The 140,776-nt window shown below is 53.2% G+C and overlaps 2 protein-coding genes and 1 long non-coding RNA gene across 8 annotated transcripts; 2 read left to right on the top strand and 1 right to left on the bottom strand.

Annotated features, from left to right (window-relative positions):
- The first annotated feature begins 1,642 nt into the window (after positions 1-1,642).
- On the top strand, positions 1,643-9,215 carry Lto1 (LTO1 maturation factor of ABCE1). 3 transcript variants are annotated; one of them, XR_002213307.2, is made up of 6 exons: positions 1,647-1,846; positions 2,988-3,093; positions 4,222-4,292; positions 7,309-7,426; positions 7,673-7,827; positions 9,007-9,215. XR_002213307.2 is itself a non-coding variant. In XM_020179379.2 (5 exons), exons 1-5 carry the CDS (start codon positions 1,797-1,799, stop codon positions 7,739-7,741), a joined length of 411 nt encoding a protein of 136 aa, XP_020034968.1. In that variant the 5' UTR covers positions 1,643-1,796; the 3' UTR covers positions 7,742-9,215. The 3 variants fall into 3 exon arrangements, 2 of the variants coding, with proteins under 2 accessions (XP_020034968.1, XP_020034967.1); XM_020179379.2 differs by having other exon boundaries at positions 1,643-1,846; positions 7,312-7,426; positions 7,673-9,215; XM_020179378.2 differs by having other exon boundaries at positions 1,648-1,846; positions 7,673-9,215.
- Positions 9,216-18,073: 8,858 nt separating this feature from the next.
- Positions 18,074-29,991, bottom strand: Ccnd1 (cyclin D1). The gene is made up of 5 exons (XM_020179377.2): positions 29,589-29,991; positions 27,904-28,119; positions 27,190-27,349; positions 23,540-23,688; positions 18,074-21,331 (listed from the first exon to the last, which is right to left on the bottom strand). The coding sequence occupies exons 1-5, from the start codon at positions 29,784-29,786 to the stop codon at positions 21,167-21,169; spliced, it is 888 nt and encodes a 295-aa protein (XP_020034966.1). The 5' UTR covers positions 29,787-29,991; the 3' UTR covers positions 18,074-21,166.
- Positions 29,992-75,307: 45,316 nt separating this feature from the next.
- LOC141414937 (uncharacterized) lies at positions 75,308-111,631 on the top strand. 4 transcript variants are annotated; one of them, XR_012439946.1, is made up of 3 exons: positions 75,308-75,604; positions 107,997-108,194; positions 111,407-111,631. It is a non-coding gene; the product is annotated as an uncharacterized lncRNA (long non-coding RNA). The 4 variants fall into 4 exon arrangements; XR_012439947.1 differs by having other exon boundaries at positions 107,994-108,144; XR_012439944.1 differs by having other exon boundaries at positions 107,994-108,194.
- Positions 111,632-140,776: the final 29,145 nt, after the last annotated feature.

The following is a 140,776-nucleotide window of genomic DNA, read 5'->3' as shown; positions in this document are numbered from 1 at the left end:
GGGTGCATTTATTTCTTACCTATTTTCACTGAGCTCTTTATATAAAGCAGAAATATTATTCCTTTTTATATTTCTCCCAAGTACATCCCTATCTTGCTCTTTGGTTTTTGATTTTGGTTCCCTACTTTGGACGTGTGGAAGTTGTACTGTCATGTCAAAATAGATTCATTCCCCCTGTGGCATTGCCCTGGCTTCCATGTGTTCACAGTGAATCTCCTACACAGAAGAATGGCAACCTAGATTTTTCAAGGTCTTTTTATTTTTTTTTTATATAGTTAACACTTTAATTCATCTGGAATTATTTTGATGAACGCTGTGAGATGTCTTGAGTTGTTCTTGGAGTCAGCCTGCTCAATTGTCCCATACAGAATGATGGCTTTCTCTAGCTCCTTCACATGAACCTGTTAAACTGTCTAAGAAGTTTATCCTGGTGGCCGAAAATCAATGCTCCTGTCACCACCCTTGTTCCAGGCTAACTGTTGGAGGGGTGGAAAGCAGGTGATCTGTCTGTCTTGCTAGGCATCAGGGAACCTACTAGGAATTCTGAGACTGTTCTCTACTACTGCTTGGGGCTTGAGGGTTTTGTAAGGATCCTTCTGCCTTCTTTTGAAGACTTCATCTCTTGGTTCTGTTTTCTGCCTCATTACATCGTCTAGATCAGTAGGAAACAAAGTCCTTTTGACATGTGTGTGCATGATGAAGGCTTTCCTGCACTCTTGATTTGAATGGGAATGCTTCTGGCATCTCATATACTGTTGCTGACAGCTTGGACTAGCTTTTCAAAAATCTCCTTTGGTGAAATTGGCATCTAAGAGAACTAAAATCACCCTTTTTGTTTGTGTTTTTAAGAGTGGATGCCTTCAGCTGCAAAAGGATTGCAGTTGCGGGGCAGGGCCCTTGTTCCTCCTTGCAAAGCCTTCTGTACTATTTGATTCTTGACTGTGCATGAATAACTTTGCTTTTTGCTTTAAATACTGCCAGCCAGACCCAGCGCTCGGGGTTGGGGATTTAGCTCAGTGGAAGAGCGCTTGCCTGGCAAGTGTAAGGCCCTGAGTTCGGTCCCCAGCACCGAAAAAAAAAAAAAAGGAAAAAATAGAAAAAAAAAGCAAAACAAAAAAGACAAAAAAAAAACAAGGCAACTGCACACACACAACCTTTTTAAATTTTCTTCATTTTGAAAGAACTCTGCAGAACCACAATGCTTATCATCTGTCCTTTTTCTTTTCTTTTTTTTTTTTTTTTTTGCTCGTCACAGCCCCGCAGTCGCTGGGCTCCGGCCGCTGTGGTTGCGGTGACAGCCGCGTGACAACCCTGGATGCTGGACCTGGAGCCCCACGCCACCATGCGGGGGTCCCCGGGGTCCCCGCTCGGGGTCCACACCCTGCCTCGACTTCCCCGGGGAAGACCCCGGCCCAGGGCCGGTTCTTTCATAACTTTCCTAATTTCTTTCCGAACCACGTTTGGTTACTCGGTCCCATCTGCTTGGCCTTTTATAAGATAAAGCCGGGAGTCGCCATAGCCCGCCCCAGCAGCCTAGCGGCTCCACCACCTCCCCGCGTGGAGGCGCAGCGGGCAGGGCTTTGCTTGAACTCAGCCCCGCCCACCGCCGCGAACTGCGCATGCGCCCCGACTCCCTTTTGGACCCTCTTCGCGCGCGGTCCTTACCCAGCCTGCCCCGCACGGCGGCTCCCGGAAGTGGATGCGCCTCCTCGGAAAAGGGGCGTTTGTGGCTCATCCTCGCGGGCTGCTTACGGTGCAGCGTGGGCAGAGGGGCAGGAGCGGGCCGGGCTGTCGCCATGGCTGGGAGTCAGGACATGTTTGATGCCATCGTGATGGCGGATGAGAGGTGGGTGGCAAGGCTGGGGCCTCTGCGGATGGGCTGGGGCGGCCGCTTGCGCCGGTGGTTCTGACAGCAGTGGGAGGGTGTGCGGCCAAGATGTTATTGATTCCGCTTCGCCCCTAGCCCCTCGTCCCGGCCACGCGCCAGCTGTTCGGGACCCTCTTCCTCCTCCTCCCCCACCTCCTCCTCCCCCTTCCACCTCCTCCTCCGGCTGCGGCCCCAGCATCTGCTGGGCCTCCTGGGACGCCCCGGCCGCTGGTGGCACAGGCCTTTGCCATCTGGGAGCTGCCACTTCTTCTTGTTCCCTAATTGTCGGCCATACGGCGGCATTCATGGGCCTGCCGATCCATGTGCGAGACGTCATCCTTTTTGTTTCCAGAGCCCCTGGGGAGCCGTGAGTTGTCGTCTGGTGGCCACCTTCCAGGGCCCAGCCCGCAGGGAGACAGCAGTAGATGTCAGTGATGACAGCGAGTGGGCCTGTTGTGTCTGCTTCAGGGACCCTGAGGCACAGCCACTCCCCAGGGCCATACAACTAAATGGAAAGCTGGCTGCTATCCCACCTGTAGTGACTGCAGGTGAAGATGATACCTGTCCCACGGTTAATCCTTCAAAATCAGTGTCTTTGTCCCCTCCAAAGTACCACCATCGTGGTACATTTTGTGACAATCTAATGGTTTTTCCCTGTTGTTCTACAGAGATGTGATGAAAAGTCCTGTGTATATGGCCGAGGTTTCTTATTTTTGCTTAGAGACTCAGAACTTCTACTCACTACCCTAGCTGCAGACCAGTCACCTAGGAGATTTTGAAAAATAGATTCCTGGGCTTTAGTCCAGGCTCACAGACTACATGGAGATGAGACTCTTGAGTTTATGTCTTTAAGTTTTCCCTGTTTCTGGTACTTTGCCAGGTTTAGAACTCACTGATCTAGCCCATTTGTAGATGAAGGAAAACTGAGCTTCAAAAGGCACAGGGATCTCCAAAGGAGACCCGGGAAGTGGCAGGGCTGGCCTGGAACACACATCTTCTGGTTTGAGTTTTAGGCTTTTTCTGCTGTACTCTGCCTTGTCTTGTGGGGTCTGGATGATAGAAAAGAGGAAAATTTTACCAGGAAAAGTACTCTTTTTTTCTACCTGCTTCTCCATTACAGATTCCATGGGGAAGGATATCAGGAGGGCTATGAAGAAGGCAGCAGTTTGGGTAGAATTGAAGGAAGACAATATGGCGCATTACATGGAGCCAAAATTGGATCTGAGGTAAGTGGGAACCTCCATTTAGAAATGAATCCTCAGCCAGGCATGATGGCACATGGCAGTTAGGAGGTGGGCAAGTTCACTCCAGCCTGGGCTACATAGTGAGACTCTGTCTCAAAAAAACCAAGGGGTAGGAATGGAGCTCCGTGATAGAGCACTTGCTCAAGATCCTTTTCATCTGCAGTTTGTAATTTGATGTTCATTATGGTCAAGCCAGAAGGTCAGGCCTCTTAACATTGCAAGGCCTTGGTGTAGGGATATCAGGCTAGACTGAATGTTGATGGAGAATGCTTAGTAGGAAACTGACAAGGCACGGGGCTCTGTGGACATAGCCTGCTGTGTGGCCTGGAACGTCATGGTGCTGTGTCCAGTCTCTAGCTTGCTGTATCCTCACCTCAACGAGGTGAGCGTCTTGTTGACGCTACAATCCACAGAGTCAGTTACATTTCTCTTCTTGCTCTTGGTCATGGATCGGCCCTCTCTTACAGTGGATGTCTTTACATGGCAGAGGCTTGGCGAGGCAACCATGACAGCATTAGGTATCTGATGTTTTGAAGCAGCCCCCACAGAACACATGGTCTTAAGATGACATCACTGGGTACCCCGCACTGTTTCTGAGGGTCAGCACTTCAGGAGCCGCCTGGCTGCGTGGTTCTGACTCAGGGTCTTGTGATGCTCCAGCCAGGGTGTCAGCCAGTGCTGCTGTCTCATCTGAAGCCTCCTCCCCAACCCCCCACCAAGGCAACACAGGCTGCTCATGTGTCCTGTGACGCTCAAGCAAGTGGGCTAAGAGAGCAAGGCAGAAGTGATGTTGGCTTTTAGGCTTACCTCCAAAATCACATGCTTTCCCTTCCTCGGGATTCCATTGGCTACACAGGCCACCCCGATAGAGTATCAAGGGGACAGCTCAGGACATGAATGCAGGGGATGGGTGTCATCGAGGACCTCAGGGTGGATGCCCCACTGCTGACTTTCCGGTAACCCAGCTTCAGTTGCCCGGTGCTCAGCAGGTCTTTCCAGCACAGCAGTGGAAGGAGCACAGTGGTCCTCCACCCCACCTCCTGTGTTGAAATCTTAATGATTGGTAATGAAGCTAGTTAATTTCACTCTTTGATATTTTTCACTTCCCAGATCGGGTGCTATCAAGGTTTTGCTCTTGCATGGAAGAGTCTCTTGCATGGTAGTGCCGGTGAGAAAGACAGGTGAGATCCCTTCCTCCCAGCATGCTTTGGGAGAAGCAGTGAATTCAGAGCATTCCCACAAGCAACCTGAGGTCGTTATGTGTTCTCAGTTTCTCATCTGTAGAGTGGACAGAATGATGAGGTCACACTTGGATGCTGTTAGGCAATCTAAATAGAAATACTGGATATACTGGGCATACGATGAACTGGCTGTATTACCTCTCAGAAGTTCTTTACCTCACCTTACCCTTGGAGTCACGAGTGCAAGTTGCTTTTAGGCCCTGCATCTGTGCAATCATGTTCAAATGAATTCTTCTTCCCATTCGTCCCTCACCCAGTTTTTTTTTTTTTCCCTTTTCCTTGTTTTCCCTACTCCTCCTGCCCTTACTTGAGCCTCTGATAAATGTCTGCAGTGGTCTTGGTGTGATAAGAGCCCAGAAGGGCCATCTCCATTGTCCACGCTTTCTAATGTAGCCAACGAAAAGCATTCTGATGGGTTCAGCTCCTTTCTGGTCCTTGGAAGCCTTAAATAAGTGGTAGCTACTGTGGGCATTGTTTGAGCCCTTGCAAACTTCTCTTACTGCGTCCCGGCTACCTCAGCCGCTTGCGAGCCTGTTCCATCTCCCTTTATCTTTAAGGGGGGAACAAGCCCTGGAGGAAAAGGCCTACTGCCCACGGGAGTGAACTGTGACTTGGGCTTCTACTGCATTCTGACACCCAGCAGCCAGGCCTAGCACGGGAGGACATGGAAGGGTGAATAACAAAAAGGGTGGGAAAAGTGGCATCTCCTGTCCACGTGGCTTTTCCTTTTATTTGAAATATTTTGACCCCAGTACTGCCAAAAAAAAAAAAAAAAACCATCATGAAATATTTTGAGTTTCTACAACTTGGGCCACTCTTAAAGTTAGATCCAGGATGCTTGTGATTGAAAATGCACAAGCATTTTCTGGGTGGCCTGCTATCTGGACGTCCAAGTCACTGCCTGCTCCGTTTATATGAGGGGGTGGCAGGTGGATTCTTGGGTAGCTGAGGGGCGCTTTGGGGGCTTTCCTCTGAGCTCTTGGGGATCAGGCAGCAGCAGGCAGTTGGCGATCCCTCTGGAATAAGTGTCAGCAGCCCCAGCTGAGCCAGCGTCTCATCCAGACCCCTGAAGCTCCTGGGCATCTCTTCCCATTTCCCTTTCCTCCCGGTGTGCAAGTGCCACTGTTCCTGTGCCCGGCGGTGGCCAGCACTGCCCAGAGCAGGCAGGGCTTCCCTAACTTCTTCAGGCAACTGAAGGTGTCTGACACTCTGTCAGACAGAGGAGGGACCACTTTGGTTGACATCCTAGTAACCCACCCTGCCCCCCCCCGCCCCACCTTCAGAGCCTGGAGGTCTTGGGAACCTAAAACCTTTGTCTTCACAATAAGTATGATTTTGTGTGTGTGGGGGTTGTGGTGGTGGTGGGGGGAGCATCGTGGTGGGGGGGTGTGGGGGGAAGGAGGGCTAATGGTCATGGTGTGTGTGGGGGTTGTGGTGGTATGGGGGAGTTTTGGGGGGGATTGTGGGGTTGTAGGGGGCATGTGTGGTACTGAGGATGGAACCCAGAGCCTCATACGTGCTAGGCAAGCGTGCTACCACTGAGCCATGCTCCAGCCCAGGGCAGTCTTTCCCAAGGTGAAGGGCCAACAGAAGGTGTTCTGTTTTTCACCTATGCTGCCTGCGTTGTCTGCTGTAGAGCAGTGGGCATTTCAGCAGCTAAGGAGCTCTGGAGAGGGCCATCTCAGAAGAAGAGGCACTTTCAGTTGCTTCAGAGCTTCCTGGTCACTCCCACGTCTGCTGTTTTCTTCTCAGCAGCTGGTGTTAGCAGAACTGAGCTCTGGCCGCAGCACCGTCAGTCACTGTGTGCTGTCCCTCTAGTGCACATGGCTTGTGGTGTGCCTGGGTGGTGCGCCTGCAGGAGGTCACTGATGGGGAAGCAGTCCTGCCCACGTGGTGGGCAGTGGTGGTATTCTTTGTGCTTTGAGCAGGTGCGAGTACAGCTGATTCCCTCACTGGGACTCTCCCTTTGGTCTCCAGGAAACTGCCTCTTTGTGACTTTAACCAGCTTGCTTTGACCTTTCTCAGTTTGTATTTTCAAGGAGACATAACCATGTTGGATCTTGTCAACTGGTTTACCATTGAAAATCTTATACATGTGTGTGTGAAGATGCCAGTCATCAGCAAGCACACAGGGTTCCCTGGTACGCTGACCTGCCACTACCAAATACCCAGCATATTCCTGCTCTCGGGATAAAGTGTGTTCTAGGCTGTTTCTACCTTGAAGGTCTGTGTTGGGTGTGTCAGGCTGTGGCTTCATATTAAAGTCCCAAGTGAGAGCCAGGTCTCTAGGACTTTCATTGCTGGCCACGGGCTCTGATCCAGCAGCAGGCTTCACGTAAGTGGTTTAACCTGAGAGCCCAGGAGCTTGCTGTTGCCCTCCCTAGTTAGCAGGTGAGGACACTGAGGTGCAGAGAAATTTAATACCTAGGTGTCTGGAGATCCTAAGCAGGGTCCCTCTCTGCAGAGCCTGTGCCCCTCCCTGGCAGAGTTCCTTGCTTCCACAAGGGGACCTGGGGTCAGGCACCAGAGACAGGTGCTGCTCTTACAGGGGGCTGGGTCACCTGCAGATGTGAGCGTGTACTTTCCCAGTCCTGAAAATCTCCAGGTCAGACAAGGCCTGCACCAGCCCTGATTACCCTCTTTCCTGCTGGTCCTGTCTATTTCCGTGTGTGTGACTGAGAGCCAGTGAGCTGTGCCCATTGCAAGGTGCATCAGTCACTCTGCTCCCTGGAGCACAGAGGGGCACATCTGTAAGAGTGGTCTTGCCATTGAGCCTCCAGGCAGGCGAGAGCGTGTTGCGAGGTACATCAATATTTACATAATGAGAAAATTGACCCTCTGGCTTCTGGACTGGGTATTGTTAGCATGCCTGATACTTTTAATAAGTGATCAGTGGGTTTGTTGCATAAGTTGGGCTTCTATAAGAGGACCACAAATCTTTATTTGTGTTTTGCAGCAGGAAGATGAAGGTCTTGGAGTCATTGATTGGGATGATTGAGAAATTCCCCTATGACGACCCCACGTACGATAGACTGCATGAAGACCTTGACAGCATTAGAGGGAAATTTAAACAGGTTCGTTTGCTCTCCGTGTGTCTCTGGGATGCTCCACTTGCCTTTCCATGTGGAGCTGGTGCAGGCCTTGGGGTCCACCACTGTGACTACAGTGGGTTGTGTGTGCTCTGTGACTTGTCCTAGAGGTGAATCACTTCATGGCCCTGTGCGGGACAGCTGAAGACAGTCTGGGAACAGGTGTGAGGACTTCATCCAAGACCACGTTAGTGAGCAGAAATGTGCAAGATTTTTCTTTTGTGTTTCCAGCTTTGTTCACTACTCAATGTGCAGCCGGACTTTAAAGTTACTGCAGAAGGTGCTGGACTTTCATTTTGAGGATGACAGCTGAACAAAGAAACATCAGGGAACAGATGTCTGCATATTAAGTGATCAAAGATGTGACTAGAGGCAAAACAATGAGGGTACGTGCTGTTCTGTAGGGAGGGTCCCAGGGTGGCCTTCTTCCCTGGAGGTTTTCTGCTGGGTCACTGGGGTGGTCCACGCCTCTCCACCTGGACCTGCCCCTTGCCAGGCCTGCCCCCCACAGACAGGATTGACATGAAATAGGGTTTGGGAAGTCATGATGGGTCCTTGCACATCTGTTGAGCCTTCTCTGCAGCAGGCACTGTGCTGTGGCCTGCTTGATTTCATCCCTTTGAAAGCTGGGGAGGTGGGTGCTGCTCCCATGGACCAGAGGAGGAGACAAACTCACAGGGATTGCCCGGTCCAAGGTGTCCAGCAGCAGAGCTAGGGCTCCCCCCATGCCCACATCCCACAGTACTGCTTATGCAGCGCTAGCATAGCTGTGATCCTGCCCTCCACTGCAGGTGGCCTGGGTTCCTGCTGTCTGTCACGGAGCCCTGAGGGTCTGCTGGGTTCAGTTTGGACATTGGCTGAGAGTAAGAGAGCCCAGTTTGGTCCTGAGGGAGCCTGGGTAAGCCCTTTAGTCTGTCTTCAAATGAGGGCCAAGCTGTGCAGCACTAAGAGCCCAGTAAGGGGAAATACCGCAACCCATAGACTAGGTGGTAGGCTGCGCTGCATGTGCAGAAGCTGTGGGGCCTCAGCTTTGAGAGGTGGTCTTCCAGTGGGAGCTCTTCTGTCTGTCTCCGTTGGTACCTGAAGGTGTCACATGTGCTGAGCGACTTAGTGGACCGATGGGATGGCATGGGATGCTGATTCATTGTCCCTCGGGCATCTCCAGGGTTGAAATAGACTGGCCGCCCCCACTTCCTGTTCGGCAGTGTCTGACTGCTGCAGCGAGATGATGGGGTCACCATGATGCATGCCAGTTTTGTTTGCTTTTGACACAGAGTCTGACTGTGTAGCCCAGGCTGGCCTGGACCTCGTAATCCTTCTGCCTCAGGCTCCCTAGTACGGGGATTACAGATGCACACCTGCAATGCAACAGGGTTTTATTGTTGGTACTGGATAAGCAGGTGTGTCACCATTTGCACCATGTCCCCAGCCTGTGGACAGCAGTTTTGAACATTGCTCCCGAACATCTTGATCGAGTGGGCTACTGGCAGGCCATGTGGCAGTCCGTCCGTCTGTCCACCACCTGCCTGCTAGAAGCCATGAGGACCACACCTTCTCCCTCACAGGGGCGCCTGGTGATGGGCTGGGAGAAGGCATCGGGCTGTGAACTCGTCTGCAGGTTGAGGAAGGCTGCTCCACTGCTGCCTCCAGTGCCTGCATTGGAAGAATGCTTTCCTTGGTGGATTCTTGCATTTTCTAAGTTATAAGTTACCAGGTTTGATAATGTGTTATTTTTCTAGTTGGAGAAAAATAAATAGCATATTTCAAAGCACAAGTCTGTCTGGTACCATTTGTAACACCTCCAGCCACTGTCCTCACGCTCTCTGAAATGTTGGGAACTGTTTCAGCAGTGCTGTCACGTCACGGCTTCATGTCTGGTATCAAGGGGTAGAAATAGTGACTGGGAGAGGAGAGTGGTCCCCTTCCTGCCAGGACGGTCAGCTCCACTGAGCCTGGCCAGCCACCTGCCAGCAGCCAGCACAGCCCCACCTGTCACGCCCACTCCGGTTCTCCTCTCTCTCCTCTCCTGTCCCTCTTCCTTTCTCCCTGTTTTGGCCCCCCTGGCCTCTCCCTTACCAGATCTTGAGCAGCTGCCACCACCTCCTCTTCCTGTCACAAGAGCCACAGCTTCTTCCTCTGGTTCTCTTTGACCTGGGCTCTTTGACCTGAGCTCTTTCTGGAAGGCTGGACTTAGTTCCCAGGATCCTTGGGTAGCCCAGGCAGGCTTCCAAGATGGCCACATAGACACGACCCACCAAATGGTCTGCCCGGGGCCATCTGTCCCAGGCGGGTGGCCGCCTATAGCACTTGGACCAGGAATTTGCATCTCTCCTTGGCTGGCCGATGCACTGTCAGTGGATGTCTTCCTGGAAAAGTCACACCCTTCCTGAGAAAGAGGTGCTTCTTCTAGATGTTGTTCTGTCCAGATCTGACACCTGGAACCACCACAGGCCACTTGCAAAGCAGCTGTGGATGAAGCCACACTGAGCACAGAGAGCAGGACACCCGACAGGACCTGGGTCTTTGTGTTCCCATCGAGCCTCTGACCTCCCTACCTAACCCCTGAGCCTCCTGTGTGCAGACCTAGTGTTCCGTGGCTGCCCAGTCCAGGGGTGTTGGCCTTGGTTTGTTGTTTGCAGACTGAAACCTCCTGTGGGCTGTCTCCCTGTCCAGCCTGTCCAGTCCTATCCAGTCCTATGGCCAGTGACCTCGCATCCTTTCTGGTGGGTGTCCTAAGAATGCTGCTCTTGCCTTCCATGCTGCTGGGCTTATACTGCTCACCGAGTGCTTCCACAGGCTCATGTGGCTGACCTTCCGGCCTGGAGGTTGAAGTCCCATTGGGGTGTCACAGTCTGGCTCCTTTTGACACCGCTATCCTTGGCTTGCAGATGGCGTCTTTTCCCTGCGTCCCCACCTGGTCACCTCTGTGTGTCCTGATCCCTCCCTGACCCACCCTCATGGCCTTATGTTAACAGAATTGCCTTAAGGCTGTCTCCACATGCAGCCGTGTTGTGAGGTGGGGGGGTTAGAGCTGCAGCATATGGACTTGGGGGACACTGGTCAACCCCTGATGGGGAGCCTATCTGGGCTGCTGGAACTGTGTACAGCACAGACTGGGGCTCTGGAGAATGAAGCCGTTTCATATCAAAGCCAGTTGGTTCATTTTGGTTTTCCGGGATGTTAGTGATCATATGTGAGCAAGGTCATTCACCCCTCCACCGAGGCTCTTACTCACACAGCCCCCTCCCAAAATAAAGTCACAGTTTCTTTGTTCTTTATTTCATATTCATCCCCAAGACTTTTCTCCATGCAGCGGTAGGTCAACCATGCACAGGTTGGAAGAACTGAGAAGTCCCACTTCCTGAGCAAATGCCTGCTGGGCGCCACCCAACCTCCCACACGGGGTGCTTCCTACTTCCCGCATAGTGATTTGGCCCGGTGGGGCAGTCCCGGGAAGTGGCCAGCCTCGGACTGGTGAGGCACAGCGGGCCTGAGCAGTTGGCTGAAATTGCTTGCTTCCTGGGCTGTGTCGCAGGTGTGTCTTCTCAGCCCAAGCACAGCCTTGCTTGCGGCCTGTCCTTGTAGCCACTTTTGTATCTAGCAGGTTGAGGTGAAGAGGGATGGACCAGTGTCGGCTGCCTGCAGGAGAAGGAACAACCAAAGGAGCCCTCAGCTGCCCTAGACCCTGTGGGAAGGATGGATGTGCACTTGGGAGCCCACGGGTGGTGGTGCTCAGCTCTGTGTAGGAAGGAGGCCTGGGAAGGTAGCCTTGCGCTTGGCAGGGGGGGTTCCCTACTGCCTTCCTAAAGAATCTGGGGCCAACAAGACTGTCATTAACACAGGAGTTCTTGATTCCCACAGCTGTGCCCGGGCAGGGGCTGGCTTGCAGTGTAGGAAAGGAGAGACAGCTCTGGCGGTAGATCAGCATGTCACAGGACCTGAGAGTCCTGGTAACCGGGAGCCAGCAGTCAGAGGCTCAGCTGGGACCCGGGTTGCCTGAGGAGGAAGGTTCTCCTTCCTGGCAAGCCTCCCTGGGACTGCAAGGCCTCCCAGCCCCAGCCACCTGTCCTGGCCCAGTTGAGCGGTGCCCTGGGCTTGCTCTCTGGTGTCTTTCCCCACCAGGCTTTGGGCTTGCAGGGTTGGAGCTGGGTGACCTTTAACCGATTCTTGTTCCTCCCACTAGGAAGAACTCCAGGGAGCCCAGTGTCCCCTGTGTGTCACTGAGCAGTGACTCTGTGAGGGGCGGTCCTGTTCCTCCAGTGAGGACATCACACATGCTGTCTCCAGTGGACACTCCTGAGATGGCGTTTGCTGGCCTTAGCTTCCAGGGCTTGGACAGCTGTGTCCCTCAAAAAGAAACGCCAAAGCTGCCGAACCCGTGAATGTGACCTGCTGAAGAAGTAGCGTCTCTACAGACCCCATCCAGCTGTGAGGTCAGAGGTCCTACTGGAGTAGGGTGGGGGTGGGGGTGGGGGTGGGGGTGGGCCCTCCCACCAGTGTGACCAGGTCTTCTGAAAGAGGAGACAGAGGAGTCACGAGAAGACAAGGTGGCCATGTGAGGATGAAGCAGAGTGTGGGATGAGGCGGTGACAGGCCAAGGGAAGGCCAGCCACTGCCAGGGCCAGAGCTGGGGAGAGTGGGCCCTGCTGACAGCCCAGTGTCACACCCCAGAGCTGGGAGTGGTGTGTTCCCATTGTTTAAGCTTCTCGTTGGTCACAGCAACTCCAGGAGGCCAACAGAAAGACACCCCTTCCCCCACAGCCAGGCTGTCATTTGTCACCATAGGGTGAGGGAGCTGGACATGCAGTCCAGACCCTTCCCAGCTGGCCCTGCAGGGCCTTCCCCATGACTTGTCTTGGCCACCACCTTACCCACCTCTGAGGAAGGCTGCTGTCTCAGGCATGGAGCCGCCGGGGCCACCCGGGGGCCACTGTCTTGTGGGACTCCAGCTCTGCACAGGGCTCTGCCTGGCCTGTCATTGATGACTGTGCTGTCCACATCTCCCTGCTCTTTGCCTCTGCAGGTGGCCTTGTCAGTGTGGTGGCCACAAGGTGTCACGGAAGAGGGACGAAGCCTCTCCCGCCAGGCAGAAAGCATTCCTGCACATCTTTTGAGCTTGCTTGGTCAGAGATGAGTCACTCCCTGACCCAGAGATGAGTCACTCCCTGACCCAGGACCCCACCAAGCAGGACAGACATGTTGAAAATCCAAGACCCAGTACAGCTTTTGCAGTGGCTGCTTTTTCTGTTTTCTCTTTTACCAGCAATACGGAGGCTGGAACTCAGGGCCTTGTTCTTGTACGGCAGGCCCCCCACCACTTGAGCCACACCCACCGCTCTTCTTTTGCTTGGGTTATTTTTCAGGTAGGGTTCTCGAGTTTTTGTCTGGGGTCTGCCTCAGACTGATTCTCCCACCTATGCCTCCCACATAGCTGGGATTACAGATCCATTGCACCATGTCTGGCTTGTTTGTTGAGATGGGGGTCTTGCTAATTTTTTCCCTGGGCTGACCTTGAACCAGTTTTCCTTTATCCGCCTATCTCTGTCTCACAAGTATGTGGGATTACAGGCATGAGCTACCATACCTGGCTACACCTATTGTTTATATTGAAAATGTATATTAAATATAGCTGTGAGAGTTAAGAATTGTCAAAAACCAAAGGACACAGAACCTGAAACAAACTGACCTAATAAAAGACAGTGATTGGCTCCTGGAAAAAGGAAGTACAGCTTCAGGAGTGGCTTGATCCAGCAGCTTGTCTGGATATCTCTTCCCCTTTTCTGCTCTCCTACAGGGCACCCTGGTGCCATATTCCCCTCCAGGGTATCAGAAGATACCAGAGTCCTGGGGAGGAGGGGCACCCTTCTTCCAAAGCCCCAGGAATTGCCTCCTCATGGCTCCTGGCTGTTAGATTTCACACCAACCCCGGGGTGTGCTGCACTTGCCCTGGGGAATGTGCTGCTAGGTTGGAGCCCATCAGGGCCTGACCCAGAGTCGGGGATCTGCTGAGATCTACCCAAATCACAGGGCTGGGAGTGGTGTTGCCCAGAACAAAGTCTGGGTACCGTTGCTATTAGGAGGGGGACAGTGCTGGCAAGAGCACAGGACTACACTTGATGAGCTGAAGGAGGAAGTCAGAATGGCCCAAGGCCACCACCCAGAGCACCCATGGGGCCTCAGCCCGTCCTTCCAGACCCGGGCAGCGAATGGGATGAGGATAGTGACCACACGAAGAGGACATTCAGTGAGGGACAGCCACACGCCAGGCCTGTGCCAAGTGCTTCAGCCTGTCAGTCCTCACAGCCCTGCAGAGAGAATCATTGGCTGAATGGAGACTTGTGTTCTGTGTGAGAGTGGTGGTCTCTGGTCATAAGTGTTCCCAAGGGGCCATGCTATAGGCTCGCTCCCCAAGGTGGCGCTACGGAAGGTGACAGAAACTTTAAGAGGTGAGGCCTAGCAGGAAGTCTTTAGGTCAAGGGGGCATGTCCTCAAAGGTGACTGTGGGACCTGGATCTCTTCCTCACCCTGTCTTTGTGAGGTGACCAGCTTCCTCTGCCACGTGCTCTGTTCTGATACGGTGCTGCCTCTCAGGGCTGCAAGTGACAGGGCCAACCCACCATGGAGTGAGACCTCAAACTGAGCCAAAATAAGCCTGTTCAGTTCTAAGCCGACTGTGTCAGGTGTGGGTCATAGTGACGACACTGACTGACCCAGAGGGAGCCGGAGACCCCTGTTCATACACACCAGCTTTCATTGTTTATTGTGGTGCTGGGGATGGAAGCCAGGGCCTTGTGCGTGTTAGGCAGACATTCTGCCACTTGAGCCGTGCCCACCAGCCCTCCTGTTTCTAGTTTGTATCTGAGATAGGCTCTTGCTAACTTTGCCCAGGTTGGGCTTGACCGCTCTAGCAGTAGCGGGGATTACAAGCAGGCGCCAGTCTTGCAGGTTATCCCTGCAGAGGTGAGAGTTGAGGTTCAGGGGGTGCAGCTGCACAGCCTGGAAGTTGCAGAGAGCTGAGATCCAACCCAAGAGTCTTTTGCTCCGAAACGTAATCTGTGTATGTCCACGCACATGACTTCGCCCTCAGACATCCACTGCCTGGCCACTCCTCTCAGGCTGGCTGGCCAGGACACAGGAATTGGGTAAACTGCCAGAGGAAGGTGAGGGCCTTTTCCTCGGGCCCATTGCTTCTCTGTGAGCGGCTCCCACCACGCGGCTACCTGTGTGCTCCTGGCCCCATCACTGGGCCTTCATTTGCTCACCTTCCACAGGGATCAGGAAATGCCCACTCAGCCCAAATCCTGCCTGCCACCTCGCTTTGTAAATAAAGCTTTATCGGCACACGGCCTCTCTTCACCTGAGTGTGGCAGAGTTGACAAGTGCAACAGAGCCTGAACTGTCCCTGCTGGCTCTTGACAGAAAAGGATGCTGACCCTGAGATCAGTGTGCCTATGAACGGTCGCTCTGGGAGGACAGGGCCAGGCACCATGGCTCACCAGTTTGTGCCCTGGCCAGGGGTGGTTTCAGGAGCCTGGGGGGCGGCAGTGGGAACAGCTCAGCGTTGAGCACCACCAGGCAGTGATGTGGGGTGAGCTGGTGAGCGTCAGCTGATCCAGCTGCCCTGGTGGAGGGAAAGGAAGGAAGGCAGCCCCTCGCCTTGGAGGGCCTGGGGTCCCCACATGGATGGTTGGCCGCTTAGGCCACTCGGCTCTGAAGTGGCTGCTGGCTCCCCGGCTGTCTCAGCTGTCGCTAGGCGACAATTAAAAGGATTAATGGACACCACAGCTTTTGATAGGCTCAAGGCCCACTGGAGCCCTTCAGCAGAAGGCTCCACATTCTCTCTCCCCCCTCCGTCCTCCTTGTGGCCTCTGTGAGTGGTGGTGACAATGGCCCCGGATGTGGGCCCCAGGGCCAGCAGCCCCAAGCTGCCCGCCCACCCGTCCGCTGGCTATTGTCTGCCCTGGGCCTGCGGTGTGGCGCTGGGCTGTGGGGCCCCGGCAGGCAAGGGGACTGTGGGAACGGATTAGAGGTCCTGGGCCTGCTTTCCCCCTCTTGCATAAACTCTTGATCAAAGACATTCCTGGGATGACAAGAGGCTGGCGTGCAGGATACGTGCCCCACGCCACCAGTGCACATAGCTGTTTACCCCCATACCAGCCCACACACTGGTCTGCGTGTCCAGCTCACAACTCAGCACCTGTGGGGTGGCCCCTGGTGGAGTGGTGGAAGGTGGAGACACAGCAGTCCCACCAAACACGAAGGGTAGGCCCCATGCTGCAGGACCCTGCAGGTTTGCTGAAGCTGCTTCCTGGGACCAGGACGAGCGTCACATCGCAGGCGAGCAGCCAGTGGCACTGCAGGGAAGCCACTGCCACTGGTCCAGGGGCAAATTCCACCTCGGCTGCAGCCCCATAGCCTGCCTCCCACAAACAAGGGCCTCTCCTGCTGTGCCTGCCTAAGGCTTGTCTCCCTCCAAGCCAGGACAACTGTGGGCACTGCATGGATGCTGGAGCCCAGACCCTCTGACAGTGCAGTTGCCCTCACTGCCTGCTGCCCTGTGGGGAACAAACAGCCACCAGGCTGGCCTGTGGGTGACACTGCTTCCCTACCACTTTGCTCTGGGGTGCAAAGGCCCAGGCAGAGGGACTTCTGACCCCCCCTCCAGGACTCACAGCCACAGGGCAAGATGCCCTGGGCCTCTTGCATGGGAATAGGGTTATGGGGCCATCAAGCAGAGATGGCTAGGGCATCACCAGTCAGTGGGACACCCAGAATGCAGAGCCCGGGGCAGTCTGCTGTGTCTCCAGGGTTCCCAGAGCTGAGACTGGGAAAGGCAGGCCAGCTCCCCTGGACCTTGGATGAGCTGAAGGCAGGTAGGAAGGCCCAGTGGGCTGTGCACAGAGGGTAGGGGGCATGATGGCTGCCTGGACACAGGAGACTGGTCAGGAGGGACCGTGTAAGAGCAGGTACGGGCTTCTGAGGCTGCCTGAGACTTTGTCCCTGAAGTCCCTTAAAGGCCAGTTTGTGCTGCCACCCTGTAAGCAGAAGCAGGCACACACCTGGCAGGGGCCTGGCCTCCACTACATCCAGCAGGGGTCACAAGTGTGGCAGGTGCTCTCTGTTGAGTTTGAGGGTTTAGGAGCAGAGCCTGGAGTGGCCTGTGATGTCTCGGGTCTCACTGCCTAGCCCAGGGGAGAGCCTTAGAGACCAGTCATCATCAGGCGTCACAGACCCTAGTTGACCTGCCATGGGCCCCGCTCTCTCCATGTGTTTGATGGTGGAAGTTCACCCATCTCGCCGAGGGTCCTCAGACAACCGCCTCTGTATATTCACACTAGCACTGTGTTCAGGTCCTTAGGTCCATCTTCCCTGCTTTGAGCCCCACCTTACATGTTCCTCTCAGTCCTAGTCAATCCATTGCCTGGTGCAACACTGCCTCTTACCAGCTGAAAAATCATCCCCCACCCGACAAGACAGCACTGACCCAGCTCCCCCAGACCTCAGAGTCCTGCCCATGTGGCGTCCCGGTGCTCCTGTCTGCCAGGAACAAATCGCTCCTCTACTGCCTCCCCGGCCCCAAAAAACGCAAGTCCCCATGCTTTGTGGAGGAATAAATTCTCTGGACCCCCAGCCCTAAGCTGAGGCCACTGCCAGGGTGTGGACCTGGGCACTGCCCAAAGTGCAGGCTGTCCTCGTGAGCCACCCGAGGTCACAGGCTGCCGTGTGTGAATCTAGTGGTCCCTAAAGCTCTTGCCATGAGGCCACCTGCAGAGACCTCAGTGGCCTCTTAGGAACCCTGCAGGCTCCACACACACCTCTCCTGGGTTGCATTGGGGGAAGTTCTCATGCTGCCACCCCTAGGTGGTGATGGCTGGTGATGACCATGGAGGCCTGGTGTCTCCTCTGCTCCCCACCCCTCTTCCTCTCAGAAGGGCAGGGGTCTGTCTGGAGCACCAACACTGCTACAGTGAGCCCCGCAACTGCCCTGCAGAGCAAGGAGGGCATACAGGGACCCCAAGACCCCACAGCTGCAAGCCACTACTGCCCTCTGCTCAGGTTTTGGACACCAGGCTAGTTCTCGGTAACTGACGTCCACGGGACATCACGGGAGTCCATAAGGTCTCCCAGGACCCAGTGTGAAAGGCTGCCTCGGACCGTGGCCCCAACACGACACTGCACCCCATGAGCTTGGCAGCACCGAAGGACTGTGACTCACCCCAGCCAACAGCAGTCTGTGCCAGACAGGGGCTAAGGAATGCTGCTTTGTTTACTTTCCTATCTGCAAACAATGCAGAGGGAGGCCAGAGATGCTCCACCAATGGACACCGCTCACCTCTCTGGCGCCAGAGCTCGGTGTCCTGGTCAGCTGCCACCAGGGCAGGCTCCTGGAGGGTTTTGTCCCCAAGCCTGAGAGATCAGCCGCCAATGTTGGGACATTCTGGGTTGTCACCCTGGGGGTGGGGCCAGTCATCTAGTAGGTGGAGGTTAGGGATGCCATCAAGTTTCCCAGGGTGCAGCAACACAGTGACCTGGTCCCACGTGGCTACGACAGGAAGGAAGGTGGTGCGCCCGCACCCCACCCACCCCCAATCCCCTGGGTCTGGGCCTGGAAGACACAGGCAGGCATCGAACTGGGGTTTTACAATTTATTTCTAAACTTTTCACGTTTGTCTTTCGTAGTTTTTGCTGGAAATGTGCTGGTTACATGTCCATGCTGGAAAGCGCCAGTGTGTCAGCCAGAAACATACAGACCCAAACTGCCGCCTGACCGGAGGCCCTTCTAGCCTCGCGTGTTGGAGGACAGACTCCGCTGTGCTCCGTGGACCTGCCACCAGCCTTTGGCCTTTCGGCACGAGCGGTATCAAGACACCTGCCTTCACCCATCACTATGGACACACCGTCCCTCGAGGACCCGGCTTGGTCCAGACAGAGACGCTGCAGTCAGTGGTTGAGGTAAGTGTAAGCAGTGTGGGGGGCGGGGGCGGGGGGCACCTTCCTGCACCTGCCAGTGACCTCTGGGCACAGGTGGATGCAAATCCTTTTGGTTCGGCAGCTTGCTGGGGGTTCTTGGGCACACAGCACTGTAGGCTGGCTTCATTGAGATTATGCCTTAATGACAAAATAACATCAAACAGAACACTAGTACATGGCAACAGATTAAACACATCTAAAACTTGAACAAATTCCAATCATTCCGAATGACAGAGTCCTACGGGCCCAGCACCGTGGTGACATGTAAGTCAGACTTGTCACAATAATAATATATAACAATAAAACAATGGATTCCACACCGACACATACAGAATGACACAGCTGTCAAAACTAGTCAGGGTCCGTCCCAGATCAGACGAAGGGCCCCGCATGACAGGCACAGGGAAAAGACGGGGATGCAGCCTGGTCCTCAGAGGCCTGCGAGTCTTGTGGCCAATCCCACCAGGCCCATCTTGGGATTTCTCGTCTGTCTGCGTCTGTCTGTCTGTCTGTCTGCAGAAACTGACAGCCCGAGCAAGCACCAGGGCTGCCTGTGCATGGCTAAGTGAAGCATGAGGTATTGTCAAAGGAGCCTTTTTGGAATAGAGCAGTAATCACATTAAGTCAAAACTGATCACATAAAAAAAAAAAAAAAAAGTAACAAAAAAAAAAACCACAAAAGGGCATTTGCAATACAATTTTCTACGAGGGAATTAAAACTAGAACATAGCAATCAAAACAAAAAAAACAAAACCGGTCCTCCAATAGCAGCAAAACAACATGAAAGAGACACAGAAGCGATGCAAATGTTTCCGAACCTCGCCGGGAAAGTCATCGGTAGCAGCGAAATAAGAAACCGGAGCTGCAGCCTGTCCCTTGTCTGGTCACTGCCCCGTCCCTGGGGGACCCTTCCCCAGTCCACACTTCCTCCCTCACACCCTCTCCAGCCTCATGCTCACCACCTCCCTTCAACACTTCCTAAACAAAAAGGTACAGAGCCAAGGTGTGCAAATAGTCTACCTGTCACTAACTTTTTAAAAAAGGGGCAGGGGACAAAGATGTGCTGGAACTGGACTTGTTTGGAGAATCTGCATTTTTCTAGAATGCCTCTCGGATTGGACCACCATGGCGGTGGCCAGGCAGACTGAATCAGTCTTTTGAAAGTCTTGTGATGTGCCCCCCTCCCCCACGCCTCCCCTATAAAGACCAATCTTCTGTAAACGGTCCTAAACTCGAAACAATCAAAGGCAGGAAGGTGTGTGTCTAAACCCAGGGAGATTGCATTCCTTTACAAATCATACTGGCCTTACAAACATCCTTTGCAATAAATATTCTTTTTTAGCCTTAACTATAAATTATATATTTTAGTGTTTAAAAACCTTCTGTGAAACACCTAAAAGAAACCCTTCAACTACTTGTTCTCTAGGTGTGCCTCCCAGGTCCCGACTTGCAAACGGCAAGGCGGCACCAAAGGGTCCCTAGAACTTCATCTTGCCTACAGGACAGGGAAGGACTCCTGGCAATGTAGAATGTAGCTCTTTTTTCTTGACTGGAACAAAACCTTCCAAGACTCCCGCCCCTCACTAACACCACAGTGACACACACTTGCCGTGCAGTCCTGTTTGCACAAGTAGAAGAATACTCCCAAACCATTCTATTAAAATACCAACCCCCCTCCACACCCAACACCAACAGTGGTAGCCTCTCTACTTACTGGACCCAAAGTGCTCTGAAATGGAACAGTTTTAGAACACCGAGAAAGAAAAACACAAAGACAGTAGCTGTGGGTTTAACCTGGTGTGAGCAGGCTGCAGGGCCCTTGGGTGAAAAACCAGCATCTCATAAATGGGTAACTATAAAAATAGGAAGATTATAAAAATAGAATATATTATGTCTCGCTATTTCCTTTCCTCTCTAGGGAGCATGTTGGATGAGTGGGACAGCTGGCTTTTCCCACTACTGTGACACCACACTAGCTGGTGCCCAGTGAACCTGCAACCCGGATGGGGGGGTTCCACAGGCAGAAGACAGCACAAGGGGACACCAGATGCCACATCACCCGCTAGAGAGGCTGCATCAACCATCGATAAGGTGAAGAGGTTACAACATCTACCTAACTATGGGGTAAAATACAGGTATAAGTGACTTATCGAGTGTCTCCAGGGTGAGCAAGCAGGGTACAGAGGAGCCCAGAGCCACGCCAAAGCTTCTTGGGAAAGCAGAAAACATCTTCCTACCTAAAACCCTCTTCTACTTTAAAAATGGTTTGGATTTTTCTTTTCTTCTTCTTCTTTTTTTTTTTTTTAAATGTTTTTAGGTTTTTTTGTTTTTAAACACATGAAGAATCAGAGCTAGCCCCCTCAGGAGACTTTTCTGTGTGTTAACGCTATTCTTCCACAGAGACAAGCAATGAATAAAGAACTAGTTGATTACTGGGGTAGCAAATCCTCTATTTCTGTAGCATAAGCCCCTCCCCCCACTCAGGGTTATGCAAATTCTATCTCTCTCCCTCTCTCTCTTTTTTTTTTTTTTTAAAGACAGTTTTTGGGTAATTTCTTTTTTTTCTGCTTAAGTCAGAAGGAGAAAGAGCAAAAACAAAAACAAAAAAACCAACAAGGAGAATGAAACTTTCCCTTCTGGTAGCGTAATGTCCCAAGGAGGGACTTTGTCACAGAAGCACCTGCACCAGCTCCTCACTCGCTGTGGGGCTGCGAGACACACTGCTCGGAGCCTGGTGGCGCACACCCGGTGCTCTCAGATGTCCACGTCCCGCACGTCGGTGGGTGTGCAGGCCAGGTCGGTTTCCTCTTCCTCTTCCTCCTCCTCCTCTGTGGCCTTGGGGTCCAGGTTCTGCTGGGCCTGGCGCAGGCTCGACTCGAGCAGGGCTTCTATCTGTTCCTGGCAGGCCCGGAGGCAGTCCTGAGAGGCAGGTGGGGAGGCACAGGACCCTTAGTCTTTTAAGAGTCTGCAGCCAGGACCCCAGTCCCAAATGTCACCACCAAGAAGGTTCTGCCAAGAGCAAGGCTGAACCAACTCTGAAGCCTCCCCCAAACCTACCTTTTGCGTTTTTGGATGCAACCCAGCCTGGCATGACTTAGGATGGACACTGGGTGGCCCAGGATGGAGCTCCCCCTGGGTCTTTACCCTTCAGCGTGCGTCCTAGGCCTCACCTACTCTGCCCAGGTGGAGCTGGAGGAAGGCACTGCAAGGTCACTTATGTCTCTCAGGGACCCTCATAGTTAGAGCTCACATTTCCCTCTCCATCTGCTTCACAGATACTCATCCTGGCAAAGGAGGGTTGACAGGGCTGGAGCAAGCAGTCCCACTTTACAGATGGGCAAACTGAGGCCCAGGAGGCATGGTGTGGAACTCCAGACACCCTCATCAGATCCCACGCTGAGGCCCCAAACTCCCAGCCACCCAAGGACTCTACCCACAGGCTCTCAGGAGGTTCCTGGTGCCTGGGGGAACTGTGAGCTCAAGTGGAGCCTCAGTGGTGCAGGTAAGGGGTCCCCACAGATGCCACCAGGCCCCGCTGTGCTCCAGCTCCACAGCCCTTCTGCTTTCACCTCACAGCAGCCCTACAGTGCCCAGTGGCTCTGACCCCTATCCCACTCAAACCCCCAGTGGAAATCAGACCTGGAACCAGACTGGGCTTCTGGGCCTTCCTGCCTTGTTCTGTCCAGTGAGCCCTTCCCAGTGGCCGGGCTCTCAGTAGGATTAGGTACGCTTCGTGGCGAAAAGGGACACACAGTTGCAGATGTGCAGCATAGCCCACTGGTTACACATGGGACAGACATCCCATCCACCAAAGAAGGCTCTAGACTGTGCCCTCTGCCTCAGAGTCCTTTGTGGCTTGACCCTGAAGGAAACCCCACCTAGATGGGCTCTGGTCCAGCAATGAACTCAGGCACAGGTGGCTCTGCCCCCATAAGGCGTCAAGGCTGCAGCAAGATCGAGTTTGGTAATGGAGGCCCAACTCACTATGCTCTGCTGTTCAGGGTTTTCCTGAGTCCAGGCTCAGCCTTGTTTGTCACTAGAAAACCAGACAAAGTCATTTCAGCCTTCCTCACCCTCCTCCTCCCCGATTGTGTCAGCTGTCATTTGTTCTGGAAAAACCAGTCATTTCAGTCTTCCCTACTCCCTGTTGTGTGTCAGCCATCAGGCATTCACTTAACATCTAACTTAAACTTTCTATCAAATACAGACAACACTACCATGTCCCCAACTGCCTGGGATGGCGCTGTGTGGCATCATTACCACCCCAGATGCAGGACAAAGCTGAGTTGATCAGGCGGGACAAAAGTGTTCCTGGGGGAAAAGTGGCCTCCCCCAGGGCCCAGGGTTGAGAGTCAGCAGTGGAGAGACAGAACATCTTTCTTTTTGCAGGGCTGGGATGGAGCCTGGGCCTCGCACATGCTAGGTAGGAGCTCTGCCACTGAGCTGGTGTGTACATGAGACAGCGTGGGGCTGGGACCCTCAGGGGTCCTTTCGGGCGTCCTGGTGCGGGCCACCAAGAGGCTTCAGGAGGTCCACCGAGACTTGACTGGTCACCCTCATGCACATAAGGAGATAGCAGACATACCAACCTCTCTGCTCTAATTTGGTAAATGCCACAAACCCTGGTAATTGTTATTTAAATTCTTTCTTTACAAGAAAAGAAGTGGGAATAAGATGAAGCGATTTTAAGAAAGCTACAATCAACTCCGGGTCTGGCTGCGACAGGCCTCCCTCAGCGATGCAAGAAAACAAGCCGGCCTCTATTCACCCCAGTGTCCGGTGCCCTGGAGAGCTCATGATTGGCCAAGGACATCGTGGCCCCAACAAAGCTTCACTTGCCCCAGCTTCACACACGCACCCCAGGCTCATCGCTGCTGCCTGCTCTTGGAAATGCAGGGGAGCAGAAGCCTGAGGACTCTCCTAGGTTGTCAGCGGGTCCCAGGCCCCCACAGGAAGTGGAATGACTACTACACCCTGCCATCCTGTGGGCCACAGGGCACAAGAAGGCCTCAGGCCTGGGACCAAGCACCTGGTTGATGCCCCACCTCTCACAGCCCCGTTGCCACCCATGGGACCTTGACCATGGCACTTCCCTGGTGCTGGGTGCCTCCTGTGAGGATCACTCACCGGGTCGCACTTGATCACTCTGGACAGGAAGTGTGTCAGGCGATAGCAGGACAGGAAGTTGTTGGGGCTGCCCAGGTGCAAGCCCTGCATTGCAGCCACCACGCTCCCAGCGGCCACCATGGAGGGCGGGTTAGAAATGAACTTCACATCTGCAGAAAGGGAGGGAGATGGCCTTGGGCAGGGAGGCTGCGGATCTGTGATCCAGATCCCCGGCATGGCCTGCAGGGAGTGATGGGCAGGCCCCGGCTTTATGCCCAGGACCCACTGCCAGCGCCGGCATGAGCCCCAGCTGCCTCAGGAACATCCAGGTAGCACACACTTGTGACCCCAGGATTGGGGACGGGCACGGACAGGTTGGGTTTGAGGCCAGCCTGGGGTGGTAGGGGTGGAACCTAGTGCTTTGCAATTTAGTGAGACCATCTCAAAATAAGATTGAAAAGGTCTGGGGTGAGGCTCAGTGGTAGAGCAGTTGTCCAGCATGCACGACATGCTGGGTTCCATCCCCAGCAGAACTGAAGAGCCAGGTTGTTGTCCACTTGTCCTTTTGGCATCTTGAACCTTGGGCATACGTCACTTACAAAATAAACGAGGCCACAAGCTAGCACAGACATAGGGAAGGTGTCACCTCCACAGCACTAACCCTGACCTACTGCCAAAACCAACAAGAGGGTCTGTCCAAAGGGACGTCACAGGCTGCAGGGTGACCACTCCCATGTCCTTCAAGCCAAGCCTCAAGCCAGTGGCCTCCAGGCTTGGGGTGATGCTTTAGCTTGGAAGCCCAGGCCCTCAGGAGGCCCCAACCACAGGCTCAGCTGGGCAGAAGAGCCTTCTGCAGCTGCCCAGCCCCTCTCCAGGACTGACCTTCACAATGACCTTCAGCCAAGCCCTACTCCATGCTAGGCCCTCTGCTTTTCACGACCAGGACCAGTGACTTTCCCAACTCAGTGACCCCCAAGGTAAGGAGAGCACTGTGGTTCCACCTGTGGTCACCACATGGGAAACCGAGACCAGGTAAGCCAGGCGCAGAGGCAGCCTAACAGCAGGAGCAGACCTGCATATGACCCCTCAGGGTGGTGGAAAGAACAGAGCCCCAAAATCCCAATACCCCGCCTTCTGTCCTTGGAGGCCCTTTGACCTGGGAAGTAAACCTAGGGTGCTGCTAGGCCAGAGCAGTGTGCAGTGTGCGTTGTGTCGGAGTTCATCTTCCCTGAAGACACAGCCAGTGGCAGTGGTGACTTCACGACTTCATCTGGGTCACCAACCAGCCCTTCCACCTGAGGGACTTGTGCCTCACCTGTGAGAACATCTGCTCTTATCCCTTCCCCTCCACCTGAACTCACCACCCCAGATGAGTCCCCTGACCGGTGGGGACAGCCCCCAACTTAGCCTATGAACAAGGGGGTCCAGGCTGGAGCTGGACACCAGAAGGAACAAATGTCAGTGCTCACTGCTTCATTTTACACCATCTAGGGCCCAGGAACAAGGCGGTACGGGGCGCTGGAAGGTGATCTGGTCACAAAGGGAGAGAGGCCCCCACTGGCTGCTGCTGCCCCTTAGAGACTCCAACCCGAGAGAATAAACAACCTCAATGTCGTTAAGGAGGGGCTTCAGCAAGGACCAGGAGGAAAAGCAGCCACCCTGAAGGCGGACAAAGCCCGCTCCAAGCACCACGACTTCAAAAAGAAACCCCGGCCTGAGCAAGGCAAGCCACCTCTCTCCCAGTGAATGGAGACCTTGTCACTGAGGCAAATGAGAGCCACACAGGCCCGGCTCCTGCCCTACCAGCCACATGCCCAGAGCCCCGCCCCTGGGTCTGAAAGGCACCCACAGGAGCAAATCATCAGCTCATCTTCCCCACGCCTGTGTGCGGGGCTGGGGGCCTTATGCTAGTAAGGAGCAATTCAGAATTAAGCCCCAAGCTAAAATGTTTGTCCCAATCACCACCTGGCCAACAGTGGCACAAGCGGTCATCAGAGCTCAGCAGCCCTGGCTGAGACCCTCCATTAACTCAGTTTGCAAACGACACTCGGAATAGCTTGCACAAGGGCAAGCTCTGGGACACTCGTGGGTGGACACACAAGGCAAAAGTCACCAACCCTTCAAGCGCATGTGTTCAGGAACCCGTGTCCAGGGGTGTCCCTCCAATTCCTTTGAATGGAACCCTGGCCACATGCAGGGCAAAAGTGTCTTCCCAGACTTTTTCAACCTGGTCCTGACATTATGAACCCATGGGGTCCCTCTCTTCTGCTCAGGACTGTGACAGGCCACTCCTCAGTTCTGTTCAGCAGAGCAGATGGGGAGCAGAGCCCAGCCCGGCCTACTGGCCCACTGAGTCACGAAGAGCCAGTCACCAAGCTGTGTGCCCACCTCCACCTGCTGGCTGGGGGCTCCTGGTGGCTGTGCAGTAGCTCGGAGGAGAGCTGGTGTGCAGCCTGGGGCAGTCTGTGAGCCTGCTGCCGCTCAGCCACCACCCAGAGGCCCCTGGGACAGGAGTTCCACAGCCTCAGCCTCCTGGGGGAGGCTGCAATGCCGTCCCTCATGTTATCTCCAGAAAACTTCTCTGAAGCTACTTTCAGCTCCATAAAAGGCTGCCTGCTTGGAGCCTCCGAGCTCGGAGCCCCAGCCAGATGCCTCCCTGGCCTGCTTGCAGGGCTGCCCCGCCCCTCAACCCATCCAGGCCAGTGAGGGCCTCAGCACCCCCACCTGCCCCCACACCTTGCTTGGGAGGCCAGAGTCCCCACATCGTGGGCGATGCTAGCTTTTGTTCAGAACTACCAGGTACCAGAGGGTACAATGAGGATGTCAGGCGCCGGGTAGAGGGGAAGACACCAAGCTCCCTTTGATGCCACCTTGCTTGAGGCCATCACTCAGGTCACTCAGAGCGAGCCCTGTACAGATGGAACAACTGAGGCCTGACCAGGACCACAGCTCAGCTGTGGGGGTGCCTCCCCTCCCAGGATAACCAGGCATCTGGAGCCAGGGAAGTACTAGTGAGAGGCATGTGAGGACTGCGCCAGGGGGAGGGAGGACCAGGCCCCTCTGTTGCCAACCATAGTGACAGGCCAGGTCCAGGTCCCTCTGAAGCCCCTCCCAGCACTCAGCTGAGCAAAGCTGGCCTTAGGAGCCCCTAGCAGGGCCTCAGGCCTGAGCTCCTCCCTTGGCCGCCCCCGCGCTGGGGCTGCTGCTGGCGGCCTGCAGCACGTGGTACAGGAGCTGTGGCTGCTCTCCCTACCCTGTAGGCGCCCCTGGCAGGTGTCCCAGCCTGGGAGAGGCCAAGAGGAGGTCCTAGCAGCCAGGCTCCTTGAGGACACGGGTAGGGCTGGAGGTGTGTGGCAGCAAAGGCAAAACCTTTCAGTACAGAGTGGCCACAAGCTGCCTGGCATGACGAAGGGAGGTATGGGAGCATGACCCAGGAAGGATGGGCAATCCACCCAGGTCCCCAAGGCCCTGCAGTGGCTGTGGCCAGGAGAAGACCCCACCATCTAGCCCAAAGAGTCAATGAAAGCCCCTGCTGTCCATAGCAGGGAAGGAGGACCTTGGGACCACCCTCCCGGACAGATGAACAGGACAAAAAGCGAGGAACTGGCCAGGGTCACCCACAAGACAGGCTGGCTCTGGGGGTGGGGCAGGGGCTGGGATGGGGGGCTTACCTGTGGCACAGAGAGCCACAAAGGTCTGCGCGTGCTTGCGGATGATCTGTTTGTTCTCCTCGGCCTCTGGCATTTTGGAGAGGAAGTGCTCAATGAAATCGTGAGGGGTCATGGCCGCCAGGTTCCACTTGAGTTTGTTCACCAGAAGCAATTCCATTTGCTGGGGAAAAGGGGAATGAGGTCAAGAGAGGGGCCCTGGAGGTCCAGTGGTCAGGTCACCGCATTTGATGTGCAGCCTTAGGGTGGGAGAGGAGGGGTGAAGATGGGGGAGGGTACAGAGTGAGGCAGACCTGGAACCCTAGATCAGAACAGAAACGGTGCGTTTAAAAAGATCTCACTCTCATTACTAAGCAGATGGTCGAGACAAAAAGACCCCCCACCGTCTGCAAAGGAGGGCAAGGCGACGAGCGCTGCGGCCCGAGCGCCGCTAGGGGGCGCGCGCCGCCCACGTATCCGCTCTGCTCCAGCGCGACCGTGGTGGGAGTCCGGGGACGCCCGCAGAAGTGGGGAGCAGCAGGGGTCCCGCCCGCCGCGGCCCCGGAGGACGGCCGGCGGGGGGTGGCGGGGGAAGGCGAGCAGTGTGGGCGTCCTCCCCGGGGCGGGACATCTGCCTGTGTGGCTGGCCGGGCCTCTGCCACCTGTATCTCTCCCCACCCCCCTCCCCCGGGATTCCGCGGATAACGGGGTGTCGCGGGAGGTGGGATCCGCAGTTACCAGTAGCTCCTCGGGCCGGATGGAGTTGTCAGTGTAGATGCACAACTTCTCGGCCGTCAGAGGGATGGTCTCCTTCATCTTAGAGGCCACGAACATGCAGGTGGCCCCCAGCAGCTGCAGGCGACTCTTCTTCAGGGGCTCGAGCGACAGGAAGCGGTCCAGGTAGTTCATGGCCAGCGGGAAGACCTCCTCCTCGCACTTCTGCTCTTCGCAGACCTGCGGAGAAACCGGATCGTGGCCGCCGCCGCCAGGCCCCCTCCGTGCGACCCCACACCCTTCCCCGCTTACACAAGGCGCCAGTCCCAGAGGGCACGAGGATTTGGGGCGGGGGTCGGCACACGCTCCCCGGGATGCGCTCCCGCCCCGCGTGTGCCCAGTACCCACCCACCCCGAAACTGAAAGGGAAAGTCCCCGCGAGGCTGGCACTGCGGGGTGGGGGCGGGGCAGCGGGGACCCCGGCCCATGCTGGAGCTCGGGGGGCCCGGGTGGCCGCGGACACCCACCGCGGGGCCAGGCGCGGGGCCGGGGGCTGGGCGCCGCGCTCGCGCGCCTGCGAGACACAAAGGTGGCGTCCCAGGCCGCCGCGCCGCATTTCCCAGACGTCATCTTTTCAAAAAATATTTAAAAATATTAAAAAAATAACTAGTTGCCTAAAAATCCCCTGAAAACGACCCTCGAACGATCCTTGACCTAAGCCGGGGGTCGGGAGCTCGGTGCGGGCTCCGGGGGGAGCCCCAGGAACTCAAACTCTGGGGTCCCCCTTCCCCCGGGCGCAGGCGCCGATTCCCTCTCGCAAGGGCACCATGCCGCACTTTCAAAAATTATTTAAAAATACTTTCGGACCCCCGAGCCAACCCCTGAAAGACTGAAAATGTGCCCCGAGCCCCTGGCTCTCCCCTGGAAAATCCTCCAAGTGGAGACTCGCGCGGACAGGGGTCAATCCCGGGCGACTCGGGGGCCACGCGACCTTGCAGCCCGGCGTGCTCTCTGGGCTGGACTCCCCGTGTGGGGCGCCGAGGGGCCCCCTGCTTGAATACAGGGCCCTACTTCCCGAGTAGGGTCCCCCCAAATAGCCCACGCCGAGTCCCTGCGCCCCTCCCGCTGACTCCCCGCCGCTGCATGGCCCCTAGTGCGGGTCCCAGCGCCCCACCGGCCGCTCCCCACCCCCACCCTACCCCCAATTATTAATAAACACTTTTGCCTTGCAATAAAAGAGCAAAGATGGCGCATAATACTGGCACAAGCGGCCCGTGCATACGTGTCCATGGATATTAATTTAAAAATCAAATCTATGCCCCATCCCCCCGAGCTGACGGCTCCGGGCAGCAGCAGCCACAGAGGAGGCGCAGCGGAGCTGGGGCGCAAGTAGGGGCCACAAAGGGCGCCCAAGTTTGCATCTTCGCACCCACTAGGGTGCCCCTGGCATCGGCTTCCCTTGAAGGCACCCCTCCCCATCCCCCCCAACCAGGAAAGGTAATTTCTAACACTCCGACCTCTCCCCACCTTCTCGTTCCAAAATTCCTGCAATATCTATTTATTTTGAAAATACGGATTCCTAGCAACACCCCGACAAACTTCAAAGTTGGAGGGGGAGAAAAGGGAAGGAGATGAGGGCAAAGAGATGTGGGTCTGGGCTACAAGTTGCGGGGAGGTCCTAGGACAGACAGCCGCCCGAAGCCCCGCACCTCCAGCATCCAGGTGGCTACGATCTTCCGCATGGACGGCAGGATCTCCTTCTGCACGCACTTGAAATAGGACACGGAGGGCGCGCAGGTCTCCTCCGCCTTGAGCATGGCCCGCAGCACCCGGTCGTTGAGGAGGTTGGTGTCTGGGTACGCGCGGCGGATGGTCTCCACTTCGCAGCACAGGAGCTGGTGTTCCATGGCTGGGGCTGTGCCTGGGTCGCCTGGGGAGGGCTGTGCGTCCGGGGTGGGTCTGCGCTCGCCTCTCGTTCCTGCTGCCCCGCGCTGCCTCGCGCTCTTCTGCCCCTCGCCGGAGCGCGCGGACTCTGCTGCTTGCTGCTACTGCGCCGACAGCCCTCTGGAGGCTCCAGGACTTTGCAACTTCAACAAAACTCCCCTGTAGTCCGTGTGACGTTACTGTTGTTAAGCAGAGATCAAAGCCGGGCAGAGAATGGAAGCGGGGGAAGGGACGGGGCGGGCGCAGGGGGAGGGGGCGCGGGCGCAGCGCGCCGGGAGCGGCGAGGGGCAGAACCCAAAAGCCATCCCTGAGGCGCCGCGCCTGTCCCGCGGCGAAGTTGCCCCCGAAGTTCGGTGTTCATAGAAATGCAAATCGCGCTGCCTTTCTCCCAGCCGGGGAATGGGGTGCCGGAGGTGGGGGGGGGACCGTTCCTCCCGAGTGGGTCCCCCAGGATTTGGGGGGTGGAGTGGAGGTGGCTCTGTAGAGGACAACTAGGAGAGCGAGCAGGCCACACGCAGTCAAGGGAGACCGCGTGGAGGGGGAATTCTGGGGCGCAGTAACGCCCTATATCCGAGCCGGGAGAATGGGCGCGTTTTGGAGGACGCTACGAGGGCACCCACGGGTGGAGAGAGGGCCAAGGAATCTCAGCGCCCGCATCTTCTTTCATTTTCATTAACACGTGTAAATTTCAGGAACTATTTAACATGCCGGGACGCAAGCAGTGCACAAAACTCCCGCACAGGCTTCATCCTGGCGCACCAGGGGTCGGTGCAAATGCCCAAAGGGGGTAGCTCTAAACATTAAAGGGATTTAAGCCTACCAGACGCTCGCTCAAAAAATAGAATAAAATAAATGCCCGAAATTCCAGCAACAGCCCAAGATGGTGGCCACCACTTCCTTCATCTTGTTCCTCTCGCCTGGGGGATCTGCCGGCTGTCTTCCTACCTTGACCAGTCCATCTTTGCGGGGGTCCCCAACCCTGCCCCCACCCAGGGCGGGCAATTTAACCGGGAGAAACACACCTTTGCAATGGAAGGCTGAAAACCAGTGGTATCTATTCTGACTTACTTTTAAAATAATAATAATAAAAGAAATTAAATCGTTGGAAATATTAGCCGTCTGTCTGGGACTAGACCACCGGAAGCTTCCTAGTTTATTTTGTTGGGGGTGTGGCCGTCCCCCCACCTTTAGAATTTGCCCGGGGGCTGCATTTGTGAGTTTTTGGGGGCTGGCACAAATTAGAACTGCAAGTTAAAGAAGTGCGTGCTCCGAGCCGATGACTTTTAAGCACAAATCTATAGATGTTCGCGGTTATTCGAGATGGTTTCCAATATTCTCGCAGACTTAAAAAGACACTAACAGTTTTCTGATTTGTAAGTTCTGTTACGTGTATTTTTTTATTATTACTATTTAACAAAAGGACACTTTATCCAGTTTTAACTTTTTTTAAAAAGTTTTTTTTAAATACCTGTCCCCAAGTTGAGAAAATTGTTTATTTATTCCCCTCTGAATAGTTTCGTGTCACCAAAACCACCGTATCCCCTAACAGTAAAGCCTCAAAGAAAAGTCCCCTTTCCTTTACCAGGCTGCACGTCGTAAGACGTGACCCCCACTTTTAGGGTCCATTCCTCCCACGCCCCCTTCCCCGCCAGGAATTGGGGCTCCTAATACGAGAGTCCAGGAGGGCAATGACCCCGGCTCACGAACGGGAGGCCGTGGGTGGCCCAAGCAGGGAACGCCCTCCGCGTGTCCCCTCCCCGGGCGCCCACGCTCTCGCTGCCCGCGGGCACCGCGGAGCCTCGGAGCATCCGCCGGCTCACGAGGACGGCCCGGCTGCTTTTTCATTCATAAAATCCCGACCGACCGGGCGGCAGCTGGGATGATTTATGAGGCCGCGCTCTATCACCGCCCGATCGGTCCCCGGGGGCGAGGGGCCCCGAGCCCCGCGTGCGCCTCGGCCCAGCCCGCAGCGCGCCGGCGAGGGGCAGCGGGGCAGAAAAGGGCTCGCCCACCCGGCCAGCCGGCCCCCGTCCGGGAGCTGAGGGAACGACGAGGAAACGGGAATTAGCATGAGCCAATGGGGGCGCGGCGCTGTTACTAGGCGGACCGGGCAGATCTCGACGAGGAACTTCGTTGATCTCCCGGCTCAGGGACGGGCGCAAAAGTGCAAGCCCGGCCGGCGGGCGTGCAGAGCCGTCCAGGAACCCGCGGGGGAGGCGCTGGAATTTGGGGCCCGCCGGGGAGCGCCTGCGGCCCAGCCCCCAGCCGGGCAACCCGGCTTGGCCAGCTCCAGTGCCCTCGAGGGGATCGGCAGCCCCATGTCCTTGAGGGCCATTGCTTCAAGAAGTGCAGAGGAAGCACTTTGACTTTTTTTTTTCTCCAAAGACAAAAAAAAAAAAAAAAAACTTAAAACCTTTTCTGCTGCAATTTTAACTTTGCACTGTCTTTTTAAAACCCACCACGAAGCAGGAACTGCGGACTTTTGGCTCACTTAAAGTGCTCTGCGCTTATTTGTTGGTGATCTTTGGGAGACAAAAGGCCAATGGCCCAATCGGAAGGGAACCACCTTGGTCGAAAGAAAATCCAAAAGTCATTTAAATCACCTTCCAGCTTTCCTGCCCTCCTCCGCCCCCCGCCCGGTGACTGCAGCCAGCGACAGTTCCCGGGAGAGGGCGGATTCCGCCGCAGGCGCGTGTTTGCCACTGTCCCTGGCTGTGGGAACTTCATTCAGCGGGGGAAGGGAACGCGTTCATTCAGGAACCCGCCAGCCGGGCGTAGACCCCTGGATGCAGCGCGGCTGCGCGCAGCCCGACTAGGGGTTTAGGGGGTTGGGTTGCGGGGCCCAGCCCGGACCTTGCCCAGGCGTTGACCTCCCGTCCCCGCCCCTCCCGGAGAGGGCCGGGTGGTGAGCGGGCGCACCTAGGTGGGGTCACCTGCAGCCGCATACCTGGCGGCGACTTTAAAGGACTTGGCTCCAGCTTCGCGAGTTTGCCATTGTTAAGCCCTTAAGTCGCCCTGGAAAACGCTTCCGAATGTGGGCCGTAGGGTTCCGGGGGCGCTCCCCCACACACACTGCATGCTTTTGAGGCGCGCATGGCGGCCCACGTGCTGCAGCAGCTCCGCCCTGGCCACGCGGCGCCAATCCCGGGCTCCCCCCCTCCAAGCTGGGGTCGACTCCCGCCGGGATGCCCACCCACAAGGGCCACGCGTGGAGAAAAGGGCGGCTGTACCCCACCGCTCAGAGCCCAGGCCTGCATTTCTACCCCTGAGCAATTAATTTCAGCCAAACACAAGACTACAGCACCCTCCCCCGCGTCGGCCTGCGGGGACACCCCTCCCCCAGCTGAACGAGGTGTGCGCGAAGTTAAGCTCCCCCAACATGCGTGTATGTGTGTGGGGGGGGGGGCTGGCTCCAGTGACAACTCAGGACCCCCAAGGGTGAAAGTGCAACCTTGGGGGGTGGACGAAGATTCTAATTGTTCGAGCCCCTCCTCTCAAAACGCACCACCCGTTACCCTGAAAAGTGTGAACCCCCAAATTCATGAGGAATTCTTCGGTCTTCCAGCTCTGCCCTGCGGCCTGTCTCAGACCAAGTGGTGGTGGGCAGTGGGAGCCCAGATGGAGAAGAAAACCCACCGCCAACCAGTCAAAGAAATCGAGCGGAGGGGATTCGGAAATGGCCTCTGAGGCCACGTGCAGCTCTGGTCCCCAGCGGTCAAGCAGGGCCGCGGCCCACCGGAGGATGAGCGGACCCTCGTGCTGGACGAGGGCTCGCGGGGCCTGGAAACGGCGGCGGCTGGTGGGACCGCGCTCCCTCGCAGGGGACCAGCAGGGGTTCCTCGTGGGTGCCCACCGCGCCCGACTAATGCGGTGATCACTCGTGCCCCCTCCTGCCCATTCCAAGTACAGTCTGCCGGCGGGTCCCTGCGTCCCAGCGCCCCTCCGTCCTGCTTCCTAAAGAGGCCGGGAGCGACTCCATCCTTTGCCAGCATTAGGAGTGGGTGGGGGAACCATGGGGTCCTTACCATGGGGGCGCCTGCGAGTTCTGGGTCTCCGGACACTGGCCAAGGAGGAGATGGGAAAAGAAAACTTCCCAGGTTCGGGACGTAGGTCCCCTATCATACCCGGCACCCTTCTCCTGGGGTCCCTAGAGCCCGCGCCCTAGGGGCTGGTGGCAGGACGCGTGTTCAGACCCTTTACAAAGTTCAGGGGCCAAAGGGCCGCACCAGGTCCCCAAGCCCCACGTGCGTGTTGGCGCTGGGCTCCACTTGCCCCAGCGAGTCTGGAACCTGAGTGGGGTGCGGCCGGGGCAGGGGAGGGCGGCGGGAGCGCGCGTCGCGGGCCCAGGCGCTGGGCTGGGAGCGCGCGAGGCTGCGCCGCGCATTCCGCGCATTCCCGCCGGGCCTCGGTTCCGCCGCCACGTGGTTGCCCTGCGCGCCGCGCTACCGTAAAGCCTGGAGACGACGCGCATCTCCTGGAATGAGGAATGCGCAGCGCGCCCCCGGAGCAGCGCGGAACCGCGGGACCCCGCGTGTAGGAAGAGGCTGCTGTTTTGAGTAAAGGGAGAGCTTTACTTGTGATAACACGTTCATCTATAAAGACGAGCAGGAAGGAGGATGCCCAGGCCCCAATGGTATGTGTAATAGGGTGACGGGCCATCTAAGGAACGCGACAGAACCGGACCGGTGACCATTATGTCTTGCCAGCAGAGGAGCTGCAAACTTTGACGGTTTTCTTCTTCTTGTTGTTTTGGTTTTCCTTGTTCAAAATAGTCGCGGGCACTGGGCTTGGGAGGTGCCATCTGGAAGGTGCTTAGCAAATAGGAAAGCGTCCAGAAACTATTAAAAAAAATTCTGAAAGTCTTTTATTCTGAGTATCAGTTTAAGGTAAAGACCCATTGCATCCATGAATCCCCAGCTGCTAACCTTAACCAACAGGGCGCTTGCCTCTGCCTTACAGAGTTCTGGGATATCCTGCAAGGTTGTCGCCTGCCCCTTCTCCCCTCAGGCTCCTATGGTTAGGAATTTTGAGAATCCTCCTGGGCCATTTCTGAATCCCTGTTTTGACAGAGGTCACTCCTTGCAATCACCAGGAGGTGGAGGGATGCACAGAAAAAGCTGCTGCTGCACCTTGGTGGGATTCACTGTCGACTGTGCACCCTAAATAAGGCTCCCATGCTCCAGGGAAACACACCCTCTCTGGTGTGCTTCGGAAGAAAGGGCTCCACCCACGCCAATCTATCTCAGGGCCTCACTTCTGGGAGCGTTTCTTCAGCAAGCCCATCATTTTTGTGCATTTAACAGGTGGGGAAACCAAGACACAGAGCAACCAGGTTCACAGAGTTAGCCATGGTGTTTTTCCCTCAGAGTACCAGGCTGCCCCCTTCCATGTTGTGGGCGCTATCTGAACAAAGCCAGGTTCTTTAGAAGCTCAAGAAGCTTCTAAATCTGCTCTTTCAAGAATTCATGTAAGCTGGGCGTGGTGGTGCACGCCTGCAATCCCAACACTCTGGAGACTGAAGGAGGAGGATCAGGAGTTTGAGGCCAGCAGGGGCTACACAGTGAGACCCCATCTCAAACAAAACAAAACAAAAAAGAACTCACGTAAGACAATGCCAAGATGTTGGCATCCAGATTTACGAAACTCGCGTGTCACATAGAGACCCGTCAGTGGCTCAGCAAATCTCGGTGCCCATCTGTGAGGTGGGCTGTGATGGTTTCCCTCCAAGGCCACAGCCAAGAGTGATTAAGGTAATATGTGGCAGGCATTTAGCCTGCGGCCTGGCCTATGTCAGGGCCTGCTCAGTGTACTCATTCACGTATTTGCTCTGTGCAGAGCAAGGCCGTGTGCTGCCTGTGGTATGTGGAATTAATTCAACGTTTCGGTTTATATTCAGAAAGAGAATTTTTCAAATAACTTTATGATGAATCAACTTGCTTCTCTTTGCTGACTTCTGAGCTGTTTATGGGGATGAGATTTAAACCACTGAAGAAACTAAAATAAGTTCAACCACATCAAGCTTTCCTTTTTTTCTTCCCTGATTTTTCCCATCCCCTCACTCTGCAAAAGGGGTAGAAAAGTTGATTTTAGAACAAGCATGTTGCTTTAGGGGACAGATGTCCACCCGAGAATAAGGGACAGAAATGTGAAGGAGAATGTCTGCTGGTCAGACAGCCAGTGGTGGGAGGCTCTGCCTGTGTGCCTGCCCTATGCCTGTCACCCATTGCATCATGGCCCTCCTGCTCAGGCAGGAGGGGGTCAGTCACAGTGAAGATGACCACAAGTTGGGTCCGTGAGGAACACAGCTGGGGGCAAAGAGAACTGGGAAAAGCCACCAAGGCCAACACCAGGCCTTGTGTCTCCCTATGGGGAGGGGCCGGTTTAAACATCTAGCTGTGGTCGTCCCTCTTAGGGGTGAGGGCTGCTGGACGCGCCAGCTTGGAGGGCATCTGCTGGCCCTCAGGGTCTCTGCTGCCTGTGGACTGAGGCTCCAGCCACCTTCTGACCCAGAGACAATGCTGGCAGCATCAGCTGGGAAGGTGTCAGGTACAACGAGACCTTACTGCTGACAGCTAACTGTCAGCCGGCGCCCAGGGGACAGGGTCGGATCTCCTTTCCTGTTCCTTCCTCTAGTTCTATGCTTGGCTTTCAGGAAGCCCTCAAGAAGAAGCCCCAACCAGGTGAAGCTTCATCCTTACCCTGGAGGCACAGATGTGACATGGGGAAGTGGGGTTGCATGGCACCGGTCCATAGCCTCTGAGCATGGGAAACACAAGGGATAACGGTGGTGGAGGTGTTCCAGAGGAGATTGAAGTGTGTGTGTGTGTGTGTTTGGATCCAGAATTGAGTCCCAAAGAAAAACCTGGCACGTGGGCCACACAGAAGTGGGCTGGGGTGGGTGAGGTCAGTGGTCGTCCTGCCCAACATGAGCCCTGTCCTTTGGCCACAGAGAGTCAGGTGGCATGAGTGTCCTGTGGCTGCAGGAAAAAATGACCCCACACTGGATGGCTTAATACAATGGGAGTCAACCTTCTCATAATTTTTTGGAAGCCAGAATCCAAAATTAAGGTGTCACTGGGGCCCCCTCCCTCCAGGGGTGCCTGGGGAGGCCCCTTCCTCATCTCTTCCAGCTTCTGGTGGTCCCTTTGCCTATGACAGCACTTGACCTCTGCCTGCATCTTCACGTGATCTCCTCTCCCCGGTGTCTCCTCCATCTCTTAGAAGGACACTCGCCGTTGCAGCTGTCTGCATAATCCAGGATGAATTCATCTCAACACCCCAAACGTGATCACATCCGCAAGAACCCTACTTCCAAATGAGGTCCTACTTGCAGGCTCCCATGGGTAGGAGGTGGACTGTCTTTGGGAAGCCACCGCTCAACTCAACCCCGTACAGCTGGGACAGGCTTTGTGGCGGCTCCGAGCAGGCAAGCAGATCCTCCTATGTGCTGAGGACCTGTTCTGGGCCGGCCTGGTTTGATGCTTAGTGTGGTGGTGGTGGTGGTGGTGGACGTGACACAGGAGTCCAGCAGCACTGAGGTATGGTCTGTGTCCTCCAGGGGCTTTCAGTTGAGGACCTGACAGCTGATGTGAGCAAGTGATTTTAAAAATGAGTTTATGGCAATACTGTCATTGCTTGCTGGAGGTGCCAGCTGCCCCTGCTTCCTCCATCTCACTCCTTTCCAGAGGATGGTGGGTAGAAGGAATGAACTGTCCACACTGTTTTTGCCCCCCCCCACCTTTTCCCACTGCAAGCCAAGACGGTTTGTCCTACCTGCCTTGAGGTATGGCTGTGGTGTCTGCCACCAGCGAACCTGGGACTCCTTCCACATCTGCCATGTACCATCACTTCTCAGTTTCCTCACCTGCAAAATGGGGATGGTGGCAAGGCTGGCCTCCTGGGGGGAGGGGGGGACCAAAGTGAGCACCCTGGTCTGGAATCTTCCTTTTCCTTCCCACTGTGAACCCCACACTCAGCCCCAGGCTGAGAGGCTTCTAGCCAAGGCAGAATGTCCTTTGCTGCCTGTCCTGGGCCAGGCCAGGGAGATCTGCCGTCCCCCCAGCCCCCCTCAAGCCTCCCCCTTCCTCCCCTGCCCTCTGGCTACACTGATGAGGTCAAGCCTAGAATCCACCCACCAGCGAATTCCCATGCAGGCTTCAAGGTAACCGTGGAGGCGGTTTGCAGACGAGGGTTGGAGATAGGATATGTCAGCAGCCATGCGGGGAGGGGGCGAGGGAGGGGGCCATGGAGCCAGGAGGTCAGGGTTGGGGAGAAAGGTCAGGAGCCGGCTCTGGGCAGCAGCCCCTCTTCCTTCACATGGATGTCACCACAGTAGCCTCCAAGGGAGCCAAACTGTTTTCCATTTCAGAAACCAGGAAATCAAGGCCACAGGTAGAGTTAGGATGACTTGTGGCTCTCATTCCAAAATCTGAAGGTAGAGTGGCACCAGGTGTGGTGTTTCACACCTGTAATCCCAGCACTTGGGAGGCAGGAGGATAAGAAGTTCAAAGCCAGCCTGGGCTAAATAGTAAGACCCTGTTGCAAAAGGGGGACTGGGTATGGTGCCTCATGCTTGTCATCCCAGCTACTCAGGAGGGAGAGCAGAGAACTGAGGTTCAAGACAAAAAATTAGCAAGATCCCCGCCTCCAGCAATAAGCTGGTGTCACCCCAGCGTTATGGGAAGTGGAGGCAGGAGGATAATGGTCGGAGGCCAGCCCCAGGTAGAAAACAATGACCCTATCTGAAATATTTCTAAAAAAGCAAAACGGGCTTGGGGACATGACTCAAGTGAGAAAGGACCCACCTACCAAGTACGAAGTCCTGAGTTCAATCTCCAGGACCACCAATAAATAAACAAATAGGTAAATAAGAAATAAATTAAAAAATTTAAGAACCCTGGTACCCATTAGCACTTTTTCCCTACAGCCCCTGACAACCCCTTCCCCATATGCCTCCTGTCTTAGGGACTTTCCTGTTCTGGACACTTCATAGAAAGGCTGTTAACCAATTTGTGTCCTCCTGTGTCTGACTTTATTACTTAGCCAAACATTTTCAAAGTTCATCTGTGCTGTAGCGCCTGTTGGTCCTCCCTTCCTTTTTTATAGCTGAGTAATACTCCACTGTATTACCACCTCTTGTTTCTCCATTCACCCCTTGGGTTGTTTCCACGTGGTGGCCATTAGCACAATGCTGCTGTGAACCCAAGTGTACAAGTTGTGTTCTCATTTCTCTTGTGCACAGGGATTCTTAGCGTGGACGCCAGTTGAGGGTGGGGCCTGGGGGTGCAAACTCCCAGGAGAGACCTTGACTGTTTCCAGGAGGCCTTGGTGCCCTTCTCAGGTCCCCTTCTTTCCTCTCTGACTGTTGCTCTGTCCCTCCTGCTCCTTCCACAACAGTAGTCTGGAGCCAGCACCACACTGCATGAGAAATTGATGATTGCTGTGACATTAGCAGCCAGTGGATGGGTGGCACCTGTCTCCATTAGCCACGGACAGGTCACAGCCTGGGAAGATGGAGATGGGAGTCTGGGGCAACCCTTGCACCCTGGCACAGCGAGTACGAGGCATCGGCTCTGATTGTCACCGAACAAACCTATACTTTCAACACCTAGACTCGCCCCGGGGGTCCAACCTGCAGGAGGAGAGCCATCTCGGCTTGTTTGCAGACTTGTGTGCCCAAGGGGTCCCCAGCCTGGACCTGCAGAGCCTCAGAGCCACTGAGCCCGTATTCTCCTCCATGTCACTGTGCTGGGGCCGATGTGTCAGTCTGCCAGCTTGGATTTATCTCTGTGCCCCAGCTGCCCATGGCCCCTGGGCAGGTGGTAAAGAGCTGGGCCTGTGGGTGTCCAGGAGCTAAAGAAATTCCTAACCTGCTGTCACTTAGAGACTCAACTCCTCCTCCTCTGTCCAGCTCCTCAAAACCAACGTGGGCTACTTAGACTGGTCTCAAAAGAAAGAAAGAAAGAAAGGTGGGTGCTTTGGCTTATGCCTGTAACCCTAGCTACTCAGGAGGCAGCAATCAGGAGGATGGAGATTTGAGGCCAGCCCAGGCAAAACTTCAGGAGACCCCATCTCAATCAATAAAAAGCTGGGCCTGGGGGTGTGCCCCTGTCATTCCAGCTACGAGAGAAGGATACATAGGAGGAAGGCGGTCCAGGCTGGCCCTGGGCATAAAAGCCCTATCTGAAGAATAACTAAAGCAAAAAGGGCTGAGGGTGTGCTCAAGAGGTAGAGCTCCTTCCTAGCAAGAGTGAGGTCCTGAGTTCAAAGAGGAGGAGAAGGAGGAGGAGGAAGAGCAGGAGGAGGAAGAAGGAATAGGGCAAACCCACTACATCCTCTGTTGTGTAGCTCCTGGACTTCCATTCACTGTAACAAAATACCCAAGTCAATCAACTTAGACAGAAATCTTTATGTTGGTTCTGGCCCATGATTGGTGGGCTCTGTTACTTTGAGCCTATGGTGGAGGAAGTGACAGAGAAAAGCCATTCACCTCAAAGCCAGAAGCAAAGAGATCCAGGAGGGGTGGAGAGGGGGTCTCACAATCCTTTATCAGAGCCTGCAAGGGCTCACCCCATGACCTATGGGCCTCCTACCAGGCTCTACCACACCCAATGGTGCCACCCGGGGGACACTAAGCCTCCATTCACAGGCCTCTGTGGAACATTCAAGACAGAAACTATGACAGGGCATGACCCCTGCTCACAGACGGCCTGCACTGTGGAAGTCCGCGATGCTTATGCTGTATCAGTATGCACTGCCAAGTGACAAACAGCCCCGCTGCTGAGCCTCATAACTGACAAGGGCAAACGGACAGCTTTGGCCACTGACATCCCGGGACGGAAGCCGCTGTCTTTCCACTTCCACCTTTACTGTGCCTCATGCTACTGGTCACACCGACTGCTCCTAGACCAAGGGGCAAGAGGCTGGGTCCCTGGGGACCCTGTCAGAGCGGCCACCCTCCAGGCTGCTGGAGCATTGCAGGCTGAGCAAGCAAACACGGGGCGCAGGAGAAAAGAGGCGACAGGTGTGGTAGGAACAAGAGAAAACCCTTGTCTTCTCTCACGTGGCTTCAGAGTCCACTGGACTTGCATTTGCCTGTGGTCCGAGGTCGGGGTTGAGATTTGCTTTTCTCATGTGGATATCCAATTAAACCAGCACCTTTTACAGACAGGGTGGCTTTCCCGACCACTGCGGCAGCAACAACCAGAAGTCAGGCGACTGTGCGGGGGTGGAGTGTGCCTGGACTCCCGTCTGGTCTTCTGGTCTGTTTTATTCTTTCTTTTCTTTTTGTGCACTTGGGCTTTGAACTCAGGGCTTCACGCTGGCTAGGCAGGCTTTCTATCACTTAAACCACTCCACTAGTCCTTTTTTTTTGTGAAGGGTTTTTCAAGATAGGGTCTCATGAACTATTTGTCTGGGCTGGTTTCGAACTGCAAGCCTCCTGATCCCTGCCTCCTGGTAGCTAGGATGACAGACATGAGCCATCAGCCCTGGCCCAGCTCTGTAATTGTAGCTGAAGACGAAGTCTGATAAACTTGCTGGTCCTCTATGATTGCGTGGGCCCTAGGAGTCCACCGTGTTCAGAACCAGTCTGCACCCACATGCACGCACAGACACACACGCTGAGGTTTTTAACTGGGATTTCATTGAATCAATACAGGCTGAACCAACACCTTTTCAGGTGTTTCTACCAACTCGTGGGCTTGGCTCCGCCCTCTGTTCATTCGTGTCTTGCTATAGGTTGGGTCTGCCATTAGGAGAGAGGGAGCCTTTAAGAGGTGGGACCTGATGGGAGGTCCTTAGGTCATTGGGGGTGAATCCTTCGAGGGGATGATGGGACTGTGGTCTCTTCCCTCTCTCTTTGCTTCCTGGCCACTGGGTGAGCAGTTCTGTCCCCAGGGGCCTCCCCCATTGCCATCTGCCACCCCTACCAGAGCCCAACCAAACCAATGAGTCCACCCCATCTTGGATTGACACTTCCAAAACTGTGAGCCAAAATAAGCCCTTTCCTCTTTATAAGTTGTCTCAAGTATTTCATTACAGTGATAGAAAACTGACCAACAGAGGTCTTCTTTAATTTCATTGTAGTTGTGCGAGTGTTTGATGCACCTTTTATTAGATTTCTTCTTAAGTATTTGATATTTTGATGTCACTGAAATAGTTTCTTTTAGCTATTTAATCCTTTTTGACCAAGAGTTTGAATTGGGAGCTGCTAGTGGGAAGAATCAGAGAAGAAAGAAAACTCGTTCCAGTGTAGGACTGAACAGGGGCCAGGTTGGGGACCAGCAATATTCCTGGTGCTGATTATAGGGTCACAGACTCTGCTGATATGCCGGGGTGACACCACTTGTGCTATGGGGCACAGGGCACTTGTGTGTCAGGAAGGGGGGCACAGGTGGGACCTGGGCTGCCTGGTTGTGACTCGTGCTGTCCTGCCTTCCTTCTCCCTGCCTCCTTTCTGCATCTGTCTTCCTTTCTGCTCAAATCCACCAGCATTGATGATTGTTGCTTGCCACCAAAAGCGAGGACAAGGGCGCCAGGCACGTTTGCAAGCTGGGTGTATTTGAGCACATGGCTAAGGACTATATTTACAAGAGCTATTCTAGAACAATCCCAAGAGGAGGGGAGAGCCCAGCGAGGGACCATCTAAAGGATGCAGGAACATTAATGAAAAAAGTTGCTTACAAATGTCCCCCACACAGCATTTGCTCCACAAGAAAGAGATACACAGCTGGATCGAAGCACGTGTGACAAAGTGACAGGAGCCGAGATTTCTGGGTGCTAAGAGTGATTCCCCCTCATACACTGCATTCTGTGGTGAATAAATACTGCTTTAGTAACAAAAAATTCAACTGGAAACAACTCCAAAATCACCCAGATCTTTGCCAGGCTTGGGGCAGACTCCCGTGGTTTACCAGGTAGTGCCGCGTGGGTCTCCCCACGACCTCTTCCAGAACACAGGGTGGACAGGAGGCTGGTGTTTGGAGGGGCGTGGAATCAGTCCAGGTCTTTGCACCACCCGTGCGACGTGGACTCTGCTTCCGGAGACTCGGGCGTGGTTGAGCCGGGGAAAGGTCAGGCAACGTGGTCCCTGCTGTCTCCACTGTGAGAAGCAGGAGGGACGACTGGCCTCCTGCGGCTGAACTTGAGTTACATGTCATTCGCAAGAACTCACACGACCCTTGGGAGTCACAGGTGTCTGATCTAGCGGGGACCTGTAGTCTTTGGGGACAAATCAGGACACCTTGGAGGAAGCTCAGCTAAAGAGGTGGCACCTGCGGACTCCTAGCAGGAGCATCGTAGAGACAGCATAGCATGGGGGTGAGGTGTGGCTGGGAGGTAGTGTGACAGCACTGCTCGGTGTGTCAGTCACTTTCTGTCACTGGAGGAAAACCAACTTACAGGAGGAAAGGTTTATTCTGGCTCACGGTTTCAGAGGTTCCAGTCCATGGTCGCTGTGGGCCTGAGGAGACGCTGAATGTCATGGCGGGGACACGCGGCAGAGGAGAGGCTCCCCTCCTAGCAACCAGGAAGCAGAAAGACAGATCGACAGAGGAATAAGCTGGGGACAAGCTCTACCCTTCAAACCACACCCCAGCCACCCACTTTGCTCTACAGTCCCACCACCTCCTAGTAGTCAGTCCATTCAGTTCCGAGTCTGTCAATGGATGGACTCATCTTTTGTGAGTTCGAGGCCTTCACGATCCAGTCTTTTCCCCAAGTTCTACCTCTGAATGTTGCATTGGGGACGAAGCCTTCAACGTATGAGCCTTCGGGGGACCAAGGCTTATGTCCAAACCACGACACTCAAGGTCTTCTATATTGATTCTCCTGCCATAGAAATAGGCACCTGCTACTCAGCTAAAGACTACATTTCCCAGCTTCCCTTGCAGTTGGGCATGGCCATGGTAAGAGCTAGCCAATGGGCTGTGGCAGAAGTGACCCAGGAGCCTTCTGGGATGGGGCATTAAAAGGAAGGGGTATGTACCTTCCTTTTTCCCCTTCGTCTTCTTTTTTTTTTCCTTTTCTTGTTTATTTGAGGCAGGGTCTCACTGTGTAGTCCAGGCTGGTCTTGAACTCTCATTGTCCTGTCTGTGCTTCCCCAGTGCTCGATTACAGGTGTGCACCACTATGCCTGCTTTTTCTCTCTTCCTGGGGCACCAACATGGCAGCCAGCTAAATTGAGCCATGTGGGTAAGGAATGTCAGCATGAAGTGGCCCTTTTACAACATTGTAGATGGAGCCACATACCAGGTTGGACTTTGAGGTGAGAGGAAAAAATAAGCTTCTACTTTGGTCAGACCACTTCTTATGAGTGATGGTGTGGGGGGTGTCCTTCAAGGGAGGCAGAGTGGAAAGGTCAGAGGCTTAGAGAAGGAGATTGTGCTATTACTCAGTGAAATACCTGGGATAACTAACTTGAAAAGGTTTCTTTAGCTCACAGTTTTGGAGGTTCCAGTCCAAGACTGGGTATCCCATTGGCTTGGCCTCTGGTGACAGTGTCACATCACGGCGGGAGCACATGTAGAAACAAGACAGGCACATCTAGAAATGGAGCAGAGAGAACATAGGGGAGGGCCTCCCGCCAGGCCCCATCTCCTAAAGGGCCACAGCACCTCCCAGTAGCATCACCCTGGGGACCAAGCCTGTGCATGAGGGCCCTGTTGCAGGGGTGTGTAGTTGAGAGGAGGAGACAAGGGAACTCTGCTAAGGCTGACCTTCCTGTGGTGCCTCTGGGGGTGACAAGCTGTGGCTTCATCCATTCCCTCTACATTGTGGCTCCATTTGGCCTCCCAGCCCTCAGGGGACTGGCCTCTGCTCACAGTGGGGTTGTAGGGTTGTGTCATGCACAGTTGAGGGGCAGAAACACAGTCAGTGACAAGTATTAATGGCCTGAAGAGGAGTGTGCTCCCAGGCTACAAACCAGCTGTGCTATGAAGCCAAGGAAAGGGAAAGAAGGACCAGAGGGTTTAGATTTTCTTTCCAGTGGGTGTAAGGACAACACACCTGTTTGCTGATGGGACTACTTTTGTAGAAGGGGACATATTGATGATAGACGGGACGAGTATTGCTGGGACAAAGACCTAGAGAAGCCAGGTCTGGGCCAGGGCACTGTGGAGCCCTGGGTATGCTGGGACATGGGTGGTGTGTGCATCAGGAGCTGAGGAATCTGTGGTCCTCAGTGCTGGACAGGGACTCGTGGGTGTGTGGTGCTGCAGCAGGCCAAGGCCCCCATCTGGAGAAAAGGTTCAGTTACAGGGCTGATGTAGAGCGTGGTGACAGCAATGACAGCAGCCAAAGACAAAGAAGGTCCAACAAGTGGCAGTGATCAAAGAGGAGACATCAGAGTTGAAGGGTTATATTTTGTACCTTTTGCATTTTCTATTTTTAGATAAGGAAGGTGCATTTTTTCTGGTGGCACTGGGTTTTAAACTCAGGGCCCTATGCTGCTAGGGAGGTGCTCTACCACTCGAGCCACTCCACCAATCCCAAGGAAGGGGGTATTTCAATAAAAAGGGCATATTTAATAAAAGAAATTGAAAATAAGCTCTAATTAAAAATGGCCCTTGTTGATCCTGTCTGCTGGTATTCACAGTCCTGTGCCATCTCCTCCCTTTGCGCAGAAGTGGACGTGGGGCTGTTCTTAGGAGAAGTGACGGAGGTCCCTCTGAGATCAGGTGTGCCATGCTGGCTCTTAGAGAGGCCAGCTGCCATGCTGGGGTTGTCCTGCGGAGGGGTCCAGGACTCCTCCTGGGTCTCAGTCACATGAGTGAGCCAGAGGCTTATCCCTAAGGTGACTGCAGCCCCAAGGGATGCAGATGAGCTGCGCCCCCAACCCTGCCCCCGTTAACTAGGCCACAATGTGTGGCTGTTATTTTAAGCCATGATACTCAGGTCACTTGTTACACAGCAGTAGGTCACTATACCAAGGTGGGGTGGCGTGGCTTTGTGCCAGACTTTGGGCATGTGCTCCTGCTCGTCCCCCATTTCTGCTGATGGATCTCAGCCAGTCGCACAAGGCCATGCCTCAGACAGAACCTCATCTGTGTCACTTGCTGGCTACTTCTCTTCTTGGGCAACTCAGTTCCTCCTTGGGCCTGGTTTTGCCCAAGGAGAGGGAGAAGGATGCTGGGAGGGCTCAGTGATGGCACCTCCGTCCTGGGCTCTGGCACACAGCAGGTTCTGATGGGTGCAGAAGGCAGTCAGTACACAAAGCTGGTCTGTCCTGAGATGCCACTCCCCTCTCAGGCGCCCTCAGTGGCTCCCAAGTTCTCCAGAAGGCATTCTAAAATCACTGCCTGGTGTCCCCTCTTCACCACGTCAGTCCCCCTCCCACCACAGACATATTTACATACCCTCTCATGCCCTTCTCGGCCTGCTGCTTCCCTTTCCTGCCCTTGGACCCAAACACACTGCACCTTCACTTCACCTTGACCTTCAGTGCTACACCTGACTGTGTCCAGCCTCTTCTCCAAGCTGGCTGTGCAGGGAGCTGAGCAAGCACAGAGCAACAACAGCCCTCGCTCCTTGCTGGTGCAGCCACACTCCCCTATAGAACCGTTTCCTGGGTTCTACACCTCCCTGTCCCCTCCAGCACTATCCCGGGCTCCTCAGGGCTCTGAAGAGGAGGGACCTCCATGCGGCCACTCAGGATGCCTTCCCTTTGGGGAAGGGGGCTGGCTGTGAATGTGGACACCGAGGCAGGCTGCAAGGAGGTTGGAGATGTGTGCTATCATGGAAACACAGAGACCATGGCCTTTGAGCCCCTCATGAGGAGACACCCGGCTTAAGCCCCAGGGTACCAGGGTGTCCAGGCCCACAGAGCTGGCCCCCCATGGAGGCCCCACAGGCAGCTCCCCACCACCGCTGTGCTTGGCTGTTTCCTTGCTGCTGGTCTGTGTGCCCCGAACCCTGACTTTCAATACACAAACCTCCTCAAAGGAGCAGGCAATGGGAGGCCGGAGGGGCTGGGAGGACTTTGCAACCAAATTGGACAAGTGTCTGGAGCCCAGTAGCCGAGACTGGAGACGAGGACACTGATTATAGGTAGTTGGTGTTTGTGGGGTGTTCAGCCAGAGGCCTCTGATCAGGAGGCAATTTGGTGGCTTTGGCCTATAATTTGGAGCCAAGGGATTGGGCACAGTTAATGTGATAACCTTACAAACCTCCCCTGTGACCACACATCCCCGACGGCCCCCTCGAGCAGCCATCAAAGGGGCACTGTGGCTGCTCAGCCACGGGGCCTGGAAGGCTGTCTTCAAAGGCAGCTGAAAGAAGGCCTTTTATGGTCAAATGTGGAAATTTGGAAAGGAAAGTCATGGGTCTTGCTTACCACGGAGTGGCAAATGTGCCCTGCCCTGACGTCGAGCCTTGGTTTTGCTGGACCTTGGTGTCTGCTGTTCCCAAGTCCCCAACCACAGAAGCTCCAAGACAGAAGGGGACAGTGTGTCCTACCCTGCGGCCTGGAGCAGGAGAGAAAGGGCCATGAGATGAAGGGGTCCAAGGCACACCCTGGCCTGGAAGAGTCATGGCCATTCCAGCAGGAGTCTTTGCTCCAATGAATCCTGGTGGCCAGGATCACATGGGTGTTGCCAGGAGCTATGGCCACCTGGGTCTTTCTTGGCTAGAGGCCACTTTTGTGCATTTCTTTTGGTTCTTCAAGATTGGAAGGCTACCAAGAAGCATGGTGCAGTGGAGAATAGAGAGACGGGTGGAAGTGGTCAGACCTGCTGAGGAGGGTGGGAAGGGGACAAAGATGGAGGAGGGCTGGGGGAGGAGATGGGGTGGGGTTGAGGGCTCAGCATTGTAGCTGTGGTTCCCCACCTTCTCTCTGTCCCTACCTGGTCCCCTGGATCTGTGTTTGTCATACTTGTGAGCATAGGTGGCACCCTGGCGTCTATGCCATCTTTGAGGCTCTGGGTTTATATTGCTACTACTTTGACTCAGCCTCTCCCTAACCCAATGTGACCAAAGCAGGGTGGACGCTCTGGCTGTCCATCTGTCCAGGAGAAGAGTGGACATTCTCAAGCACGACGGCTTACTAGGACACCGAAGACCAGCAGATGGACAGACTGTGAGGTGAATGGGACCTGAGCGAGTCCACGCAGTGTGTGTTCCTGGTCCTGACTGTGAGAGCTGATCAGAGGTCAGTTAACCGAGCAGACACGATGACGGAGCCGGACGCCCCCTTCCTCTTCCTGAAGGTTAATGGTGACACAGGCACTAACTCTACTTTGTGGGTGACTTCAGCAGTGTGTGTGATTTTTGATAACATCTCAACTAGATGATAAGGAGCCAGGTGGGTTTTCCCAGTTCAACAGGGATCATTGAGAAACGGCAACTGAGGAAGTGGGTCGTGGGTTTTTTATTTTTTTTTGGTACTGGGGTTTGAACTCAGGGTCTATTCCTTGAACCACTCCACCAGCCCTTTTTGTGTTAGGTTTTTTTCAAGATTAGGGTCTAGCAAACTATTTGCCCGGGCTGGCTTTGAACCTTGATCTTCCTGATCTCTGCCTCCTGAGTAGCTGGGATTACAGGCATGAACCACCAGCACCCAGCATGGATGTGGGCCTCTAGTGAGAAACCACAGAGGTCTGTTCCTTTTTGACTCATAAATCAATAACTTCAATGAGAAACCCAAAAAGCCTGCCTCGCTAACAAGGGAGAAAGAACTTCCACTCAAAGGATGGTCGCTACATACAGTTGAGTTGGAAAACCTTTCCTCTACCTGAGAAGCTCAGAGTGGTTTTTTTGGGGGGAGGGGGGAGGACAAGGTCTTACTATCACTGGCTAGCCTAGAAGTTGAGATCTCCCTGCCTAGGCCTCCCAAGTGCTAGGATTACAGGTGTGCATCACCATATCTGGCACCAATAGCATCTTTATACAAAATGCTTTTCTAACTCCTAACCTGATTGCCAGCTGTCTAATGACTGTGAGCTATGAATAAACTTTCCATAAAGGACTCTGAGGTCACATTAATTTGGCAAGTGCTGTGTACTTTCGGAACTTCACGAGGCACACTTGCACGTCAAGGCACTGAAAAGTCCTGCAAATATAGCCGTGCTTGTTTGTGGTCAGATCGCTCTTTTAATGTGCTAACATCCTTTGGAGAAGATCCCGAAGCACAATTTGGGAAATGTGGTACTGGAACATATTTTCCAAAGTGATATAAAAGAATATAAATAATTTACCCAAAAAAGGCCGTCAGAATACACTCCAGAAACAAACCCAAAACATGGCGGCACCACAAGACCACCGTCCTCCTCAGCCCCAGACAGGAGGGCTTTCATTCTGCTTCTTCTATCTGCTTTCATGTCACTTTGAGGGGATTTTTTTTTGGGGGGGGTGAGACTAGTATTTATGTTATTTTTTCCTTTTGGCACTGTTGGGGGTTGAACTCAGGGCCTCACACTTGATAGGCAGGTGTTCTATCACTTGAGCCACTCCACCAGCCCTTTCTTGTGATGGTTTTTTTTCGAGATGGGGTCTCGTGAACTATTTCCCTCAGCTGGCTTCCAACTGCAATCTTAGATGTTTTCACCACAAAAGAAAAAAAAAACAAAGGTACTTATGGGAGGCCATGGCTCTGTTAATATGCTTGGCTGTGGTCACTGTCACACGGTGTTCATGCACCAAAACTCTGTGTCCACCAGGCACCGCTGGTCACACCTGTAATCCCAGCTACTCAGGAGGCAGAGATCTGGAGGATCAAGGTTTGAAGCCACCTGGGAAAATAGTTTGTGAGATTCTACCTCGGAAAAACACATCACAAAAGAGGGCTGGCAGAGTGGCTCAAGGTGTAGACCATGAGTTCAAACCCCAGTATTGCTAAAAAACAAACAAAACGAAGCACCCCACTGAATCATCCACCTTTTATTTGCCGATTATAATTTGCCAATTATACCTTACAGAAAACTTTAAGAGTCTAGTCAACCCTGCTATGATAATGGCATTCTGAATATTTGTGCTTAATTTTCTGATTACTCTGGGATGCTCTGATATTTCTTTCTAAGAGCCTGGTGGTTTGGCTGAGCTCAGGGTCACCCTCACCCCTTAGGGACATGTCAAGGCACTGCCAGTCCCACCTGACAGAGGGGGTCTGTGCCAGAGGGGACAGTGTCCTGCCCATGATGCATGGGGGAAGGCACCCCATTATTTTGTTGGTTTGCTGTGTGTTCAGTTCCTATGATAGTTTGAATCTGCTTTTGGTCGACTTTTCTACTTGAAAACCCTAAGCCATGGGGTCTAGCACTTCTGGCTGTGCAATGCTGGTAAAGTGATCAGAGAGGCATCATCAACCCGCTGACATGTGTGTCCACACACAGGCACCCTTCTCCCTCATAGGGAGTCCCACAACCTGTTTACCATATTCCTACAAGCACCAGTTAAAAACCCTTTGGTCTTTACTCAGTTTGATGGTTGGCAGAATTGGCTCTTGGGAAGGAAAAGCCCAGATTGATGCCTGTGCAGATTCCGTGGTGTGCAGTGTAGACAGTCTCACAGTGGCCAGATGAAGCATGCCCGACAAAGTTCCTTTTTCCCCCTTTCCCTCCCCCTCCTTCCGTCCTTAGTCTGTCTTTTTTTCCATTTTCCTATTAGAGTTCTCAAGATGTTCTTTGGATAAGTGTTTTGTATCCTCAAGAGCCCCAACCCTGTCCCCACAGCAGCCGCAGGTGTCTGACATGTGACATCTGAATGCCACAGAGAGACACAGGAGGTGGGAGTTATAGGACAGGGCTCAGGTCCAAGGATGCCCGGCCCATTCCTGGCCTGGCAGGACAGAGGCCCAGCTGCGAATGGCCAAGGCAGGTAGCTAATCTGCCACCCAGGTGCACCAAGCCCTTTCTCCCACCTCAGTCCAAACGAGCCGGCAGGTTCTTGCTTTACTGTGCATTGGTCCCAGCTTGTCCTCGAACTCCCTTCTTCTGTGGATGCCCATCTCTTGCGCTCTCACCGCGCTCAGGGCTTTATGTCCTGTTTTGAGGCTGACCTCCAGGCTGATGTGTCCCCTGGAAACCTCTCATTCATGGACACCTGCCCTGTCTCTCAGCGCGCATTTCAGACTCTGAGGTGACAAGACATCTCTGTCCTGTCCACACTGGACTCTGCCCCTCCCCACACTCCCTTCAGCCGATGCAAACCATTTCTCTAGTGTTCAAGCCAAAGTCATGCACTCTTCCTGGACTTGTCTCCCCCTGCCCAGACCCCACACCCAACCCTTCAGCAAATCCTCCCAGGGTGACCTTCAAAACCCATCCAGACCCTGCCTGCTTCTGGGAGCTCCCCTGCCATTGCTCTTGTCTGAGCCAGCATGGCCTCCTGCCTGGGTTAAGCAGCAGCCATCCATGAGCTGCTGGGCTGTGGAGGGGCTCAGGGTACAGCACCAGGAAGAAGCGAGGGGGACCTCGGTGAAGCTGGCTCTGAAAGTGTCACTCAGAAGGGATGTCAGCCTTTGTTGACATGTCACTGGCCTCCAGTGGGAATGAAGTGTGATCTATCATGTCTGAAAGCAGACAGAGCAAAGACATCTGGGGCCACTTGGGGGTCCACCCCCCCATCCCTCTAGGCAGTTCCCCATTTCACTCTAAGAAGCTCCAGCCAATGCTGGCTCTGTCTCCCACCTACTTATGGTACTCTCTGTCTAAATTCTCCCTTGAGGGCTCTGGGAGGCAGGCCTGGGCTTTCCTGTCTGTTTATAACAATCTCTGCGGTGTCACTTTCCATGGTTACAGTTATTGGTGGTCAGCCATGATCCAAGAATACTGAATAAAAAAACTCCAGCTGTAAACAATTCCTGAATTTTAAATTATGCTTTTAATCCAGAGTATCCACGGTGTATGCACTACCTGCCCGTTAGCCACTTCATAGCTGTCTTAGCAGTTATCAGATTTACATCAGGTGGATGTGGTATTAAGGACCAGAGAGAGAGACAGAGAAAGAGAGAGAGAGAGAGAGGGAGAGAGAGAGAGAGAGAGAAAGGGAGAGGGGGAGGGGGAGAGAGAGAGAGAGAGAGAGAGAGAGAGAGAGAGAAAGGGAGGGGGGGGAGAGAGAGAGAGAGAGAGAGAGAGAGAGAGAGAGAGAGAGAGAGAGAGCGCCAGACATTCACATAGCTTTTTATTATAGTATGCTGCTGTAATTGTTCTATATTACTATCAGTGGTAACTGCTAATCTGTTATTGTGTCCAATTTATAAATTAAGCTTCATCACAGATGCTTGCCTACAGGAAAAACCACAGCATATACAGGGTACAATACTACCCACAGTTTGGGCATCCACTGGGGGTCTTGGAATGTGTCCCCATGGAGAAAGTGGGAGACGGTGCCACATTCCTCTTGTGGCACAAGTCCTGTTAGTACCGCTCCATTTCTGGTTTTGGGCTGGGGTGGAGGAGAGTAGAGGAGCTGGCCATAGAGCAATTAGCAAGGGATGACCGCCAGGGACCTCTGGCATCCTGGGAAATTTGGTTATCACTAAATGGTTTTAACATTAAATCAGAATCCTTAAAGGATCTTGGAGCAAAATTGCAAAAGTGGCCAGCAGGGAACGGACTGTCCATCTGTCTGTAAGTCAGGAGGTTCAGGAACCAAAAATAATATGGTTAAGCTGGGCATCAGTGCCTCACGCCTGTAATCCCAGCTACTCAGGAGGCAGAGATCAGAAGGATCACGGTTCGAAGCCAACCCGGGCAAATAGTTCTTGAGACCCTATCTCAAAAAACACCCATCACAAAAAAAAAGGGGGGGAGCTGGTGGAGTGGCTCAAGGTGTAAACTCTGATTTCAAACCCCAGTACCACAAAAAAAAAAAAAAATGTGATTAGCAGTAATCTAGAAGTTTTTTCACCAAGCAAGCCTAAAGAGAAAAAAGGCTCATAAAAGTCTGTTTGGAAAAAAAAAAAAACCACTTCAGTAGAAGTGGTTACATTAAAATATAACCATCGTTCCTAGTTTAATTCAGTAAAAGTTAATTAACTTTAATCATTTTTTCCCTTCTGTTTTCCCACTCAATCAAAACACTGAAGCAACTCTTTTAAAGCATTCCCACACCCAGGCTTTAATCTTCAAGGGGCAAATTCCACCTGCCAGGCTGCAAACGAGCTGAGCCATAGAGGGGCCTCACCCTGCCCTATGGAAGAGGTGCGGTCAACGTGAGTTTTTAAAGAGATGGGCGAGGGGGGGTGCGGGGGAGGGGAGCACAGACACAGGTGGCTGCTGCTTCCTCCTGTTTTGTGGCTTTTGTAGTTGTGAAGGGTCACAGGTAGAGAGGGCAGGTCCATCTTGGGGTCTCTTGTGTATGTGTCTGCCTCCAATCCCAGCACCTGAGACTCAGAGGGCACCTGTCCTCAATTGTCACACTCAGGAGTCCCCCAATGCCCAAGTCTCTCCCTTCGGTGTCCTCTGTCAGAGTGCACAGCACCTTGGTCAGGCACTCACCTGAGTCACCTTCTGCATCCTTCCCTGGGCTGGGCTGGCCACCACCTGCCACCTGCTCCTCCTCACAGGCACCTCTGGTTGGATGGGGATTTGATCTATGCACATTTCATAAACCATTGGGCCATGGTTGGACGTGCTGGAGATGGAGGGGTGACTTAGAGGAGGGGTGGTGTGGACTTGGGTGGGAAAATGTCACAAGAGGGCAAGGGCTCCCCAGTGGAAAGGCAGGGAGTGTGTGTCGGGGTACAGGAGGGACTTCAGGGGGTGAGCACCCCATAGCCACAGCCGGATGGCTTGGCTTTCTCCAAGGAATGCTGAGGACTGGGGACATGTGGAAGGTTCTATGCAGAGCAAAGTTTTTATGGGATGTACAGGGCTGGAGCTGGGACTCCTGCTGGGGTGGGGCAGGGCTGTAACCCAGTGGTGGCCATCTCTTCCCTAGTGTGCCCTCCACTGACGCCCACTCTTAACAGCAAAATCTGGACCTTCCTGAGAGAGGCGGGCAAGTCTCATTCCTGTGTGTCCTTCCCAGGAGCAAAGATGTCATCAGGTATCAGTTCACCTCTGCTAGCCACATACATCTGCCAGGGAATCCACAGGTTGCCATTTTCACGATGCAAAGCTGAGGCTCTCTCTGGGCACGGTCACCACCCATGCTGGCAGAGCACAAGCCCTGCAGCTCCTCACTCCCATTCACTTTTCAGATGGCATACCTGCTTACCTTCTCCAGATGTCCAAGTAGTTTTCTTATCAAAATGCACATTTTTCAGCAAATTGTGCCATCTGGAGGAAAAGGAGAAAGAGAGGAAATGGACAAGAGGAGGAGGAGGGGAAGGAGGGGGAGAGGAGAAGAAGGAGAAGAAGAACAAGGACGTGAAGGAAGAGAAGAGGATGAGAAGAGCAAAAAGAAGGAGGAGGAGGAGGGGAAGGGGGGGAGAAGAGAAGAAGGAGGAGGAGGAAAAGAAGGAGAAAGAGGAGTAAGGGGAGGAGGAGAAGAAGAGGAAAAAGAAGGAAGAGGAGGGGAAGGAGGGGGAAGAGGAAGAGAAAGGCAGCTTTATGAAACAACCATTTGGGAAACTTGGTAGCCATGGCGCCCAGGTGCACATCTGGTGGGTCCGTGAATGATTTCAGACCCAGATGAATCCAATCATTTAGTGGATGTTTTCCCTCGAGACATTCCAAGCCTCGTGGACCTCACCCGAGTTATTCCTCAGCTAATCTGTGGCCTATTTGGGCCGATGGTCTCCATACCCTCGTTTTTTTGCCTAGCTGGGGAGGTGAAGGGATTTAAGACACAGCAGACTCCAGTTTGAACTTCAGAATCTTTATTTACAATATGGGGAGCATGTCATCGGACGAGGTCAATTTCCTGCCTTTATATAAATAAATAATGGAGCATTTCAGGGGGGCTGGCTGCGTATATAATCAGTAATGAAATCAACACCAGTTAAGACTTCGCTAGCTTCCCCTCAAGTTCAAGGAACTGGGCCAAGGATGAGAATAATTCTGATCCTAAACTCTTTCACCTTGCTATCCATCTAGTTCAGTCCTGGTTTAAAATTCAGGCAACTGCTCTGTTCTCTGCATCTGGCTAAGACAGTTGAGACAAGATCTTAGCCTCTGAAAATAGAGCCCAGGGTTGGGATTTGGGGCAGGGTCACCCACACTAGTCAGACACCAGTGAGAACCTCATTCCTGTGGCGAGGATCCTGGTACATAATCAACAAGGTTGTCACTTGTGGTCACCTAGGATGAGGTGCAGAAGGAGATGGGACATTGGGCTATGTGGAATAGCCTGGAGCTGGCTGCCTTTTGTTCAATGATTCTAGGAGCCTTGAAAAAGAAGTGATAGGTTTTGAGTAGCCATCTGCCAGTTCAGGTCACACTGGAAGCCAGAGGGCATATCAGGGTCTGTGTTTGCTATGGGGCAGAATATACTGAAAAGCAGGCTCAGGATCTGATTGTAAGAGTGGCAAGGCACAGAGGAGATGGCTTTGTCCAAGGCCAGATTCTGATGAGGAAAGAGTGGGACCCTGACATCAGGAGGGAACATTTCAGGGGTGATCCTGGAGATCCTGCACCCCTAGTGTCCCCCAAGCTCTCCACATCAGCATAGCAATCACTGTTCTTTCTCCTTTGCCTCAAGATTCCCCAAAGCCTCACTCGTGTCACTTGACTCTTGTTCTTCTTGATATGTGTCCCCACCGCCCTCAATATGTGCAGACTGATAAGGCTGATAACGAGGGTAAGTCAACACAGCTTGAGTGGGGAAATACGGTCCCCACTCTGAACGGAACTAGCTCACCTAGGAAGAAGGTGGGCGCTGATCAGTGTGTCCCCACGGGAACCGGGGAAGTTGGCATAGCTCAGCCACAGACCCAGATCCTATTAACTAATTAACTTAAAGGGAAGTTGTAAGGCAACTGCAAGCTTATTTATTAATTATTGTCCTGATCCTTCCCTGAAGTGACGTGTGGCTGTTTACCAGGGCGTGTACAAACAGAGTGCATAGACTTGCAAGGATGGTGACATACAGGGCCCCAAACCCCAACATCTGTCCCTGGTTACAGTGGAGGGGGGAACCTCAGGTGAAAAATGGAGTTCCTGCCCAAGGCTAAACTGATAGACCCAAAGGTTTGCCCAAGGTCCCTGCCAGGTCCCCTCACCTTGATCTCTGACCTGTGGGCAAAGAGACCTTAGGCCAGTGAGTGGAGGATCAGAATCTCTCACCTCCTGGCCAAGATGGTGAGTCAGAAGTGTTAGATGTCTCAAGGTACAGAGAGTGCTGTCCATCACACACCTACTCAACTCACCTGTCTGGTCCCTGCAAAGCCCAGATGGTCATGATGTTCACTCACCATGCGAACTTAACTCACATTACAGCTGCTGTGCCTCACGTGTGAATTTACTAAAGCAGACTGACACGACCTCTCCAATTTGGTGTGGGGCTATTGTTACTTACTTGGCAGCTCGGCCCCGTCCAACCTTTTGGTAAACTGGTATAATTTCCCTTTGGCCTGAAGAACACCTTGGCAGCACAGATCTGCCAATCCTCTCTTCACTGATCTGAAGACAGCTTTATTTCACACTTTCTGCCGCTCTTATTTTTGAAATCTATCATCACTGGATACAGAATACTATAGTTCGGCTCTTCAATGTCCCCCAAAGACCATCTGTTAAGGACTTGGTTCCCAAGGTGGCATTATTGGGAGGTGGTGGATCCTTGAAGAGATGAGGCCTAGTGGGACATCTTTGAGTCACTAGAGGTGTGCCCTCCAAGGGGATATCGGGACCTCAGCCTCTACCTCTTTCTGTCTTTTTTACTTTCTAGCATGAGATGAGTGGCTTTGCTCTGCCATGTGCTCCACCATGTGCCCTCCATCATTGTCATCTGGTACCCCAACCACAGGCCTAAAGCAATGATTGATTCTGTTCCTTATGTCACCAAGAACTTGTTAATCTTTCTTTCTTTTTCTTTCTTTCTTTCTTCCTTCCTTCCTTCCTTCCTTCCTTCCTTCCTTCCTTCCTTCCTTCCTTTTTCTCTCTTTCTTTCCTTCCTTCCTTCCTTTTCTTTCCTTCTGGTACATGGGCTTGCTAAGCAGGTGCTCTACCACTTGACCCACACCCCAGTTCTTTTAAATTTTGATTCTCTTGCTTTTTAGTTAGGTAGGTTCTGTTGATTTTTCCTTAGACCATGTCTTCTGCCATTTCAATTCTTTTACATCAATCCAGTTATTTTTTCATTTGTTTTGTGCTTTTGAGTTCTAGAATTTCCATTTGGCTATGTTCTAAGTTTCAATTTCTTTGTGAGAGTCCTTACCCACTTATTGCTTTTCCCCTGTTTTCTATTGGGCCCTTGAGTGTACTCATGATGACAGTTTTAAAATTTGTAACCAAGTTCAGCATCCTGGCCACCTCAGGGTCAATTTTGGTTGCTCTCTTGAGAATGGGTCATATTTTCCCATTGCGCTCAACATCTAAATTTTTCCTGTCACATTCTGGATATTGTACAGGATACCTTATGGAGATTTGGGATCCTTCCATTTGCCTCTGAGCAGTGTTAATTTTTATTCTAGCAGATGGTGTGATCCTGACTGATAACTTGGATGTGAATTGACTTTGACCTCCAAAGGTGTTCCCCAAAACCCTCTAGGTTGAATGAGGTTTAATCCAGTCTCCAAGTGGTGTGTTCCAGGCACACGGACAACCCTGCTGAGGATTTGTGAGAGGAGGGTGGGCTGCCCTTAGCCTAGGCTGGCGTCCTGCTCCAGGGCATGGCTTTTCTGATGCGTCTCAAGTCTGGCACATACAGGAGACCACCAGACTCCAGGTGCTGAAATGCCAGTGAGCCTCCGCACTGTTTCTCTCAGCTGATTGCTTGCTGCTACTTCTTGTGCCATCTCTCCCAACATGTCGGCCAACAGCTTGTAGGTAACCTGCACACAAATGTATGAGGTCCCCACTTGGCATAGCGCCTTCCTCTCTGGTGCCCTGACCCACATTCCGCTTGCTTGGGCAGTGCCATCAGTTCAGTGAGACTGTCATGCCTGTTGTGTCTCAGTCAGAGGGAAGAGAAGCAATTAGCAGGCTCACCTGTGAGTGTCCCCTCTCTCAGAGGCCACCCTGTTTGCTGCCTGTTGTCCAATCCTGAGCACAGTTGCTTCATACCCCCTCCAAATTTCATAGGTATTGATGGCAGGAAGGTTACTCTGGGCAGTTATGCCTGCATCTTGGCCAGAAAGGAAGTGGGGTGGTGTGTGGCTGCTGACAGAGTCAGGGTTTGTCTCCATCCTCATCAGTACGGAGATACAAAGCAATTTGTCCCCCTATGGGAAGGACAGCAGTACACATTCAGGGTCTGCAGTAGATCGCTGTTAAACCTCTGGTTCCCCAAACAAGAAACTTTGTAGGGATCACAGTCTCCTTGGCATTCTACAGAGGATGCTGGTAGCCCCACAGTCAGCAGCAGTGACAAGCGAGAAAACCTTCATCACACGTAGGGCCCAGCCAAGCTCTTCGTGGAAAATTGGCTACACTGGACCCCTTCTAGTCTGGTGGGGATGGCGACAGCTTTCTCAGGAACTGACGCTACTGTAGGTACGAATTTGCCTTCCCTGCCCACAGTGCTGGGCCAGCGTCACAGGGCAGATAGACTCCATCGCCAGCATCGGTACCCCGTTACTATAATTTCACTTTCTGTGGTTTCAAGTAATATCTTCCATTTATTACAGTGGAAAACTCCAGAAAAACTATCTCCAAGGTTTAAATTGCATGCTGTTCTGAGTAGTAGGATGAGATCTTGTGCCATCTTGCTTCGTCCACTGGGACATGTCCATCACACCGTGTTGAATGTTTACCCAGTCGACATCATGATGGCTTGATAATCCAGGATGGTCGGAAGCAGAGCCCTATGTCACTATGTCGCAGTGTCACTCACCTCACTGATCTCATCAAGTAGGCATTGTGTCATCTTGCATTCTCATGAGAAGAAGGGTAAGTTTAGTACAATAAGGTATTGAGAGTGAGGGGTGGGGGAGAGAAAGAGAGAGAGAGAGAGAGAGAGAGAGAGAACATCCAGTTTACTTTTATTGCAGTTACACGTGCTCTACTTTATTGCTTAGTTACTATTGTTATTAAACTCTTATTGTGCCCAATTTATAAATTAGACTTTATCATAGATCTGTACGGATAGGAGAATATGCAGTATTTGTGGAGCTCGTACTGTCTGTGGTTTCAGACATCCACTGGGGTCTTGGAGCACGTACCCTACAGATCGGGGGCCTCTACACTGCTGCAGACCCTGGGCCAAGGCCCACTCTACAGCAAGGGGTGTAAGCATTGAGCACCTTGCTCATGAGGTCTCCTGGTCTTGGGATAAGTAGATGTATTTACACAAGCCAGAAGCAGTTAGCCTTAGAAAATGCTAGAATGTCCCATTTAAGACTCTCAGGGGAGATCCTGCCTTCAGCACACAGCACACAGAACTGATGGGTCTTGTGTAGGACTGTGTCCCTGACAGCTGAGAGGTACAGATTCAGGAGCACAGGCAAGACATAGGAGCGATGCCTGTCCTCCCCCCCAACAGTGACCCACGCCTGCCTGTCACCGAGCTGAGATGATTCTCTGTCCAGTGGAGGATGGGAGGTGACAGATGAAGGTGGGCACGCCAGGTGAGGTCCTGGAATGCATGCACATGCTCCCTGGGGGCTCTGTGGGTGGAACAAACATGGCAAGAGCAGATTTAGTGGTGTCTCCCCTCCTGCCCTGCTCACCCCACCCTGTCCTGGTCCTGCTCACCCTGCCCCAGCCTCCTCCTTGAAGGACTTGCACTCTAACGGGAACTGAGGCTGTTTGTCCAGCAATATTTATTGCAAGATGGTGTCTTAGGACAAGGGACACAACAATGATTTAGTGGACAGCACCACCTGTCACATAGATACTGCTTGCCGGAGAGAGAGACATAGTTACATGTAAAAGAAGGGGGTGAGGCAAAGGAAATAATGTCAGATATCAAGTGGAACAGAGGGCTGAGCGATGGGGACCAGCTGGAGTAGTGGGGAGGAACACTTGTGTGGCGTTCCAATGGGACAGAGTCCACCAAAGGGCCATCTGGGGTGAAGTGTCCTGGGCAGAGGGGACAGGGGAGAACACATCAGGAGTGAGGGTCATTTCCTTCCAGCTCATTCCGAGTGCAGAAATAAGAATATTCAATGTCATCCAATATTCCTGAGAGAGTGGCTTGGTGGATTACATGGTAGCTTTTCACATAGCAGCAGCCACGAGTGGTGGACACACAGGATCCTCCATCCCTCCTGAATCTGGTGCTGGATCCCAGGATCCAGCAGGAAAACAATGATTAAGATGGCGGATCAAAGGCCAGACAGTACTGCGTGCATCTCGATTCCCTTTTTGGAAGCCAGGTTAGGTTCCAAGTATCCCCTTCTTCCCACTGTATTATGGTCCAAAATAAAACAGAGAGCTGAGCTCCCTCCTGCACTGCTCATTAAGAAAGACCATTCTGATTTTCAGCAATGTGATCCAGGTGTGGGCAGTGGCTGCTGGAGAAACTGGCAAGTCAGGAGAGAGCAGAGACTCCCCTACACCATCCCCCCAAACTGAATTATTGAGAAGTTATCTTCAGGCCCATTGCCTGGGGTGTGGTGTGTAAGTGGCTAGTAGATATCAAGGGAATTTTAAAGCGTTTGAAAGCAGGTGTAGTAGACAGAGGGGACATTGCCAAGAGACAGCGTTCAGGTCACGTTCGGGCACTGGGTTGTAGAAAGACAGGCGTCTGATGGGACTCCATAGTGACACTGTGCTTGTACTCTGTGTTTGTCAGAAGATCTCAAAGTATTTTCAAGCCTGAATTATATTTCACAGCAGTCTGATACAGTAGGTATTAATTAGACCCATTTCTCAGCCAGGTCACTTGAGGCCCATTGAGGAGAACCAACTTGCCTCGAGCCTTGGAGTCTGACCTTCCCATGTTCAGTTCCAGCACACTCAGCTTCTTTCAATGTCTCCAGACCGGAGAGGGACTCGAGCATTAAAACAAACCGACCGAAACCAGGTCCTTCAGGAATTCTCAGGCAAACCCTCAAAGGGGCCTCTGACCAATGCTTTATCATGTTCTGTCGTCACAAGTGATTAGGCAGGGTATTTTTTTCCATGGCTTTATGAAAAGTTGTATAGAAGTATTGAAAGCAGGTGGTTGGTCCCAAGAAGCAAGGCAGAGTGTCCTTTTCCCATGGCCTGAAATCGAGTCTGTCCCTGGCATAAAGGGGCTGCCAGATGCTATAAAATGTCTTTCATCTTAAGTTACATAAGTAGCCTGCAAAGAAGAAGACTTATTACAAAGGTGGCATAGTGTGTGTTAGGGGGGGGTTGCATTTATTCTGTATATCTGCACGAAACACTTTTGATGTCTTCGAAGGGACTTCTGAGTTCTAGGAGGAGAGACTTGCACAACGGTCCTTTTACAAGTGCAGGCTGGCAGTGGCCTTGGGTTGCCAACAGTCCATCATCTACATGCAAGGGCCCTGACCTTGCTCCTCACAGTCCACCCTGTGACATCTGCCCTTGCCTTTCCTTTCCTCTGGCCCTTAGGCAGAGCAGCCCTTCTTCTGCCCAGGCAGGGAGAGCCCATGCCTTCACTTAACAGTCGGGGCCTGAGCCTCAATCCCCTCCCGGGACCCCAGCCCCGACTCTTTCAGACAAGCATATGGGGACTTCTCTGTGGTGGGGTTTTCAGGACACAGTGTGTGATAAGAGCACCTTCTCTGTTTCAACACCCCCTTAGGGCAGAGGGCCTCACTCACCAAGGTGCCCACAGCCTCCATCCTTCCTCATTTTTTCCCCTTGACTAACCCTCAAAAGATCCATTTCAGCTGGAAGAAGACCCCAGCATCTTGGATGATGCTTGCCGATGCAGACTCTCAGATATGTCTTCTGCTAAGCAGATAGCTTTGGCTCGGATATGTGACAATTGACCCTTGACTGAAGGGATGGACTCCTGCAGCCTTGCCTCTGAGGGGGTCTGAGGGGAAGCCAGCCATGGAGGTTAGGGGCCCCTGGGGGATCTGAGTCGGGTTTGGGCTCAGTTTCCTCCGTGTGTTCAGTCAGCACCTCCTAGGAAGTGTGGAGAGAGATTTAAGTTCCTACTCCCTGTCCCCAGAGTCGTTTAAATGGATTGTGTTGGAGGCCCGAGTCTGACCCTGTCCTGCACTGTGCCTTTTGAGATGCCATCTGAGCTTGCCGCTGGGCCACCAGGGAGGAGAAGGCAGCCTGCCCTGGGGAGTGGAGGAATTCCATCCAAACCTGTTCCAGCTCACAAGCATTGATTGACAGTTTACTCAGTCCTGTGTGAATTCATTAAAAGACCAGGTCTCTGCAGGGAGGGCAGGCAAGGGGCAGCATGGATCTTTGAAGAAAAGCACAAGAATGTTCCAGAAACGTCTATGAAGTAAGGCAGAAGAATGTCCCAGCAAAGTGATTGGTTCTGTCTCAGGTACCCAGAAAGCATTGCAGAATGATGCCAGTCCTGCTGGACCCAGAAGGATGACCTCATTGTCCACAGCAGAGGGCTATATGCATTTGCATGGACTGTCACAGTGAAATGACACCCTGGAGGCCAGAGCCCGAGATGGAGGTGTCGCAGCCTGGCTCCTCCCGAGGCCACTGTCCTTGATTGCAGATGGCATCTTTGTGTCTTTACATGGTCATCCTCTGTTTGCGTCCCAATCCCCCTTCTTCTAAGTCATATAGGATTAGGGCTTGCCTAACCATTGAGCTTCATTGCCTCTTTAAAGAGGCTGTCTCCATGTGACATAGCCACTGGGACACCGGGGGTCATGGCATTTGAATAGGTAGGACACACCAGGCAGCCCATAATAAGGGGGAAGGAGGATTTTCCACAGAGGAAACAGTGGCAGAAAAGCCAGAGAGACGTGAAGGAGCCAAGTCTTAGGTCAGACTACCTGGATGCAGACCCCGAGACAAGGGTTTGTGTCTGTAGGGTTTATTGAGGGAGGCTCTTGAGGGATGTAGGCTTGGGGATTTGGCTCAATGGTTGAGCACCTGCTTAGTATGCACAGGAAGGAACAGGACTCAATCCCCCTGACCCAGGGGTCTGGCATGTGATGAGATCTAGTGAGGGGTAACAGAAAAGCCTAGGGACCAGGCTCTGTGTCCAGAGGGCCACTTTGGCCTCCGCTCTTGGGCTCCTACAAAAAGAGGCCATTTAGAGACTCCTCCTCCTTCTCTTCCTCCTTGAACGATGACATCAGAGACTAAGCACGCACAGCTTAGTCCCCACCATCAGGTGCCACCCTGGTCTCTGCACTTTTCGCATTTGTTCTTCCACGTGAGATGTGCGTGCGGGGTCTACAGCTGCCCCACACCAGCGGTTCTGCCCCCTGTGGCCTGCTATGCTTTAGCATGAGAGGAGGCTAGTTGGGGAATGAAAGCAACTGAAGCTATGTGTTCATCTTCCTCCTGATTCCTTCCTGATTGCCTGGGCTGGGGGACAGGGAGGGGTGCTGACCCATGGCAGATCCAGGCCCCCTGTTTTATTTCTGCACAGTGGGAGAGAAGATCAAGAAAAGCTGCTCATCCCTGCTCATCGGGCAGTTTGGAGATGCCCTTGAGGTTTTATTTAACTCCTCCAAGAAGGATTTCCTTTGCTTCAGTTATTTTCAGATAGGGTCTTCCATTTTTATTTTTTTGCCCAACTCGACCTGCATCATGATTCTCCCACCTATGGCCTCCCACATTGCTTGGTGACAGGCACGTCCTCCAGGCCCAGCTTTTTTATTGAGATGGAGTCGTGCTAACCTTTCGCTGGGGTTGGCCTTGAAGTTTGATCATGATTATCCCCATCTGTATCTCCTGAGTCTCTGGAACTACAGACATGAGCCACAGCGCTGGGTCAGAAAGGGTTGTTTTAGAAACGATGCATTTCCGCTTATAGAAACAAGGTCCCTATTCCCCTCCCCTGTGGCCAGCGTGTGTGGATGTGACCAGAGCTCAGCCCTTCTCTTCACCTGGGTGAGCTGGAGCTTGGTGCCAGACATTTCATATGGAATGTCAACCTTTTAATTTCATTTTTTTAAATTTTGAATTTTTGTACAATATCTAGTCTTTAAAACCGATGGGCACAAAGGCAGATCGAGTTGGAGAAGGAGAGATGCTAATTTAACTTGAGCTGACTATTTTTTTTTTAGTTGCAGTTAAGCACGACAGAAGTCTAGAACAGATAAGACGACAGATTCAAATGTATAGCCCTTACCTTTCGTTTGCATCAAAGCAAGCAAACATTGAGGAGGTCTATGTGCAGAGCTGAAGTACTCAATTGATTCTCCCCCTCAACCAGCTCCTGGGAAACATGGATGCCCAGGCTCTTAAATATCTCGGGGAACAGCAGCCCAATTGTGTGGCAGGACCAGCCTGCCCCAGGTAGCCCATAACTTCCCGTGTCGCAGAGACGACTCAGAGATTTCATCCTGATAGCTCTGCACACCAGGAAATATCGACTTTCAGACCTGCCATTTCTTACGGTAATCGGTGAGAATTATTGCTTTAAAGTCGATGTCTTAATTAAGCAGAGCGCTGGCCAAGGAATGCAAGCATCCGAGGGTTTAGCTATCCTGTGGGATCCAGTTTCCCGAGGCCGGGGGACGGCTCGGCTGGGAATTTGGAGGAGATATCCATTGCTGCTAAGGGCATCAGCCTCTCGCCCACCCAGGATCATTGTGGGGAGGCTGCTCCTCTTTACTGGAATCTTCAGAGACTGAAGTCAGGATAGCGGTAACCCAGTATAGCCAGGAGGGATGTGTGGGGTCCAAGGCAGCCCTGCCTCCTTTCCCTACACCAAGAGGACATCGGAGGTTCCACCTGGAACAGCCCTCGGGCTCCTAGGCTCTGCTGTCAGTTCCCACTCTGAAGTGGGCTTAGTTCCCAAGTGCCCAGGCAGAAGGAGCTGATGTAGTTCTGCGATGTATCTTTGTGTATTGAAAATACACTTTTATCCTCCGGGATCAAGTTGAACTTATAAATTAGGCACACTAAAAATTAGGGACAATCACTGCAAATAAAACAGAACGGCGATGACAATATTCTGGAATGAAGGTTGTGTGAGGGCCACAGTGAGTTCTGAGGGTGAAGAAAGAGACAATCAGTTTCCCTCTGGATGTAACACAAAGGGCTGTGGCTGGGTGTCTGTCTGGCTGTCCTCTTCTTGATCTTATCCGTTCCCTTCTACTTCACGCCACCTGGCTTTTTGTTTTCCCTTCCGTGAAAGGGCAGCTCACGGGGATGCTCACTCTTGACATCTCACTCACAGGTGACGTGCAATGTGGTCAGTGCCGGACACTGGGATGTGTGTCTGTCAGATGCTCCCTAGTCCTGTGGATCCATTGTCCAGCTGTGTTTGTGGTAGTGGTGTGACAGTGTGCACCACTTTGGTTGGCTCCAGCAACCCTCTGCAATCTGCTTCTTTTTTAAAAGATAGATTCTGGGCTGGGGATGTGACTCAGTGGTGAGCTTTTGCCTAGCATTCAGGAGGAACTGGGTTTGATCCCCAGCACTGCAAAAGCAAACAAAAAAACAAGGTAGATTCTGTAGTGGTCCTGTGTGGTGCCTTCTGGCAATCCTCACAAATGGGCAGGGGCAAGGGCCAGCGCTTGGAGCCCTGCCATGTGCCCAACACATGGGGACACCACCCCTCAGCCTCATTTAATAGATGAGGTATGGGGGAGGATATTAATGTACCTCCCAGTGTTAGCCATCCATGAGGAAATGCCAGCTCCTGCCAGCATCCAGTCATGGAAGTCATGTCTGCCCCTCCAACATCCTAATCAGGAGAAAGGGACCTGCACAAGGGCAGGCATCCCAAGAGAGGGGGGACCCTGGGGCCATCCAGGAGGCTGACCAGTTCATCCCTATTCACCTTATCAGGATGGGTGTCTTCCAAGGGCTGCCCTCTGCGTTCTGCTGGCAGTAAGCCAACTCCTAGGTCCTGTTTCTCTAAGGAAGGACACTGTGGCCCCTCCCTCCTCATAGGCACGACCAATGGGGCCACCACATACCTGGTCAGTCCTGTAGGACCCCAGATCCCAGCCCACGGGCCTGTTGTGTCACTGTTGCTCTGTGGTGGAGGGAGGCTGACTTTTGTATTTGGTGGGTTCTAAGAGAGTCCAGGTGAGGGGCAGGTGTCTTCCCCAGCCCTGAACCAGTCGTTCAGACACCCAGGCACAGAGGTGAGGCTCAAAAGACGGACTGCTGTTGAAAGAAGACGACAGCAAAGGTGCACGTCCGCCAAGCTCAAGGACAGGCAGGACCATCTGCTGTGGACCGTGGCTCCACTGAAAGGTCCAATGCCTTGATCCTGTTGTGTCACTGTTGCTCTGTGGTGGAGGGAGGCTGACTTTGTATTTGGTGGGTTCTAAGAGAGTCCAGGTGAGGGGCAGGTGTCTTCCCCAGCCCTGCGTCAACTCCAAAGCCTTCTCTTCCCCTTTTGAGGCAGGGCTGGATGGAGGATTGAACTGTTAGTCTCCACTGACTGCCTGGTGGCCCTCCAGGGGTCATGTCCACAGCCTCAGGTTCAAAGTCAGAGCTGGCTCCTACCCTGGAGGGATGGGACGAGAGATGGGAAGAGAAGTTCTAGTCTCTCTTATCCTATGTTACAGGATCAATTGCTCCTCCTCCCCCATCACATGTTACAGTCCTAACTCCCGGTACCTGAGAATGTGACCTTATTTGGAAATGGGGTCTTTGCAGATGACCCAGTTAAGATGAGATCATTAGAGTGACCCTCCTCCAATCCAACTGTGTCATATGAAGAAGGAAAATTTGGACACAGACAGACAGGACAGAGGGAAGACACTGTGAGGACACTGGGAGAAGACAAGTGAACCTGAAGCCACTAATGGCTAAGGGAAAGGCATGGACCTGTCTGCCTCTAAGCCCTCGGAGGGAACCCAGCTGGCCACGTCTTCATCTTGGACTCCTGGCTCCAGATAACGAGAGGAAAGTGTCTCCTTTAGGCTGATCAACTTGTGACAGTGTCCACTGCATCTGGTGGTCTGTCTTCCCTGGCCAGGTCCTGCAGGGCAGAGCTTCCTTTTGGAGGGAGCACCCCTGGAACAGAGGACAGGGTGCCAGCTGCCCATGGAGACAATCCAGGCGCCTGGTCTCCCAACCCACCATCCAGGGCTGCAGGAGGCTCTGAGCTGTGTGGAAAGGTTCCTTTGTGGGGAACAATGACTTTGGCTGCCTGCTGTCCCCTTCCCTTGGCAGTTTTTTGTGTGTCTTTGATGTTCATGCAAGCCCAGCTCAACTGGGGGAGGGCTGGGGTCATGTACAGGAGCCTGTGGCTGGGCTAGGTGGTGTGACGCAGTAGCCAAGGTTGGAATGACTACGAGCAGAGGCAAAGTGACCATGGTGACCAGTCTCAAGCACAACAACTTGGGCAGATGTCCACTGCCAGCAGGACCCTCCTCGAGGGAGCAGCCCTCCCCAGCATGGCTGGTCACCTGGGAGGAGAGGTGTGCCTGCACAAGGCTCTGTCTCCTGTTTGGGATTTCAGCTCCTTGGCCTCAGAGATCACTGGACACTTCACTGCCTTTGCTCCCCTCCTGCCTCCAGCACCCCATCTACCTCCTCAGATGTCAGTCACTTTCTGTTGCTGTGACAAATGACTGAGATAAACAACTGAAAGAGATGTATTTTGGCTCATGTTTTCAATCCATGGTCACTCATCTGGGCCCACAGTGAGAGGGGAACACTGTAGAACAAACTGCTCACCTCATGGTGGCCAGGAAGCTGAGAGTGTGAGAGAGGAAGGGGCCGGGGTAGGGTACAGTCCCCAAAGGCATGTCCTCAAGGTCCCAGTTCCTTCAACCAGGTCCCACTTCCTGCCTTCTGTCACCTCCACTCGTCCATTCAGTTCTGAGTCCATCAATGGGTGAATCCATCCATGAGGTCAAAGCGAGCACCCAGATGCAATCCCTTCCCCAAAGCCCCACCTCTGAGCGTGGTGTTCGGAATCTAACCTTCAACATATGACCCTTTGGTGGTCACTTCAAGTCCAAACCACAGCAGGGGACAGTTGTTTTTCAGTTGGGAACATGGTAGAGGGGCCATTTTGTTGTTGAAAAAGAAAAATGTCTTTGATGAGCTCTGTTGACCTGTGTCAGCACAGATGCCATGTGGCCACCATGGCCCCTGTGAGCAGCCAGTGGGCAAGGAGAGATGAGCATGGTGCCTGAGGTCCTGGGGATTCAGGTGGGAAGGGAAGTCAGGTAGGGGCCAATGAGAATGAAGCCCATGTCTGCATTGATGGTGACTCAGGCTTCCCATCGCCAACCTGTCCCGAGGGTGAAGCACTTAGGTGCTTTTGCCTCTCAGAATGATCCTCACTGCCCTTTGGGAGTTCTTGGTGTGTAGAAGGAGGAGGACTGGACTCCAGGGTCAGGTCGGTGTTTTTCATTAGGTGACCAGGCATCTTTTATAGAGATCTGGAGATAGTGACAGGCTAACTGGAGTGAGATGTCACACTGTCATTTGCTGCTGTCTGTCTCACCATCGTCCCAAAGGAGGCATCTGTGTGCCAGGCATGAGCAAGTATGTATGCCTGTGTGTGCATGTGCATTTGCGCCACAGTTGCAGTAACTTGTACCATAATGGAAGGAGCCTGGAGAGAGGGAGGGAGACGGCGTGCCAGGTGGGGCACAGCTTGAGCAAGGGGTAGGAGGTTTGTTTCAGGTTTCCATCTGAAACAAACAACAGAACAAAACACCACTCATCTTTATTATCTTTGGTTAAGTTGTCCCCAGGGTTGGTTCCTCTCTTCTCAGTTTACAGATGGCACCTACCTTCTCTGTGTCCTCACACGGTTGCTGTGTGCGTGCGTGTGTCCCTTTACGAGGACGCAGTCAGATTGGATTCTGGATTAGGACATCCCCGATGATCTCATTTTAACATAATCACCTCTTTAAAGACCCTGTCTTGTTTGGAGATACTGGGGTGACATTGGGAGTAGGCAGCCCCCCGAATGTCAGTCAGAATCAGACTGGGGGTTAGGACTTAACATACAAACTTTGGGAGGGCACAACCCAGCTTGTCACACCTGGGATGGGCTGTTGGGGAAGCTGGTGCAGTGGTCCTGGCTCTTTCAGCTGTTGTAGGATCCTGAAGCTTGATGGGATTCAGAGCTGAAGATTCTGAGAAGGACAAGGGACATGGCTCCAGGTCCCCAGTTCCTAAGCAGCAGGCCCATGGCTCATCCAGGTCTCCACTCCAGCCAGGCGTGGGAGTGCACACTGCACAGAGCCCAGAGTGTCCGGGACCCCAGTGGCCTGGGGCTGACCCACTACACTGCAGCAGAGCCTGGCTGCAGGCGGCCTGGAGCCTCCCTTCTCCCCGGTGCTCTTCCCAAAGCTGGCTGAGCGCCACACAGCCAGCCTGGGCCCTGTCCGCCCAGTTCTGAGGGAGCCTCTTCTATATCTGGCAAAAGCGGGTTCTTTGGAACTGTAGCCACCCCTGCTGGGTGGGTGCAGGGGTGTGCGTGGGCGGGTGGGGAAGATGCTGGCTGAGTCATCTGTCTCGTGGAATGGGGAAGTTGGGGAGATGCGCGTGTCTGCACCACAGAATGCCAAGTTACCAAAGAGGAGGGTCCAGCTGGGGTGGCCTCCCCTCAGGCAGGGACCTCATGGTCCTGACCTCGGCTGTGAGGCTGCAGGCAGTCTGCCATTAGCTAGTTCTGCTCTCTCACCTGCCCTTCAAGAGTGTGACGTCAGCAGTCACAGTGTCCGCTGTCTGCTAGCCAAGCCCCCCAGTCCATCTGAGTTCCTCCATGCTGCTTCTGTACTGCTCTGTGGCCACACTTAAGCTGCCTGCTGGGCTTCCCCTGCATGGCCTTCTGTCTTCAGGGTGCCTTGAGTGAGATGGCTAGTGGTGAGCCTGTGAACCCCACTTATTGCTTAAGCAACAGGTCTCAGTCAACTCTCGAGCCTGGCAAAGACAGAGACAGCCTTGGGGACAGGGCATCTCTGGACACTTCCCATGCATGCCAGCACTTTGTCCATCTGAGCATTCCTGTCCTGTCCTTGTATTCATCAGGCACTCACTGTGTGCACAGACTGGAGCTAGATTGGCAGCTCTTACCTGGGACCACCCTCTATCACTTGGATGAACCCATCTGAGTTTGTTTATCACTTTCAGGCCATTTTAACATACAACCCATCATGCCTGGGGAGTCCTGAGCCTGACAGAGGACCTTAAACCAGGACCCCATAGTGTGCACAAAGTCCTTCAGTCTGAACTCAGAGGAAGGGCCTCGCTGTCCAGGGAGACACGGGTTGGACCTCATGGAGGCCTTCATGCCACTCCAGACCTGGGGCTCCACAAAGCCACACAAGGCCAGCTCAGGCCCACACAGGCAGGCTCGATATGAAGGCACAGGGAAATTCATTCAACTGCATTTAGAACTTTCCAGAAGCCTGGGGTCCACCCATGAAATGGAGCAGGAGTGGCGGGGGGGGGGGCAGGGCAGGGACAGGAGGTTGTCTGAATTCACTTAGAGCTGCCAGAACGGGTTTCAAAGCCAAAGTGACTTAAATGGGTCTCTAAAAAGAACAACCAAGTCCTCTTAGATGGAAAAAAGCATTGTGATGATTTCAGTGTAAATGAATCTGGAACATAAGGATTAAATTTCTCCCAAAATACTCAAGAGTCTAAAACGGTGCAAAGAAGGAAAAGACACCACTGCTTTTGGAGAATTTTTTGGTGGTGAGGGGGGTGGAACACAGAGGGTGAAAGCACCTAGAGGTGGCAACTCTGGTTTCCCAAGACGGTGGCCTTAGGTTCAGTCCCTTTTCCTTCCCTTCCTTTTCCTCACAGACACGGTCACATCACCCAGGACATCCCTGGCTTCCAGCCTCCCCTCACTGGTCTGCTCCAGGCGGCTGCTCTGCTCCTCTGCTACCACCTATGTTTGGCTTCAAGAGTCACCAACTTTTGTGCTTAGGGAGAGTGGAGGGATCAGTTGTGCAAACAGGTGGGGTGGGGGTTTGTCATCAAGGTCAGGGGCACCAAGCAGGGCTAGAGTTGCTGATGGACAGCCGTGCAGGGGCCAAAAGGGGCTCCAAACAGAGACCTGGTGTGGCAGCTCAGCCCAGGTGGGTGACGAGGCTGGCTCACAGGGACAAGCAGAAGGGCAGGAGATGGGGCAAGGGCCAGTGCAGGGCTGACAGCGGGCGCAGGGGCAGTAGCCGCTTCCTCTGGGGCTGTGGGATGATGCATGGGCTAGCCGGCCGGGTCTAACAGAAGGACGTGCCACCAGCAAGATGGGCTCTCCTGCAGGATGCTCCCTGTATGAGTCAGCTCTGCAGCCTCACAGACACTGCAGCCAGGCAGCTCAAGCCTTCATTGTCCCCTGCCCTGGAGACTGGATGTCCTGGACTGAGGTACCACAGCACTGGCTCCTCCCAAGGTCCTTCTCTGTGCCTTGCAGATGGCGTCTTTTCTCTGCCTTCATGATTGTCCTCTTCTTAGGAGGCCACGGTCACATGGATTAGAGCCCACCCTAATGGCCTCATTGTCTTTAGTCCCCTCTTGAGAGACCCTAACTCAAGTACTGTCACATTCTGAGGTACTGGGGACAAGACTGTAACAGGAAGTCTTGGGGACAATTCAACTCCAGCCCTTTGCCTCAGTGGAGGGTTTACATTTCTCCTAGTTCTAAAATTCCAACAGCCTGTCACACTGTTGGGACAATTCCATCATTAATTAGAAGTGTGCTTCATGGAGGAAAGGAGGCTTTATTTTACTGTCTTGGGAGGAGGGAGGTGTCCAGATGAACTAGACCCTCATCTGCCAGCAAGAAACCGTCCGAACAGGGTGAAGGAAGAAAAAGTGGCCATTTACCCACCATCATTTCCTGAGAGGGTCACCTTGGGACTCTGGATTAGTCCCCACAGGCCACCATAACTAAGTACCATAGTCAGGGTAGCTTGAAGATCAGAAATGTCATAAGTCACACTGCTGGAGGTGGGGAGTCCAAACTCAAGGTCTGGTAGGGCTGGTTACAGGTGACTGCTCTCACATAGTTGGGGGAGTGGGGGGTGAGAGAGAGAGAGAGAGAGAGAGAGATCTGGTGTTTCTTCTGATAAGAACACCAGTCCTATGAGATCAGGGCCCCACCCTGCATTAGTCAGCCTTCCTTGGCTATAATGGAGTACCTGAAACAATTAACTTATAAAGAGTTGAGGTTTATTTTGGCTCACAGTCTTGGAAGTTCCAGCCTGTGACTGATTGGCTCCGTGGCTCTGGGCCTGTGACGAGGCAGCATATCATGGCAGGAGGGTGTGGTAGATTCAACTTGCTTCCATCATGAGCCATGAAGGCAAAAGCCAGAAGGAAATGGGCTCCCAATCCTTGTTGGGGACCCACTCAATGACCTAAAGGCCTCCCACTGGGTCCTATTCCCTAAAGCTCCCACCACCTCCCGATAGCACCACACTAGGGGTCAGGGCTTGAAAACAGCCTTTTGGGGGCCATTCAACACACACACCATAGGATACCCTATGACCTCGCTGAATTTCACTCCTTAACGGTCTTACCCCGAAACACGGCCCGAGGTCGGCTTCAGCATGTACGCTCCGGAGGGACAGAAACGATCAGACCATGAGTGCTTCTTACCTTACACGGTCGAAATCGATGACATTTTCAGATAGGTGGATAACCACAGGTCAGGGTCATAAACTGGCCGGTGTCCTCATCTCCTCCATGTTTCTTTCCTTCTGCCACGTCTATGATTTTTTCCTTCTCATTTGAACGTGGAGTTTTACCTGGTCTTTGTGATGGGCCCCCATTTACTGGCCATCTTGTCCCAGTTGTTCTGTGATGTTCTGAGTCATCTACCGCCTCTACCTACCTCACCAGTGGCCTATCCGCTGGCTCGTCTCTGGTACCACGCATTCTGATGGTTGGTGTTTTGTAATGTGTTTTACCACCTGCCAGGACAATCCTCCTCCTCCTCTTTCTGTTCAGGGTTTCCCCGGATAGCTCAGATTTTTACACGAGGTTTATGTAGCTGAGAAAGCTGGTGTATTTTCACAGGGATCAAGTTAACGTTATAAATTAATGTAGGGAGACATGGCTTCTAGGACTTGGGTTACATTTCTAATTGTTCAAAGCTTTTGCGTGCTTTAATGATTTTTTGAAAAAAATATAGGTCTTAAAAATTCTTATTATTTCTAATTTTTATCTTTTAAAAATACAAAGTAAGCATCAGGTTTTTTTTTCCCTAGCACAGCTTCTGATTTTCTGTGTGTGCACATGTGTGCACGTGTGCGGGGCTGTACATGCGTGCACACGTGCATGTGTTTTCACTTGAACGTGTGTGTACATGTGCGTGTGTGTGTAGCGTTTGTAAGGCAGGTTGTACCCGTGTGCGCGCGTGGTGCATGTTGGTGCGTGTGTGCATGTGCGCACACGTGTGCGTGCACCGGTGTGTACAAGCCGTTGGCATTTAGCACGGCCGCTTCCATGCTGATTTGCTTTGTGGCTCGCTGCCTGAGCGCAGATCCCGGGTGCTTGCGGGAACACTGGCCACGATGCGGGTCCTAACGTTCTGTCTCCTTTCTGCTTCTCAGCTGTTGTGTTTCTAGCTTCGTGGTCTTTTCTAATTGTATTTGCTAGCAATTCTGAAGCAATTCAACAGTGGTGGTGACAATGTCCTTTGCTGGCTCGGCAGGGACCTTTAACGTTCTCCGTACTCAGCTAGAGGCTGGCAGGGGTGGGCATCACTGTCGTATCAAAGGTGTCGCCATCCCTTTTCGCTTTATCGAGTGCCCTGCGGGGAACTCTGTCCCAGGCTCTGTCCATTGTGGAAACAATCGATTGACTTCTCCCCGGTCAGACAGGAAGAACCATCGTGTTCACAGGCTTCCGAGCGGCGTAATCTGGGTCTCCATGTGCTTCTGGGTGCTGATTGCTGAGGCTCGGCTTTGGGGTTTCCCTTTGGGATTTTTAACAGATATTTATTTGAAGCTTTTGTTAAGTTTTGGTATCAATGTCGTTCTAGGTTTGTAAACACCATTTGAAAATTTTCTGCCTTAGCCATGCTGGAAAGAGTTTGAAACAAGCTGGATGAACCGTTTCGGGGTGGTTCCCTGCGAGGCCTTCCGGGCCTGGTTCTTTGTTCTGACGGATAGGGATGTTTTAAATGTTGCGATAAAAATGCCAAATGAATCTAAGGATGCTATGATGAAAACCCTTTCTCTCTCTCTTTGCACACTTGGGTGTTTTGGGGGGTTAAATTAATTCCTAAGTGTGTAATTGCTTCAAAGAGACTCACAAGTTAGTGTGACCCACACATACTTCTGGTCCCCAATCCGCCCACTGAACCCACCTACTCCCCACGACAATCAGGACTCCGTGCATTGTCCACCCGTTTTTGTCTTTGCCGAGCTGATGACAAAGCAAACCCCCTGTATCATTTCCATTTCTCTCCTAGTGAGGCTGGGCACCTTTTATATTTCTATTAGTAATTGTATTTCTTTTTCTTTCTTTTTTTTATATTTTTGGTGCTACATGGGTTTGAATTTAGGGCCTCACACTTGCTAGGAAGGTGCTCTTACTGCTTGAGCCACTCTGCCAGCCCTTTCTTATGATGGGTTTATTTTTTGGGATAGGGTCTCTTGAACTATTTGCCCAGGATGGCTTTGAACCTTGATCCTCCTGATCTCTGCCTCCTGAGTAGTTAGGATTGCAGGCATGAGCCACGGCGTACAGCTGTATTTCTTTTTCTGAGCATGTCCTGCTCGGGTCTTTTCTACATCTTTCCCATTGACTCTTGTCATTGCTTTGCAAGAGCTCTTTATATGTTATGGAGCCTTAACCAACCCATCAGTTATGCTATCCTTGGTCAGCCATGAATCTTGCGGATGAATAGCCTTGGTTATAAAAATTCTGAAGTTACTCTTTGGTATCTCAGTTCACTTTACTGGGCAGAGGCCAAAGTAATTCGGTGATTCAGCCTTGGGTCATGCAGAGAACTTGAACTTGTGGATTGAACATCCAGCTCTAACTTAAGGAACTTGACTCAACTCTTCTGTATCTAGTTCCAACAAGTTCTTTCAGGACTAGGGGGTAAAAGTCAGCAGCTAGAGAACTCCCATTGATCGGAAACATACCACAGACACACGTAATTCATTTCCTGAGTGGATCACAGGGAGCCTGGGTCCTCCCTGGCTGGTTATTCCAAGAAGGGAAGGGAGCTGTTTGTCAAGTTTTAAAAGTCAAAATTTGACCAGGTTTTCTGTCAAGCTGTGTTTATTGCTGCATTGGAAGTTTCTGGAGAAAAACAAGCATGTGATCAGGCTACAGAAGTGCTTCCCCAAGCTCCCTGCTGGCTCCCACCCCTGGGCGAGGCCCAGAATCACAGGGACCTGGTGCCAGCCCAGGCCGATAACCACGCAGGGAGGGTGCAGGGCGGGTGCTCTGATGTGGAATCTCCCATGCATAGTTTGGTGGAGTTTTGCAAACAGCTTTAAAAACAAAGCAAACCACCAGGGCTTCAGACCCATCTCTTTGGAAGCTACATTTCTTGCCCCCGCCCGGTCCACGTGTCCCGGCAAGCTGAGTGGGATGGGGTTCACAGCTCGGGGGAGCTGTGTCAGCTGTCGCGGCATGGGGGACTGGCTCTGCCTGGGAGCTCCACACCACAAGGCTACGCACTGTTTTTGGCTCTGGGCAGACAAAGATGTTGAAGACAGCAAGACACTCCAAGTCATTCTCAGTCCCCAGCTCTGTCTGAAGCCACTGCAGACCCACTGTCACCAGAACAGGTGAGAACAGGGTGTGGGGGTCAGGGAAAGGGAGGAGAAGCAGAGTGGATGCTGGGCAGGGGGAGCCTGCTGGGAGGACAGGGGATGTCCAGGGACAGTGCGGAGGGCCCGAGGGGAGAGGCCAGAGACCACCTGGTCGGGTACCTTGGCCCTGGTGCCCCGACAGTGGGAAGACGTCATCGTGGTTCCCTTGCTGATGGTGTGATGTCACCACGGCGTATGCTGAGGTGAGCATGGTGACATGCCAATGTCCTGGTCAGCTGGACCCCATGCCAGACTCCTCACCTCTCCAGCACCATCGGGCTTGCAACGAATCAGCCTTATTTTGTTGTCGTTCTTTGTGTTGGGATGGAGGCCACGCTAGGCAAGTGCACTCCTCTAAGCTTTGTCCCCAGCCACGATTCTCAAGACTAAACGTGGGTGTCACACGATCAGAGCGTTTGCTGGGGATGTCACCCTGACCTCCTGCGAAGGAAGGGTTCTCATCGTGAGGAGACAGGATCCAGGACCTCCTTGGCTGCCAAAATCCCCCGACACTCGGCTCCCTCTACAAAGTGACGCAGTGTCGGCCACACGTGACACAGTCCTCCGCAAGTGTTAAGTCCTCTCTGGATGCTACCCGACACCCAGTGTGACTCCAAGTCTACAAAGTTGTCACACTGATGGTTTCAGGGCCAAGGACAAGACCAGGTGTGTTCGGGACAGGCCAGTTTTTATTTTTGGACAGTTCTGATCTGTGGTTGGTGACTCTGTGGATGGAGGGCTGCACCTACTCTTTGGTTGGCTTGATGACGTCATCTGCCTCAGGTTTGGTAATGGCTCTCTTCTGCCTTCACCGTTTTATGTTTACGTTTTACGCTAAAGTTTCAAGATCTTCAAAGCACGACTAGAAGGAAACAGACTTAATTTTTTTGGTGGGACTGGGGTTTGAACTCAGGGCCTTGTGCTTGCAAAGCAGGTCTCTCCCACTTTTGATACCTCTCCAGACATTTTGCTTTAGTTATTTTTGGGATAGGGCCATCCTGGATTGCGATCTTCCTATTTGTGCTTCCTGTGTAGCTGGAATAACAGGTGTGCACCACTATACCCAGCTTTATTGATTGAGATGGAGTCTCAAGATCTTTTTGCCTGGGCTGGCTTCAAATCACTGTCCTCCCAATCTCTGCCTCCCGAGTAGCTGGGATTACAGGTGTGAGTCGCTGTGCCCAGTTAAGAGGCAGACTGTAGCTGGGACATGACAACATGGGTTGGTGGGAGACATGTTGGCTACCTGTGCAGACAGCTCACCAGAGGCGATTCTCTTCTGAGCTTTTGTAAGATGCCCACAAAGATGCTGTAACAGGAAGTGTTTGAAACCACCTGGATGGCTTGAAGAAACCACTTTGCGTCCACAGTGGGGAAGTCTGGCAAAAGAACTGCCCAGTATGGACGGCACACACCGGGGGCCAGACCGGGAAGCGGGGGCCTTGTCTGCTGTCCTGTTTGGGATCTGAGAAAGTGAATTCAACAGTGTGATGGATTTGCCCAGTGTTTTAAAAACGTGGCACCTGAACAGATCTCACCTTGTTCAGGGATTTCAAAAAGTAAGCAAGTAAATCAAACAAAACAAATAAACAAAAAGTAAGCAGAAAAAAAGAGCAAACTTGCTAATATGGGGCTAAAACAGGAAAAACAGAGCAGTATCCAGCACAATGAAAAACACATATTGATGATGCCCTGTAGAATCTAGAAACAAAGCAAAAAGTGAGAAAATGGGTCAGGTTGGACCTTAGGAGATCATAGCTCTTGTAAGTATAGGACTGGTTCAACCAAAGACAGAAGACAAAACATGCAACAGGAAACCACTCAACTGTGAGACAGGAGGGCAGACTAGGACTGAATGCTCCGTTATAACAATAAATGTAAATGGAGCAGATTCGCTTACTAAGGGGATTACAACAGTCCAATTATGCACTGTTTTCAAGTCATACCCCTAAAACAAAAAGTTTAAAAAAAAAGCTCAAAAGGTAAAAAGAAGTGAAAAGGCAAATACTTGCTACATAAATGCAAATAAACAGAAACCAAGGGTCATGTTATTAATATTGGTTCAGTAACTGAACAACAAAAACAAACATGATATTGTTACCTTGGTAGGTTGTTCTCCTGCTCACTCCAGAGGTGGTCTGCTTTCAGCCTGCTGAACGTGTATTTCTTCCCTAATAAACTGTACCTATTACTTTCACTCCAAAAACATAAACGAGGAACACACATAGAACAAAACGGAGGATAGAAGGTCGTTTTATTTTGGCACACGTTACACCCCACAATAAAGACAGACTCAAGACTTTTGATGACAGAGACTATTTCCCATGGTATACAATGCAAGGTCATTAACAATGTCGGGGAGCACAGACGAGACCCACCAAGACCTGGCGAGTCTTTTCATTCCCCCCAAAAGTCTAAAAGACAAAAAACGTTTTCATAAGCCTGAGGCCAGGTGGGCAGCAAAAGTGGCTGTAAAGTCTCATCTCCTCGTGAATATCTGTGTGTCACTGAAGAAATGTCGTTGAATTTGATTACGGAGTCCTGCCTCCAATCTGCCTGGGGGTTTTATGTAAAATACCCTATATTACCTCCCTAAAAACTAGAAACTTCTGAGTTTTGAATTATAGCCTGCTCCTGTAGAGTTGGACAAGCGTTTGTGGGCCTATAATAAGGAAATGCTTGACATACTTCTCTCTTTGACCTACGAAATGGGGAAAACTTGGAGCGTTGAACACGGACGTAGCTTTTCTAAGTGCCTGTGTGCGTACATTGTACCCTACAAATGCACAACACACATTTTTTGGCCTTTCTGTAATACTTTTATGTTTACATAAATCACACTCTGATTATAATGCAATAAACTAGAAATTTATGACCCCAAACAAGTGGTGTTTAACAACACTTCTAAATTAGGCCAGAGCAGAAGCAAAGACTGAAATCCCAGACAGCAGGATTTGTGAGATGTGGCCGAGCTTGCATTTAGAGACAAACTAAATGCTTTCATTATGAAGGAAGAAAAAGGAGAACAGGCAAGAATGAGAACAGGGAGGTGGCCACAGGGACGGCGGTAATTCACACAATTAGAGAGAGGGCTGCGGGAGGCTCACAGCTAATAAGTAGCTGGTGTCTACAGGCGCTTATGTGGCTTCTAAACCGAACCAAAATACAAATGGCAAAATTATTGAATTAGGAATGGGCTACAAAGCTAGAAAGACAAATACCCATAAAAGAAGTTGAGAAGTTATCGGAGGACTGTCCTCCCAAAGGTGGAAGACCTCGAAGCCCTTGTGTCATTGGTCATCCCGTGTAATTTAGACCCTCTCACTAAAAGCAAGGATGAAAAGCTGCCCCACTCACAAGAAAGGAAGCTACATACCTCATTTGTCAACAGCACCCGTAAATTCATAAAGTAAGACTGAAAATGAAATAATGGCAAGCCAGGGCCATACTTTATTTTTTGGAGTACTGGGCTTTGAACTCAGGGCCTCACGCTTACTTAGGCAGGCGCTCTACCACTTGAGCCACTCCGCCAGAAGAGAAGCAAGCATCATTGCTAGACAGTCTGTTAATAATCCCCCCGAGTAGTGGGTTAAAAGGAGGAAAGTCCAAACAGATCCTTGAGAAAAAACTCAGTATTTCTTTTTGATTTGAAAAGAAAGGGAAGCTAGGTGCTGGTGGTTCACGCCTATAATCCCAGCTACTTAGAAGGCTGAGATTGGGAGGATCGAGTTTCAAAGCCAGCCTGGGCAAATAGTTCAAGAGGCCCCATCTCCATAGTAAACAGAGCAAAATGGACTGGAGGGGTGGCACCATGGTAGAGCTCCTTCTTTTGCAAGCATGAAACCCTGAGTTCAAACCCCAGTCCCACAAAAGAAAGAAGGAAGGAAGGAAAGAAGGAAGGAAGACATACACTTACAAATTAATGGAATGAAATACAAAATTCAGACACAGGCTTTAAATATGTGGAATACAATTTCTATTTCCAAGAAATAAAGAAGCATATAAATGTAGGTCCACGCTCATACCTATTCCAAGTCAATTCCAGGTGATTAAAAACTAGATGAAAGAAAGTAACGAAAGCCCCATGCCACCCAAGTGGCACAGGTGAGCAATCTGGACAACCTCAGAGTGAGGTTGCTGGCTCTTAGCACTTAGATTAAAACCATCCTGACCTCAAAAAAAGAGCATTAGTAATCTGAAAAGACAAATAAATTAGGAAGAGTCTGTGCAACATATCTATCAAAGGTTCACGTATTCCGGCCGGGTGTGGCGGCTCATGCCTGTAATCCTAACTTCTCAGGAATCAGAGATCAGGAGGATCGCAGTTGGAAGCCAGCCCAGACAAATAGTTTGTGAGATCCTATCTCTAAAAAACCCTTCAAAAAAAATGGTCAAGGTGTAGGCCCTGAGTTCAAGCCCCAGTACTGCAAAGAAAAAAAATTGATGTATTTCACAATACAGGATTCATATAAATATGAATTCTTACATATATAGGAACTCACAGAAATGAGTTCTTCCCTGGAAAACCCAGCAACACACAACAAGAAATGCCTGGAGAAAATTTGACTGTATCGTCGAGGTTTTCCCCAAAGCAGATCGGCAGGTGCTGATAAAAACCACATGCAAGGGAATCTTAGTGTTGACCATAGTGCAGACAGGACAGGGAAGCCCAGACTGGTCAGGTGACCTGCTCAAGGCCACACAGCTAGGGGAGCTAAGCACGGAGTCTGACCGCCAAGCTTGGAGAAGTGGCGTGCACCAGAGGGGTACTGGTGGATCAGGGCCACTCAGAGGCCTGGTCAGCTGGTCCATCTATGCACAGGGACCATCCACAACTACCAGAAGCGCTTTGGAAGTGACTTGAGGACACAGCCAGACCTGACTGGCGGCCCACTGAGAAGGCCTGAATGTGAACTCTTCTCAAAGGACAGGAGCCTCTGGCTTCCGGGCAGTGCCAATTGAGGCTGGCAGGAGGGGAGCGGAGTCCTTGGTGCTTTTGCCAATCACCAGAGATGCACACGGTCCTAGGCCTGCGGGGTACTCAGGTGTGAGCCACCATCCCTGCCAGGCCTGTGCTGTGGCTGCCTGCAGCTCTGCCTCAGCATTAAGCTGGGTTCTGATCCCTGAGGGAGAAAGGGTGGCTCATACATATGTTGTGGGTGGCATGTCCCCATCAAGGGAAGGGACTCAGGTCCCCGCCCATGCAGACGAAAGCCTCTATCAAAGCCAAATAGCAGTAGTGGGGAGTTAAGGTTCCAGAGCCCCCAACCCAGCACAGGCCTCTCCAGGACGCTGACGGAGCCACATCCACAGTGGGGACAACAAGGATGGCATCCACCTACGTGCTGAATTCACTTGACCTGCACTGGCTTAGTGCTCGAATTGCACCCAAGTCCATGTCCACCTGAACTTCACAACTTGACCTGCATTGGAATCAGGGTTTCGCAGATGTAGTTATGGTAAGGATTGTGAGATGAAGTCATCCATCTTCAGGGTGGGCCCTGAATCCAAGGACAGTTCCTGGCAAGAAGAGGAAACAGACACAGCAGGAGGAGGCCATGTGGGATGGAGACTGTGGCTGGAGCGATGCACCCACAAACCCAGGACACCAGGATCTGTGAGGAGCTGGAAGGGGCGGGCGAATCCCCTGCAGCCTCTGGAGAGAGCCGAGCTGTGCAGACACTTGACTTTGGGCTCCTGGTGTCCAGAGAGGAGAGAGAAGATGCTCTGATTCTAACCTGCCCAGCCCCCCACCAGTCGTTCACAACCCAGGATCCTAACACAATCAGTCCCAGTATTTTTGCCTTTAATTTGTGTGTCTGCTGTGGCATATGGTGGTATTACAGCCATATTTAAATAGAATAATAGTAATCGTCATTAGAATTTAAGCTTGCTTTTCTCTTTGAATGGTTCTCGGCACAGTCACCCAGATGACCCAATTTTGACACAAACAAACCTGGCAAACTCCATCCTGGCTTCCAGAGTGCCTGGAAAACAGCATGGCCCCTGGAGCCAGGCTGCCTGCGTTCAAGTCCTGGTTCAGCCACTTGTGGACTGTGTGGCCTTGGGCAGAGGACTCAGCCTCTCGGTGTCTTATTTCCTGTCTGTGAGGGTGGGGAGTCCCACAGCACAGAGGTAGAAAGCAGGACAGAGACAAGAAACTTGTGGAGGTGGACAGTGGGGATGGCTACAGAACAAAGGGAAGTGTCCAGTGCCCTGGAACCATAGATAGCACTGATTAACAGAGTACATTTTTTGGTATTAGTATTTTAACAACAAAAACACTGGGGGAGAAGTGGTGGCTGCTTGTTGGGCTGGCAGGAGAGCCATGCGAGCTCATTTGTGTACAGAAGCTGAGGGTGGGGTCTCTCCTTCCCTGTGCAGCTCCAATGACCTCAGCTCCAATGCTTCCCGCCAGCCCTCAGCCTGGATCCACTGTCCTGACTGCTCGCGGGCGGGGCGGGGCGAGGACACATGCATCTCAAGTTCATGCCACCTCTCCCCCAAGACTGCAAGCCGCGCAAAGGCAGTGGGCAGGGGCGACCACACTGGTGTCCACCCCGAGTGGGGCCTGGGCAGTGGTCAGTGTACAAAAGACACTACTGTGCGTTAGAAACCCTAGTACCTACTGTATGGCTTAGTCACAAAGCGCGAAACAGACTCGAAATTAACCTGAAAATTACAAGCTTTCTGCCTGTATCCACCTCAGCTGTGGGAGCTGGTGATGGTGGCGCCTTCCTCTCTGTGTTTTTAAATCCTTATACTTTCTAATTATTCTAGACTGAATGCACATTGCTTTTGTAATAAGATAAAGGTTTGAGAAGTTGGCTACAAATATCACCCACGAAGTAGCTTGGCCAGTGACTCCTGGCAAACCCGGGCAGCCCACGTCCCAGATGTGCCATGCCACCTTCCCATTTGCCCTTTCTTGTCACCAAGCACAGCTGATGTGAGCCCGGCCAGGTCGTGCTCCTGCTCGGGGGACTGGCCTTTCTCCACTGTGGCTCTGGACTTGTGGCCAGAGGCCTCCCAGAGCTCTGAAAAGCATTGAAATCCTGCTTGTCCCATTGGCTGCAGTGACCATTGAGGCCACATTTTCCTTACCCAGTCATGGGTCGGTGGACACCTAGGCTGGCTCCACGGCTTGGGTATCGTGACTAGTGCTGCTGCAAACACGGCTGTGCAGGTGTCTCCTCTGTATGGTGTCTTACACTGCTACAGGTGGCATGGCAGGTTCACATGGGGAGTGGTCCTATTTTTAGGGTTTATGAGGCTATTCCATCCTGACTTCCGTAGTGACTGCACTCATTTACAGGGTATGAGGGTCCTGTTCCCCCCCAGCCCCTGCATCCTATCAACACGTGTTCGCTGTCTTGATGACAGCCATTCTGGTTGGGGTGACATGGACCCTCAGTCGTTTTGATTTGCATTTATTTCTCCGATGGTGAAGGACATTGAACACTTTTTCATACATTTATACTTCTTTCGAGAACTGTGTGTTCAGTTCATTTGCCCATTTATTAATTGGATTATTCTTTTCTGTCCAGTTTTCTTTAATTCTTTACATATTCTGGATATTAATCTTTTATCTGATGGCTGGCTGGCAGAGATGTTCTCCTACTCTGTGGGTTGTCTCTTTATTCTGTGTTCATTTTTTTTCAGCACTGGGATTTGAACTCAGGGCCTCATGCTTGCTGGGCAGGCACTCCACCACTTGAACCACAGCCCTGTTCATTCTGGTAATTGCTCCCTTGCTGTGCAGACGCTGTGCAATTTGATTGCAGTCCATCCATCAGCTCTTGTTCTTATTTCCTGAGCTTTGGAACCCTCTTCAGAGGGCAGTTGCCTGTCTGTGTCTTGGAAGTGTTTTCCTGTAGTGGTTTCAAAGTTGCAAAAACAATAAGGTTTTTGGCCCACTTCAGTGGATTTTGTACAAGGTGAGACACAGGTCTAGTATGTCATCCCCCATGTGCATAGCCAGTTTTCCCAGCACCCTCGGTCACAGAGGCTGTCTTCTCCCCGGTGCAGGGATTTTGGTGTGTTTGTCGCGAGTCAGATGGCTGAGGCTCCGCGGGCTTGTTTCTGGGTCCTCTGCTGGCCTCCGTTCTTCTGCACGTCTGTCTTCGTAACTACGGCTGTGCAGCATACGAGGCTTTTCCAGGGTCTGCGCACGCTAGGACTGAGCCCTCTGCAGTGCAGTCTGAAGTCGGGTCAGCCTTACCTGGGCTAGTCGAGGTCTGTTGTGTTTCCACATGAACTTTGGGGTTGATTTTCTACCTCTGTGAAGAGTGACATTGGGATTTTGGTGGGAATCGCATTGAATCTGTAGATAGGACAGCCACCATCACCGTGTTATTTCTGTTGGTCCTGAACGCGGAGTTTCCTCAGTGTGTTTCTTCAGTGCTGCATAGTTTTCACTGGAGAGGTCTTTCACCTCCTTGCTTAGGTTTATTGCCAGGTATCTTTTTTTTTTGAGGCCCCTGAGTCTTGACTTGCAGGGTCAGTCACCTGTCCATGGGACAAGAGGTGAAAGGGAGAAACCATGCCTGCCTGGTCCATGGGGCCTCAGGAGGCTGACAGGGGCCAGCGCTGGGGTCAAGAATCCTGTCCTCCAAAGGTCCAGCGGCCAGCACTGTGGTCATGCTGGAGTTTGGGCCGATACCCAGAGAACAGGTTATTATTACAGTGGTTGGGGACACATGTGGCCTCAGATGCCCAGGGAGATGGGCGCGGGTCCTCTGAGCCCGTACAGAGCTTCCCAGGAGTGGCCAGTGACCTATGACACCCCTTTAGGGATGGGGTCAAGTTAAAATCCAGGAGCAAGAAGATATCACTGACCCTTCCCTTGGCTGTCTCTCCATCCCCTACCCCTGGGAAAATGGAGCATGACGTCACACGATGAGGTCACCACCAGCGTCTCATTGTCATTGTCACAGAACATCCTTGGGACAGCATCACAGGCACACGGTTATTAACAATAGGATGGCATGACTCCTTTCTGAAACAACGGTGTCAATTCACGCAGCCACAAGCATCCACTGTGTCCTGAGCACGGGCACCCCCCAGATGACCATTGCCCTGACCTCCGGGACACGCCAGGTGACCTCAGACAGATGGTGGGGCCCCGTCCCGTTTCCCCAAAGGGGAGATTAAAGGGTGACTTTTAGTAAACTGAAACGTATCAGGCTTTAGGGACACAGATGAAACTGTGACTTTTTCCCTCCTCCTCCTCCTTTTTCTTCTTCTCTGTCTTATCTTCTTCTTGGGAGATAGGGTCTCCCTGTGTGGCCCAGGCTGGCATAAAATTCAGGCTCCTCCTGCCTCAGCCTCCCGAGTGCTGGGATTACAGGCTGCACCGCCATGCCTGGCTTCTACTTATTGGAAGGTTGCAGTTTTGAGACTGTGGTCCTGGGAAGTGTCCTCTGCTGGTGCTAACCCTCCCCCTGCTCGATGGTGCCTTCTGTAGACACTGACAGTCTCCAGGGGCTGAGGTTGTTTTTGCCACTCCAGGTCTGACTGTATGTAATAGAAAGCCCAAAATAAGTTCATCTTACATGCATAGAAGCTGAATTTTCTGCCTCAGAAAAGAAGTCTGTAATTCAGTAGACCAAAGCTGCCATAAGGTTTCCCTGTCACTAGGGACCTTTTGCCTTCTTCAGTCTTTCGGCTTTACCATCCTAGCACAGGATTTCTAAGGATGCCTCATGGTCTAACGTAGCTGCTGGAGTTCAGCCCTCACACCCAAGTTCCAGGCAGCAAAGGAAGGAAACAGCCAAACCGAAAGAGCCCGTGTCCAAGCCTTTATGAGTGTCCAGCACTTTTGCTTGTGGGTTATTAGCCTGACCTGTCACATGGCCACATCAGGCTAGAATGGAAACCGGGAAAATAATAGCCTTTCCTAAGGGTAAGTTGCTGCCCCAAATAACACTGCAGTAGGTCCTGAGTTGGTGACTGCGTGTTGGCCTCAGTGTCCTCCAGTGTCCTCTTCAAACTGTTTTAAAAAATTGAAATTCACCAAAGAAGATACACACAGCAAATAAACACGGGAAAGTGCTCAGCTTCGTGTGTCCGTGAGAAATCCTGCAGTAGCGAGCCGTCCCCATGCACCTCTCAGGATGGCCGAGCCCCAAATGCACAAGCCGATGATGCATGGAGCAGGAGCCCCCATTCGGTGCTGAGGGATGCAGAACTCGGTGGTCCTGCACCCAGGACCCAAGAGTCACGCTCACCGAAACTCCTGCCCACACCGAAACCCGCACGTGATGTTTGCAGAAGTCATATTTGCTGTTGTCAAAACTGGGAAGCCACCGAGATGCTCTTTAGAGGGTGAACGGAGAAGCAAAATGGTCTCCAGACAGTGAAATACGATTTAGCGATAAAAAAGCAAAGCCACTGAAAAACAGGAGGAGTCTTAAGTTCATATCGTGACATGGACGACGACATCCTAAAAATGCCCCATACTGCGTGATTCCAGCTCCGTGGCGCTCTGGAAAAGGAGGAATGACAGACAGGTAGGGAGATGGTGGTGGCCAGGGGAGGGGAGGGAGGGATGAACGGTGGAGCGCAGAGGAGGTTGAGGGAGTGTCACCTCAACACCGCCTGTGACGAGCTGGACCTCGTTAGTAATCGTGTGTACCAGGGGCGTGTCACCGGGGCTCCTCCACGTGACACGTCCACACTGGTGCGCGGTGTTAACAGGGGAACTAGAGGGGGTGCAGATGGGGTGCTGTCTGAGTTTTTCTCTGTGAACCTAATTCCACTTGTTATAAAGTGAGCTGTTGCAAGGGAAGCCTGCTGTGTGACAGGACTGTGGGGGACACTGCCTAACCCGGCCCCTGTGGTTGCAGGAGGGACCTGGGGAGGCAGGTGGCGGTGCTGAGGGGGGGCGGGTTGTCGGTGGTGTGGGCCACCTCTTTTGATCAAAAGTGATTCAGATAATAAAGTCATGGAATTGTTTTAGCAGAGCAAGCCCTGCTAAGGCAGCATCCAGACTGCTGTGGTACCAGTCTGCCACCAGAAATGTCCATGGGGACTTCTTTGTGTCATGAGCCCTGGTGTGCTCGGTCCAGGGCAGGTTTCATTTGGGCAGGGCAACACCTTGCTCTTGGGGACCTCTGCCGGGATTCCCCAGGTGTCCCACCCACGGGGAGGGGAGACTTGGGCTCCTTCTGTGAGCAACAGTGACAGGATTTAGACACCCCGTGCTTGGTCTTTCCCAGACCCTCAGGTGGCCAAGGGCAGACCCTTGGACCAAGGTGGGCAGCCCAGTCCTGGCAAAGGACAGCCCAGCTACAGGCACTGCCCACAGGCCCCAGGTGGGTCTTGCATTTTGAGAGAGCCGGTGCTGCAAACAAGCGGGTGTCCCCTGTCCCTGAGAAGAGAGGAGTGAAGGGAGGGGTACACGTGGGACTCTGTGCCCTCATCAGCCCAACACTGGAAAGAAGAGAGATCAGCTGGAAGGGTCCCTGCAGTCATCTGCCCACCCTTCCCATCCTGGAAGTGACTTGTCCCAGGAGGGCTTGGCCAGGACGGACCGTGAGCCCACTGCCCAGCAAGCCCCAGATCTGGGTGCCCCCACAGGCCACCTTCCACCCCCTGAGTGACTGGAAGCCAGGCCAAGGGGGCCCCAAAGCCCATGTGAGTAGAGTCCTGGCCGTTCTCCCTAGGTCCTCCCATCCCCTGGGCCTGGGAACCCTCTGAGCGGTAACCAACCTCCATCCCATGTACCTCAGGGGTCTTCTGGCAGTGAGGGGCCAGGCGTGGATGATGAGCAGGCTGCAGGAAGCTCAGTCAGTATGGAAAGAGAGACAGAAACAGAGATGCAGATAGGGGCGAAGAGACAGAGGGAGAGAGTCAGAGACAAGGAGAGACAATGATGGGAGGGACACACGGACGCAGATAGGGAGGAGAGGACAGACAGAGACATTAACAGAGTAGAACTCTTGGGACTTCAGGAAAGAAACTTGAGAAGTTGGGCTGCTGTCCATGGTGACAGTCAACCACCTCAAATCCCCTGGGGTACAGACACTTTCAAGGCCTGTCCCCAACTTCAAATGGCTTTGATATGGCTGAGCCACACGAAGATGTGCAGAGCAGTATGGCCTAGACCTTGAGTCAAGGGGGAGGCGTGAAATAGGAGGCCCTGTGTTCTTGTCCCTTGCCCTGCTGCTGACCTGGGGGGTCCTTGGTGAGGTTTCTAAGGCTGTTAGTCTGGGATGGCTGGGTGCAAACAGAGCAGGTGCGGGAGCCTGGTCGTGGGAGTGTAGGGAGACACAGGTTCAGGCAGGTGGAGGGGGGAGCAGGATTCAGGACTCCCATGGGTGACAGAGGATGGCTGGGCCTGAACTGATGGCAGAAGTGGGCAGAAGGGAGTGTTGAGAAATTCTTTCCTTTGGCCACAGCTTCTCAGCCTCTGTGCCAAGGCACTGGTCTACAGCCCCCTGTGCCCATCCATACCAGAGGCTGGGTGGATGCGGAGGAAGCCAGACCTCCAGAGAAGGCATCAGGTCCAGACAAAAGCAGGCTGTTGTGTACCCCTGGACGAGAGCAAGGCCTGAAACCAGGCCTTAGTGCATAGACTTGCCTGTCTGTTCTGGGCTTGGCTCAGGGATTCTCAATTCTCTGAGGCGAGGCCCCTGGCCTCCCATTTGCAGACGGAGGCGCCCGGCATCTGAACTTTCCAATGGCTAAGACTTTCCAATGTTTTTTCCCAGACTTTCCCTTGAATTTCCCTGCTATTTTCCCTCTGTCAAAGAGTAGCACAGTCTGGCGGCCTGGTTTACAGTGTCTGCATCCTCCCCAGTCACTCCCCTATTGGGCTGGTGGTCGACTCCATCCAGGGGGACTCACACACCAGGTGCCCCAACCTGGGAGGCTGATGGTGCCCTGCAAAGCTGATGGGAATGCATGGATCTCCCCTTCCCACCCGGTGTCAACCTCTGCACTGTAGGATATAGATCTTGGCCATGTGGTCAGGCAACAAGTTGCTGGCAAAGACAGCAAACTTGAGGGCAAAAGACTGCATTTGAACACACAGATGCAGAAGCTGTGGTATGGAGCAGCATCTACACAGCCTCGTGTAATGAAAATGCAACCTTGTGCTAGGCGTCTCTGCTGGATCCCTCAGAGAAGGGTTTTCACGCTCGCAGCCCTTTCCTGCCTCCTCAGCATGTAAGCACGTGGGGAGCCCCTTAGCATCTTCGGGGCCCCCTAGGACAGCAAGCATCAAGGATGTGAAAGAGCAAAGGTTGAATCCTGCTGGTTGGGGTCAGGAAGGGACCCTTGGTCACCCAGGGAAGGCCACATGGTGATGAACCTCAAAGTCCGTTCCAACACATCCCATCACCTGTGTGGTTCCATCTGCCCGCGGTTCTTGCTGACCTGGAGCAAACAGGAAAACTCAAAAGGCTACTCCTGGGGTGACTCTTTGTCTCCCCACCCCCCCACACACTGAGCCCCAACTCTAGTGACGTGAGTTCCTGAACATGCAAGGCCTCCTCTCCCCTCTGCTTGCCCAGCACCCCTCTCACGATTTCCCTTCTCCTCCTCTATCACTGGGCTGAGTCCCTTAGTGGCCACCTCCTCTAGGAAGCCCTCCTACCCCACTCTAGTTTACCCAGGGCCTCCAGTGCTTCCGTGACATTTCAGTGCCTCCCCAGTGTCTCTGCTGGCACTGTCCTGTGATGGCCCTCACCCTCTCCTTGCCCTAGTGGCTGGATTGGAGTGTCGCGTGGCTGACTTACGCTATGTAGAGTTTCAAGATGATTCTTGTGGTCAGAGCCCTTGGGAGGTTTCTGGCAGACCTGTGGCCACCTTTTCCTGAGCCCCTGCCCTGGTCCGTGTGCGTGCACACTCACTCCCTGCCCATCAGGAGGAGTGGTCAGGCACGCGTGGGGAAGAGAGTGATGCTTGCAGGACTCTGGAACAAGAAGAACGTGGTCTTGGGAGTGGCTGCGTCCAGCTAGTAGGAGGCCGGCGAGCTGGAGAGTCACCTGGCAGCTGAGTTACTGCCTGGTTTATAAGGCCTTGACTTTGTAGGAGGCTGTGGCAGAGGCTTTTGGAGCCTCCTGGTCCCTTGGTGGTAGGGGTTCCAATCCCCAGTTGCTGAGTTTTGGCTGCCAGTGGCTCAAGGTTGCCCCTGGTGCTCTTGGGGGCCTCCGTGCCCAGGACATCACATGACCCCCTTCCCAAGGTACAGCCCACACCACGGACTGTCTGGCAGGGGCCGCAGGCTGCCCAACCTCAGGGAGTGTTACTGTGTGGTGTGGCGTCTGTCTGGAGTGTCCTTGAGCACCAGGCTGGAGCTGGGTGTTGACAGAGACCTCAGCCTTGCTCTGCCAGAGCCCTCACTCCACCGCCCACAGGCACCGCCATCCTGCCTCACCCAGGCCACATGCCCTGTGCCTGGTCTGACTTCCCACACTCCAGGGCCTGTGCACCATAGGGCTTCAGACAGTCCACGATTAACCTGCCCTCTGGCTGGGCCCTGGTCCACACACCCATTCCGCAAAGCAGCCAGACTGTGGCATTAAAAATAAGGAGAGTTTCAAAGGTTGGACACACTTACCCACTACTGAATGGGTAAACAAAAGTGGTCTAGCCACCCAAGGAATGCTACTCAGCCATGAAAAAGAGCAAAGGAGGGGTACATCCCACAGCATGGATAAACCTCAAAAACATGGCACTAAGTCAGAAACGCCAGTCACAAGACACCTTGTATCACCATCTACACACGACGCCCAGAAAAGAAACCGAGGTGGTAGTGGTGGTCAGGGCGGGGTAGGAAGTGGAGAGGGAATTAGTGTAAATGGCCGAGAGGAATCCCTCTGGCGAAAATGTTCCGTGATTTATGTACATGGCTGCACAGCTTGGTAAATTTACTAAGCATCATCGGACTGCAAACAAAATTGGGGACTATCATGACATGTAAAATGCACCCCAATACAGGACTCACCGTCCTTTCCACACTGAATGGTCTTCATTCCTGAATGAGGGATGTGTGGACGCGGGTCCTCAGTCAAGATCACCAAGATCCAGCAAGAGGCAGGTAAAGCCCTCAAATACCTGGTTTGCAAACGCATTGCCTGGTTCGGAAATGAATCACTCAAGACAAAGGGCCTCATTATTTGCTGCCTTGGCTCCAACCCAGGCCCCAAACTCTGAACCCAGCAGAGGAGCCGCAGCCCCCTCAGTGCAGACAATGCCTTGGGATGGGTTTGTTTAAGGACGGTCACACTCGGTGAGTTAGAAGGCTGCATTTCTTTCACGCAGGGCTCCTCAGACCATCTGTGCGCCAGTCCTAGGAAGAGGATCCCAGACTGCTGCCCAGGCACTGAGGTGGCCCAAGACTCTGCATGTCACACGGCTCTCTGGACCAGGGCAGGCCCAGAGCACTGGCCCAGCTGTAAAGGGCAGGGTGGCAGACACCTCCCAGCTGATTTTGCAAGGGGAGCTGCAGGGGCCGTCCCAGAGGCTGGCCATGGAATGACATCCAACTTGCTAAGTGGTCACTGAGAAGTCACGTTTGCTATCCAAGGAGCACCTTCCAGGCGAGGCCTCGGGAGGGCGATGGGCAAACTGACAGTTCCCATCCCTGACCTGTGAGTCCCAGGAGCACTGCCCCTGCAGGTCATTTACCCTCCCTGTCATCCTTACTCCGCTGGCTGTTCCTCTTGTTCTCTGGGAACTGGGCCGGGGTACCTGCTCACTGGGCTTTGTTGGGTTTTGGTCAGTTCTTTGGTCACAGGGAACTGAGGCTCTAGTCCTGGTGAAATCAGCCCTGGTGACATGACACTGACATGTCCCCTGGAGGTGTGAGTGGGGGTCTCTTACAAGCTCCCAAAGACAAGTGAGCAGCTGGGAAAGGCAGGAAAGGGTTGGAGGAAAGTGGGTTGTTGTTTTTTTTTTTGTGGTACTGGAGTTTGAACCCAGGGTACTGTACTGCTTGAGCCACACTCCCAGCTCTTTTGTTTTTATTTTGCTTTTGAGACAAGGTCTGGCTAACTTTGCCCAGGCTGGCTTTGAACTTGAAATCCTGTCTCTGCTTTCCAAGTAGCTGGGTTTGAACTTGAAATCCTGTCTCTGCTTTCCAAGTAGCTGCTTTCCAATTGAGTAGCCGTGCTTTTTAAACCAGAGCCCGAGGCCAGTACTACCACCTCCATCTCTGAGTCCACAGCCTGAGCAACAGTGCTTCGAGTCTGGCTGAGGAGAGCAGACGGCGACTGTCAGAGCTGCAATTCTCTGAGGTGCCAGGGGTTGGTGAGCAGCCCTGCCCGAGGCTGCTGGCAATGGATGGCCTCGGTCTCGCTGCTGAGACCTAGGCCAATCCTTTGTCCTTCCCTGCAGCGCTCTGACCCCACGGCAGAGGAACAGGCTCAGCTCCCGGCTCCCCAGTCCTGCCCATCCCTCCAGGAGGCAAGAGGCCAGTCCAGAGCCACCACCCAGAAGGGCTGGCAATGCTTCCATGGGACACCGGAGCAGTTTGTCACAGTGCGGGCTTTGTGGGGGCTGTGTCTTCCAGCCTGCCTCCAGCAGCCGTGGCACTAATCTAGATTAGTAGGGAGTAACCAGATACATCAACCTTGGTGAAGAGGAAAAGGGACGTGGGGTTCCTGCCACGCTCACCCCACAGGCCAAGATGGAGAAAGAATTCCAGTGAGGCAACCCTAAGCCAGCATGGCTCATCCTGCACTGTGAGAGAGGGGCCCGGAAAGACCAGGGCTCCAGCACCCGCACTGTCACCTCAAGCATGACATCCTGGATGAAAACCACGGTGAGCCCTGTTACAAACACAGGCGTATGCGCGGTGTGCAGGTAGACGGTGTCACTTCCTGTAGATGCCGTAACACATGGCCACAGGCTGGGTGGGCGGCTTGAAAGATTACACTTATACTTCATCATCACAGTTCTGGAGGCCAAGGGTCCAGAATCCAGGCGTCAGCAGCCCGTGCACCCCATGAAGGCCCTGGGGGAAGGTCCTCCCTGCCTCTTCCAGCTGGCAGAGGTGGTGGTGACTCTTGGTATTTCATTCGTGGCCACAGAACTCCGGTCTCTATCTTTGACTTCACGTGTCCCCTCTGTGTGTGTGGTGTGTGATAGCTCTGCATCCAATTTTCCTCTTGTCCTCTGCTGAGTGTGGGGTCTTGTTCCCTCTCCTGAGGCCTCTCTGTCTAGTGTACTTTGTGACATGGTGACCAGCTGTGGCCCATGACGGCCAGGAGGAGGAAGAGGCCCTGTGATCTGGGCCAGTTCCACAGTCCAAGGGTGTTGAAGGCCTTTGAGGAAGGGTGGAGGAAAAGTGGAGCTGGATGATTCATGGACGACAGGGCCAGCTGCCCATCCTTGACGTCACACTCTTGTGCAGCCTGGGGCCACAGATGAACAGGGCAGGCCGGGGTCTGGGGCTGGGGGCACAGTCCCAGTTTTAGGGTCTTCTGTCTCTAGGATGCAAGTCTGACTCTTGAGGAGCGACAAGCGAGGCGTGTGGACATCTTCCCATGTCAAAAAACGTCCATCCACTTGACCAACTGAAATAGGGTCACAGTTTTCCCTCGAACGGTACATCCCGGTGTATGGACACTGCATTTTGACACTGAACAGTATCTGTTTGAATGATCTAGCCTTGACGGTCTTGCACACTCATGGGCTGATTTCCTAGGATGAGTTCCTACAAGGGGAAGTTCTCGGCCAAAGGGAAGGCTTGCCTGCTGTGAGGGTTTGGGGTGAACATTGTCACTCTGCCTCACAGGGCTGGCAGGGGTCTGCTCCCCCCAGCACCTGTGTGAATGAAGGGTGCTTTCGAGACCTAGGGTGGAGGGTCAATTTCTTATGACCATCTTAACAAGTGGCCAGACTCTTGGTGACTTAAAGCAACAGAAATGCATTCTTGGAGTTCCAGAGGCCAGGGGTCTGAAGTCCAGGTGTTACCAGGGCTGGTCCTTTGTGAGACTCCACGCTTCTCTGCAGGTTCTGGAGGCTGCTGGCAGACCTGGGTTCCTTGGCTTGTGGCTGCATCACTCCAGTCTCTGCCCCCACACATGAGCTCTCATTTGTGTCTCTTCTTTTTCTCCTTTTCTTCCCCCTCCCTTCCTCCTCCTCCTCCTTCTTCTTGTCAGACAGGGGGTCCCACATAGCCAAGATTGGCCTGAAACTCATGATTCTCCTGCCTCCACCCAAGTGCTGGGATTACAGGCCCTCTCTCCTCTTCTCTCCTCTTCTTGTAAGGCCACTTTTCATTGGATTTAGGACCCACCTGGAAAAGCCGGGAAGATCTCACTCCTAGATCCTTCACCCAATCACGTCTGCAAAGATCTTTTTCTCAAATGAGGTCCCACCCCAGGTCCCAGGGGTTAGGGCAAGGACCCTGTTTTGAGGAAGCCACAATTCAATCTCCTGAAAGCTTCGACTGACTGGGGGTGTTCCCGGAGACCATTGCCTCTAAAGTGTCACCCCCCTCCAGGTGCTAGCTATTTGACAATGGGTTGGCCCATCCTCCAGCCACATGCATCCCTGCCACAGATGGTCAGGAATGGTGGCCACAGGAAGCCAGTGTCACAGCTCTGCTTCCCAGAGCCTCTTTCGTTAAGCTCACACTTCATGAAATGCTGAGACATTTTTTTCCACCTTATTCTCTCCCTATTCTTAATTTTTCACTGACCTGTGATGCTAACCAGTGCTTCCAACGACTGAGTTGGGTTTGTCCCCAGCTGGAATGGTCAGTGCACGTTCTTATGGTCACTGTGGTCCATGGTGGGCGGCATGGCCTGGCAGGGTGAGCATGGGCCCACACAGCCCTGGGCAGGGGGCTTAGCATGCTCAAGCCTGCTTCTCCCTCTGTAGAACAGGCTAACGGTGCACGTGTCTCTTGCTGCTGGAGCAATTTAATGGCAGGACATGGGTCCTGTTCCCAGCCTGGGTCCTGGGCAGCGTAAAGGCTCAGCAAATCCTTGGTGCACACAGCGGTAGCTGTGCTAACATTTTCTTTTTTGTTCTTTTGAACTATTTTTTGCAGGTGCTCGACGCTGTCCCCTCTTCTTGGTCCCTCTCGTTAGTGCAATTTGGGGAGCAGCCCTCTGCCTAAAGCTCTGCCTCACCCCTGCTTTGGGTCCCAGCCCCAACTTCACTGCTCTGAACGTCATCGTCATTTGGGGAGTGGGACAGCACTGGGGCTTGAACTCAGGGCTTGGGCTTGCGGACCAGCTTGAGCCACACCTCCAGCCCCTTTTGCTTTTGGTTTTTCTTCAGAGAGGGTTTTGAGCTTTTTGCCCAGGCCAGCCTTGGACCATGACCTTTCTACCCATGCCTCCTGAAGAGCTGAGATTACAGGCATGCATTACATGCCTGGTCCCTTCCTCATCATCCCGGAGGGCACACCAAGAAGACATGAGGTTTTCAGCTCTGTGTCTAAGAAACATCTATCCTCATAGTGTAACTTGTAGATCAAAGGCATCCCCAAACTTAGAGGATCTGACAGACTGACAGAATGACGTCCTAGTGGGAGAGGCTGTGGGGGAGTGCAGAACTCAGGAGAAAGTGACACGGCAGGAAAGAGCGCTGATCCTACACATAGAAATGGGAGAAGGGTCATGGTTTGGTTTGTCTGAACTGTCACTTGACAAAGACAAAAATGCCAAGTGGCCTTAGCTTTTTCATAGAGTGGGAATGGGTTATCATTTCTAAAATCAGGCTAGGAGTGGAACACGGGGACAAAGAACAGGTGTCCTCTGAGCCCACAGGACAGGGGAAGGCGCTGGATGACATTGGTCCATTCAACATTTTGGGAACTCTATAGACCATATCTGACTGTGAGGTGTCACCTATCTCACAGGAGACAGGCAGGTGGCCGAAGGAACGGCCTAAAGTTCATTGCAATGGCCACTCGACTGAAAGCGCATCAAGAGTGTGGTCCATGAATTACATCTGGGTGGCGATGACTTTTAGAAACGCAATCCACGGTTCTGGCTGAGATGAGAAAGCTTGCGAGAAGCAAGGTTTGGTGGTTCAGGTCCATGATGGGGAAAACGGTCTTCAGACTTGGGACTGAGCAGGGGTGCTACAGCAGGGTGGAGGCTCCAAGAATGCATGTGTGGAGCTGGCCTCCCCCTGGGTGCTGCCTGCCTGACCCACGCACGGAGGGCTGAGCTCGAGGAAGGCAGTCCACTCCTCCATGGCCAGTGGCTGCTATCTTCGTGGGTGTCTGCTCCAAGGTCCCTGGCAACCATTTATTGAGGTGGCTGATGTGGGCCAGCACTGGAGACTGAGGACCTGGTGTCCAGCTCAGGGCATCCTCTGTGCTCAGGCAGGAAACGCCATCCCTTGACACCTCCGGGGCTCTGGCTTTCATCCGGGGCTTCGTTAGCTCCAGGGTGCTGTCTACAAGATCCTACCACAGACGCTTTGGGAGGAGGGTTGTGGGTGTCATGGGAGCACGGTGTCCTTAGCCTCCAGCCCCTGGGGTCTGGGCACCCGAGCCAGCCGACCAAACATTACCCCAAGAATCTCCAGGAGGAACGAGGTGGGCTCTTGGCTGGCTCAACTCAAAACCTCTTCTTCCTTGAGTTTCTCAATGGTGTCATGCCCAGGGACTGCTCATCTCAGAACTCCTTCTGCATCTGGTACCTGCAGTGACCCAACAGTTCGTGGACAGTGACAACATACCCGCACTGCCCCAGGGCTCTCACAGGCGTCATCCATGGACCAGAGGGCACTGGGCTCGGGGGTCTGAGCGTGCTCAGTCTGAGATGGTCTGTGTAGAAAGTCTTGGAGCGATGTCCTTTCCTGGTTCCCCTCCCATGTAAGGACAGCACAAGGACCAAAGCTGGACAGGGATGTCACCGGATCCCAGGGAGCTGGTGGCACAGCCAAGACTAAGCTCCCAAGCTGGCCATATGGCCTTTACCTGCTCTGGTGCTGTGTCACTGCACACAGCTGATGCTAAGAGACCCTACAGTTCAGAGGAGGTCAGCACACATGGCAGTGAGTTTTCTCGGGTTGGTCTCCCCAGGGCTTAGGCTTTGAGCTGCACACAGTGTCCCTTGGCCCCAGCCAGCCAGCCTGTTTTGTTGTGCACTGAAGTGTTCACAGCCAGCCTGCAACCTGGATAATTAGGGACCACTCACCTCTCTTTCCATGCTGGGAACAAGACAAAGAAGTCAGGGTGGACAGGCAGGAAAGGGCAATGCGGCCCCTGACACCAGCTTGGCCTGGTGGCCCTCTCTGTGTTGACCCAGGGAGCCGTCCTCACTCCTCTGGCTCCATCAGGGAGGCCAGCAGCAAGGACCCAGTGTACAGAGGGGACAGGAAATTGGAAGCCTGGTTCTGCGTACCACTCCTTTACTTAGTACCTCGAGCTCCACTTCTGAAACCAAACGATGATCTGCCTGCTTCCTGCTCATGACTGCTGAGACAGACTGAAGGCCTGTGGCCATCACCTGCTGTTGCTGCCTCTTGTGAAAGGGACGTACTTTGCTCTGGCCCAGCCATACTATCTTCATTCCAGTCCATGTCCATGGTCCTGTACTGGGGTCAGACCCATAACTAAATCTCTTAAGTGATTTACCACAGGCTGGGTACCTGTTTCCTACAAAGACAGACTTCACCACACAGGGTCAGCCCATGCAGTGTGATGGGCCAGAGCACAGTATGTCCCTGGGGTCTACAGGTGGACGCCTGGACCACCACCTCCTCTCCAGGGAACCCCAGTACAAGGCAGGCACCGGCAGAGGCCTAGCATCTTCAAAGCAGGGTCAGGGCTGGGTGGTGGGCTAGTGGATGGGGCCAGACAGTGACTGGGTCTTGGAGGTGGGTGGGGATTGGCAGTGAAGCCTCCACAGTGTGGACAGGGTGGGGTTTTGCGAGGGCAGAGCTATCAGGAGGACCCCATCGGGGCAGTGGCTAGAGATGGTCAGGATGTCCATCTGCTTCTCCAATGTCTGAGGCCTGAGCAAAGGGCCAGGCCAGGACCTGGGCCTGACATCCAGGAGACTACCCAAGGTCAGCGAAGGAGGTAAGACCCATGACTGGACCTTGGCAGACTCTTCTCACCCTTGGAAGTCACAGCCTAGGGCGCCTGGAATTGGCTGACTTCCTGGTAGCCCTGGTTGGGACAAGAGGGACTGAATTGGGGCTTTCTAGAGTCAGCACCCTTGCCTTTATCTAGAATCTGGTACCTAACATTGACCTGAGCTCCCTGCCTGTGCTCCTGGTCCTCATACATTCAGTCACTCAACCAACCTATGTGGAGGGGATGCTAACAGATCAAACAAGGCAGACTTAGCACTGGCTCTTGCTAGGGGGAAACCATGACACAGGAAGAGACCGTGGAGGGTGAGAACTCACAGGACCAGCCTGACCTAAGGCCTGGGGGCTGGGAAGCCAGTCCTACCCAGACAGGTGGGGAACTGGTGACATTGCAAGGAGCCCATAAGGCAGCAGACCCCCCGGGGGCCCCCAGACCCTTGTACCTTGCTGAGAAGTCCCAGGTACTCCGTCCTCACCCTAGGAAGAAAGAGACCACTTAGGACATTCAGGAGCAAGCAGGGCGTTTACCGATGTCACCGCTGGTCTTCATTATGTTTCTGAACTAGATCAGACATCTGAGGACTCTGTCCCAAACTAGAGAACAGCTAAGGACCCTGCTACCTGTGGTTGTGGGCTGAGAGGGCACAAACAGACCCCCTCATGGATGCCAACTCCCGAACTTCTTCTTGGAAGAACCATGGCAGCGTGAAAGGAGTGAAAGATGAGGCTCAGACTCCATCAGAGGACACTGTTCGTTTCATGGCCACCGGCTGCAGCTTCCAGGACAGTCCCACTTGTGGAGTCAAGGCTTGGTCCAGGGTAGGGGACAAATGGAGGAGTTCCCAGGGGACCAGACTGTGAAGAAAGCTCCCCAGAGAACTGCCTGCAGCTCACGAGTCTGTCTTGGCCACTTTGAGAATGGTCAAGGGCTGGATAGGTGAGGACAGACAGACAGACATGTCAGACAAAGGGAGCAGCCTGAGAAAAACAGGGAGGTGTGGAGGCAGCATAGTGGGTCATGTGTCATCCACAAAACAGGGCAGGCGGGGACACGCCAGCAAGAGCGCCTCGGCCCCCTCAGCACAGCCCTGCCAGGGACAGCCATGGCCTGTCCTGCTTCGTCTTCACATCTTTCAAGAAAAGCTTGAAATCTAGCCATTTTCTGTGAAATCTCCAGACTTATAACTTTTGGCCAACAATTTAAAATTAAAAATAAATCTCAGGCCAAATGAAACACGTCTTTGGGTGACACTGAAGAGTCCGGGCAGCCTTGCATCCTGCGTCTTATGTCTGGAGGAGCTGTAATTATAGAATATGTACAGTTTTTTCCACTTAACGTGTCGTGACTATTTTCCGTGTTTATGTAGGCCTTTAAAAGCTATTTACAATCACTGCACCACGTGGGGAACCTGTCGGGATTTGCTTTGCGTTTCCCTTCTGTTAGATGCCAGGGTCGTGGGGTGGCGTCTGGGACTCACACAGCCAGGTTTATCATTTCGCTGCTTACAATTTTTCGAGAGAACTTTTATGAGATTGAGTCTTTTATTCAAAAACCATGCTCTATTTGGATTCAATTCTGTTAGGTTCCCCCTGGGCTACTGCACATCCGTACGTGATCCTTGTTTGTCGTTGCTATCGGAAACGGTATCTTTCTAAAACTCGTGTTTTATCGCCACTGCTCTGCTGTAGAGAAATTCGAGTGAGTTTGGAACTCCTCACCTTCTTTGCCTCTCTCGGTAATAATTTTTCAAAGGTCCTTTTGAGTTTTCTGGGTCGATGACATTTACGTTGTAACTAACGAGTTCCCTCTGTGACTTTCTTTCCTTCTGTTTCTTTTTCATGTCTTAGTGCAAAGGTTAAGACCACACGTTTACGGTTAGACGGAAGTGTCTGGTGCCTGAACGTAACAGAAATTCTTTCACTGTTTCTCCCGGCATGATGACTATTGCAGGCAATTTTGGATGGAGGGTTTTTGCTTGTTACTTGAGATCCTCCTGAGTGCTGAGATTACAGGTGCGCACCACCACACTTGTATGTGTGTTCTTTATCAAGTTAAAGAGGCTTGCCTTCTATTCTGACACTAAAATTTCCTATTGCTAAGCTTTAAGAAGCGTGACTGGACATTGAATTTTATTGCATGAACTTTTTTTGCATTTATTGAGACAATCATTTGACTTTCTCCTTTAGTCAGTTATTGTGGTAAGCTGTATCTTTAGGTTTTTCTCAGCTGGTCTTATATTCCTGGGATAAGCTTGAGTTGGGGTTGACTCATTGCTCATTATTGGGACTCTAAATTTCCACTTAAGTATTGCCTGAGCTGTGTTTGATAATCTGCCTTCTCTTTACTCACTCAGTTCTAGATATTTAAAAAAATTCCACTGTGATTTTTCCTTGAATCTGTGAGCCCATTAGCTGAATCTCTTTATTTGGCAAACCCACAGGTGTTCATGCTGCTGATTTCTAGGGAAGAGCAGCGAGTGAGGAATGTGGTCTGTAGGCCTAAAATGCAGCCGGGCTCTGCCTTATGACCAGTGCTCATATTTTTTTGGGGTGTGACTGGGATTTGAACTCAGGGCTTCACCCTTGCAAAGCAGGCACACTACTCTTTGAGCCATACCTCTAGACTATTTTGTTTTAATTATTTTGCAGATGGGGTCTCAAGAACTATTTGCCCAGGCTGATCTTGAATGGCGATTATTCCAATTTCAGCCTCCCAAGTAGCTGAGACTACAGGCATGAGCCACCATGCCTGGCCAAATTGTGTTTTGCAAATATCCCATGAGCAACTAAAGAGAACATGTGGTTTTTTGTTGTTGTCTCTCATGGTCTGTCGCTATCCATTGGGTCAAGTTCTCCGTTTGATTTTTGATTTTTCTTTATTTTGTCTTCTGGGAGATAAATACTAAAATCACACATTGTTTGGTATACTTGTCAACTTCTTTCACCATCTTGCTAATTTTTGTTTTGCGCTTTGAAGCTCTGTTCCTGGGTGCATGGATTTGGGGATTATTAAATCTTTTTATCACTGTGAGTGACCATCATTACAACAATAACAGCCTCTCTCTTTGAAGTCGACAGTGCTCGATGTCAGCTGGGAATCACTCCATGTCTCTTTTGGTCTGAATGTCTGGCGTGTGTTTTCCCATCCTTTGGCTTAGTTTTTCTGCATCTTTACACGTGAGGAGCAGTTTCTCTATATACAGGCCTACTGTGTAATACACACAAATGCATGTGTTGTACACGTACACACTGCACACCCGCACTGTTTAATATCCACCTAGTTTGACCTTAAATGGAAAGTTTAGTTCATTTGCTTTGTAATTACTGACATATCAGTTTTTTCTCTCCAGCAGTTGCTTTTAGGTGTCATATCTAAGAAAGATGTTCTCGAAGATTTTCTTTATTTTTTTGGCAGTACGGGGGTTTGAGCTCAGGGCCTTGTGCTTGCTAGGCAGGTGCTCTACTGCTTGAGCCACTCTGCCAACTCCTTTTGCTGTAGTGATTTTTTTCACATAGGTTCTGGTGTTTTTGCTCTGGCCGGCCTGGACTACAAGCTTCCTGTTTACTCTCTCTGCATAGCTGGGATGACAGCAGGTGCCACACATCTAGCTTTTAATTGGTCGAGATGAGGTCTTGTGAACTTTCTGCCCAGGCTGGCCTCAGACCATGGTCCTCCCAATGTCCACCTCCTGAGTAGCTGGGATTACAGGTGTGTACCACCACACCTGTATTTCAAAGATGTATTTTCCTATGAAAGTGTGATTGTCTTAAGTTTTATATTTACATCTGTGACCTTCTTTGGGTCGAATTCCATATAAGGTGTGAAGTTTTGGCCTAGCACGCACGAGGCCCTGGGTTCCACCCTCACCACCGGAAAAGAAAGAAAACAAGAGCTCGTTGTCAGTTTCTTCTCTGTCTTTGATGGTTTTCTGTAGACTACTAGTGAGAGGAGGGAGGTGTTGAAGTCAGCAGCTGTAACTGTGGGTTTCTCTAATTCTCTTTGCTGTTCTGTCAGTTTTTGCTTCAAATACTTTGAAAGCCTGTTCTTGGGTCACACACATTTGGGGTTGTTGTGTTAGTGGTGAGTTGATCCTTTTTTAAAAAAAACTTATAGTGCAGTATCTCCTTTTATCTTAGAAGTTTTCTTTGCTCCAAAGTCTACTTTGTTTGGAATTAACATAGCTACTCAGCAGCCAGTGACTTTTTAATTTCAGTAGCTTTATATATAAATATATATACACACACATACAGGCATATATATGTGTGTATATATAGTTCCTAGAAATTATACATTTTTCACACTTACTTGGTTACTATTTATAGATTTCCTCCTTTGATCATACTTCAGTCTTCACTTTTATTTTTTACACATATGAAACACATTTATATCATGGTCATTTTCATTTTGAAGATTTTGTAGGTTTGATTCCGCTGTGTTATTTCTGCTAGCTTCTAATCTAATGTTTTATAATTTTTTATCGCGAGCTGATAATTCCGATAGAAACTTCATCTACAGGAAGCTTTTGAGGCCGGGTTTGAAGTTACATCGAATTTTCCAGCTGCTCTATGCAGGTGGGGCTCACTTCTATTTTACAGGTAGAACCAGAGCTTAGGAAGGCTTGGTGACCAGCCCAGGTCCCCAGCAAGATACGGCAGACTGGGGACCTGAATCAAGGACTCAACCCCAGTCCACACTCATCGTGGCAAAGTTCCTCCTCCCACCTACAGGCATCCTGACCCATACCTACCCACCTCCAGCCCCTTCCTCCCTACCCTTTTGCCTTTGGGTGGTGTGGCTAATCTCTGTCCTGTGACCCCGAAGTCACCCTGAGGTGATGCCAAAGTGGCTGCCTGCTGACCACATTTTCAGTAGCTTGGTCCAGAGGCTCAGAGCTAAGGACAGTGTTGGATGGTGCCCTGAGGGCTAGCGCCTGGGCAGCCCCCATAGTGAGACTGAACGGGGCTCCCTCTGGTGCGGAGCACAGCACTGGGGTCTCTGTTTGTGTCCTGGGGCTGCTGTCACAATATCTACAACACAAGACGGCTTAAAGCCACAGACCTTTGCTCTCTCATGCTTGTGAGCACCATCAGTCCGGAATCAAGGTGTTGGCCACACAGGGTCCTTCCAGATGTCCTGTGGGAGAAACTGTCACATGCCTTTCAGCTCTGGTGTTCCCTACCTGGTGTCCGCATCAGTCCAATCTCTGCACCTGTGGTCACCTGGTCCCCTTCTTTCTGTGCATCTCCAAAGCCCCTCTGCTTACGTAAGGACACGAGGCATTGCACTCTCCTCCAGTTCAACCTCAACTACTCAGTCAGGTAATGTCACATCAGGGGCACAGTCAGCCTCAGAGCCCGTGGGAGCGGAGCCAGGTGCAAACCCCACACCATTGTCCCTTCATTCTGCTCTGGGTGAAGCAGGATGACACAGAAACAACCCAGATCTGAGGATTGATGCAGAGGCATGGTGACCCTCCCCTAAGTGACCTGCTCACCTTCGCCATACTTAGGCTCCTAGTCGTGCTCCAAAACCCAGTTCAAAGTACCCCACTTGCAGCTTTTTTCCTCTCTCGGGCCAGCAGCCTCCATCCAGACCTGTGCCCCCCTTCTGCCAATCTCTCTCTCCTGCCTTAGTCCCTTCTGTGACTTCCTGATTCCTTCTTGTTCTCACAGTGGTCAGCACAGGCTGGCACAGTTCGAACCAGGCCACTTCCCTTTTCAGGCTTCCACGAGGCCCCCAAATGTGCAGGTCAACTCCCAAGTTCTAGCATGGTCAGGAAGAGGCCTTGCTCATGTCTGGGTGGCAGCCGGCCTGGCTTTTCCTCCTTCGGCCCCCCACGTGGCACTCATGGCCTCCGGGCTGGGCTTGGAGGGCTCTGCACACTCCTGATTCAACTGGGTTGCACTGGCTGCTCCAGACAGATTCCCCCAGTGGTGACTGGGTGCTCCCGGGCAGCTGCCATCACCTCCATGGGACCGTCCTGGCTGCCTATGGACAGTGATGTCCCTGTCACACACCCTGAGCCCTCTCCTGAGCTCTGCCTCCTTCACAGTGCTTATCTGGACCTGACCTGCTGTCCAGCATTTGTTTTTAAATCCTATCTCCCTTGCCAGGGGACACAGAGACTGGGACTGGACCAGTGCCTGCTTCTAGAATATGCTTGAACTGGGTTATAGGCTGTTCCCATGAAATCCAGATGTAGCACCCAAATCCAGAACCTCAGTGTTAGTGATGCAATGCCTTAAGTTAAGGTGAGGTCGTGATGGAGTGGGTGGGCCCTACATCTGTGTAACAAGAGGGACACAGGGAGAAAGCCACACTCCCATGGTGGCAGACAGCAGAGTGATGTGGCCACAAGCCAAGGAATGCGAAGGACTTTTGGCAATGCCAGGACCTGGAAGGATAAGGAAGAACCCTCCTGGAGCCCCAGAGAAGAGTGTGGTTCTGCCACACCGGACTGCAGTCTTCCAGCCTCGGAGCTGAGCAAGCAGTGAGGGGACCGTCCTGCTGTTCTAAGCCTTTGCTTTGTGCGGCTTTGTTACAGAAGCCCAGAGCCTCAGACCTCCTCAGCAGACTTGTCAGAGGAGGGGAGGCGAGGGGTGGATGGTGGGGGGGTGTCACACTGCATACTTGGCCTCTTGCTGTGGTTCACACTGATCTCCCAGGAGTTGATCCAGGCCACGTGGGTGTCTTTCTGTCACACAGGAAGCCTGTGACACAGGTACCTGGGACGCAGGGCTAGTGACCAGGACCTGCTACACAAAATGTGGCAAGAATTTTGCCCTGAGCAGACACAGTGCTGTGGAGAGCGGCTCTGACCATCCTTGGCCACCTGCAGTGGGGGAAGGACGAGGCTCCAGGGAGGGAGGGAAGCCCCAGAAAGACAGCACTGTAACCACCTGTACAGTGTCACCTTGGCCCCAGAAATGGACTGGGCAGATTCTCTCCTTCTGTAGACACTGGCAGGGAACTTCCTGGAAGTCGCTGTGATATTTTTGATCTGGCCCCCAGGGCCTTCTTGGAATTTGAGACAAAAGGCAGTGGACGCCTCCTACACACAACCCGGCACTGTAGTGCTGGTGGACTTTTGGCTGTTTATCAGAATCAAAAGGCTCACAGTGTTGGGTGTGACTGAATCTTCCCAAAAATTCTTCAAAAGCCGGAAGGCATCAACCTCTCTGCAGATACTGCCGAGGACGATGTGCAGAAAGCATGCCAGCACAGGCAAGAAGCTGGGGCCTTTGAAAAACTGCCCTGTTCCCAGGTGACCAGCCAAGCACGAGGGCTCCATGCCCTGCGCTGCCCTTCCGAAGGGAGGAGCCCCCCAGGGACAGGATTAGTCAAACATCCCTTCAAATGCTTTGGGTTCAGCAAAACCCACATGGACCTGCCAAGTTATTTTTCCTTTAATTATTAAGCCCGGGTGTATTCCTAGGGAAGTGTGTTGGATTCGTCAGCTGGTCGGGATGGAGAGGCTCCAGGCCCCTCCCTGCTGGCCCCTTGTAAACAGGAAGCTGACTTCTGCCAGCCTCCAGTGAACTTGAACACCAGGAGTGCACGGCTCAGTGTGCAGCTCTGAGCCTGGAATTTCAAGAGGGCTCTCAGGGTGTCCAAACATCCTCTTTCCTGCTGTTGTGAGCAATCCCTGAGCAGGCGACAACTGGAGGGAACCCAGAATGATTGCAGAGCAGGAAAGAAAGCTCACGAGGCCGAGGGGCACGGGGCCCTGGGGGCTTCCGAGGGGCACCTCAGCTTCTGGGGCAGGTGCGTGCACTGGATCCTCTTGGAATGGGGAGCTGAAGTTAGGACATCTGGGAAAACCTGATGGTGGTACCAGTCGTTTTCGGCTCAGAGACCCTGGGGACAGTCCCCAGGGGTCTGGACACCCAGCCTCCCTTCCCATGTCAGGGGCTCCGGGCCTGGGACCACCAGCACCAACTCATCAGGAGTGCATTTACCTTCCTGGGCCTCCGTTCCCTGGCCTATAAACATGAAAGCTCCACCTCGATGGTTCTGAAATTCAAGTGCCAAATGATCATTCCACAGATCAGTCTGAAGGAGAATGTTCCAGTCAAGTGCAAATCCTGGCAGTCTGTCTTTCCTGTCACTGAGACCGCTCTCTCATGACTCCCTCACCACAAACCAAGTCCCAGAGAAATGGCTTAAGGAGATGGGGTGTTCTCAGAGGAACCCCGGCCTCTTGTTTTATACACTGGAACAAGATGCCTCATTCCTGTCCTGGTGGAAGGATGGACAAGACTAAGAATATGACGAGGACTCCCCCTGGGACTTTAGGGGGTTGGGATGTGGAACCGAAGTAGGTCTCTGTGTAGCTCCTCTTCCTGCTGAAGTCTTGGGGCTATAGTTGTAGCCCTCTGCATGTATGGGTCGGGGGGCGCCCCAAGGCTCTCACCCTTTGCCAAAATACTTGGGGCTGCTGCTGCAGGTTTGTGACATGTGAGCTGGCGTTGTCAACTCAAAGAGCTGTGAGACTGAGTGTGGGAGCAGGGGGCTGGGGGGATGAGAAGTGGGGGTGGGGACTGGGCCCCAAAAGCATCTCTCTGTCTCTGCAGACCGTTGCCTCACATGAGTCATATTTTTTCCCCACTCTCAGACTTAGTGCTCTGGCTGGGGAGCCGATCAGGTCATCTACAGGCAGAGTCTATGGGAACCAGAGGAGGCTGCTCAGTGCCCAGTGGCACTTCCTGCCCATGCTCTGCCCCCAGGGATTTCCCACGGCACAGCCCAAGAGAGCCAGCCAGCAGGCAGCGGGCCTTCCTGCCAGGTCAAAGCCAGCAAAGAGTCCCGGCGCCTGCTGCTCCCTGCTGCCTGGGCTGGGCAGCAAGGGGCGCTTGGGTTTCCCAGGGGGCCTTTGTCCTTTCAGGGTGAGCCGCTGTGTTTCCAGGAGGGGCCGGGAAGGAAGATGGAGGAAAAAGGGAGGAGACAGTGGCCTTCCACACTCAAAAAACACATCTCTTTCCTGTGCATTCTTATTTGTCTGTTTTGTGTCTTACTCCAGCTGGGCTGGAGGCCCAAGAGGGGACAAGCTGATTTTCAATTCCTTCTGTGAGATTCAGGTCAGGTGATGCTCTGCAGAGACTTCTTCCCTTCTGGGACAGGGAAGTGTGTCCATGGGGGCAGGTTCTGTCTTGGGGGGCTGGGGCAATGAGGGGTCAGTCCCCAAGAGGTTGGGTGGAGGGGTGGCCCCAGCATTTTCATGGTTGGAGGCCCATACCTGTGCTATCAGCTACTTCAGAGGCTGAGGGAGGAGGATCATAAAGGCGCAAGAGTTCCAGGCCAGCCAGCCTGGGCCATCAAACAAGGCCCTGTCCCTTAAAAAAAGGACAAAATCTAAAAGTGGAAGTGAAGCCACGGCCCCCACACCACGCATGCTCCCTGCCATATGGCTGTCTCATCCCCCTGAGGCTGTGTGTGTCCCCCGTTGACACTAAACTCTGACCCTCGTGGCAAATCTGTGTCACTGTTGGGCACATTGGGTTTTTCATGCCACGGTCTAGCGGGGGTCCTGGGCTTCCAGCCTGTGGCTGGTGCTGATGGTGGGTGCTGGGACAGGGGTGCACCAAGGGCGCAAGGTCTTGAGCCTATGGAGTCAGAGCTCCCCTCCACAGGCCCCACCTCTGGCCTTGGTTCCCACCCTGTCCTCAGCAGGCGGCCTGTGAGTCAGGGTCAGCCTTACTTGCTGCTATTCTAGTTGCTGGTAAAATTAAAAGTCCAGTTTCCAGAGCCATCCGGGCCTTGGAGCTACTGCATTCGTACCCAGGGCCTCAGTCCCCTGCCCTCGCCCGCAGGCAGGAATTTTGGTGCTTTGAATTTTCCTGTATGCCACAATGCCCTAACCAAGCCCCAGTTCTCCACCCAAGTTCTTCTGCCACATGTCCTGCTCTGCATGAGAAAGGGCTGAGTGTGCTCTGCCAGTGTCACTCCAGTCCTGCCTCTGTCTCTGGTTCCTGGGAGAGAAAGACCTTGAGGCGGTCTAAGAACTGACGCATTTACTCTTATTCCTCCTCCCTCCCTCCTCCCTCCTCCCTCCTTCCCCCTCCCTCCCCCTCCCTCCCTCCTCCCTCCTCCCTCCCTCCCTCCTCCCTCCTCCCTCCCTCCCTCCCCCCTCCCTCCCTCCCCCCTCCCTTCTCCCTCCCTCCCTCCTCTCTCCCCCTCCCTCCTCCCTCCCTCCCTCTCCCTCCTCCCTCCTTCCCCCTCCCTCCCCCTCCCTCCTTCCTCCCTCCTCCCTCCCCCTCCCTCCCCCTCCCTCCCTCCTCCCTCCCTCCTCCCTCCCTTCTCCCTCCCCCTCCCTCCCTCCTCCCTCCTCCCTACTGTCCTAACACCTAGTAGCTCCATTGATTGGCTGCCTAAGAGAGACGATGACTTGGAGAGTCATTCATCCTGGGGAAGGACATCCGGAAGGGAGGCGTGGCTGTGCCCACTGTCACCAATAGGGGCATTTCCAGGAGAAGCATTTCATCCAAGTCCCTGAGCAATGGTGAGCTTGACAGACCAGCTTGCGAGATTGGGGACGAGAGTCGGCGTTGGGTGAGTCCCAAACAGTAACAGGGAGGACTTCATTAGATACAGTCAGGTGCCTGCTCTGTACTTCTCATGTCACAGCCCCTCCCTGCTGTCCTGGTCCCCGTGGGTCCCTGTTTTACAGCCAAGGACACTGAGCACTACCAGGAGAGCCCCTGGTGTTGGTGAGGCCAGAGCTAAACTTGGCCCAGGTCCTCGACCGATCACAGCTGAGACTTGAGTGGGAGGGGGTCCAGCCTTGGTGTCCAGCTGTGTCCTGGACCCTCACACTCTGACAGCCATAAGCTGAAAGCGTGCATCTCCAAGGCCCTGTGCAGGCTGGCGGAGGCCCTGCTCGGCTGGAGTCTGGACCATCGGGGTAAGGAAGGAGGAAGTGACTTTTTGGTGGCCTTAAGATGAAATCAGGGGACCCTGGGACCTGCTCAGCTGGAGTCCAGACCATCGGGGTAAGGAAGGAGGAAGTGACTTTTTGGTGGCCTCAAGATGAAATCAGGGGACCCTGGGACCGGGGAGTCCTTTCTTTAGAGGAGCAGGAAGGAGGAAGGACCAGGAGAGATGCGGATCTGTAGGCTGGGAGACCGACTCAAGGATATCTCTGAAGGCAGGGACCGGCCACATGGCTGAGATCTCTCTGAATGGCCACCCTCCAGCTGGGATAGGCAGAACAACTGTAGCACTCAGAGCTCCATTCAGAACATTCCAGAATTACTTTTGGAGCATCACTGGGGGCGGGGCCAGGCCTGGAGCTCTAGGGCTGGGGGTCTTAGCCTCCCCTTCCCCCTCCCCTCCCCAGAAGCCTCCAGTTTAAACAGCTCTCAACTTAAACGTCATGATGTAATGCTCAGACACTGCCGCCACACCTGATTCTGTGTTTATTTGTGACTTCAGGCCGAAAGTGAGACTTAGAAGTAAATTGGCTTTGGGATTAAGGGAGCTGCCTGTGGTCCTTGACCATGTAGCATTTTGAAGTGGGGGGGCTTCTTCCAGAATTTGTGGAAGCGCCTCTCTTATCTACATTTCAAAGAAAAAAATTATTAAAAAAACAAAAAAATTATTATATCCCATTCCAGACCTCTGGGTGGGTGCCATTTTGTTTTGTTATTTTTTTAAAAATTATTCGTTATTAGCATTAGTTAATTGTACAAAGGGGCTCCGTTGTGAGAGTCGCATAAATGCACGCAATGCGTTGGGCAACGCCTTGTTTTTTTTACTGTCTTACACGTTCTTGAGGGTACTAAAAACATTCAGTGTTGTCAGCATCACCACCGCCCACCTCCAAACTTTCTCACCTCCCCAAACACAAAAACTGTCCCCGTTAATCACCGACTCCTCACTTGCTCCCCAGACTCTGGCATCTCCGTCCTCCTTTCTGTCCCTGTGGGTCTGACAACGCCAGGGACGTCCTCAGAGTGGAATCGGGCACTGTGGCTCACTGATCAGAGCAGTGTCCTCCAGCTCTGTCCATGTTGCAACCAGAGTCACTTGTGAAACAACTTGACAAGGACTCCCCAAATAGCAGCTTCAAAGGGGACTGGGGACCTGGACCCCTCCCACTTGGTGCCCCTCCAGTTCATCCCTCGGCCACCTTTGTAGATCCCTGGGGTTCCAGGAGGCAGGAGAGCCTCCAGTGGGTTAAAAACTGCATGGCCCCAGCCAGCCAGCCAGGTGCCCAGAGAGCAGCAGTGGGCAGAGCAGAACTCGTGGTTGGCTGGGCACTCCCTGGGAGAAACCAGAGCAGCTCTGATAAGCCTCCACAAAGCTGCACTGGTGGCTGATAACAGAGTGGCATGTCCCTTGGGTCAGGTCACTGACAACTTGCTTTTGAACACCCGTGCCAGGGTGGTAGGCACAAGTCCCAGGAGAGTGAGACTCAGTCCCAGGAAGGCCATGAAAGAGAAGTCTTGCTGTCACTGTGGGGCACAAGCAGGAGGCCTGTGCCATTGGGACTTCTCAATTTCATTCTTTTGGGGGGAGACAGAGGGTCACCAGCATGGAGACAAAATACCACAGCCTGGGGATGGCCCAAAGCAGCAATGGAATGTGTTCCCCTCCAGCAGGGCAGCCCAGGAAGCCATGTGGGGCCATGGCCTTTACCTTTGGGGTTGGCCACTGACTCCTGAACAAAAGTTGGGCTGGCAGCTGCCACCTGCATCTGGACCCACCAAGTCCCAGGGTGGCACCTGTACAGGAAGCAATCTGGCCAAGCTCTGCTGTCCTTGTCCTGGTCTGTGCAGCTGCAGAGGCTCTGAGAGGGGGTGAGGGGTGCTCAGCAGCCAGAGGTAGGCAGAGTCTCCACGGAGCTCGTTGCCAGCTGTAGTTGTCACCAACAGTGTGGGCCATGTGAGATCAGGCTTAAGTATTTTTTTTTGAGACGAGTTTGCACCACTGAATCTAGGTTGACCTCGAACTTGTGATCTTTCGGCCTTTGTTTCCGAGTGCTGGCATCACAGACATGCCACCATGCCAAGTGCATTAGCTACTTTTTGTCACTGTGAACAAAATACCTGACAAGCAGTAAGGAGGAAGGACTTATTTTGCTCATGATGGCAGCAAAGCGTGCGGTGGAGGAGAACCTGCACCTCATGGTGGACAGGGAGAAGGGAGTGAGGCAGTGATGGGAACCAGGTGCAACCTTCAAAGTCAGCCCTGGTGACCTACTTCAACCAACTAGGCCCCACCCAAAAGGTTCCACCATCTCCCAAAATAGCACCAACAGCGAGGGACCAAGCATTCGACACACGAGCCTGAGGGGTAATTTCATCGTCCAACCATAACTCCCAGAATTAATTTTGTTTTTCCTTCTTTTAATATCAGACTTTACTTGTTTTGGCAGTCCTGGGGTTTGAACTCAGGGCCTCACACTTGCTAGGCAAGCCCTCTACCACCTGAGCCACTCTGTCAGTTCTATTTTTGTGATGGGTTTTTTTGAGATAGGGTCTTGTGAACTATTTGCCCAGGCTGGCTTTGAACCTTGAGCTTCCTGATCTCTACTTCCCAAGTAGCTGGGATTACAGACGTGAGCCACCTGCGCCCAGCTAGAGCACACTTTTGGTATTCTGCGGTTTTATGGGTTTGCCAAATGTGTAACATGTTTTATCTGCCATCACGACATTATTCAGGGGACTGTCACTGCCTAAATATCCGCTGGGCTCCTCCTCGTCCTGTGTTCCTCAGCTACTACTGACCCTCTTCCTTCCCCATGGTTCCACCTTTTCCAGGATGTCACAGAGGGGGACCGTACCGTGTAGTGTAAGACTGGCCTCTTCCACTGGGCGACATGGTAAGACTCCTTCGTGCCTCTCGTGGCTCAACAGCTCATTTGGTTCATCACTGAATAGTAATGTCGTGTCAGCGCCTGCCAGAGTTGGATCTTCCTTTCACCTACCGAGGGACATCAATGGTGGCTTCCATATTTTTGTGATTATGAATCAAGCAGCTGTAAACACCTGTGTGCTGGTCTTTGTACATATATGAGGGGTACCTACCAAGGGATGCGATTGCTGGGCTGTATATCTTAGGGTGCAACTGTTTAGCTTTGTGAGGAAGTGTTTTTTAATGTAAAATGTGAAGGATGACATTTTAAAATAGGAAAGAAAGGACTTACCCTCGATCCCATGGAGTGACATTATACCTGCCTGCTCTATGCAGCGTGGCCGTGAGCACCTAGTTTGCACCCCAAGACTTCGCTGGCCATGGGTGTGAACAGGAGGGTGCTCAGTGCCCCCAAAGACCTTGGCTCCTGCTGGCACTCAGTCCTAGGACCCTCCTGCCTGAACCTTCCTGCCCAGTCAAGCCACTCCTTCCCAAGGGCGCCAGGGCCTCCCCTGGGCCCTTTCCTCACTTCTCTGCTCCCCCCCTCCACGACCTTCCCATGGTGGCATTTGGAACTTGCAGGAGGCATTTGCCACACTGCCAGGCTGACTTGAGATACGGACTAGGGCAGGCAATTTATTAGGGAGGGGGTTCCCGGATGTCCCAGTGAGATGAGAGAGAGAAGCCCCTAGCAGGCACTCTGATAAAGGAGACTGGGGAGAGCTGGGGCTCCCTTCTACTGGGGACCTCAGGGAGCTGTGTAGACATGCTTCAGACTTGTCCCCCAAATGTGAGCAGTTGGGAAGGCAGGACTTCACCTAGCGAGTCCTCTGGATGGCTGGAGTGGGGACAGCTCTGGGGGCCTGTGTGCTTGCTGAGCCAGGGAACCCCTCATGGGGCTTGGAGGCAGGGAGAGCTCCCCTTCCAGGGTGTTCTACCGCCTTCTTACCCAAGTGCCTGGCTTTCAACTTGGGCCACTCAACTCCCCTTTCCACATTGGGGGTTCCTCTGCCCCCATCCCAGGGGGCCCTCCACTCCTAAAGGATTTCAGGCTTTGGTTCCCTGCCCATTCCTCAGCATCACTACTGCCCCAGGTCTTTCGTGCTGCAGGACAAGCCCAGCCCCAGAAGGTCGCTCCTCTCACCTCCTCGGCCTCCCTGCCATCACCATTTCAAGTCCAAGTGTTTCTTGAAGCTCCCCAAGACCCATGCCCTGACCTCCCCCGACCTACCCCCAAGCTCACAGTCCCCTACCCTCACCTCTGCCCTCAGGTTTTCCTTCGCTTGTACTCAGTGTCCTGAGGTGCCCTGGATGTCACCCTCCTGCACCTAGCGTGGGTGTGTCTGGGGAACAGCTGGGCTGACCGTCTCGCTTGACCATCCCCACCATGGGCAGAAGCTGACCTGGTTGCCCGGTGCCAGGATTTCCCACCTTCTCTGCCCTCTGCACCCTCTGCCATGCCGTGCCCCCTTTCCCTGGCTCAGGAGCCCCTCTGAGCAGGACCCCAGGCCTCCCACGAGGCCCCAGGGCAGCAGCCCTCCCTCTGCCCAGCATTGTCACTCCGCTGGGTGATGCCCATTGGCTTAAACTTGCTTCACCTGAAGATACAAGTGAACTCCCCAGACCCCACCTCTCGTTCTGGCCACAGCTCCTCTCCGCCACCCTTCAGGACAACAGCAGTGCAGGTGCCTCAAGGCTCCCTGCCCTGCCCTGCCCCCCTGCCCTCTCTCTAAGCCTGCAGCCAGCAGTTTGTGCCCTTGCCTTTCCCCACCCCTCCCCGGTGGCCTTCCTGTCACCAAGCTCAGAGTCAGTCTTCGCCCTCAGTTTGCCTGGCTGGCATGTCATTCCAGCTGCTTTCCTCCTCCCACGCCTCCTGGTCTTTCCTGGGGTCCCTCTCATTTCCCAGGGCTGTGGGCGACGGCATCCTGACTCCACTCAACATTTTCCCTCTTCCCCAGGTGGCCTGTTTGCCACTTGCTCCCATTTCAGATGTCTGGCTCTGTCTTTTCACCTCTGCCCTGCCTGGACTCCTGACACAGAGATCCCTACATCCCTGGGGAGCTGACTGACATCTCAGTGCAACATCAGAAGCCAAGTCTGAAAGAAAGGTGGTCCTTGCCCTGAGAACCTCTCATCTCATCGTCTTTCCCGCTGAGCTTACAGTTGGCCCTCACAGCTCTGGCCCCAGGCATCCTGGACACCTCTTTCTCTGGCCCCTCCCATGGGATGCTCTGGTTCCTGGGAGCTCCACTGTCACAAAGGCCAGTATCCTACACGCCGGCCTGTGGTCCGGATACCTCACTGCCCATGCGTCTGCTCCAGCGCTGTCAACGCCCAGGTCCCCAAACACCTGCCAGACCTTGGATCCTCTGTCCCTGGATGGCCTCCCTTTAGCTCAGAGCCACCCTGGTCTCCTTCTTCCTTCACTATTTCAGACCCTTTCTTCCACTTGGGAGGACGCCTTCAGGCCACCAGGCTGTCCTCAGGTTTCCTCCACATTCCTGTTCACAGTCCTCTTGGCGGCAGGGGCTTCTCCGGTCACCCTCGTGAAACACAGCACTGCCCCCCCAGGAGACAGCCTCCACCCTCCTCCATGGCAGGTTAGCAGTGGCGCCACAGGGGCCCTCCGGAGGGATTGTGGCACCTTTCCCCCTTCCTGGCTGGAGACGTGAGCGCTTGTGCCACCCACCATGGTGAGCAGCCTGCACCAGCGGCACAAGCCAACGGACTTGAAACTCCACTTCAGCCATATCTCCAGCCCTGTTTACCTTAATTATTTTTCAAATAGGGTCTCACATTTATGCCTGAGTCAGCCTGGACTGAGAGACTCCTCCTTATACTTCCCACACAGTTGGTATGGCAGGCATGCACCACCCTGCCCAGCTTTTTGTTAGTTAAGATGGGGTCTTGACCCAGGCTGACTCCTCCAGAGTAGCTGGGGTTGCAGGTATGAGCCACTGAGTCTGGTCACATTTCTGTTTCTAAGAGCATAAATTAATTATCCACCTCCCCTACTTAAATAAGTGTCTTTCACATTTTAAAACCACAGGTAGAATGGTGGTGTGGCTCAGGTGGTAAAATGCCTGCTTTGCAGGCACAAAGCCCTAGTCCCACCAAAATAAATAAATAAAATAAAATCACTTCATGAATATAATTTTAACTACTGCATGATATTCCATTGCGTGGGTTTATTAACACAAGTGGTTATTCCTTCCTGTCTTGTTAGACAGTATTTATTGCTTCTTTTTCTTGATTATGGTCTCTTAATCAATTTGCTTAATACAGAAAATTACAAAGAAGCAAGTAGACATCACCCATAACTGAAATATCTGGGCTTAAAATTTTTATTTTCATTGACAAGTAAAATTTCTCTATATTTGCTTTGCACGCACTGGGACACACACGCCTGTTGGAATGGCTCCATGGAGCAGAATTACCTCCGACGCTGATCATTCTTTTGTGGTAGAAACATTAAAATCCCTCTTAGCAATTTGGTTTTTTGATTGTTTTTTTGGTGGCACTGGGGTTTGAACTCAGAGTCCCACGCTTGCTAGGCAGGCGCTCCTGCCTCTTGAGCCACTCCACTGGCCCTTTCTGCTTTAGTTATTTTTCAAATAGGGTTTCACATTTATGCCTGGGCTGGCCTGGACAAGGACCCTTCTATTTATGCTTTCCGCAGAGCCAGGATTACAGCAGTGTGCCACCACGCCCAACTTTTATTGGTTCAGATGGGGTCTCGAGCACTGTTTGTCTGAGCTGGTCTCGAACCATCATCCTCTTGATCTCCACCTCCTAAATAGCTGGGATTACAGTTCACACCATGTTCCTCCAGGCTCTCCTGCCAGAGTTTTAAGCACAGGATACATTGTTATTAGCTGCGGTCACCAGCTGTGGGTAGACCTCATGCCAGGTCCTCCTGTCGCTGGACACTTTGTATCCTTTCACCAACACCTCCCTGGGGGCAAGCTTTAAAGGAAGGAAGGTGACATCCTGAGTCTTCAGGACTCTGGGCACCCGCATCAGGCTGCACTGAGCAGCCCTGGGGTGAGGGAGGGAGCCTGGGGGTGCTCAGGGCTCCTCTCCTTGGGTGGAAGTCTGGGCACAGGCCTTGCTCACTCTGGCCCAGCTCTCCTGGGAGCTCTGCTCCAGCCTGGTCCCTGAGTGTCACAGCGCCTGCCTGGGATACAGAGCCGTGTGCACAGCAGACTGGGGAGAGGGGAGCAGAAACATCTGTCCTCTTCCACTCGTGTTCTTTCATTCATCCGAGTACTGACCCCGTGTGTGCCAGACCTGTCCTGGGGACATGGCGGAGAACAAGACGTGACCTGCACGGGCTCACATTCTGCTTGCAGTGAGCTACCACAAGGGGCCCAGCAGGTGAATAGCATGAACCTGAGCTCAGGCTGAAATAAGAGCGGGCAGGAGGAGCAGGGAGTGGGGGGGGGAGGGGGAAGGGGGGAGGGGGAGGGGGAGGGGGAAGGGGGGAGGGGGAGGGGGAGGGGGAGGGGTGAGGGGGAAACGGACTGTGCTGCTCTTTGCCGGAAGCCAGTGGGAAGTCCTCCTCCCATAAGTGACACAGAACCCAGACCTGAGGGTGTTGGGAGGAGGCCTCTTCTGGCTGCAGGAAGTGCAGGTGCAAATGTCCTGGGATCAGATATTGCTTGGCATTCCCAAGGAAGCAAGGACACCTTAGGCTGGAAGAGGGCGGGGCGGGGGTGGGGGCGGGGGAGAGGTTTCGAGAAGCTGGGTCACAGAGGGACAGGTGGACCCCAGAGGAACCTCAGTTTCTATTCTAACCAAAAGTAGGTTTCAAAACACTTAACAATGGGGCATAACCAACCAGAGCCCTGGAGCAGGTCTGGAGTCCCCAGTCCCTATGCCAGTAGCCAGGCCATGGGGGGAGAGCTTGGGGTCTCATGGAGGCACCATGAACTGACCACCGTGGCCATAAGGCTGGTGGAAAGCCAGCCGTGATGGCGAGAGAGGTACCACCTGAAGCTTGTGGCAGGGCACATTAGGGAACAGCCCCTGACAGAGTGTAGGGTGAGCGTGGATGCAAGGTGGCCAGGTAGATGGCAGAGGGCAGCCTGGGGGCAGGTCCCGACCCCTCAGCCCTCAGCCCTGGGGTCCTTGCCCTCCGTCACTCCTCGTGGGGATGAGAAGTCTCCAGCCTGGCTTTTGCTGCCATCTCTGGAGCGAGCCATTCATCTTCCAGGGGACAGGATAGTAACAATATCCATCAGACTTGATTGGCTATCTCGCACTGTCCCTTGCCAGCTGTGACCTTGTTTCACCCGCTTCACTTTTTCGGAGGGTCTCCGCTGCTCTGTCTGGGGGTGGTGCCTGACTCCACAGGGAGAGGAGCCCTGGGCAGGGCTGTGGGAGCCCAGGAGGCAGTGGAGGGTGAGGGACGCCCACCAGGACTGAAGGTTGCAGCCATCTTGGGAGACCCAGCTTCCAACCTGGGGAGGGTAAGAACAATCTGCTTATCTGTTTGCCCAGCCTCGGTCTATTTATTTCCATCATCGTGTTAGGGAGGCACCACGAGGGAACCAAAGGGAAATTGATATGAGGTCTTTTTAAGTGGAGAGCAGCGGCTGCGGCCTGGGGAAAAGGGTGGCTTTCTGATCTGCTGCCAGTGTGGGGGGGCTCTGAATCTGGGGAGGGTTTCCCACGATCCCCCTTCACCCAGGCCCAGACACCTCCATCCTCCCTCATCCTCACCACATCAGGGGGGCTACACGGGGCTTCAAGGTCCCAGAGACGCTCTGAAATTGGAAACATGCGTGTTTGACAAGTCTCAATTTATCAGTGAGTTTAGTCAGCCTGGCTGGGTAGACTGGCTGGCTGGATCTCTGTTCAGGATGCCAGAGGACTGGGAGTCCTGAGGCCCTGGGTTCGAGGCCTGGGCTTGACACTAGCAAGCTGGGTGACCTGGGACTAGCCTACATTTCTTTCAAGACCCAGCTGCCATTTCTGAAAACTCATGTGGGAGCCACTGGTTGGTTCAGGTTATATAGCAGTCAGAAGAAAAGGTTCCAGGAAGAGATGGTGACATTGAGCAGGGAGGGCTTGGTACCATGACCCAGCCTCACTCTGGAGCTGACGTGGGCTAGCAGCAAATACATTGGTGGGATGGGGTGGGGGTCATCAGTCAACTCGGAGTGCTTGCCCAGCTGGAAAGCTCGGTGGCAGATGGGCTTCAGGTGCAGTTTAACCACGGCTCTAGGTTCACAGGCTGGGTTGCCTCATGCCAACAAAGCAGCTGCAGGAATTTCAGGCTTTGCCACTGACCCCCTCATTGGCCAGATCAAGAGAGAGATCTTAACTGGGGAAAAGTCTTTTTTTTGGCAGTGGTGGGGATGGAACCGAGGGCAAGCACTCTACGACTGAGGTACAACCCCAGCCCCTTGCTCTGTATGGATCCAGCTGGGAGATGACAAAAACTGGCTCAGACCAATCACGGCTCACTCTTGGGGCAGAGGGTGGGGCTTGCACCTATATAAACCATACAGCTGTCACTGAAGGTAGTATGCGGGTCCTGTTGCAGTGACACCAAGTCTGTGATGACAGGACAGCTCCTGCCATCAGACCGCCAGGCTGATAGCATTGGACGTGGACCTGGAACCTGGCTCCTGGATGTGACTGCAAAGTGACAGTGCCCACCAGAACCGTGGCTGAGGAAAACAGAGCACGAGAATGTGCACATATTGATCTCCTGCTGTATGCAACCTTCCTGTGCCACCTGCTGAGGGAGACCACGAGCCTTTGGGGGGCTGAAGAAACAGGCATGACAAGGTCAGGTGACTTGCGCACACCCGCAGTGAGTGGCTGACCTGCTGAACGTTTGGTTCCGAAGAGTGTGTGAGTCATGGAAGGTGTTCTGGAATGAGGGCAGGAGGGCTAACCCCAATCATGGAGTCCTTAGAGAGAGTGTGGACACCCTCGTGCAGGGATAAGCTGAGGTTTTAGCAACGTGAGACCTGCGCTTGGTGCAGGGGGCAGCACAGTGACACTGACTCTCCTGGACTTCCTGAGCTCCATGGAAGTGAGGCAGTGTTGGCTGATGTCCTGCTGCTAAGGGCACCGGGTCCATTGTGCCCCTTAGGCCTTCCCACGGAAGGACTGAGATGCCAGGGAGACCTTCCTGGCCACTGTGCCGGCTGAGTGACCGTCTGTGGGGAGGAGGCGGGTGATTCCCGTGTTCTCTGCACTCTTATGGGCTGAACCAAAATGGCAGGCAGGCCACATGGCTTCTCTCCTCGCACAGTCTCGTGGCAAGGCAGAAGAAACCGAGCCAATGTGTCATGAGGAAGATGGCCGCGAGCAAGGGAGGGGTTAATGGAGCAGGGACAGGAGCACAGCCAGGGCCCAAGTTTCCGCAGGAGAGTGTGCTGGGTTGGGGGAGCCATGGCCAAGCCAGGAGACTAAGGGGGAGTGTCCCAGGCCACTGGGACACTTGCCCTATCACCGTCCTGGAGAGGTAGCTGGGCAGAGGCAAGTCCTGGACGGTGGGGAGCTTGCTTGCCTTGCTGCCCAGAGCCACCATCGCAGGGGTGGGAGGCAATGAAGGGGGACTGGTGACCCGAGTGGCAAAGGGACAGGCCGTTCCAACACCATGGTGACCGGGCACCCAAGGATTCTAGGCAGTGAACACAGCAACAGAAAAACAGAAGTTAACAGAGCAAGTTGGAAGGGTTTTAAACACACACAGCAAACAAGAAACAAGGTCTGGGTGAAACGGCTGAGCGGACAGAGCCCACGGATTCCTGAGCCGGGTTCCAGCTGAAGAGCTGGCCCGGAATCCGGAAGGAGCCGGGTAGGAGGCAGAGCCAGATGTTCCAACAGCTGCTTCTGGAACGTCCAAAAGGCATTACGAGAACAAACAGAGATGAGGTGAGGAGGGAAGAAATCGTGGGAGGTGATTTCCCAGTGCGGGGACGGAGGGGCCTTCAGGTCACCAGGTCACCTCAGAGGTGGGGGGGTCATGGGAAAGAGGAAAGTCTAAAAGAAAACTGGAGGCTGATGCGAACCACAGGTTTGAAAATGGTACCGTAGAGATGTGAAGGGGGCACGAGGTTTGGACTCACAGAGGCCCAGGGAAGGATTGTGACCGAGAAGCAATTTGACATGTCCCTCACCTGGCAGGTCACTTTGTTGTTTTGTTTTTGGCAAGAGCAGCTGGAATGTCCCCTGAAAGGTCCCCATGACACAGTGCAGTCCTAACCACAGTCCTCATAGTGGGTTTGACGCCCCAGTTTATATAACTTACGTAACTCTAACGTCATGCCCTTTGACCTACATGGTCCCCCCCACTCTCCCCACCCCCACATTCAAGATGTATTTGAGTGAAATTTGGGACAGTCTAGAGAAAAAGTCCTAAAAGCTTCCAAAGGTAAAACCAGGTCCCATATGAGGAAGTGAGAATAAAAAGCACATCAGCCTCCCGACAGCCACACCAGGCACAGGAAGCCACCAGGAAACCAGTGGGGACTTGTAGCTTTCACAGGAGCTTAGCATCCACCCAGCTCAAAAGCTGCCTTCTGCAGAGGAGAAGAAGAGGCCACCACTGGGGAAGTGACCTGCCCCGGGCCACCTGGCCAGGTACTATCCCAGGAGCTGGGAGTCTGGGTGTAAGTGCAAAGGTTCCTCCTAGTGTGGCCAGTGTTTGTGGATGGCCTCTGCTCAGGTGCCATGGAGAGTAGCCAGGGCAACCCCTCACCCCAACAAAAACTCCAATACAATCTCTGCTGTCATGAACATCAAGTCTTTGTGGAAGAGAGAAAAAAAAGTAAATTATTGAGAAGAGTTCTGCAAAGGAGATACACAGGACTTGTGGTAGTTGGGCATCCAGACAACTGATGATTTAGCCAAGCTCTGAAGGAAAATAGGAATAGACTGGGTGTGCAAAGGTCCTGAGGCAGGAGGATGCATGGGCTAACTGGAGCCCAGGATCCAGAACCAGTGGAGAGCAGCTGATGGGGCCAGGGCCTGCAGGTGAGGCTGGAGGAAACATGTCGGGGGCACCGAAGTCTCTGGTTTGCATTTCACAAAGTCACTCTTTTCAGAGTCTGCAGAGCAGAGAATGGATCGGAGGACTGAGGCTGGAGGCCGGTGGAGGTTGTTGGAATGGTGTGGGGAAGAGATGGTATTTGGGCTGGGTGGTGCCGCGCAGGTAAGAGCAGCAATCGCTCGGAGTATATGGACGGCGGCGTCTGGACAGGGAGGGTGGAGGGGTGTGCAGTCCCCAGGTTTCTCATGAGGGTTCCCTGCTGGACCTTGTGTGAGGCCTTCCCACGCAGGTGAGGCTGTGGGGTTCTTCCCTCACTAGGCCACGTTTGATCACTGGTAGCACTGAAGAGTTTGAACCAAGTTGGTAACACAGATGTCTGCAAAGAGGCACTGATGCTGCTTCCTCCAGGGCCAAGCTATTCCGTGTCCCGGGGGACATTTCTGTCCTCTCCCCCACGCTCTCACTGGCTATGAAGAAACTGGATGGATCTTTGAGGGCCTGGGCTGAGTCAGCGAGCAAGCTCAGAGCGTCCATGCAGGGCTGCTGCGTGCAGAGGGCGCAGTCAGGGTTGCCTGAACTCAGGGGGCAGGTGGCCCCGTCTCTGTTTGGTACCACAGCAGCACAAGCTGCTCCTGGCCATGTCCCGTGCTGGGGTCATGCTGTGGGGTGCACTGCCCCCCGGCTGACTGTCACCTCCAGTAGCAGAACAAGCTGGTCTCAGGGCAGCTTGCCAAGCAGAGGGTTGCCATCCTGCCGTCCCAGAACCTCTGACTTCTGGTCCTTGGCTTCCATCACTCTGCTGAATCACGGCAGCTGAGTGACTTAGGATTTGGGCTTGAGTCAGGGAAGTGGGCAAAAGCCTTCTCTTTGTTTCTTGCCAGTGGAACGGGCAGGTTAGTCACTAATTCTAAGTGTCATTTTTCACTTGACAGGGGAAATGAGACTTGGAAAATCTGTGGCATAGGATGACAATTATGCCTTCATCCCGGGATCTGGTGGGGCCTGTAGAAAGAACCAGAGGGAAGCAAATGTGTCCTCCCGAGTGCATTTGGTCACTTAGACAGCATTCAGGACCCGTCTAGACAGCATCATGTCCCCCACCTGGGAGGGCTGGGTTTGCAAGCAGCTTTGTCACTTCTGACTTCCTGATTGGGAGCCCCAAGCAGCTCATTTACCTCTTGTGACAACAGAGAGCTACCCCCGTCATTGGTTGTACTTGGCCATTTGGAAAGGGGCAAGCAGAAGACCTCACAGGTGACCCTCCTGCCCACACGTGACACAGGTAAGCTGGACCTCTGAGCGTGGGTCGGAATACTGAATGACGAGATCATTTCACAGGCGTTTCAATGAACGTGGCTGCAAAGCATTTAGAACTGTGGACGCCGCCCAAGTATCACTTCAACATTGCCACCAATAAACCTCAGCTTGGCTGATTTGATGTCGTCCTTCACTGTGCTCCTGGATTGTGCTGCACTGTTGGTTGGAGGCCAGAAACCAACAACAACAGAGTTGCGGTTTTGAGACCCAATCTGCATTAACTTGTGCTGGGCCTGGACACACAGTGTCCCCAGGTGGACCTCTGGCAGCTTTGTTGAGACACCATCCCCTGTCAAGGGGCCAGAGCTGATGACTTTTGAGCCTTCTACCTGGACCCCTCTGCAGGGACAGGAATGCTGGGTTTGGGGGTCATCCCAGTGATGACCTCATTTCTCATGAAATGAGCCTGGATACTGTTTATCCCCGAGGCTTCCTCAGTTCCTACCATCCCCATGTGGCCATTTCCTGGGAGCTGAGCTGTGTCACCAAATAGTTCATGCCTGGTGGCAGTCACTGGAGGCATCTTCAGCTGATCTCAGCAGACAAAACATGTCTTCAGAGTGAATTTTGCATGCCAACCCTTCAGGGAAGCCAGGTGAGAGACAGGTGTGAGGTACAGGTACTGCTGATTCCTAGCTTACCAGATCAGGCTCAGCAGAGCCCTCAGAGGATGGGCACTTGAGGTCCTCCATGATCCAGACACCCTGAGTTTGGATCCATGTCCCCATGGGGGCTCTTTAGCTGCCCATTGAGGGATTTGCATTCAGTCCATCCATATGAGATGCTGGCCAGAGCCCCCACCTCCCTCAGAGGCTTGGTTGTGGTCCAGGTGTGCACGAGCAAGTATTCAGGGACAGTTGACTGTCACCTTGACAGGTTGAGAGATGCCTAGGAGATTAGTAAAGCTCACCTCTGGGTGTGTCTTGAAGGGTTTCCAGGGAAAGTTAGATGATGAAGGCTCTGACCTAATCAATGGTTTGATCCACTGATGGATTCAAAATTTGAGTGCACTATTGGGAGGTGGGGCTGTGGAAGGTGGCCCTGGCTGGAGGAAGTGGGTCCCTGGAGTGTGCCTTTGAAGTGTATATCTTGCCCAGGCTCCTTCATCTTGCTCTCTCTGCTTCCTGGCTGCCATGAGGTAAGCAGCCTTCCTTTGCTATGCTCTGCCACCAAGATGTTCTGCCTCACCACTGGCCTCCAAGCAGTGGAATCTGCTGACCACAGGCTGAAACCACAGGCCAAAACAAATCCTTCCCCGCTTAATTTGTTTCTTCCAGGAATTTGTCACAGGGACAAAAGTCTGATTAACACAGGTACGACTCTCTACCTGGGTCCCCAAGCTCTGCCACACAACCCAGAGGCAGTGGCGCAGGGGGAAGACCAGCTGGCACCCTCCCCAGGGTGCTGAGGGTTTCCCACTCAGAAGAGGTAGTGGCTAGTAGGAAGGGACTCATGTCCTGGACACTGTCATGGTGGGCCCCATATGGGCTATACAGAAAGCCCTAGACTCAGGATGCAGGTCCAGCCTCGGACCTGGCCTCCAGCCTTCTCTCCCAGGCTTACTGTCACCATCTGTAAAATGGGACAGTGCTCTCCATCCTGAATGTCTACCAGAGCCCCGCTGCCCTGGTGCTAAGACCACTCCTGGTCTTGGCATGTGGACTGAAGACATGCTGGCTAGATGTGCTCAGAGGAGGGGCCAGACTTGGGGAAACAAACCAAAAAGCACATCTGGCACGCGGTTGTCTCCAGCTGTGTGTTACCCACACGTGGGTGGCTGGCCTATTATCCCTGTCTGGCTGCCTGGACTCCCTGCAGACTCAGACAAGACAGGGGCCCCTGGAGGGACTGACATGAGTGTTGGCAGCTGACCTTGCTGGCCATCTCAGCCAGGATGCAGGATGCTGGCAGGACCCAGACAGTGCCGTGTTCTTTGGGTGTCTAGCACCTGGCGTGGTTGGCTGTGAACACACTCGTCCTGAAAAAGCAAGTGAGCAATTGGTGCAGGGTGAGCCTGCCCATGCAGGTGGGGCCCTCGAGATTCCTGTACAGGCCACTGTGCCCCAGTGTCCATGTGCCAGAAGCCTGCCCTGGGGGTTTGGGCTGATGTGGGCACAGCCACTATATGGAATGGAGCCTATGCCACTCAGGTATGTAATCACTTGAGGGAGAAAGGGCAGTGTCACTTTAGCTGCCACCAGGACATAGGCCACTGCAGATTCTGCCATGTGCCCTTCAGTCAGCACCCCTGCCCCAGACTGGACAGGGACCTGCTTTGGGATAGGAAGGAGATGGACATCTGGTCCTTGGAGGCTCCATCCCCAGAGCCCTGTACAGAGATGCCTGGCTCTGCTGCCTGCAGGTCCCCAAGAGCCAGCTCTGCTCTATGGTCTGAGCACGATGGGCAAGTGGGTTCCATGCCTGGGCCCTACCAAGCCAGCATGGACCCAGCATGGACCCAGGTGCCCAGTGTGAGGCAGTGGCCGCTCAGAGTAGGTCCTTCCTCACCTGTGTGGCAGCTGTCCCACCTCATGCTCCGGGAGCATACCTGTGCACACTGGTGGATTCTGTGCTTGGAAGTACAGGTGCCCATTAGTAAATACATGAAATTAAGTTCATTTAAATTTCAGTTAAATAGCAAGGATCATTTTAGCATCAATACGTTCTGTGCAATCTTGGGGACATATAATGGCATGTGCCTACAATAAAAAGTTGTTTGTGTTTATCTATGTCCTGTGCGTGACCCGGCAACACTGCTCCTTCCCTGCACAGGATTTACTCCTAATCACCGCCTCCTGCCCCCAAGTCACCAACGTCTCCCTTCTGCAGCAAGACTTCGGCTTTTCAGGCACATCTCCCGATAGTGATCTCGGCACGCCCCCGACACAAGCAAGAGCGCCAGTGTCTGTAGTTCCTGTCTGTGAGCTAATGCACTAATGTGTTTTAGCTTAACATTTGGAGCATTACCTCATTGGGTTTAGTCTGAACATACAGTGGTCATAATTTTATTTTACTCTTTCCCCCAGCTTTATTGAGCTATAATTGACAAATAAAAATGGTGTATCTAGGGAGTTGAGTCCCATCTCTCTCTCTCTCTCTCCACATCACAGGGTTCTGAGCTGTCTTCCATCCCCTGGGGAGAATGAGCTGTGCAAGTTCAAGGTGGACAGTGTGGAGATGGGGTGTGCACATGCACTGTGGTGTCAGATTAGTGAACACATCTCTCACCATGCTTACTTACTGTGCTCTGTGCCTGCACGTGCGTACCTGTGTGCCTGTGTGTACAAGCATGCATGTGTGTGTAATGAATGTATTTTACACACACGTGCAGGAAGGAAATGAGTTTCTAGTGGAGGTAAGCATATGCCTCCCCGTGACCCAGCAGACCTGCTCCTAAGTGCGCTGCACAGGATGAGCACACATGCATACAAAGAAGGACAGCCACCTGAACACACAGGGCCACTTTGTCCACATGAGCCCCACACCGGAAACAGCTCAGGTGTCTGTCAGCTGGAGAGCAGATATGGACCACAGGACAATTGTTGGCTCCTCACGAATGAAAGAGCGATGCTGGTCAGTGCCATAACCTGAACGGATCTCAAAAGCTTTAGGATGTGTTACTGAGTTCCTGCTCTGTGACCGTTAGCTGGAGTCCAAGGACAGGGAGCTCACCTGTGATGACTGTGCCTGGCAGCGCTCGGGGCGTCCAGTTACAGTTGGAACTTGATAAACAATGAGCGATCTCTTTGCGTGTGTATGTCCTGACACATGTGCCCAATGCTGCCTCGGATGGACTTACAGTAAGCATCATTGATCGTAAGTCCAACTGTAACTGGGCTTCTTGTTTGCTTTTTGCTAAATAATAAAGAAGGACAGAATGGTTCTCTGGACCCATGGGAGGAAATGTCCCACGGTCACATCTTGGTGGTGTGAAGTGGATTTGTGCACGTATGTGGAAATTCGCCGAGTTTAGATTTGTTTATACACTTAAGGTTTACTGGTTTCACTCTAGGCAACTTATGCCTCAATAAAAATGGAGGAAAAGCGTTCTTCCTCGGCCTGACAAAGGCACACAAAAAGCAAGCAAAAAGCAAACCTATAGAACAGCCCCACGGGAACTTCCTACTTGACAGTAAAGACAAGCCACTTTTCCCGAAGGTCAAGAACATGGTAGCCAACCTGGCAGCTTCTATTTCACATTGACCTGGAGGCTCGAGCCAGGGCAGTCAATGTGGAAAAATAAATAACACACAATCTCAGTGTGACTGGCAAGAAAAGAAAAGAAAGAAGACATCAGGGCTGGAAAGGAAGTAAAACAGTTTCAGATAATCTCACAGGTAAAGAAACCCCTAATAAATTCACTTAAAACACATTGGAATTACCGGTAGATGAATTCACTGTGATTGTAAAACACAAGACCAACATACAAAAATCACTTTTGCTTGTGAACACCACAGACGAGCCATCCAAGGAAAAACCCATCACTCGGTTCATCTTTGAGAATTGTGCCAGAGTCATTCAACAGGGGAAGAACAGTCATTTCAACAAATGGTGATGGAAAGAATGAACGTTGACCTGCAAAAGAATAAAACTGGACCTGTACTTCATACCATACACACAAGTTACCTCAAAATAAATACCAGAAACCTAAATGTAAGAAATGAAACTATAAACAGAAAACGCAGATTTGAAATCTTCACAAGCTTGAGTCTTAGCAATGACACCAACAACCACAAGTAATCAAAGAAAAAATATGTATTAAATTTCAACAGAATTAGGAACTCTTGCGTGTCAAAGGAGAGCATCGAGAATGTGGAGAGACAGCCCACAGAACAGGCGACAATACTGGCAAGCCCTACAGCCAACAAGGGCCCGGCATCTGGATTGTATGACAGACTCTTCCCAATTAATAATAAAAAGACAACCCAATTAACACACAGACAAAGGACTTGAATGGACATTTCCCCAAAGAAAAGGTACAAATGACCAATAAGTACACGAGGTGTCCACCGTCTTCTGAGACAGGATGAGCTACGTCGCACAGCCTCTGGGAGGGCTCGCCTACGACGACAGCAATGTCACCCAGATGAGGTATTACGTCATCTTTGCTGGTGGGACGTAAGGTGGTACAACTGCTTTGGACAACAGCTTGACAGTTCCCCAAAATGCTAATGTGACCATCTGACTCGCAGATAGACGCCCAAGAGAAATGAGAGCAGGTGTCCACCGGAAGCTTGTCCACGGATGTTCATAGCAGTGTAAGAGCGGTCACCAACCAAAGGACAGGAGACTTTGGCCTCCCTATGCAGTGTGAAGCGATTCACCCATAAAATGTGGACGACCGTGATGTACAGCAGGGGAAGAAGTCAGTCACAGAAGCCTCCTTTCTTGCGAAGTGTCTGGAATAGGCAGGCCCATCCATACGGAAGCAGGATTAGTGGCTGCGGCTGTGTGGCCAGGCGGATGGGGACTGACTGCTGGCGAGCACGGAGTTTCTTCTGGGGTGATGGAAATGTTCTACTATGAAGTGGTGATGGTCACACAACTCTGAACCTACGCAAAACCACGACTGTGTACTTCCAGTGGCAGCCAGGCTCAAGAAAACTGTTCTCTTGAGAAAAGAATGAGAAAATGCAGTCAATGTCAAAGCACCCGGGATGAGGCTAAAGGACACAGGAGAGCCCCCGGCCTCCCGCCTAGCCAAGAGTGACCTGGCCCAATGTCTCGGGTGCCGTGACTGAGAAACCCACCGTGTCCCAAGGACGAAAAAGGCACAGGTGCCTGAGCTCAGCTGCTCCTCTGATGCCTGACGTGATTGAAAACGTGTCTTTTTCTTTCTGAAGACATGCCTGTTGGAGAGAATTTGGAAAACATAAAAGTACAGCAGAAACTGAAGGTCACCTGCCAGATTTAGGAGAGCTGTGATAAATGTTTTGAGGGAGAAAAGACACCTTCTTCCCAGAGTCAAGGCCAACTGTGAACAGCAATGTGACACTCGCTCATTTAGCCTCAGTTCCAACCTCAAGTGCACACATATACAAATGTACTTTTGGTGCAGCACCTGCCTCCCCAATTTCTAAGTGAAAGCTTCTTTTTTAGCAACTTATCGATTATAAAGCCTCCACCTTGGTTTTCACAGAATTAGTAATTGTCTTTTTGTATTGTTCCTCATTGGCATATACACGAGTAATGAAATAGAGCAAGTCACATAGTTACAATGATGAGTGCACAAGCATTCAAAGATGTAGAGCTCTGGCTGTCCAGTACAGGTGGCTGCAGGTGGGCAGAAGGCCTGGGAAAGCAGGTGCCCACTGGAGGTGGGCAGCAGGGAGGGCGTTGGTCAGACGTTTCCAGACAGTTGGCAGGGTGAGGTTAGCTCGGGGCAGTCAGCCAGGTGGATGTGGCTGGGAGACCAGCTATCGATAACCTTCTAGTTTCTGATTCTCTGCATGTGGATAAAGATTTATAAAACCAGAATGTTCTGTGACTTGACATCTTCACTTACTAGAGATCCTGATCCTGACTCGGCACAAACCTCCCCAATTCTCAGACACTGGGGCCTAGGCCAAGAAAAGAAGCCATGTGTGTGTGTGTGTGTGTGTGTGTGTGTGTGTGTGTGTGTGTTGGAGGGGGAATGTTCAGACAGGATTAGGACAGGGACAGGCCAGTGGTCTGCTGGGCTCTCAGGGGCCCATTGTCATTGGCATAGGTGACACAAGCCCCATGTGGCTTCACCTGTTGGGTGGACGCTATAAGGGCTGCCTCCATGGCAAGCGCTGTCCTGGGCAGTAAGGCAGGATCCTGTTGGGAGGTAGGGCCTCTCCTGGATGGCAGGCTGGTCAGTCAAGGTGGTGGCCATGTTGACAGCTCAATTCAGAGGGTCACCATGCTTTGGAAATCCTCCTCTGACCACTTGGATGTGATTGTGATTCTCACTGGCCAAATAAAATCCACTCAGGAAAAGTCCCTGGGATTCGGGGCTTTCCGCGCTCTTGGGGGATTTCAGAGCGTGCAGGAACTGTGCCTGAGGGCACCGAGTGGGGGACTGGCCCAGCACTGATGCACCCCACCCAACACAGTGCAGAGCACTGGTGCCCTGGCTTTGGGTAGGTGACGGGAATCCTCACTCATCAGGGGGAGGACACAACCTGAAGAGGGCACAGAGCTCTCACTCAAACCCACCTACAACCCAACAAATACACCTGTGTTCCCATATCTATCCCTACTTCCTCCCTCTGTGCATCTTTCCTTCCTTTTCTCTTTCTCCCTCCCTCCTTCCCATCAATTCACCCATCTATCCACCATCCATCCATCCCTCCATCCATCCATCATCTATCCATTCACCCACCCATCCTCTGTCCATTTTTCTCCTTGCCCATCTTTCCAGCCTTCCTTAAATCCTTCCATTCATCCCTCAAGGGTCCACTATTGACATCAATTCTCCTTGTGATGTTGGCCTTGACCTCCTGGCTGAGGCGATATGGATTTCTGTCCTGTGATAAAGAGAACACAGTGCACAAAGTCCAAGTGACCATGTGACATTGCTGGAGCGGGCAGAGAGGTCTTGCTCTCCTCTGTCTGTAGCTGCATAATTAGCATTTGCATCCTGGACTCTTGGGATTAAGGTTCCATGCCTTGGTGTGGGTTTCAGGCCCTCTGGGGCCTCAGTTGGCCCCAGATAATCCAAGTGGCCTGTGTGTGAATAGGCAGGTGGTCGTGTTTGGGGAAAGACAAGCCTCATCTGTGGTCCCCCTTCTGGGGGGCAGGTCCCATCCCATGGCAGAGCCTTCTAGCTGGAGGCAAGTCCCACCTCTGGAAGTGCGGTAATCCTGATCTGTGGGATAGCAAGGTGGCCACTGGTGTTTGCACACAAAGGCCTGCTCTGGGGCTTTGCCATGTGGCCCCGCAGCCTGGTACATTCCTGCAGCCTGCAGCCTGGCCGCGGACAATAGCTGCCCTCTCTCTTTGCCGGGCGGCCTCTGTGAACAGAGCTCTGTTGACAGCCGAGGCTGTTCTCATTCCCAAAGAATCCCAAAAATGGAACGATGTGTGTGCCTGTGACTCTCAGGCAGCTGCCCAGAGCAGGGCCCCGGAAGGCTCTGAGCCAGGCGGCTTTGCAGCTGAGCGTTGGGCTGGCGTTTCCATGGGAAGTGGAGGCAGAGAGGAAGTAGAGAACACCCAGGTCCCTGGACACATGCCAACAAGTGCCTCTCTGGCCACATGGCACCCATGGTGAGGATGCTGTAATGGAGGCCAAGCAGACCATGCCGGGCCCATCTAACAGGCTCTCACTGCTCTCCAGGGCCTGTGAGTAGCTTCCCAGCTTCTAGACTGGCTCTATCAGCTCCCACCTCTGACAGCAAAGAAGGGCCTCACAGGAAGGGGAAGGGGGTGTAGAGTGGGGAAGGGACCCTGTCCAGGGCTGGGTTCAGCTGTCTCTCAAAGAACTTCTGCCCTTAGCCCAGCCAGGCACAGCTACTCCTCAGGACATCCTCCCACCTCTTAGACCTAGCGACAAAATCAGCTTTGACTTGGGTGGCCCTGGGGAGTCCACAGCCATCTTCCAGGGCTTCTCCAGGGTGGCACCATTGATGTTTGGCCCTGGGTAATTCTTTGCATATAGGTGTCACCAGATCCAGAGCTGGCCTCTGCAGGTGGTAAAGGGGCACAGACCTCCCGCTCTGGTGGGTCCCTCAAATTCTAAGGAGAAAGGACACACTCGCACACAGGAGGAGACGGTCCAGAGCGGCCCGTGTGTGAGTACGGGGGTGTCAAGCAGGCACAGTGAGGGGAGGACAGCTTTCCCACAGTCCAGACTCTGGACAGGCCTCCTGGGGAATCTGTGCTTTCGCCTTCCTCCCTTGGACTCCTGTCCTGGTGTGTGGCCTGTACCAGCCCAGGGGCCACTACAAATCCCACAGGGGCACAAGAACGTTGGATAATCTTCACACTAGTGCCATGGATCAGGGAACATTTCCCTTCTAGGTCTCTGGGGGTTCCAGCCCTCTGTGTTTCCTGCTGGAGATGGGGATGCAGGGGCCTGGCTCCTCTCCACATGGCTCTTCCAGTGGGCAGCAGTCACAGTGGCTCACTCAGCTCTCAGCAACGCCCAGATCCAGGGACCTTGTGGATATTTGGCTCTAAAAGTCCCACAGTTGTTGAGAGTCACCGGTTTGGAGGGTACTGCAGCCCAGGACTTCGACTCTCCATCAGGGTTGTTCCTTGTCATCACAGGATGAGGACATTTTGAGAGGCAGTGTCCATGTCAGGGCCAGCTCCACCCAGAGCCTGGGAAGCCCCCGGGGTTGTGGTCAAGGTATTCCTGTGTTCCCGGCAGAGCCCTGTGCTCAGCAGGATGGCCCCCTTGCCTCCTCAGGGAGGGGCGGACCTGGCCCGGCTGTACAACAAAGGAACATGAGGGAAGGAGCCGGATGGCGTCTCACTCGGGAACAATCAAATGATGACAATTGAAGGAAGGAGGATGATCTCGTCAAGCACCCAGTGCTCCCTGTCTCCATGCACAGTTGGCCCAGACGTACACTGATAATGCTGCAGAGTGGTGGCCCTGCAGTGGTGACACAGCATCACGGGTCTGGGTGGCCTCTGCTTGCACCCAGGCAGGGAGGGGTGAGAGGGTCCAGGTAGCCGAAAGGCACCTGCTCTGTGTTAGTGCTCTGCTCCTCAGGTCCTGGTGTGGAGGTCCTAGGGGTGACAGGCCCCACTTTTTGCTCCGGGGCTGACAGTACATAGGTGACAATAGCTAGAGAGCTCTGCCCTCCATGGGGAGAGGGGGAGACACATGTTGTCCTAGGGAGCAGGCCGGGGTCCTGGGACATAAGGTCTCTAGCGTCCTCCCCACAGCATGAGACGCCTGGCCATTTAGCTGCCCAGCTGTCTTTGTTTCTGCTTGGATCTCCTCAGAGAGGTTGAGATGTTAAGGAAGGGCTCCTGGGAGGTTCCCTGACCCCACAGCTAAGGGCAGCTCACTTGCTGAAGCATTGTCCCCAGCCCTTGAACTGCCCCAAGAGCCCCAAGGCGCCTAAGCCCCTCCTTGCACAGAACCCCTTGGGCGGTTGGGGACCTGCCATCACCAACACATGGTACTTGTTTTAAGCAAGTTTATAGCAGCTTTATTCATAATCGTCAAAACTTGGGAACAATCCACATGTCCTCTAGTAGGTGACTAGATAAAGAACCTGTGATCCTTGTGGATAACGAAGAGCTACTCGGTGAGAAGGACGGAGCTACGGAGCCAGGGAATGACATGGATGAGCCTCATGCACACTGCTAGGTGGAAGAGGCTCACACAGTGTACTCCAACTAGGACCTTCTGGGAACAGCCAAGCTACGGAGGCAGAAAAAGGACTGGGGGTGGCCAGGGGTAGCCAGGGGTGGAGGATCAGGGGATTTTCAGTGTCCTGTGTGATGCTGCAATATGGATACAGGACATGGCACCGTTGTCTAAACTCACAGAAGGTACAACAGAAAGAGTGACCCTAGGGTGGCACATGCCTGTGATCCCAGCCACAAGGGAGGTAGAGGGAGAGGGAATGCAGGTTGAGTCCAGTCTGGGCAAAAAGTTAGCGAGATCCCATTTCAACCAACAAGCTGGGTGTGCTGGTGTAAGCCTGACATCCCAGCATAGGTAGGAGGGTGGCGGTCCATGGCTGACTTGAGACTTTCTCTGAAAAACTACTAAAGTGAAAAGGTTGGGGGCATGGCTCAAGTGTTAAGAGTTCCTGCCTAGCAAGCACGAGGCCCTGAATACAAACCCCAGTACCACAAAAGAAAAAGAAATGACCCTAATGTAAACTGGGTGTACAACTGGGGACTCAGTTGTAGCAAGGGCTCCCCTTAATGCATAGATAGTGACAATAAGGAGATTCGCACATCTGGAAAGATGGCAGGTTGGAGCTCTGTACTTTCAGTTAAATTTTGCAGTGAGCCTAAAACTGCTCCAAGAAATAGTTCTGGCTATCAATTAAAAGTAAGTAAATAAAGGGGATCTAAGCAAACCCCACAATCACAAGGATCTCTGATGGGTTCTGTCACCAGCAACAGTTCCTGAGGCTGGGTCTCAACAGACCCCTTGATTTCGTTGGGATTTTTTTGGTGGGACTAGGCTTTGAATTTGCAAAGCAGGTGCTCTACCCCTTAAGCCACATCACCAGTCCATTTTGCTCTGGTTATTTTGGAGATGGGATCTCATGAACTATTTGCCCAGGCTGGCTTCCAACCTCGATCCTCCTGACCTCAGCCTCCCAAGTAGCTAGGATTACAGGCGTAAACCACTATGCCAGGCTCTGACAGACCCTTTGGAAAGGAGCAGACTCTGTGGGCTCCTGGCATTTGCTGAAATTCTGCATCATCCAAAGCTGTGGAAATAGTGCAAACCCAGAATTAGGCTAAGCACCCAGGGCCCCACTACAGCCCTAGAGCGAAAACAAGATGACAGATGGTGTGCTGAGCCGTGAAGAGGGAGCCCGCCACTTGTCGTTGGAAACTTCTGAGTGGTGGGTTGTGTTTTCCACAGTGCTGTCCACAAAGGGAGTGAGGAACTGACCCTTTGGCTTCAGGCCTTCGGTGTCACCACACGCTCCTTCCCTGGTTTACAGCTGGAGGATTTTTGTGAGACTGCAATCAATGTCCTTGGTCCCCCCAGTGGATGCAGTTTCACCTCCATGGTCTCCGCCCACCATGGTTCAAGGAAGGTCTTCCTTGTGAACCGGAAAGTCAATGCCACAGTCACAACCATCCCACACATCAATTCTCTCACGGCTCTGGAGGGGAGATATCTGAATGGACTTGCTGGGCAAAGTCCATGTGTGGCAGGGCTGGCTCTTCTTCAGGCTCCAGGGGAGGCTCCTCGTGCTTGTCTTGTCCTGCTTTGGTGCCTGTGAAGCTGTCTTCCTGGGCTGCCCATCCTCCTGGTTGCCTCTGCCCCTGCCCAACTGGCCTCCTTGCTGCTCCCTTTATGCAACTGTCTCTGGGCCCCTCCTCCTCAGCATCCTTTCCCCGTATCTGCCAGGTCACCATTGCCATGATACTGACTGTGCTGTCCACTAAGCCTCACATCACTGTCACTTCCAACTGACCCCATCACTCAACTATTGCTCTTTTCTTGTCTGCACAGGGGCAGGATTTTCATCTGTCTTGGCTGCAGAATGCAGTGCCTGGCTCTATCCGGGCTGCCTAAGGATCTAGGGGGTGTGCACGGGTGAACGGGTGGAGGCTAGCCGAGGTGGCCAGGGAAGAAGCCAGAGCACCGAGCTGGGCACATCTCCAGGGCTCTGCATGCTAGGACCAAAGGTGGACTCCAGGCACAGTTGGGGAGACCTCCCGCCAGCCCACCAGGAGGTGAGGCTCTCTCACCCACCACTTCCCCTGGGCTGGCTCTACTGTCACAGTCTTTTAGAGTAAAGCACTCATTCATTTATTCACTCAGCAAATACTGGTCCAGGTCTGCAGATGCTCCTGTGGAGAAGATGCTGGAGGGAGTTCAGGTTCAAGGTGGGAAGACCCAGGTGGGAAGGACCCTGACTGCAGTGAGGAAGCCCCTTGCATGTTCTTCGCAGGCTTATCAGGTCCCCAGCATCTTTGCTGAGGCATCACCTCCTCTGTGGTGCTCTCGGGGCTGGAGCAGCCTACGGAACATTCTGGGCCTCTTCGGTTCTGTCTTTAACAGTAGCCCTCTCTGGGTCAGGGTGCCTCTCTCTGTCTCCCCATTTGTCTCTTGAGGCTCCTGGAGGTCAGGGCTGAGGTCTTCATGTCCCAAGCAGCTGGCGCACAGCAGGTGCTCAGAAATCGTGGATTAAAAAGCAGTGGCTGGCTGCACAATGAGTTGATGAGTGAATGACTTCCAGGGGAGGCCCTGCTTGCGTGAGCAAGCAGAGGCGGGGTGGAGGGCAGGGGGAGGCCCCTTCTGCAAGGAGGCCTGTACAGTCCTGAGAGATCCACAAAGGGAAGTAGGGACAAGGCCATGGTCTGGTCACACTGCCCAAGTGCTGGCTACCTGTCAAGGCAGCCCCGTACCCTGGGGGTGCCCCTGAGCCAAGGCTGCACCCCAAGGAAGTGGCAGTGTTGGACCTGGACACCAGTGGCCACTCCAGGCCTGAAATGCCTGGCTAAGGGATCTGGGCTCTGTCCTGTGGGCTGTGCTTTGAGTGACTGTGGGATTCCCCTGGTTGGGAAAGAACTTTTGAGTCAGCCACAGGGCCCCTGCCTCACTAGATTTGGAGAGCTCTGGGCTACCATCCACCTCCATTTCCTCATGCTTCTGCGTGAGTTTTCACCTGTGGGGGAATCAAAGATTACTGGCTAACTATTTCTTTCTAACTGTCACGGGTACTGGGGAGAGAGGGAAAGTTTTAGAACAGAGGAGGGTCTGTATGAAAGGCTTTCCCTGTCAATCGTATCAACTGTTGACTGTGTACACCCCAAGTCTCACGTCTTGGCAGAGCTGGCAGCCTCAGAGCTCTGTCCAGTCTTCAGGGCCATGAGTGGGAGTCTGTGAGAATGAGGCGGAGGACTAGGGGTGCCCAGATTGGGAGTGAGGAAGCTTTCCTCCTTGCCTGGAGGCTGGACTGAATCCGGGAGCAGAGATGAGAGGCTGTGGGCCGAGCTAGGCTCTGTGAGCACAACTCTGCACCCCTCTCTGCCTTGTGCTGGAGCTGGGCATCTCCTGGGGCAGGTTATGGACCCTCCCAGGGTACAGGGGTGGGCCCTGAAGCATCAGGCTCTGGCTGGGGTACCTGGGGCTGGAAGCCCCACCCTAGGGGATCATTGCCTGGTCACTCTCAGGTTCACCCAGCCTGTCTGGAGGCTCCCCCGCTTCACCCTGAGTGTGCTGGCTGCAGAGGAAGCAGAGAAACCTATGGCCTCTCATCACAGAAGCAGCCCCCTTCTTTCATGACCAAGGCCCCCTGGGGGAGCAGCCAGAGAAGCTTGAAAAGTTTGATTTTGCCTTTCTGATTTTGCAAGTGAGATTTGACCCTGGCCTATGGGGGCGGCCACCGCTGTGTGGACACTCCCAGCCCTCAAGCCCCCATGGCCTGACGGGTGCCGGGAGCCCCAGAGCTGTGGCCAGAGCCCTTTCCCACTGCCCAAGGCTATTCTTAACAAGCCTCGGGCTCAAGGGCTAAAAATACCCCAGGGCAGCCTGTGGGAACGGCCTGGCTGCTCTGTCCCTCAGAGCTCCAGGCTGGGCCCTGCATGCAGCCAGGGCAGGAGGGCGCGGAGGCCCCTGGGCTGAGGTTGAGGTCCCTCCAGGCCAGGGGTCCTTGGTGTCTGGCTGCAGTGACCACTGGGGACTGGGATGTTGGGAGAACCTGAGCGTCTCAGCCTCCTTCCTTTGGTGTCAGGGAAACTGTTTCTGAGGTGGGAATTGAGTCCCCAAGGCAACAGTGTGGTCTTTGATGGAAACTCCGGGCTGCCCCTCTCTAGGGGAGGCCTGGTCTAGCTCCTCCTGTCCCTGGGGGCTTTGGCGGCCATAACTGTGGCCAAGTTTCTGTGCAGACTTCTCATATTGGTGCTAGTATGCCCTTGGCATCTCCAAGTTCCAGTGGCTTTCTCTTCCTCCACGTCCCCCGCTGTCCCCACAAGTCAGTGGGGGTGGTAGGCAGTATGTGGCTTGCTGTGCAGGACCAGTCTGAAACTTGGAGTGCCAGGCTGCCCCCATCCAGCCTTACTCTCCACCGTCCTGCTGCCCCGTGGAGGCCTGGCCCTCCCAGGGCCTCATGTGGCCTCTTCTTGTGCCCGTGACCATGGCAGGGCCCCTATGCCTTGCTGGTGACTGATAGGCGCTGTGTTCTCGGGGAGATCTCACTCCTGGGAGTCCAGGGGTTGCAGCTATTGCCCAGGGAGTGACCTTCCTGGGCAGTCTCTGCGGTTGCACCCGTTCCGTGTCTGCCGTGCAGGATCGCTGATGGGTGAGCACAGCCATCGCCCCGACAGGCGCACAAGGCGCCATTGTGTGGGGACCCCTGGATGTGTTCATTAATTGCCTCTGCCCCAGCAGCCCAGGGGCCCAGCCGATGCCATGCATGGCTCTACAAGGCTCTGAACCCTTCTGCAAAAGTGACAAAGGCCCCTTCTCTGTGTCCTGGGGGAGCTGTGCATATGGTGCCCACCTCAGAGGCTCAGAGGAGCCTCTGTGGGACAGGGAGGTTAAGTTAGCCTGGACAGCTTCCTAACACCGCCTGTTGCAGCCTGAAGAGCCAGACTCAGGAGTCAGGACCAAGGTCCATGCCTGGTGGTCATAAGTTTGGCAATCGGTTAAGGTTGTGAACCTTGAGATGTGCTCTTCCCCAACCAAGGGTCCTGAGCCTGGTCCTTGCCGCCCAGGTCCAGAGCTTGTGTGGCTGCACAGGGAAGCTGCCTATGGCCTGGAGAATGGGGCTTATGATGCATGGTGCCAGTGACGGAGGTGGGACTGGAGCCTCTGCTGCCAGGCCACTCAAGTGGCACCAGCCAGCTGGGAGAAAGGCAGAGGTCTGTGCTGTGCTGAAAGCCAACCAAGGGGATGAGACTGTCTTCCTGCCATGGAGCTGGGACAGGTGTCCTGGCCTGGGAGGCTCAGGGGGTCTCAAGCAAATCCTCTCCATGTCTGTGCCTCAGTTTCCTCCTCTGCAGATCAGTGGTTTCTAAGGCAGCTTCAGTCTTGACCCTTGTCAGGATCTGAGAGGACAAGGGACACAGGGCTTAGCTGGCAGTCACGGCAGGGCAGGGCTGGGGACTCTGAGCATTTTGGGGGTAGGAGGCCCCTGACAAAATAGGTCACTTGGAGTCTGCCGGGAAGACAACGCCCCACAAGAAGTTAGCACAGTGAAACCCGGTGCAGTGACTGATGGACAAATGAACCCAAAGGAGACCACCACCGGCCAGCACACATGGACACCACGTGGTCCCTCCCTGAGGACAAGGCAGGGCCAGGCCCATCAGCCCTTGTACCAACTGTGCCTGCTTGGGCCTCGACACATACCTCGCTCTTCACAGATGACAGAGGGAGACACAGAGAGGGTGGGTGACTGCACAGAGAGACGGTAGCCTTGCTATTTGGTTGCCATGTCTGTGAGCAACTTTTCTGATGCCCCACCCACTTGCACCCCTCTTTGGGCTCCTCGCTTTCCTATGGACTCCCATCCTGTCCCATCGCATCCCAGCTGGCTCCCAGGGCTTCCTCTATGTCCCTCTGTCTTCCTCTGACTTCCTCCTCCTCCCCCTTTTCTTCTCCTCTGCCAGCTCCAAGTGCCACACCCAAGCCTTGGAGACTCGGCGGGGCCTCCAGCATTCCTGCCTTGTTTTCATTTAGGGGACACCCCCAAAATACCCAGTTGTGGGAGGCAGTGACTGCCGGGGCCCCTGGGAATGCACTTGAAAGCCCCACAGGGCGTGGCTGAGGGTCCTGGGAGGAAAATGCAGGCAGAACAGTGCAGAGATGCCAGGAAAGGGCCTGGACCCCCCAGTGTGGCTTTTTGGGTTAGCCAGAGGAGGGGTGGGGCAGCTCCAGGCCAGGAGGGGACCTCAGGAATGTGGCACAATGCTGACATTCCCATTTTCCTGCCTGCAGCAAGGCAGGAGCTGGGACTGGCTGGGAATCAGGAACCCTGTCATGGTGCTGGCCTTCCACCCTGCCTGGGGCTCCAGGTCTGGAAGCAGCCCAGCCACTGTCGCATCAGGCTATCCCCTTGGTCTTTGTGCTGATGGCATCTCCCCGAAGAAGCCTTCCAGGATGACCATGGGCAGACAATTGCCCATCTGAGCTCCAGGCTGGCCTGCATGTCTCTCGGCCCATGGCTTCCTCAGAGAGGGTTGGCTCTCTCAGGCCACCAGGTCCAGAGGCTCTGGCTGAGCTCAGGCAGCTCCTGGAGACATATGCGAGGGCCAGTGTCCAGACGGACATGGTGATGCTAGCCAGACTTGACTGAAGTAGGAGGCCCAGTCCCACCTAGGCAGAGCCTCCCTTGGCTCTTCTGGGGTAACCATTTGCAGAATGAATATTTGTTTGTATTCAGTTGTGACTTCCCCAGCCCTGACTCCTGGAATGACCCACACTCACACTCCCGTCTGGGTCTGGGTCACTCTGGGCCTGTCCCAATCCCCATGCCCACGTCCTTTGTCTCTCTGATCCCCAGTTTCCTGACCTGTGGACTGGACCCCATATCACTGGCTTACTTGGAGGTTGAGTGAGGTTTGGTGTGCAGAGAGGCTGTCTCAGAGGACCTGCCATGCAGTCCTCTCCAGGCTCAGCTTAGGGCAGGCATGGGGCTGGGGACCCAGGGATTTGAACACAAGCCCCTTCTCAAAGAGCTACCGGTGAGCCAAGGCAGATCACACTGGATGAGAACAGTTGCTAATCACACTACAAAATTCTCCATATGCAAAACAGAGGAGTTCTCTGGGCCTCTTGGAAAAGGTGACCTGTGGGTGGCCCTGAGTGCTGGGCTTGACCCTGCGGACTGAGCACAACAAAAAGCCCAAGGACCCCAATTCCAGCCTCACATCTCCCAGGGCTCCTTAGCCGCAAAGGGCTGGCATCCCACGGGGCTGGACTTGATGGTGGAGTCCACAGGGCAAATCACTGGGCATTGCTGTCCTAGCTACGCAGGAGGCCGAGATCAGGAGCATCACTGTTCAGGCCAGCATGAGCGAAATGTTAGCAAGACCCCATCTTAACAAATAAGGTAGGTGTGGTGGTAAGCATCTCTAATCCCAGCTACTCAGAAGGCATAGGGAGGAGGATCACAGTCTGGAAAAACATGAGACCCTAACTGAAAAATAACTGAAGCACAAAAAGGCTCAAATGGTAGAGTGCCTGCCTAGCAAGCAGTAGGCCCTGAAGAGCAGCAAAATCAGTAACAAAAAATCACGGGGTCTTTTCTACTGCCTGAAACACTCATGGGCTTGAAAACCTGTTCCATGGAGTGGAAACCTTCACAAACATCGTCCGTCAGTGAATCCGCTTGGGAGAGGGACGGTTATCTGAGGTCAGCGAGTCTCAGACTTGAGTTGGGGACAGGTGACAGCTATTGATTTGCTAATGTATCATTTGATTGGTTCTCTCATTCATCCATCACTCAACAGATTATATCCAGAAGCAAAGCCCTTTGCAGTAGACAAGAAGCAGATGCTGGGGTTTGAACCCTGGGGAGGGGTGTAACCCTGGCGGCAGCCAGATGCAGCTAGTCCTGCAGCAGTGCTGGGCCTAGGGCTGGTTCCTTCTCTTCTCTGGGCCTCTGGGGCCTCATCACAGGTAGCAGGTGGGGCCCCTGACTCTTAGGCCAGGTCAGAAGGCTGAGCCCCAGGGCTGCCTGGCTCTTGGCTGACTTGGGGCTGCATTGTTTAGAGTTTTCTCTTCACCTAGGATTTTGCAGAATACCAGCCTTGGGGTCAGGCAGTTCTCTGAGCAGGTCCCTGTGTCCTATACCCCTGGGCTAGCCTCCAGCTAGCCTCCAGCTAGCCCGTGGGGCATAGCCGGAGTTCCAGTGGCTCTCTGAGCTGGTAGACTCAGTGGGTGTGGATGGAGCCAGGTCCAGCGCCTCCCTGTGCAGGGATCACCCGCAGGTCCCCCTGACCCGCACTGACTCCATTAACAGGCTCAGGCTGCCACAGGCCAACCCCTGCCTTTCAGGGTACTTTTCCCGTGGTGGTCTGGGGATTGGCTCCCCTCCATGGGAAAGCCATGGACTTGTCACATGGCATGTCACAGGCAGGAGCTAGAATATGCCCCAGAATTCACTGAGGGACGAATGTGCCTCAGTGGCTCCCCCAGGGCCTGGATATGCCCAAGCCTGTCAGAGAAGCCCTCTGGGGTGACAGGGCTCGTGCCGTGGGACATCTGGCTCCCCTAGCCTAGGAGAGCTGAGAAAATTGACTCAAACTCTGGACCTTTTGTCCCATTTTTTTCTGGCACATGCTCAGAAGGCCTAGGATAGGGGTCCCTGAGCTG

Source organism: Castor canadensis, chromosome 1, assembly GCF_047511655.1.
Source record: "Castor canadensis chromosome 1, mCasCan1.hap1v2, whole genome shotgun sequence".
Taxonomy (NCBI): Eukaryota; Metazoa; Chordata; class Mammalia; order Rodentia; family Castoridae; genus Castor; species Castor canadensis.
Note: the sequence above shows the minus strand (reverse complement) of the source record. Positions and strands in the feature narration are given on the sequence as shown.

What these genes read in the sequence shown, in the direction of transcription:
- Ccnd1 (XM_020179377.2), bottom strand. Translation starts at nt 29,786, where the DNA reads ATGGAACACCAGCTCCTGTGCTGCGAAGTGGAGACCATCCGCCGCGCG. An exon ending in TCCGGCCCGAGGAGCTACTG is followed by an intron (nt 27,350 to 27,903) that starts GTAACTGCGGAT and finishes CCTTTTCCCCAG; the next exon opens with CAAATGGAATTGCTTCTGGT. An exon ending in GAGTGATCAAGTGCGACCCG is followed by an intron (nt 21,332 to 23,539) that starts GTGAGTGATCCT and finishes CCTGCCTCTCAG; the next exon opens with GACTGCCTCCGGGCCTGCCA.
- Lto1 (XM_020179378.2), top strand. Translation starts at nt 1,797, where the DNA reads ATGGCTGGGAGTCAGGACATGTTTGATGCCATCGTGATGGCGGATGAG. An exon ending in ATCGTGATGGCGGATGAGAG is followed by an intron (nt 1,847 to 2,987) that starts GTGGGTGGCAAG and finishes TCTCCATTACAG; the next exon opens with ATTCCATGGGGAAGGATATC. An exon ending in GAGCCAAAATTGGATCTGAG is followed by an intron (nt 3,094 to 4,221) that starts GTAAGTGGGAAC and finishes TTCACTTCCCAG; the next exon opens with ATCGGGTGCTATCAAGGTTT.